At 43.1% G+C, this 122,830-nt stretch overlaps 5 protein-coding genes, 1 long non-coding RNA gene and 1 pseudogene across 7 annotated transcripts; 4 read left to right on the forward strand and 3 right to left on the reverse strand.

Annotated features, from left to right (window-relative positions):
* Positions 1–3,904: 3,904 nt before the first annotated feature.
* Positions 3,905–29,923, forward strand: LOC139386720 (brefeldin A-inhibited guanine nucleotide-exchange protein 1-like; annotated as a pseudogene).
* A 1,775-nt stretch (positions 29,924–31,698) lies between these two features.
* Positions 31,699–52,315, reverse strand: LOC139387411 (centrosome and spindle pole-associated protein 1-like). Its single transcript, XM_071133566.1, is given in 25 exon segments — positions 31,699–31,925; positions 32,114–32,255; positions 32,549–32,652; positions 39,699–39,839; positions 40,132–40,271; positions 40,402–40,528; positions 40,620–40,686; positions 40,814–40,930; positions 41,105–41,248; positions 41,461–41,610; positions 41,828–41,934; positions 42,174–42,308; positions 42,481–42,628; positions 43,507–43,618; positions 44,231–44,369; positions 44,646–44,764; positions 44,951–45,280; positions 45,579–45,675; positions 45,777–45,868; positions 46,351–46,509; positions 46,684–47,048; positions 49,949–50,052; positions 50,685–50,763; positions 52,234–52,255; positions 52,257–52,315. Coding segments are annotated over 25 exon segments (3,417 nt in total). The 3' UTR covers positions 31,699–31,707.
* Positions 52,316–53,514: 1,199 nt separating this feature from the next.
* Positions 53,515–54,475, forward strand: LOC139387412 (uncharacterized). The gene is made up of 2 exons (XR_011629158.1): positions 53,515–53,795; positions 53,962–54,475. It is a non-coding gene; the product is annotated as an uncharacterized lncRNA (long non-coding RNA).
* Positions 54,476–59,042: 4,567 nt separating this feature from the next.
* On the forward strand, positions 59,043–66,243 carry LOC139386676 (deubiquitinating protein VCPIP1-like). The gene is made up of 3 exons (XM_071132466.1): positions 59,043–61,855; positions 62,842–62,928; positions 63,075–66,243. The coding sequence occupies exons 1-3, from the start codon at positions 59,203–59,205 to the stop codon at positions 63,896–63,898; spliced, it is 3,564 nt and encodes a 1,187-aa protein (XP_070988567.1). The 5' UTR covers positions 59,043–59,202; the 3' UTR covers positions 63,899–66,243.
* On the forward strand, positions 63,913–96,140 carry LOC139386678 (myb-related protein A-like). Its single transcript, XM_071132467.1, has 15 exons — positions 63,913–63,956; positions 78,189–78,276; positions 78,364–78,445; positions 78,539–78,610; positions 78,721–78,813; positions 79,909–80,129; positions 80,467–80,650; positions 80,833–80,907; positions 86,945–87,166; positions 90,734–91,057; positions 92,685–92,824; positions 92,917–93,031; positions 93,293–93,412; positions 93,703–93,810; positions 93,967–96,140. The coding sequence occupies exons 2-15, from the start codon at positions 78,239–78,241 to the stop codon at positions 94,249–94,251; spliced, it is 2,079 nt and encodes a 692-aa protein (XP_070988568.1). The 5' UTR covers positions 63,913–63,956; positions 78,189–78,238; the 3' UTR covers positions 94,252–96,140.
* LOC139386679 (jouberin) lies at positions 94,602–100,960 on the reverse strand. 2 transcript variants are annotated; one of them, XM_071132468.1, is made up of 5 exons: positions 100,545–100,960; positions 100,161–100,204; positions 98,983–99,150; positions 97,056–97,147; positions 94,602–96,849 (listed from the first exon to the last, which is right to left on the reverse strand). In XM_071132468.1, exons 1-5 carry the CDS (start codon positions 100,609–100,611, stop codon positions 96,642–96,644), a joined length of 579 nt encoding a protein of 192 aa, XP_070988569.1. In that variant the 5' UTR covers positions 100,612–100,960; the 3' UTR covers positions 94,602–96,641. The 2 variants fall into 2 exon arrangements, with proteins under 2 accessions (XP_070988569.1, XP_070988570.1); XM_071132469.1 differs by lacking the exon at positions 100,161–100,204 and having other exon boundaries at positions 100,545–100,710.
* A 64-nt stretch (positions 100,961–101,024) lies between these two features.
* LOC139387617 (alcohol dehydrogenase iron containing 1) lies at positions 101,025–112,857 on the reverse strand. The gene is made up of 14 exons (XM_071133991.1): positions 112,708–112,857; positions 112,435–112,472; positions 110,185–110,228; positions 109,785–109,838; positions 109,382–109,536; positions 108,784–108,980; positions 108,380–108,457; positions 108,117–108,222; positions 105,629–105,781; positions 105,377–105,475; positions 105,167–105,245; positions 102,847–102,943; positions 102,459–102,616; positions 101,025–102,251 (listed from the first exon to the last, which is right to left on the reverse strand). The coding sequence occupies exons 1-14, from the start codon at positions 112,758–112,760 to the stop codon at positions 102,168–102,170; spliced, it is 1,395 nt and encodes a 464-aa protein (XP_070990092.1). The 5' UTR covers positions 112,761–112,857; the 3' UTR covers positions 101,025–102,167.
* Between the last annotated feature and the right edge of the window lie 9,973 nt (positions 112,858–122,830).

Here is a 122,830-nt window from a genome sequence, read left to right on the forward strand (position 1 = left end):
ATCATCAAGCCCTCAATGTGTTGAATCAGTTTGTCACGGGCTACAACAAAAAAATTGTACTGTTGTGGGTAGTGGGGGACTGGAGTTGGGGACCACTGATATAAGGTGCCATTTGGTATGCAAACACTGTGGCACTGTGGACTGTCTTCTTCCATTGACCCTGACAGGTAAGGCGGCTGTACTCAAGGTGGCAGAGTAGGGATGTAATACTGTATGAAGGATGCATTTGTCCTACACTGAACCAAAATATACATTTAACATGCAACAATTTCACTGAGTTACAGTTCATATAAGGAAATCAGTCAATTGAAATAAATCCATTAGGCCCTAATCCCACTGTTTCCAAATGCAAACATTAGGGAAGATACTGGTAACTGCTCCTTCTATCTGTGGTTATAGCATTTGTGGCACAAATCCATTTCAAGTCTTGGTATCAATATTAGAAACTTTCACCCATGTCCAAATCATCTACAATGGACTTTGAGCTACACAATCCATTTGAAATACTTTAGGATGATTTGGACGTGATGTCCTAGCCAGCTCTGCAAGGGTGAGTAAAATGGTCAGAGTGAGGTGTTCTCTCACTTGTGTGTGGCAGCAGGACTGTGTGTGCCATGAGAGTGAAAAGCTCTGAATTTACGAACGCCCAGAGTGCACTGGCTCTCCAGATTGAATTTACGAACACACTCGAAGTCTAGCTAGTCATTTGTTATGCTAACAAGCTAGCAAAAGGTTGCATAGCAATAGCATCAACTTCCGGTAGACAGGCGAATCTCTAGTACACTCAACTGAAAGCATACCGTTCGTTTACAGTATACTAAAATGAACTAATAGTATATTATGGAGTATATACTATGTTAGTATGGGTATTTGAACACAGCTCTGTTGTATTCGGCACACGTGACAAATAAAATTTGATTTGATGTTGCATTTATATATTTTTTCAGTATAGGTACCGTTGTCTTGCATTGGATTTGTGCCACACATGCTAAAAATATAGCGTTTGAAACAGTGGCAAGATAAACAAAACCAAAGCATTGATTGTTGTCATCTAGTCTATAGACTTCTTACAGGGTAAGGAAACCAATGTGTCATTTTGCTATTTGGGTGAACTATATCATATTCAATGGGAGTTATCTTTTATTTGATAGATGGTTAATGATGGTTTTTCAAGGCTACTTTGGACAGTGTCCAAATATGATATAATATAGGATTTTTGGGGTGGGCATAATACAGTGAAACAATGCTGAAACATTGATCAAACTGGACAGTAGTGCAAAAGTTGATGCTCTGTCCCCCCACCCTGCAGTAACAATATTCACATCTTAAAATATAGTTCAATTTCTTTTTGCCAGGTAATAAAATGTGGTGTTTTGTATTTACGTTTTGTGAAATAGTACATTTGGCTAAAAGAATAATGACATGAATTACATAATGTTTCAGCTTATTTCTGTCGTAGGTAAAGAATCCAAGCAGTACATCTTCATAAATGTGTTCAGTTATAAATCTACTGATGTCTTGCCACAGTTTTCTTACATGAATACAATGCCAAAAAAGATGCAACACTGTTTCTGGGTGGTCATTACAAAAGGTACAATTTGAATTAATGTTTATTTTTTTACTTCTTCATATAGTGGTTGGCACGATAATATTTATGAATAATTTTAAAATAAACTTCCTTAATTTTGTTAATAAGTATGTGTGTAGCAACGTCCAAACTTTTTTCCAACAGACTTTATCAATAAAACCATTCCAATAAGGCATGACATAAGGTATAGATAAAACATCCTGTTAAAACAAGGCTCGTATAGCTCTATTATTGTTGCATGGACTAAAATGTAAATCTTTCCTACTGACGAGTCAACAGTGTTACGTGTAGGTATGTTCTCATGGTCAGGTCGTGATACGTTCCTGAATAATAAAGCAACACCTGAGGGAATGGCATCTAAAACAATTGCAAAATCTTTAGGCGCTACAAGGATGTAAAGTGATAAGAATTCCTTATAATTAAGTAAAAGACCCTCTGCTCACCAATAAATTGGCTCAACAATGGCATATTATTTCGGGAACCAATATTCTAAAAACAAAGAGTTATTTCTATTCAATATGTCCTGATTATTCCATATATAATATTTGTGTGGAGAAAATGTATTTTTCTAAATTAAGGACCATGACAAGAAAACCTGCTAATGAAAAGCAGAGTTTCACTGGAGCTTTGTCAATATTATAATTGCAAACCAACATGATGTTAAGGCCACCAAAAGTAGAGAAGACATGATGAGGAATAATGTTTCAGATAGAAGTGGGTCTTCTTAGGAATTATTTTATCCAATTGATCTTAAAAGGATTAGTTAAAGTAATAAAGTCCATAAAACTCAGCCTACCATATTCAGTCCACCATGTTAGCCTATAGATACCTTCAGCCTTGGTTATTAGGACTCTTACTTTTAAAGATGAGTCCCTCTGTAGTTTGAGAAACAGATGCCTCACAAGTCCTCAAATGGCAACTTCATTAAACACCAGTCTCTACGTCACCAGTGAAGAGGCGACTCTGGGATGCTGGCCTTCTAGAGGCGACTCTGGGATGCTGGCCTTCTAGGCAGAGTTGCAAAGAAAAAGCCATATCTCAGACTGGCCAATAAAAAGAAAAGATGAAGATGGGCAAAAGAACACTGGACAGAGGAACTCTTCTGCCTAGAAGGCCAGCATCCGTGAGTCGCCTCTTCAATGTTGACGTTGAGACGGGTGTTTTGCAGGTACTATTTCATGAAGCTGCCAGTTGAGGACTTGTGAGGAGTCTGTTTCTCAAACTAGACACTCTAATGTACTTGTTCTCTTGCTCAGTTGTGCACCGGGGCCTCCCACTCCTCTTTCTGATGAGTTTCAAAAGAAAGTATTTGTTTCTGGCCATTTTGAGCCTGTAATCAAACCCACAAATGCTGATGCTCCAGATACTCAACTAGTCTAAAGGACAGTTTTATTGCTTCTTTAATCAGGACAACAGTTTTCAGCTGTGCTAACATAATTGCAAAATGGTTTTCTAATGATCAATTAGCCTTTTAAAATTATAAACTTGGATTAGCTAACACAATGTGCCATTGGAACACAGAGTGATGGTTGCTGATAATGGGCCTCTGTACGCCTATGTAGATATTCCATAAAAAATCAGCCTTTTCCAGCTACAATAGTCATTTACAACATTAACAATGTCTACACTGTATTTCTGGTCATTTTGATATTATTTAATAATTTAGCTTCCAGTAGGATGCTTTACCAAGGTTAGTATCAGGGGTAAATATTTTGACATGGAAATAAATGGCCCTATGGTCTCTGAGGGGAGTAATACAAATATTTGTAGTAACACACTAACTATCAGTACATTTCGATAGAAGCCAAAAATCCATTCTGGACTGTCTGGAACCTCTTTTGTTACTCCAGCTTTTCCATAAAAAGTATTAAACCCAAATTCTGCCTGTTTGGCTGACCTGGGGGCCATCTATCAGTTGAATTATCTATAGTAATATAAATGTCCCCTCTTATCAATAATAACGAATTGGGAAATTCAGATAACCAATGTAGTATATTTTTCTCTACAGATTCAAGCAACTCATCATTCTCATGTTCGGTGAGAATAATGAGTTGTAACTGATCACAAGACAAGTAAAGTGACCTAAGGGGTCACAGTCAGTGTAACAGTATTATTGTGGAGTCACGGAATGACGTTTCCTTTCAACATGGCGCTGACAGGTTGTTAATAGAAATTGGTGGGATTTCCTTTCTGGAATAAAATATATTTAGCTTTCTACTTAGTACTCCTATATTAGACTCGGCTAAAAAAAAAGAAGACTACAAGAACAGCTTTATGTCCATGGGACAGCTGCTTTGACTACGGTTCCATCACATCATGTATGACAGTAAAACGAAAAACATGTTTTTAACCCGAGCACTGGAGAAGATTTTAGCCGATAAGGAGGTGAGAAAAGCTCACCATTCCCAGTTGCGCAAAGCCTGTGAAGTGTCCCTAGGTGAGTTTAAGTGTGACAACAATGTGTTAGTTTGGGTTGTCATCATTTGTCACCCACATCTTCTCGTGCATGCCACCAACTCCCCGGTTCGATACATGAAGTGCTTGCATACATTGTAGCATCAATATGGACTGCGCTCTAAACAAGCATTGCTTCGCTGCAGAATCGAGATTGGATTCAAATTCTGGGCCGAAAACTAGTTTAACAGAAATCAAGCTTGGTCACTACCAGATATGTAGTTTCTTATGATGTTTGTGCTTGTTGTCATCTGCGTTATAGCCTAGTAGTGCAGGTGTGAGAGGGGTGGTGCTCTCATACCACATTGTGACCGCAACCGTATCCCGTGATTGTCCTGTGCCTTCCAAAGCCGGGGTTAATAATGTTGTCAGTGTTTACATTGGCAAATTCATTGTTTACATGGGCAGATCACACAAATGCATATATGGTATTGATTGAATTGTCTAAGGAGAGGAAACATGGTACTACAAAAAATATAGCCTGTTCAGGATTACCATTTGCAATTATTCAACATTGCAGTGGGTAATGTGAGCTGGACTGCTCAGTGGCAATGGGACAATAGTTTGCTGATCGAAACTAAACAGGGGATGTATAGGAAATGGCACCCTATTTCTTATAAAATACACAACTTGTAACCTATGGGCCCTGGTACCGTGAACTAAGGAAAATAATCCTCTTATCACATTCATTTTAGGAGGGAAGGTGAATTCAACTTTATTTTCAAGTTGAGAAACAGTCATTTACCAAATAGCAGTTTTACATTTTTACATGAATAGGGTAAAGTTAGTCATCATTTTAGGAGCAGAACAGCATGGTCAGGAGGATAAGCTTTACAGTGTATTCAGACCCCTTCCCTTTTTCCACATTTTGTTATGTTACAGCCTTATTCTAAAATTGATAAAAAATATATTTTTTCCCCTCATCAATCTACACACAATACCCCATAATGACAAAGTGAAAACTGTTTTTTAAGAAATATATGTACATTTCATGAAAAACAGAAATACCTTATTAACATAAGTATTCAGACGCATTGCTGTGAGACTCGAAATTGAGCTCAGGTGCATCCTGTTTCCATTGATAATCCTTGAGATGTTTCTACATCTTGATTGGAGTCCACCTGTGGTAAATTAAATTGATTGGACATGATTTGGAAAGGCACACACCTGGCTATATAAGGTCCCACAGTTGCACGGTAAAGCAAAAACCAAGCCAAGAGGTCAAAGGAATTGTCTGCAGAGCGCTGAGACAGGATTGTGTTGAGTCATAGATCTAGGGAAGGGTACTAAAAAATGTCTGCAGCATTGAAGGTCCCCAATAATATAGTGGCCTCCATCATTCTTAAATGGAAGAAGTTTAGAATTCCCAAGACTCTTCCTAGAGCTGGCCGCCTGGCCAAACTGAGCAATCAGGGAAGTAGGGCCTTGTTCAGGGAGGTGACCAAGAACCCGATGGTCACTGACAGAGCTCCAGATGCGAGAACCTTCCAGAAGGACAGCTATATCTGCAGCCAGACGGAAGCTACTCCTCAGTAAAAGGCACATGGCAGCCCGTTTAAATGAATCCCAGACCATGAGAAACAAGATTCTCTGGTCTGATGAAACCAGGATTGAACTATTTGGCCTGAATGCTAAGCGTTACATCTGGAGGAAACCTGGCACCATCCCTACGGTGAAGCGTGGTGGCAACATCACGCTGTGTGAATTTTTTGTTGTTGTTTTGCAGCAGGGAATGGGAGACTAGTCAGGATTGAGGGAAAGATAAACGGAGCAAAGTACAGTGAGATCCTTGATGAAAACCTGCTCCAGAATGCTCAGGGCCTCACAGTGGGGCGAAGGTTCACCTTCCAACAGGACAACGACCCTAAACACACAACTAAGACAACGTAGGAGTGGCTTCGGGACATGTCTCTGAATGTCCTTGAGTTTCCCAGCCAGAGCCCAGACTTGAACCCGATCGAACATCTCTGGAGAGAACTGAAATAGCTGTGCAGCAATGCTCCCCATACAACCTAAAAAGCCAAAGGTGCTTTAACAAAGTACTAAGTAAAGGGTCTGAATACTTATGTCAATGTTTATGTTTTTTGTTTGTAATACATTTGAAATTTTTTTTTTAAATGTTGCTTTGTCGATATGTGGTATTGTGTGTAGATTGAGGCGGAAAAAAAGATTTAATCAATTTTAGAATAAGGCTGTAAAGTAAAATGTGGAAAAAGTCAAGGGGTCTGATTACTTTTCGAATGCACTGTATTTCCAATTTGAGACAGGGGTGTCACCGCAAGCTGTATTGTGTTCATTAGGCGTGTCATATATCATTTTCAAAGATGCATTGTGATACATTATGAGCTCAAAACATTTTGCTGCAAAAATAATTTGGACTATTCGTGGATTAATCGTTAGTCAAAATTCCACAGTCGTCACAGCCCTGGTCAAAAATAGTGCACTATAAAGGAAATGGATGCCATTTGGGACGTAACCATAAGTTACTGACATAATGGAAGGGTGTTTGGTAGCCCAATATTAGACCTCTCATGAATTATTTCATTATGACAATGTTTTGTTCTAGCTTTCCTTGTGCACGCTTCCTTTTCATCCTGTCTGGGGCAGCACAGCTAACAGACAGGTGTGAACCACAGACAAGTGTGTGCGCAAAGCGAAAACAAAACCTTGACATCCATTGTCCATAGACTGCTTACAGGGTATGGAAACCAATATATAATTTCGGTGAACTATCCCTTTAACACTGTCAATTGTTTTTCACTTAATAGCAGCAACAGCACCGTCTAGTGGTGAGACCTGGTAATATATAAGGATGTTTTATGGCACATAAACCAAACAACAACAATGACTCCTTTCTCTGAACAGGGGGAAAAAGCTAATGGGTGGCTTTCGACAAACCAAATGTTGAGTACTATTTTAATTAATATAATATAAATTAAAATGGCCAATTTGTGTGCAATCAATTAGTTAATTATCCAGAGATCCAATTATATATATATTTTTGCAGCCGGAATACTTCAAGTTGAAGTCGGAAGTTTACATACACTTAGGTTGGAGTCATTAAAACGTATTTTTCAACCACTCCACAAATTTCTTGTTGCCAAAACTATAGTTTAAGTCGGTTAGAAAATCTACTTTGTGCATGACACAAGTAATTTTTTCAACAATTGTTTACAGACAGATTATTTCAGTTATTATTCACTGTATCACAATTCCAGTGGGTCAGAAGTTTACATACAGTCGTGGCCAAAAGTTTTGAGAATGACACAAATATGAATTTTGACAAAGTTTGCTGCCTCAGTTTGTATGATGGCAATTTGCATATACTCCAGAATGTTATGAAGAGTGATCAGATGAATTGCAATGAATTGCAAAGTCCCTCTTTGCCATGCAAATTAACTGAATCCCCCAAAAACATTTCCACTGCATTTCAGCCCTGCCACAATCATGTCAGTGATTCTCTCGTTAACACAGGTGTGAGTGTTGACGTGGACAAGGAGATCACTCTGTCATGCTGATTGAGTTCGAATAACAGACTGGAAGCTTCAAAAGGAGGGTGGTGCTTGGAAGCATTGTTCTTCCTCTGTCAGCCACGGTTACCTGCACATAAACACGTGCCATCATCATTGCTTTGCACAAAAGTGTTTCACAGGCAAGGATATTGCTGCCAGTAAGATTGCACCTAAATCAACTATTTATCAGATCATCAAGAACTTCAAGGAGAGTGGTTCAATTGTTGTGAAGAAGGCTTCAGGGCTCCCAAGAAAGTCCAGCAAGCACCAGGACCGTCTCCTAAAGTTGATTCAGCTGTGGGATCGGGGCACCACCAGTACCGAGCTTGCTCAGGTATGGCAGCAGGCAGGTGTGAGTGCATCTGCACGCACAGTGAGGCGAAGACTTTTGGAGGATGGCCTGGTGTCAAGAAGGGCAGCAAAGAAGTCACTTCTCTCCAGGAAAAACATCAGACTGATATTCTGCGTAAGGTAGGTACAGGGATTGGACTGCTGAGGACTGGGGTAAAGTCATTTTCTCTGATGAATTCCCTTTCCGATTGTTTGGGGCATCCAGAAAAAAGCTTGTCCGGAGAAGACAAGGTGAGCGCTACCATCAGTCCTGTGTCCTGCCAACAGTAAAGCGTCCTGAGACCATTCATGTGTGGGGTTGCTTCTCAGCCAAGGGAGTGGGCTCACTCACAATTTTGCCTAAGAACACAGCCATGAATAAAGAATGGTACCAACACATCCTCCGAGAGCAACTTCTCCCAACCATCACGGAACAGTTTGGTGACGAACAATGCCTTTTCCAGCAATGATGGAGCACCTTGCTATAAGGCAAAAGTGATAACTAAGTGGCTCGGGGAACAAAACATCGATATTTTGGGTCCATGGCCAGGAAACTCCCCAGACCTTAATCCCATTGAGAACCTGTGGTCAATCCTCAAGAGGTGGTTGGACAAACAAAACCCCACCTATTCTGACAAACTCCAAGCATTGATTCATGCAAGAATGGGCTGCCATCAGTCAGGATGTGGCCCAGAAGTTAATTGACAGCATGCCAGGGCGGATTGCAAAAGTCTTGAAAAATTGACTCTTTGCATCAACTTCATGTAATTGTCCATAAAAGCCTTTGACACTTATGAAATGCTTGTAATTATACTTCAGTATTCCATAGTAACATCTGACAAAAATATCTAAAGACACTGAAGCAGCAAACTTTGTGAAAATTAATATTTGTGTCATTCTCAAAACTTTTGGCCATGACTGTACACTAAGTTGACTGTGCCTTTAAACAGCTTGGGAAATTCCATAAAATTATGTCATGGCTTTAGAAGCTTCTGATGGGCTAATTGACATCATTTGAGTCAATTGGAGGTGTATCTGTGGATGTATTTCAAGGCCTACCTTCAAACTCACTGCCTCTTTGCTTGACATCATGGGATAATTAAAAGAAATCAGTGACGACCTCAGAAATAAAATTGTGGACCTCCACAAGTCTGGTTCATCCTTGGGAGCAATTTCCAAATGCCTGAAGGTACCACATTAATCTGTACAAACAATAGTACACAAGTATAAACACCATGGGACCACGCAGCTTTCATACCGCTCAGGAAGGAGACGCGTTCTGTCTCCTAGAGATTAACCTACTTTGGTGTGAAAAGTGCAAATCAATCCCAGAACAACAGCAAATGACCTTGTGAAGATGCTGGAGGAAACGGGTACAAAAAGTATCTATATCCAGAGTAAAACGAGTCCTATATTGACATAACCTGAAAGGCCGCTCAGCAAGGAAGAAGCCACTGCTCCAAAACCGCCATTAAAAAAGCCAGACTACGGTTTGCAACTGCACATGGGGACAAAGATTGTACTTTTTCGAGAAATGTGTCTGATGAAACAAAAATACAACTGTTTGGCCATAATGACCATCGTCATGTTTGGAGGAAAAGGGTGAGACTTGCAAGCCGAAGAACACCATCCTAACCTCAATCCTATAGAAAATTTGTGGGCAGAACTGAAAAAGCGTGTGCGAGCAAGGAGGCCTACAAACCTGCCTCAGTTACACCAGGTCTGTCAGGGGGAATGGACCAAAATTCACCCAACTTATTGTGGGAAGCTTGTGGAAGGCTACCCGAAATGTTTGACCCAAGTTAAACAATTTAAAGGCAATGCTACCAAATAGTAATTGAGAGTATGTAAACTTCTGACCCACTGGGAATGTGATGAAAGAAATAAAAGCTGAAATAAATAATTCTCTACTATTTTTCTGACTTTTCACATTCTTAAAATAAAGTGGTGATCTTAACTGAATTTTTAGGAGGATTAAATGTCAGGAATGGTGAAAAACTGAGTTTAATTTGGCTAAGGTGTATGTAAACTTCTGACTTCAACTGTATGTTTCTAACTGCAGAAAACATTTTAGAACAAGCTGAGATGGTGGCTTGCTGAAATGATATTGAATGACCTGTATGACACGCATAGACTTACATACAGCCTATCATGCATTGCTTATACCCTCCTAAGTATACTGTAGTTCAAAAGTGAAATATTAATCTTTGCCCTGCTGAAGGCCAGACATACAAAGCACAGTCTTGATTAAAAAAAAAAGAAAATGTATCACATTTTTATTTCCTTCTCAAGACTTGACTATAATAATGTATTATTTGCTGTTGTACCACTGATGAATGAATTACTGTTCACCTGCAGTGTTAATGAGAGGGGTAACACGTCTGATCTGTTCTTTGTTTGTACCCTATTCCCTATGGCACCCAATTTCCTATGTTGGGAACTAGTTTTGACTAGGGCCCATAGGGCTCTGGTCAAAAGTAGTGCACTATGGAATAAGGTGCCATTTGGGACGCAGTCTGGATTGTGTTCTCACTGGTTCGAGCCTGGTACGGGGACAGTGGAGGAAGCTATACTGCTTTTCGCAGCACACTGAAGTCTGTTCCTCTCCAGGTGATATAGTACAAACGGCAGAGCTATGATGAGCTTTGTTTTCAGTAAGGCTGTCATCTCATCTCTAGACATCTAAAGCATGCTGACACAACATTGATGAACTGAGAGTGGATGCAGTCAGCTTATTAGCGTTTGAACTGTCTCTCTCTTTCCTAGTTGGCAGGCAGAGACTAAATCATAAGGGAGCACTGTGTCTATGTTATAATGAAATATATTTGACCTTAGCTTTGTTGAGATCAGCCTGTAGATTCAAGTGAACATTTAGGTAGATGGTCAAGGAGAATGTGTGGTCCATAGTGATATTTTAAACAGTTCACTCTTAAGTTTTAGTATGCATCCCAAATAGCACCCCGTAGGGTTCTCGTCAAAAGGAGGTCACTATATAGGGAATAGAGTGCCATTTGGGATGCAGTTAAGTCTTTTCCAACCGATTTGAGAAGTGGTTTATTGAACTAAAACAGAGGGTCTCTGTACACCACCACCCTCCATATGAGCACCGATAACCCCCAGCATCTACAGTGTCAGATCCTGATAATAACATTACAACATGACTGCCATCCAATATGAAACCTAGTAGATGATGCTGACCATGACCCCAACCTCACCTTCACTGGCTGTAGATGGGATGCTCGACCGTGGAGTCGCAGACAGATACTAGATGTTTCATTATCTGCGTTAAACACCTGGATGACCTGCTGCCTCTCTACTTGGTTTTGGGGGTAAAATATGGTGCAGATGTTGGTGGTAACAAAACGCATGGACTTTTTCTCCGATTGTTTACTGATTGCCTTTTGGGGTTGACAAGTCATGTGGTGCATTTGTATCTTCTGCATTCCACTCTACACTAGCCAAGTTATTTAGTTCATTTTCATTCTGTATTGATTGAGTCTGGTACACTTTTGAGCTGTCGGTGCCTTTACTATGCCATGAAAATGATGGAGGAGTGGAGGTTATCTCTATCTGCCATGCTCCAAAGTATTGAACTATGTAGGCAGTTGGTTTGTGGTTATAGATTGACTGGTTGGTGGAGGCCAGGACTGAAGATGTCACTGACATGACATCCTACTCATGAAGTACTCATGAAATGGACAGTAACTCCTATGAAGAGATATGTGATATTATATTACAGTATTGGATATTTTTTTTGTAGCTATTTTATCGCTAGTTTCCTGCAATTATACTTTTTTTTTCATGGGGCGGAGGGAACATTTTACAATTTTAATATTCTACACGTTTTTTTCATTTTGTCACGGCTTATGCCTTTTTCTTATGCCATCTGAATGACTCAAACATTATAACAAAATCAGTAGGTAGTCCCATGCCATGAAAAAATACTCCTGAATTTTAGATTCTCCCTGACTGTCTAGTTTTTATTTTGGTGATTGTAATTTCCCCAAGATCTTATTTTTAAAAAAACAAAAAAACAAGGTCTCTGATCTTTTCTATATACTTTATATCTGGTTTTAGTCATCCTAGTTTACACTGAAAACATTTTACCATCTTGAAAATTATTTTTAAAACCACCGTTTTTTTCTCTCCCTTTTCTACTGTTTGGAAAAACACTTAGGCGACCCACCCAATACTTCTCTATGCAGACAAAACCCTGATTACCAGGCGACTTCATTATCTGCATGGAGTGTTCAGTTCGGCAGGATCTTCTATGAAGGTCAAGGGCAGGAATTTATAGTCGTGGAGGACATGGGCTAATTTGACAAAGTGCTCATGCCTTCATGTAATGAAGCTCTCTACTGCTGGGGTATTACATTGGCTGTTGATGTATTGACCTTGATTATTACTCATGTGGCAAGAGCAGCATCATACCGGTCATGAGGGGCCAATAACATGGCTCTTTAGTTCATTGTTTCTCTCTTTCTGTTTTCAGAGGAAATTAAAGAAGAAACAGAGAAACTGAGGTAGGTTTATTTTGAGATATAGTGTGTGTGTGAAATGTAATCTCTAGTCAATATTGTCAAGGTTTGTTTTGATGTGTCTTGTTTTCTTGTTATTGTCTTCTCCTCCAATCCCTTGGTTGTGATTGGTTAATAGACAGATGGGCCAGTGAACTGAGTGACCTACACATCTCCCACTGCCTTCTGTCTGGAGGTTTCATTTCTTTCACACCTGAGCTCTCACAGGTCCTAGTCACCACCCCAGACCCCAGGCTGAAACACTGACCAGGCACACTCCCAAGTGATTCAAAATTGCATTTTGTCCCTTATGTGCACTATATAGGGAAAAGGGTGCCATTTAAGACACACACACTATAGCACAGCAGTCTATTAAGCTTTAGTCACTCCTCACTCAATGTTAAAAACAAAACTCTTTCTTTTTTTTCTGTCAAATGTGCATTGGGGAAATTAACACCTCTCGAGTTTGAGATAAGATGCAAATAAAGTTTATTAAAAAAAAGACTAGGCTTATCTGCTTCATAGCTGGCCTTATTAAAGTTTGAGGAAATGAGAGGGAGGAAGGAGCTGAGACGAGAAGTGGGATAAAGAAGAGTAACTCAGTATTGATGGTCAGTATCCCCCAGCTAACTGACAATGGCTACATCCTGATTCTCTACCGTTCTCCCGAGGGGTGCACTTGTTCACTCCCCCTCATGGATTTGAAAGCATTGGGTTGCTGTAAGCTTTGGCTGTTGGGAGTTTCCACCATTTTTCCATTGGAGGCAGTGTTCAAGTGCACACTTCGGGAGAAGTGTAGAGAATCGGAATGCACCAAGTGTGTTTGTGACAGTGTCCACAATGCCGACACTGGTACTCCTCTCCTGACCTCCTCCCGACCTCTCTAACCTTCTCTGCAGACTGCACGCAACTCCACGTCCAGCTGCCTACCTGAATGAACCACAGCAATGCTGATGTTTACAGAGGACCTCAGGAGCATCAATATGACTGCTGCATTGAGGACTATTGGGGGCAGTTGGCCATTGCCAAGCCACAAACGTTTCATATGAGATGGTTGAATTGCTCAGACACGTTTGTTTAGCCTAATGTTTTAACCATTTAGCTGTCACTCTGTATTCCCCCTCAGTCCCCCTCCTGGAGACAACAATGCTGATTCCAGTGCTCTACCACCAGTCAAGTCCAAGGATACCGTCATAGAAGCAGACAAGTACTTCCTGCCATTTGAGTTAGCCTGCCAGTCCAAATGTCCTCGCATCGTCATCACATCTCTAGATTGTTTACAGGTCAGTAGCAGGTAACACTACACACACACACACACACAAGTTCAGTAAACATACAGTTGAAGTCAGAAGTTTACATACACCTTAGCCAAACACATTTAAACTCAGTTTTTCACAATTCCTGACATTTAAAAATCCCCTGTCTTAGGTCAGTTAGGATCACCACTTTATTTTAAGAATATGAAAAGTCAGAATAATAGGAGAGAGAGTGATTTATTTCAGCTTTTACTTCTTTCATCACATTCCCAGTGGGTCAGAAGTTTATATACACTCAATTAGTATTTGGTAGCATTGCCTTTACATTTTTTAACTTGGGTCAAACGTTTCGGGAACACTTCCACAAGCTTCCCACAATAAGTTGGGTGAATTTTGGCCCATTCCTCCTGACAGAACTGGTGTAACTGAATCAGGTTACTAGGCCTCCTTGCTCGCACACACTTTTTCAGTTCTGCCGTCAAATTTTCTATAGGATTGAGGTCAAGGCTTTGTGAAGGCCACTCCAATACCTTTACTTTGTTGTCCATTTTGCCACTACTTCGGAAGTATGCTTGGGGTCCTTGCCCATTTGGAAGAGACATTTGTGACCAAGCTTTAACTTCCTGACTGATGTCTTGAGATGTTGCTTCAATATATCCACATAATTTTCCTGCCTCATGATGCCATCTATTTTGTGAAGTGCACCAGTCCCTCCTGCAGCAAAGCACCCCCACAACATGATGCTAACACCCCCATGCTTCACGGTTGGGATGGTGTTCTTCGGCTTGCAAGCCTCACCCTTTTCCTCCAAACATAACGATGGTCATTATGACCAAACAGTTATATTTTTGTTTCATCAGACCAGAGGACATTTCTCCAAAAAGTACGATCTTTATGTTTATGGTGTTTATACTTGCATACTATTGTTTGTACAGATGAACGTGGTACCTTCAGGTGTTTTAAAATTACTCCCAAGGATGAACCAGACTTGTGGAGGTGTACAATTTTTTTCTGAGGCCGTGGCTGATTCCATTTGATTATCCCATGATGTCAAGCAAAGAGGCACAGTTTGAAGGCAGGCCTTGAAATACATCCACAGGTACACCTCCAATTGACTCAAATGATGTCAATTAGCCTATCAGAAGCTTCTAAAGCCATGACATCCTTTTCTGGAATTTTCCAAGTTGTTTAAAGGCACAGTCAACTTAGTGTTTGTAAACTTCTGACCCACTGGAATTGTGATACAGTGAAATAAACTGTCTGTAAACACTTTTTGGACAAATTCCTTGAGTCATGGACAAAATAGATGTCCTAACCAACTTGCCAAAACTATAGTTTGTTAACAAGACATTTGTGGAGTGGTGGAAATAACAAGTTTTAATGACTCCAACCTAAGTATATGTAAACTTCACACTTCAACTGTATGTCTAATCTTGGCAAATGGCAGTTATTAAAGTTCTACAGTGTTTTTCTGGATTATTGTATCATACTCAGTTAAGGTAAGGTTTATCCTCATTTTTGTTTCTCCAGAAACTCATTGCTTATGGCCACCTCACTGGAAACGCTCCAGACAACACTACACCTGGAAAGAGGTTAATCGATAGAATCATCGAGACCATATGTGGCTGCTTTCAAGGGCCTCAGACAGACGAAGGTGTTCAGCTGCAGATTATAAAGGTGTGTGGTCTATGAGCTCTCCTCCTGTCTGTGTGACAGACAGACCATCCACAGCCTGCCTCTCCTCTCCTCCTGTCTGTGTGACAGACAGACCATCCCCAGCCTGCCTCTCCTCTCCTCCTGTCTGTGTGACAGACAGACCATCCACAGCCTGCCTCTCCTCTCCTCCTGTCTGTGTGACAGACAGACCATCCCCAGCCTGCCTCTCCTCTCCTCCTGTCTGTGTGACAGACAGACCATCCCCAGCCTGCCTCTCCTCTCCTCCTGTCTGTGTGACAGACAGACCATCCACAGCCTGCCTCTCCTCTCCTCCTGTCTGTGTGACAGACAGACCATCCCCAGCCTGCCTCTCCTCTCCTCCTGTCTGTGTGACAGACAGACCATCCACAGCCTGCCTCTCCTCTCCTCCTGTCTGTGTGACAGACAGACCATCCCCAGCCTGCCTCTCCTCTCCTCCTGTCTGTGTGACAGACAGACCATCCCCAGCCTGCCTCTCCTCTCCTCCTGTCTGTGTGACAGACAGACCATCCCCAGCCTGCCTCTCCTCTCCTCCTGTCTGTGTGACAGACAGACCATCCCCAGCCTGCCTCTCCTCTCCTCCTGTCTGTGTGACAGACAGACCATCCCCAGCCTGCCTCTCCTCTCCTCCTGTCTGTGTGACAGACAGACCATCCCCAGCCTGCCTCTCCTCTCCTCCTGTCTGTGTGACAGACAGACCATCCCCAGCCTGCCTCTCCTCTCCTCCTGTCTGTGTGACAGACAGACCATCCCCAGCCTGCCTCTCCTCTCCTCCTGTCTGTGTGACAGACAGACCATCCCCAGCCTGCCTCTCCTCTCCTCCTGTCTGTGTGACAGACAGACCATCCCCAGCCTGCCTCTCCTCTCCTCCTGTCTGTGTGACAGACAGACCATCCCCAGCCTGCCTCTCCTCTCCTCCTGTCTGTGTGACAGACAGACCATCCCCAGCCTGCCTCTCCTCTCCTCCTGTCTGTGTGACAGACAGACCATCCCCAGCCTGCCTCTCCTCTCCTCCTGTCTGTGTGACAGACAGACCATCCCCAGCCTGCCTCTCCTCTCCTCCTGTCTGTGTGACAGACAGACCATCCCCAGCCTGCCTCTCCTCTCCTCCTGTCTGTGTGACAGACAGACCAGCCCCAGCCTGCCTCTCCTCTCCTCCTGTCTGTGTGACAGACAGACCATCCACAGCCTGCCTCTCCTCTCCTCCTGTCTGTGTGACAGACAGACCATCCCCAGCCTGCCTCTCCTCTCCTCCTGTCTGTGTGACAGACAGACCAGCCCCAGCCTGCCTCTCCTCTCCTCCTGTCTGTGTGACAGACAGACCATCCCCGGCCCATTCTCTCAGGGTTGTGCCAAACTAGTAGATCTAACAGCTGGCACATACATAGTGGATATAGTCCTCTGTTGTTGTGTTTGAGTGTTCAATATTACTTCCCACTAAGCAATGGCATCAAAATCAGGGACAGGAGGCATTTTCAGGGACAGGAGGCACCCATAATTGATTTTGTTAATGATATCCATTATTTAAAATGAGATGAAATTGTACAAAGGGTTTTATTTTAATAATGACAATCTCATGATTTTACAATGCTTTGGGTTCAGTCACAAAACCTACAGTATCTTGTTTTCTGTGAGTAGTAGTGACTGTTAGTTTGGTGCCATATAAATATAATAAGTTGAATGGGTGTCTCCATTCAAGTCAATGATGCCAGAATGGGTCTGCTGGCAGCCATTTTAAGTGTACCCATAGGAGTAAAGCATTCTAGTTCTGTGGATGCTGTCCCTCTGCAGGCTCTGCTGACAGTGGTGACTTCTCAGCACATCGAGATCCACGAGGGAACGGTGCTGCAGGCAGTCAGGACCTGCTTCAACATCTACCTGGCCAGCAAGAACCTCATCAACCAGACCACGGCCAAGGCCATGCTTACACAGATGCTAATTGTTATCTTTGCTCGCATGGAGAACCAAGCAGTAAGCGCTCTCTCTCTCTCTCTCTCTCTCTCTCTCTCTCTGTTTCTACCCCCCCCCCCCCCCCTCTGACTCTATGTGTCACAAAAAAATTGCTAGAACAAGAATCCCCATTCAAGTCAATTTGCCATGATGGGTGGACTGGTGGCCATGTTAACTGTATCCATTATTGTTCCAGTAAAATGTCAGTAGTCTGAGGGCCTTTTCCCCCCCATTCTGGTAATTCTATTTCCTCTCTCTTTAACGTGAGTGAAGTGAGTTCGGAACATCTGAATGGATACGTCTTAAAAGTAGTTTGCATGTACAAAATAATATGTCCGAACCCCCGAATCAAGTATGCATCCCAAAAATAACATGATCGCTGTGGTAGAACGTTTAGTTTGATTGGGAATTTTCTGCATTTAACAGAGTGCCATCAGCAGCCTGATTTCAGATGTGTAAATGTAATAATTAAATTATTATGTTAATCTGACTATCCACAATAATCACATTATTGTGTGCATGTTACCATACTAAATCTTTGCTACCAACATGGTGTTGGTTTCCTTATATTGACCTGTATGCCGAAGACAAAATACCTGATACCATGACAAAATTCTAATGATGCCAGTGCTGTAGATTGTTTTTGTGCTTGGCTTGACAGTGCATGGTCCAAAATTGTTTGGCCTATGGTTATGTTTCGTACAATCTAGGGCTAGGATTTTCAAGTAGGCATTACGATGATGTCTGTGTCTGTGTGTGTTTCCGTCTGTGTCCTTGTCTCTGCGTACAGTTCCAGGAGGCCAGACAGATCGAGAAGGAGCGTCTGAGACAGGAACCTCATGCCTCCCCCCAACAGAACCAGGAGCCCCACACAGCCTCACCTCAGCCCTCTGCCTCCCCTAAACAGGAGCAGCATACCTCCTCACCCACACCTCAGGTGGTGACCTCCCGGGTGCCTGATCAAAATGCCCAAGATGACCCGGAGCCAGAAAATGTCTCTGTGTTCTGCAGTGCTGAAAACGAGCTGACTGAGGCAGACCTGGCTACTGCAGCTGCTGCACAGGGTAAGTATCTCTCTCTTTTTGTCACTCACTCTCACTCAAAGTGAGAATAAGTCCTTTTCTGTATGTCTCTCTGGAAGTCATTGTTGCATATTTCACTGAGTCATTGCATTTGATTAAGCAAGCTTCATACATATCACTGTCTGTAAAATCCATGTGTGTGAATCAGTATTCCTATTCTCTGCTGAGAGAGAGGTCTGCCATGTTAATAGAGCTCTTAAATGGATGGAAGGAGGTAATAAAACGTCCAGCCGAAGTCAAGGGCTGAGTCCCAAATGGCACCCTATTCCCTTGATAATGCACTACTTTTGAACAGAGCCAAATGGGCCCTAGTCAGAAGTAGTGCACTTAATTAAGAATAGGCAATGTATAAATATACACTGAGTCTACAAAATATTAACACCTGCTCTTTCCATGACAAAGACTGACCAGGTGAATCCATGTGAAAGCTATGATCCCTTATTGATGTCACTTGTTAAATCCACTTCAATCAGTGTAGATGAAGGGGAGCAGACCGGTTAAAGAAGGACTGAGACATGGATTGTGTTTGTGTGCCATTTAGAGGGTGAATGGGCAAGAATAAAGATCTAAGTGCCTTTGAACGGGGTATGGTAGTAGGTGCCAGGCACCACGGTTTGTGGTAAGAACTGCAAAGCTACTGGGTTTTTCACGCTCAACAGTTTCTCATGTGTATCAAGAATGGTCCACCACCCAAAGGACATCCAGCCAACTTGACACAACTGTGGGAAGCATTGGAGTCAACATGGGCTAGCTTCCCTGTGGAACGCCTTTGACACCTTGTATAGTCCATGACCCGACAAATTGCTCTTCTGAGGGCGGGGGTGCAACACGATATTAGGAAGGTGTTTTATTATATACAGTACCAGTCAAAAGTTTGGACACACCAACTCATTCAAGGGTTTTTCTTTATTTTTTACCATTTTCTACATTGTAGAATAATAGTGAAGACATCAAAACTATGAAGTAACACATGGAATCATGTAGTAACAAAAAATTGTTAAACAAATCAAAGTATATTTTGTGTGTGTGTGTGTGTGTGTGTGTGTGTGTGTGTGTGTGTGTGTGTGTGTGTGTGTGTGTGTGTGTGTGTGTGTGTGAGAGTGAGTGAGTGAGTGAGTGAGTGAGTGAGTGAGTGAGTGAGTGAGTGAGTGAGTGAGTGAGTGAGTGAGTGAGTGAGTGAGTGAGTGAGTGAGTGAGTGAGTGAGTGAGTGAGTGAGTGAGTGAGTGAGTGAGTGAGTGTGTGTGTGTGTGTGAGAGAGAGAGAGAGAGAGAGAGACCAACTCAGTGGCCTTGTGATTAGTGTCCACCCTGAGATTACAGGGTTGGGAGTTTGATCTCCGGCTGAGTCATAACAAAGACTGTAACAAATGGGACCCCGTTGTGTGTCTGCTTGGCACTCGGCATTAAGGAGATGGATTGGGGGGTAAGGCCGTGCGGTAGACGAGCGTTCTGTCCGTTGATGTACTTGTACATCAAGCCTCCTCACGCTACAGAAACAGGAGACAAGCCAAGGATACTACTAATGTCTGAATGTGGCATCCATTCTAGACTTCTTGGCCTGACCAGAGGCAGTTAAACTCTACAAGGCAGAGGTCCTTTATTGGGATTCATAATGAAATGAAAATGAAAACCTCTGCCGTTGAATATGTTTTGTACTCATAGTGGAGGGATACATTAAATGGAAGATCTCACAAAGGAGTTTTGTGCAATGGTTTATTACATAGCAACTCCGTCTGTGTCAATTTGACTTCAAAGTCACCATAGGAAAGCATGGTAAAGTGCATTTAAATCTCTCTAGGTTTGTTCCAGCAAGATGCTGAAGGGCTTGTAGAGGAAGAACCAGTCAACTATGAGGAGCAAGCTCAAGAGGTGGTCCAGACCATGCTGCAGGAAGTTGTCAATAAAGTTGTTGTCGGTAACACATTAGTTTATTTTATACTCCAATATAGTATGTCCTGTCTTGTCTGTAGAACATTGGACTCACTGTAGTGCCTTGAAAGTTGTTCTTGTTGCGCTAGGAAGAAATATAAATTCTTACGTTCTAATTCATTTTTAGCCCCACTGTTGTTTTCTGAGACAATCTTTAGCTCTTTTGCGGATGTCCCTGTGTGTGTGTTCCCGCATGCCTGCGTGTGTGTGTAGAATGCAGGGAGAGTGTGTGCAGCGCTACAGAGTGTGTAGACGATGTGCCAGTCCCGGTGGTGGGGGAGGAGGAGGACGAGCTGGGCAGCGACACAGAGAACGTCCATGCCGACGGTATCCCTGGCACGCCCATATATACTGCCTTCACTCCCTCACTGGCGGACGACAGGCTCTCTGTCTCCTCCAACGACACTCAGGTGCCCACCCACACTGCTCCCCTACATAGAATGCCATTGATAGCTTCCCAAATAGCACCCTATTCCCTATATAGTGCACTACCTATGGCCCTGGTCAAAAGTAGTGCACTAAATAGGGAATAGGGTGCCATTTGGGATTCAAATACTGTCTATGGAGTATTAACAGATTAGTTGATAAATCCAAGTATTAGAGTGGCATCTGATTTGGCGTACTAATGTACATTTTGTGTATATGAACATGATTTTGTGTGTTTAATATCAGAGGCATCTGTGCATTTCCTTTTCTAGGAATCTGGAGTTACGAGTGGTTCCTCCCCTGTTGCTAAGTTCTCCCATATCCTCCAGAAGGATGCCTTCTTAGTGTTTCGCTCCCTCTGCAAACTCTCCATGAAGCCTCTGTCTGATGGACCCTCTGATCCTAAGTAAACTCTCCTTGATACCCTGTCACTATGAATCACTGTATGAATAGACCGGTAGGCTATGGCCATAGGAGTTGACTGTGATTGAATCTCTTGGTAGCCCTTAAAGGGCGTGGGTACATATTGTAACTTGTTTTGAGGCTTTATTATGTCTAAGGCGTATAGTATGGGATGTCTATGCATAACATTGTCAACTGTCTATTAGTCCAGATCATTAGAAGAGGATTTTATGACATTGTAAAGATGTCACATATGCTCGTGATGAGTATTAAAATGCATAATAAGGCATTTGGGATGCGTCAAGGAAACGTTGTCTCTGTCAATCTCACGAGCTGCGCTCCAAGGTGCTGTCCATCCAGCTGCTGCTGTCTATCCTGCAGAACGCTGGGCCCGTCTTCAAGACCAACGAGATGTCGACGCCATCAAGCAGTACCTGTGTGTGGCGCTGTCTAAGAACAGCGCCTCCTCAGTCCCCGAGGTCTTCTCGCTCTCCATCTTCCTCACCCTCCTCTCCCACTTCAAGATATCTATGTCAGCTACGACTGTGACCTGAACGCTGCTAATATATTTGAGAGGCTGGTCAATTACCTGTCTAAGATGGCACAGGGCAGAGTGGGGCATGAGCTTGGCACCACACCTGCTCAGGTAAAAGATGCTTCCAATGGACACTCACCTTCCATACATCTCCTTTCCTGTTGTGTGACCATTTTAAATGTGTTTATTTGTTGTAGGAGCTGAGCTTGAGGAAAAGGGGTCTGGGGTGTCTAGTGTCTATCCTCAAGTGGATGGTGGAGTGGAGCAATGATCAGTCTGTGAACCCCAACTCTCAGACCAGTCTAGGTAAGATACCACTTACCTACAATACTACCTACTGTTGAATAAATAATGTGTTTCCTCTGAGACCAAGTCATGCTCATTCATAACTACTGCAGTAGCCTAGGGGCTTCTTAATGACCCACAAACCCACTGAGACGCGACGGCCCTGCTTCCACCCATATCTCTTAACTACACATCTGACATCTCTCTGCAGCTCAGACTCAATTATATTTGTGTTTATCACGACATGTTCCATTGCTGATCTGGATCTGCTTTGCTCTCTGTCTTTGTTGTTCCAAGAAAGAGCAGGTAAAGCATCAAATCTATTCATAGACTCATGGTTCCAGTTAGTTAGAGACTGAGGTTGATCTTGAATGTCAGTTTTAGCAAAACTGATAGTCAAGTAGCGACTCTTCAGTTTGTTGTGTGGCCCTGTGTTTGCCAACCTGAAGTGCGCACTAGTGGTGTTCAGCAGCAGACCTCGTAGTGAGGCCCTGAGACCTCTGACGGGGTTTTATAAAGGGAAGGGAATTCTTGACATTATGGGATGTCCCTACGTGTCACCCTCACCTCTGTAGGTCAGGAGAAGCCCGCGGAGCAGGAGCCCAGTGAGAGCACCAAGCCCCCAGAGTGTATCAACCACTCAACTCCCTGGACTCCAATGCCTCCTCGGGCATCGGCTCCTACAGCACCCTCATGTCAGGAACGGACAACGCAGAGCCATCGAGGTCCTCAAGTGGCAGAAGGAGATCATCAAGCAAGGCATTCACTTGTAAGTGTGTGGGAGACTGGAAGTAATGTCAGAACAGCTTTCACTTGCATCCTAAATAACTAATCATTAGGATTTGTAGATCAGTCATTCTGCTCAGTCGGTGAAAAGTGACCGAGCAGAATTTGTGCTCTCAAATGTGCCTGTGTCATACAGATGTGACATTTCCCCCGCTCTCTCTTCCTGTGCAGGTTCAACAAGAAGCCAAAGAGGGGCATCCAGTATCTACAGGAGCAAGGCATGCTGGGTACCACGCTGGAGGACCTAGCTCAGTTTCTGCATCAGGAGGAGAGGCTAGATTCTGTCAGGACCCGCTGGAACTACATAACATACAATGGGATTCACTGCCTGTTAGCCTTCAGGGGGCAGCTTACCAGACACGTATGAAGCCACATCCTGGACAAAACATCAAGCTCAATATGTCTGGGGAAACTGCCCCTAAAAGACCTGTCTTAATCTGAGATATTTTTTCATTTTGTTAAATGTCAAACTTTTGTTGTTCTCACTTTTTCTTGTCCACAAATATATTGAATATACAGTGTACACTATATTTTCATTGTTTATGTGCATGTTGCAGTTCCTCTGTATGGACTTTGCTTTCCAGACTCAGGTGGGGGAGTTCATTAATAAAGAGGGGATGTACGCCTACGTTGACCAGATGGATTTCCAAGGCAAGGACTTTGTCTCGGCTCTGCGTCTGTTCCTGGAGGGCTTCCGTCTGCCCGGAGAGGCCCAGGAGATCGATCGACTAATGGAGAAATTTGTGGCCAGATATTTAGAATGTAACCAAGGGTGAGTGTCTCTCTGGCATCTCACTAGACAGACCAGATGGTGTGGGTTAATGGATGATGTTGGTAGTTATGTTATTGCACAGTAGATGTTATGACATTGGACTTGTTTCTCTAATCCTTCAGGCAAACTGAGTTCACCAGTGCAGATACGTCCTGGCTTATTCAATCATTATGTTGACAACAGACCTTCACAGTCCACAAGTAAGTCACTCAGACACGGCTTTTTTCTGTGACCTAAACATTAGTTTGACTTTCCCCCCCTCTTCCAGGTGAAGAATAAAATGACGAAAGAGCAATACATCAAGATGAATCGAGGAATCAACGACAGCAAAGATTTCCCTGAGGAGTACCTGTCAGGCATTTACAACGAAATCGCAGGAAGAAAATAGCCATGAACGACGCAAAGAAAATCACCCACAAATCCAGCAAACAATGCAAGTCTCTTTTCTGTTGCTGGTGGACAAAATGACAAGGGTCAAGAAGGAAACAAGCATATTACATGGACTCAAAGCTAGTCTGTCCTCAGAGGCACAGTGATGGCATCAACATTATTGTCTTGTGTGGTTAGGTGTTGACACTGTGTACAGTGGGTGTGTGTTTGCGTGTGAGAGCATGCTCACTGAGTGTCTGTCTGTTTCGAGCCCTCCCCCGTAGAGATGGAGCAGATCGTAAGACAGCCAAGGCCCTGATGGAGGCAGTCAGCCACGTCCAGGCTCCCTTCACCAGCGCCACGCGCCTAAACCACGTCAGACCTATGTTCAAGGTAACCCGCCTAGACCACGTCAGACCCATGTTCAAGGTAACCCGCCTAGACCACGTCAGACCCATGTTCAAGGTAACCCGCCGAGACCACGTCAGACCTATGTTCAAGGTATCCCGCCTAGACCACGTCAGACCCATGTTCAAGGTAACCCGCCGAGACCACGTCAGACCCATGTTCAAGGTAACCCGCCTAGACCACGTCAGATCCATGTTCAAGGTAACCCGCCTAGACCACGTCAGACCTATGTTCAAGGTATCCCGCCTAGACCACGTCAGACCTATGTTCAAGGTAACCCGCCTAGACCACGTCAGACCTATGTTCAAGGTAACCCGCCGAGACCACGTCAGACCTATGATCAAGGTAACCCGCCGAGACCACGTCAGACCTATGTTCAAGGTAACCCGCCGAGACCACGTCAGACCTATGTTCAAGGTAACCCGCCGAGACCACGTCAGACCTATGTTCAAGGTAACCCGCCGAGACCACGTCAGACCTATGTTCAAGGTAACCCGCCGAGACCACGTCAGACCTATGTTCAAGGTAACCCGCCGAGACCACGTCAGACCTATGTTCAAGGTATCCCGCCTAGACCACGTCAGACCCATGTTCAAGGTAACCCGCCGAGACCACGTCAGACCCATGTTCAAGGTAACCCGCCTAGACCACGTCAGATCCATGTTCAAGGTAACCCGCCTAGACCACGTCAGACCTATGTTCAAGGTATCCCGCCTAGACCACGTCAGACCTATGTTCAAGGTATCCCGCCTAGACCACGTCAGACCTATGTTCAAGGTAACCCGCCGAGACCACGTCAGACCTATGTTCAAGGTAACCCGCCGAGACCACGTCAGACCTATGTTCAAGGTAACCCGCCGAGACCACGTCAGACCTATGTTCAAGGTAACCCGCCGAGACCACGTCAGACCTATGTTCAAGGTAACCCGCCTAGACCACGTCAGACCTATGTTCAAGGTTTTCCCCAGTTGGCATAGACCCTGTTCTTAGCAGCGTTCAGCGTGGGTCTTCAGGACTGTGGTGACACTGAGGTAGCCTCTCTGTGTCTGGAGGGGATCCGCTGTGCCGTCAGGATAGCCTGCATCTTCACCATCCAACTGGAGCGTGATGCGTACGTCCAGGCCCTGGCGCGGTTCACCCTGCTCACAGCCAGCTGTGGTATCTCTGAGATGAAGCAGAAGAACATCGACACCATCAAGACCCTCATCACTGTCGCCCACACTGACGGAAACTACCTGGGCAACTCCTGGCATGAGGTTAGAATCTCTTCCATATTATCGTCTTACATAGTACAGTCACCGTGTTTCAATATTTCGGACCAACCAGGAAGTTATTATAGAAGAGAATATCCTCAATGACTTAGGTCGGCGTTGCTCCCTGTACATTGTTTTTACCAACCAGGATCGTAAAAGAGAACTTGACTCAATAACTAAATAAAGGATGATTAGTATAGTAACCCTCCATTAAAATCCCATCTGAAAGGTTCTCCTCTGTTCTCTGTTCTCCACAGATCTTGAAGTGTATCGGTCAGTTGGAGCTGGCCCAGCTGATCGGGACGGGGGTGTAGGCCCGTTACATCTCAGGACGGTCCCGGCCAAAGGGGGCCTCCTGGCCAGCCTGAGAGAGCAGGCCTCAGACAGCTCAGAGTACATGGGACTGGGTGAGTCCTCTCTCCTTTTCATTAATAGTCTACTTTCCAAATGGCACACTTTTCCCTATTCCACCCTAACCCCATAGAGCTTTGGTCAATATTGGGAATACTTGGGGGCTATTTTGGGATGCACCCAGGCTGTTGGATTAGATACCTTTTAGGCTACTGTCACAATGGCTAGTTTTGCTGTACGTGTATGTCAGTGTTTATCTTAGTGATAATGTCATATCATGGTTAATTGTTTGATATTTTCTTAACATATAATGTAGTGTTATGTGTCATTGTTTGACTAAGGGGTTTGCTTGAAACGTGAACCATCAGCTTTTTCTCATTACACGTTGTTTGTCTTGCAGTTGGAGGTAATGTGGACCGTAAACAGATAGCCAGTATTCAGGAGTCCATTGGAGAGACAAGCTCCCAGAGTGTCGTCGTTGCTCTTGACAGGTAGGCTGATAGAGTGGAATTTATTCAATATGTTGTTTCCCCTCTCCAGTTTTATTACGCAATAAACCTTTATCCTGTATAATGCCTCCTCTCCCCATAAGACCATAAAAACGCTCACTTTTACAGATGGAGAAAATGTCATATTTTTATGTTTTTTCAGGATATTTACTGGGTCTACCAGACTGGATGGCAACGCAATAGGTCGGTATCAGTTACATTTTATCCTAACTGTACATTTTTATCCAATGATGTGTAGGGGTGGCAAGTAGCCTCAGTTAGAGCGTTGGGACAGTAACCGAAAGGTTGCTGGTTTGATTCCTGGAGCCGAAAAGGTGAAACATTTTTATTCTGTTGCTGTACTCTTGAGCAAGGCACTTAACCCCAATTGCTCCAGGGGCGCTGGACAATGGTGACCCTGGCCATTGTGTCGGATGAATCAGAATTAGTTGGGTAACATAGATAATTAAGATGTTTTATTTGCATAATATGCTTATGTGAGATACTTGTCATTAGAATGTATCCTTTTGGACTATAGTGTTGGCAGTTTCACTATTCCCTCAGCTGGGGCTCAGTCACTTGGGGCCCAGAGAGGGGAGAGGTCAGGCTTGTCTTTCACATGTCCCTGGTGCTATGCAGAATATCAGAAAGGGAAGAGAACAGAATGGAACATTGTCTTCATATGTGAATGTGTCTTTACATATTCTTAAACCATGTGAAGGGATGGCGTGATTAATGGGGAACCAATTACTTGTCTCCAAAATGTCTGTGTGCCAGTCACTTCCACATTTTCCCATTGGGGGGAGGTGTATGGCAGTGTCTGGAAACATTATATGTCCTCTCTGATCTTACACTTATCCTGGGATAGTGTATGACCTAGAGGCTCACTCCCCTCAGTGAGCTTGTCCAGGAGTGGGGTCAAGAGGGAGTTTACTTGAGATGGGAGTATCTAGAGTTGACAATTGAGTTATGCCTTGGATGAGGTATAATTTTTGTACTATGAAGTACCAGGAACGAGATTAGAACCTCGTTTTAGAGACCAAACTGAGCGATAATTTATAGCAAATGCTATCTGGCTAAGGGATACTCCTTTCTCAAGTAAAAGTCCCTTTGTGAAGAGTTCCTAAGATCTGTGGTTCGTCATGTAAGTTGAGAGGGGTGTATCTTGGCTATAAAAGACCATTGTATTTTTCTGTAGTCACTCTCAATGGTTCATTATAGATAGTGAATTGTTGAAAGTCAAATGCTACTGCAAAGCTTATTAAAGATGTAGTTTAAGTATAACTCTGGTGCAGCTGGAGCTGATCCAGACCATAGACAATGTGGTCTTCTACCCCGCCAGCAGCAGGAAGGAGGATGCAGAGAACCTGGCTGCTGCACAGGTAACCATGGAGTTTGTACTCAATTCACACAGTTTCAATAACTGAAAAGAACAACAGTAAGGGCAAAATGTATCTTATGATAAATCATATTTGGCGATGGGCTGTCAATCTTATTACAAACAACGACAAAAAAAGTTGTGAATCCTTGGTCCTGGTCGGTCCCTGGATGGGAGACCAGATGCTGCTGGAAGTGGTGTTGGAGGGCCAGTAGGAGATACTCTTTCCTCTGGTCTAAAATAAGTAAATATCCCAATGCCCCAGGGTAGTGATTGGGGACATTGACCTGTATAGGGTGCCGTCTTTCGGATGGGACGTTAAACGGGTGTCCTGACTCTCTGGTCACTAAAGATCCAATGGCACTTATCGTAAGAGTAGGGGTGTTAACCCTGGTGCCCTGGCTAAATTCCCAATCTGGCCCTAATACCATCATGGCCACCTAATCATCCCCAGCTTACAATTGGCTCATTCATCCCCCCACCCTCCTCTTCCCTGTAACTATTCCCCGGGTCGTTGCTGTAAATGAGAATGTGTTCTCAGTTAACTTGCCTGATAAAATAAGGGTAAAATAAATAAAACAATCAGGATGTCTGACTAACATTTGGTTATCACTGAGCATTGTGGTGTTGTCAACCTCCACAGAGAGACCCAGTAGATGCAGACGTCTTGTTGAAGGCCCAGGACAAGGGAATGTACCGCTATCTGACCTCAGATCAGCTCTTCAAACTGCTGGACTGTCTGCTAGAGTCCCACCGCTTCGCCAAGGCCTTCAACTCCAACAACGAGCAGAGGACTGTCCTGTGGAAGGCAGGTGGGTGACTAAGAACCCCCTATACCTTCAACTGATCATCCCATTTCATTTGTCATTTAGCAGCTCTCTTATCCAGAGCGACTTACAGGAGCAATGTAGGTTTAAGTGCCTTGCTCAAGGGCACATCGACAGATTTTTCACTTCCAACACACTTAACCGCTAGGCTACCTACCGTCGCAAGCTATAATCATGACCTCTTATGACAGAGATACTATAAATTACTATTCTATATGGGATTCTACATGGAATTCTTGTCTTATGTCTGATGTTGTGGAATTAGTAAACAGTGACATTTGAATGGCTTACTGACGAACTAACATACAACAGCAGCTGTCTCACAGCATGTGTGTGTGTTACTCAGGTTTCAAGGGGAAGTCCAAACCAAACCTGTTGAAGCAGGAGACTAAGTCTGGCCTGTGGCCTCCTCATCCTGTTCCGCATGTACACAGATGACAGCCGCAAGGCAGCCTGGGAACAGGTGCAGAGGCGACTGCTCAAGTAAGAACTTAGCTAGAGGACATTGTGCTATTGACTTGTGTTAAAACAGTAAAACGCATCCTGTTCAGCACCATTTAGTCCATCATTGTGGACAGGAGTGGTTACCGGTAGTACAGACGGAGGCAAGAACCTGTGTTTTGCTTGCCTGGTCAATCAGATTGACTGCTGCGCTCACATTTCATTCGCTAAAGTGAGTTACACTGAGATCAGGCTGGGTTCCACCAGACTAATATTCTGCTGGTCGGGGTCTGGAAATAAGCGCCACACTCTTCTGTAATGTCTCTCTGCTTATTGCAGTGGGTATAGTGAGGCCCTGGGCTACTTCCTCACGCTGACATCAGAGAGCCACCGGGAAGCCTGGACCAATCTCTTCCTCACCAAGGTGGTGAAGATCAGCAATGACAGGTTGAGTCGATCACAAAGTAGAGTTCTCAATTCATCTTTCCTCGCCTCGTTCTCAAATTGCATTGGGGAAGAAAGTCCAAGGGGAGAGAGCTTGGACTTTCTCCTCCAATACGTTTGAGAAGGTGGAGATGGGATGCAAGGATGAATTGAGACCGAGACTTAGTTGTAATTTTCCCTTCACATGTCTGTGGAGAATGAACTAATTGGATCCCGTCCCTTTATCCCTCTATTATTCAGTTCAAGGCCCATGCATCCAGATACTACCCACTCCTCTGTGAGATCATGCAGTTTGACCTGATCCCAGAACTCCGGGCCGTGCTGCGTAAGTTCTTTCAACGCCTTCGACATCTCACTACTGCCCAGTCCCAGAGCGGAGCTAGGGCTTGCTGGAAGCTAGTGACATCATCACTAGTGGACCAGCACAGGATACAAGCTCCAAAGACAGTCCCTCTCTGGGGTGGGAGAGGGAAAGTTTTGCATCCCGAATGGCACCCTATTTCCTATATAGTGCACTATACAGGGGATATGGTGCCATTTGGAACACAGATGATGTATAACCCTCTGAACTCTGCCCCTCTGAGGGCCGCAAGGGATTCTTAAAGCGGACTGGTTAGCTGAAAGTGACAGGGCCCGCATAAAGGTACTGGAAGCTCCTCCATGCTGCACACAGTCATGTGCCTGCCAGAGATAGTGTAGTGAGTGGGGCCCACAAAAGCACTGAATGAATGGCTGCAGTATGGCATGGAAATATCATACTAATGATCAGAAGAACAATGCAATTGTTTTACTAATTTCTCTCTGTCTGACCAACATTATGGAGGGTGTGCTTTTTGCTATCTCTTGGAATTATTTTATGAAACTGAGGTGTGAAAAGGATGAGTAATGATGATTTTTTTTTACTGTAACATTGAAATTAAAACTATTTGAATTTGCTAAATAATTTCAGCTGCACTGTCACTACACGTATGGTCATTTTCAAAAAGCTTGGGTTATGAGAATCGAGCACATGAGGTTGGTGGCACTTTTAATTAAGGAGAACAGGCTCGTGGTAATGGGGCGGCAGGGTAGCCTAGTGGTTAGAGCGTTGGTCTAGCAGCCGAAAGGTTGCAAGTTCAAATCCCTGAGCTGTCGTTCTGCCACTGAACAGGCAGTTAACCCACTGTTCCTAGGCCGTCATTGAAAATAAGAATTTGTTCTTTACTGACTTGCCTAGTTAAATAAAGGTTAAAAAAAATGACTGGAGTGGAATAGTATCAAACACATGGTTTACAGGTGTTTTATGAGCCACTCTCCACTTAGCCACCTGTGAAATCAAGATGCACATTTTAGGATAATGTTTGGGTTAAAGTGTCTTGAGTGTCAGTTACATTGGGGAACGAGCATTTTTGTTAGATCAACTCTGACTAATGAGAATACTGCATTGATATGCAATAGAAGTAACAGACGATTTTCAGGTACATCACTATGCTGTTACAAGAGACCCTATTTTCCTGAATGCAAATTTAAACAGCTATCAGGTGAACAGAATGAACAAAACTTTATCTAAAAGAATTTAATTAGGTTTAAAATGAGCTCACATATTTTAAAACATGCCATTAACACAATTTACATTAAAGGTAGTGCCATTATTATACAATGAATAAATATTAGTCTTTGGAACAGTTCAGGACATCAGGCTAAGGCAACCCTAGATCACTTTCTAATACGCCTTTCAGAGGATGGCAACAGGCAGGCTTAACTGATTTAACTAATCAACTTCAATAGTGCTTGACTGGAGAAAATGCCTGCACACACTGTCCTTATAGGAATGGAGTTGCCTACCATTCTCAGACAATCTGCATATTTTTCATGAAGGTACAATCTATGCGTTTTTCACAAGAAGCTTAATTCTGCATTGCAAATTAACAAGAGGCATTTTCAGAGGTAGACCATGATACAAAAGCAAAGGGCTAAGTTAGTCAACATCAATCTAGAAGCTAAAGCAGATGAGCCTTATGTGTTGAGGAGATACTGTGTCTTCATGACCACTGACGTAGATGCATCAAGCCAAGTGATGGCAGTGTATAAACGTAGGCCCCCTAAAACACTCGGTTGTACAGCTGATGTACAAAGCGTTTGACAACAGTTGCAATACAACTGAGTTTGTCTGCACAAAAATGTTTGTTATTATTTTTTGCGCAGAAAAACTGTAATATCAATAGTACAACCCGAGGGGGGGGTGTAAGGTTAGCTATGATGGGTAGAGGGCCTTTCCCAGTCCTGGACGGCAGACTCTCTGCTGATCAGCCTCTCCCCTTGGGGGGTCTGACCGGTCATTAAGCGCTTCAGAGTCTCTGAGGTGCCTGGTCTGATCCAGGGCTCCATGGCAACCATATCCACTGAGCCCCGGGGTTCTGGGGCACGAGGGGAAACCTGCGGAGACGCATCTTCATCGCTAGACAGGTCTGCTGGACAAGAGAACAACCGTGAAGAGATGCCTACAACCCATCCATCATCTTCTTCTTCTTAATACTCATTCATAGAGATCTTCCAGGTAGATATAGATTGTTCAATTCTGGCACACTATGACAGCCTCTATGGTTAAATCTCTATGTAATCATTGCCATCTTCCAGGGCCAAGATCTTCACCCACCTGTTCCGCGGCTCATAGCCGGCAGCCTCTTGGTCCTATGGTGGTTATGCCCTCTGCCATGCTGCTCAGTGTTGAGACTGGTCTCTGACTGGTGGGAGTAGTTCTCTGGCTGGTCCACAGGCTCTCTGGAGCACACCCGTTCCTAAACAAGCCAGAGCACAAGATATGATGACGGTAGAGGAATATAGCATTTTCAATGGAGAGCTGCCACTGGCCTCTTCATTTAAGAATTGAGGCCATACTCACAATGTAGGGATCAGGGGCTGTTTGTGTCAAGCGTCTCAGTGCGGAATTAGGATCAGTTTAGCCTTTTCGATCATGAAAGGTTTGCATGGTCGGGGGAGGGGCCTGATCTGAGATCAGCCCGACTCCCCACAGACACTCGGAGAATATGGTCCCAGTCTCAAATAGTTCAGTCTCTGTCAGAGGACTTACATTGTGCAGGTCTGCCCTCTTGGCCAGCCGCCTTCTCTCCCTGGCTGAGAGCTGGGGCTTCTGCTCAGGTGTGGGGGGCACTGGAAAGGTTTCCCTCATGGGATCTGGAGACAAATCACTTATTAAATATACAGTACCAGTCAAAGGTTTGGACACACCTACTCATTCCAGGGTTTTTCTTACATTTTTACTATTTTCTACATTGTAGAATAATATTGAAGACCTCAAAACTATGAAATAACACCCATGGAATCATGTAGTAACCCAAAAAGTGTTAAAACATATTTGTTTATTTCAGATTCTTTAAAGTCTTTGCATTGATGCAATGTAGCCACACTTTGCACATTCAGATGTCATAAATCATCACTGCAAAGCTCTCCCTGTACTAAGCCGTGCCTTGATTGTATTACTGTTGATATCTGGAAATGTGCATGTACACCCTGTACACCCATCTACTGTTGCTAGCCCCAATTCTGATTTCTGCTCTCGTAAAAGCCTGGGTTTTCTGCACGTTAACACTAGAAGCTTATTACCTACAACAGATCAATTGTAAGTGTGGGTTCACAGCTCCAATCCAGATGTGTTGGTCATTACTGAGACGTGGTTAAGAAAAATAGTGTTTTGAATACTGATGTTAACCTTTCTTGTTATAACCTTTTTCGGCAAGACAGATCTTCCAAAGGTGGGGGAGTGGCAATCTTTATCAAGTGCTCAGTTGTCTCCACCAAGTCTGTCCGCAAACAATTTGATTGGCTGGTTTTAAGCATTAAACTTTCAGATAGCTCTTCGTTGATTGTTGCTGGGTGCTATCGTCCTCCATCAGCACCGGCCTGTAGCCTACCTGCCCAAATCTCTCTCCTGGCCCTTTATACTACGTCTGAATTTGTCCTGCTAGGTGACCTAAACTGGGACATGCTTAAACCACCTGACCAAGTCCTAAAGCTTCCTCAGATTATCACCAATCCCACAAAGTATGACTCCAAACACACAGAAAAGCTTACTCTTCTTGATGTTATCCTCGCAAACAATCCTAATAGCGATCAGTCTGGTGTTTTCTGTGATGACCTTAGTGGTCACTGTTTTAAAGGCTGCTCAGTGAAATGACCTGTCCTGATTTGTCATAGACACTTGCTAAAAAACTTTAATGAGCAAGCCTTCCTTCATGAACTGGCCTCTGTAAAATGGTATTGAATCAGCTTGATCCCCTCTGTCGAAGACACTTGGACCTTCTTTTTTGATACACTGCTCAAAAAAAATAAAGGGAACACTAAAAAAACACATCCTAGATCTGAATGAATGAAATATTTGTATTAAATACTTTTTTCTTTACATAGTTGTATGTGCTGACAACAAAATCACACAAAAATGATCAATGGAAATCAAATGTATCAACCCATGGAGGTCTGGATTTGGAGTCACACTCAAAATTAAAGTGGAAAACCACACTACAGGCTGATCCAACTGATGTAATGTCCTTAAAACAAGTCAAAATGAGGCTCAGTAGTGTGTGTGGCCTCCACGTGCCTGTATGACCTCCCTACAACGCCTGGGCATGCTCCTGATGAGGTGGCGGATGGTCTCCTGAGGGATCTCCTCCCAGAGCTGGACTAAAGCATCCGCCAACTCCTGGACAGTCTGTGGTGCAATGTGGCGTTGGTGGATGGAGCGAGACATGATGTCCCAGATGTGCTCAATTGAATTCAGGTCTGGGGAACGGGCGGGCCAGTCCATAGATTCAATGCCTTCCTCTTGCAGGAACTGCTGACACACTCCAGCCACATGAGGTCTAGCATTGTCTTGCATTAGGAGGAACCCAGGGCCAACCGCACCAGCATATGGTCTCACAAGGGGTCTGAGGATCTCATCTCGGTACCTAATGGCAGTCAGGCTACCTCTGTTGAGCACATGGAGAGCTGTGCGGCCCCCCAAAGAAATGCCACCCCACACCATGACTGACCCACCGCCAAACCGGTCATGCTGGAGGATGTTGCAGGCAGCAGAACGTTCTCCACGGCGTCTCCAGACTCTGCCACGTCTGTCACGTGCTCAGTGTGAACCTGCTTTCATCTGTGAAGAGCACAGGGCACCAGTGGCAAATTTGCCAATCTTGGCGTTCTCTGGCAAATGCCAAACGTCCTGCACGGTGTTGGGCTGTAAGCACAACCGCCACCTCTGGACGTTGGGCCCTCATACCACCCTCATGGAGTCTGTTTCTGACCGTTTGAGCAGACACATGCACATTTGTGGCCTGCTGGAGGTCATTTTGCAGGGCTCTGGCAGTGCTCCTCCTTGCACAAAGGCGGGGGTAGCGGTCCTGCTGCTGGGTTGTTGCCCTCCTACGGCCTCCTCCACATCTTCTGATGTACTGGCCTGTCTTCTGGTAGCGCCTCCATGCTCTGGACACTACGCTGACAGACACGGCAAACCTTCTTGCCACAGCTCGCATTGATGTGCCATCCTGGATGAGCTGCACTACCTGAGCCACTTGTGTGGGTTGTAGACTCCGTCTCATGCTACCACTAGAGTGAAAGCACCGCCAGCATTCAAAATTGACCAAAACATCAGCCAGGAAGCATAGGAACTGAGAAGTGGTCAGTGGTCACCCCCTGCAGAACCACTCCTTTATTGGGGGTGTCTTGCTAATTGCCTATAATTTCCACCTGTTGTCTATTCCATTCTCACAACAGCATGTGAGATTTATTGTCAATCAGTGTTGCTTCCGAAGTGGACAGTTTGATTTCACAGAAGTGTGATTGACTTGGAGTTACATTGTGTTGTTTAAGTGTTCCCTTTATTTTTTTGAGCAGTGTATTTTCAGTGGTATTGTTAACAAACACACCCCCATAAAGAAAATGAGAATTAAACAGGTTTTGCAGAGTTACTCCACCTCAAGAATTGCATTTAGCGAAAGGCTCGGCACACTCAAGCTGACTGGCTATCATTCAGGCAAAGAAATAAGTGTACTCAGGCTATCCGGAAGGCCAAAGTTAGTTAATTTAAGGAGCAGTTCTCTCTCTGTGGGTCTAACCCAAAGAAGTTCTGGAAAACGGTTAAAGATCTGGAGAATAAACCCTCCTCCTCACAGCTGCCCATGTCCCTTAATGTTGTTGTGGTTGTTACTGACAAGAAGCACATGGCTGTGCGCTTTAATCTCTCATTAGGTCAGGATTCCTATTTGACTCAGCCATGCCTCCTTGCCCATCCAACATTTCCTCATCTCCCACCCCTTCTAATGTGACTATCCCTGATGCTTCTCCCTCTTTTTTCCCCCTGCCCCCATTGCTTGGAAGGCGGTCACGGTTCGTCCTTTATTTAAAGGGGGAGATCAAGCTGATCCTAACTGTTATAGGCCTATTTCTATTGTGCCCTGTTTATCAAAAGTGTTGGGAAAACTTGTCAATAATCAACTGACTGGCTTTCTTGATGTCTATAGTATTCTCTCAGGTATGCAATCTGGTTTCCGCTCAGATTATGGATGTGTCACTGCAACCTAAAAGGTCCTCAATGATGTCACCATTGCCCTTGATTCTAAGCAATATTGTGCTGCTATTTTTATTGACTTAGCCAAAGCTTTTGATACAGACCATTCCATTCTTGTGGGCCGGCTAAGGAGTATTGGTGTCTGAGGGGTCTTTGGCCTGGTTTGCTAACTACATCTCGCAAAGTGTGCCGTGTATAAAGTCAGAAATCTTCTGTCTCAGCCACTGCCTGTCACCAAGGGAGTACCCAAAGGCTCAATCATAGGCAATCATCCATTTATATGCAGATGATACAGTCTTATACTCAGCTGGCCCCTCCCCAGATGTTGTGTTAAATACTCTACAACAAAGCTTTCTGTGTGTCCAACAAGCTTTCTCTACCCTTAACCTAGTTCTGAACACCTCCAAAACAAAGGTTATGTGGTTTGGTAAGAAGAATGTCCCTCTTCCCACAGGTGTAATTACTACCGCTGAGGGTTTAGAGCTTGAGGTAGTTCCCTCATATAAGTACTTGGGAGTATGGCTAGACGGTTCACTGTCCTTCTCTCAGCACATATCAAAGCTGCAGGCTAAAGTTAAATCTAGACTTGGTTTCCTCTATCGTAATCGCTCCTCTTTTACCCCAGCAGCCAAACTAACCCTGATTCCGATGATCATCCTACTCATGCTAGATTACGGAGACATAATATATAGATCGGAAGGTAAGGGTGCTCTCGAGCGGCTAGATGTTCTTTACCATTCGGCCATCTGATTTGCCACCAATGCTCCTTATAGGACACATCACTGCACTCTAACACTCTCATCTCTGTATACCAGGCGCAAGACCCAATGGTTGATGCTTATTTATAAAACGCTCTTAGGCCTCACTCCCCCCTATCTGAGATATCTACTGCAGCCCTCATCCTCCACATACAACACCCGTTCTGCCAGTCACATTCTGTTAAAAGGTCCCCAAAGCACACACATCCCTGGGTCACTCCTCTTTTAAGTTTGCTGCCGCTAGCGACTGGAACGAGCTGCAACAAACACTCAAACTGGACAGTTATCGCAATCTCTTCATTCAACGACTAACCCTAACCATGGAAACTCTTACTGACAGTTGTGGCTGCATTGTTGTCCCTACCTTCTTGACCTTTGTGCTGTTGACTGTGCCCAATGTTTGTACTGCTACCATGTTGTGTTGTTGTCTTAGGTCTCTCTATGTAGTGTTGTCTCTTGTTGTGATGTGTGTTTTGTCCTATATTGTATTTATATATTTTTTTAAATCCCAGGCCCCCATCCCCGCAGGAGGCCTTTTGCCTTTTGGTAGGCCGTCATTGTAAATAAGAATTTGTTCTTAACTAACTTGTCTGGTTAAATAAAAATGACAGCTCTGGCATTCTCTAAACCAGCTTCATGGCTTCAACGACCTGGAATGCATTTCAATTAACAGGTATGCCTTGTTCAAAGTTAACTTGTGGAATTTCTTCCCTTCTAAAATCAGTTGTGTTATGGCAACAACAGCTCAAATAAGCAAAGAGAAACGACAGTCCATCATTACTTTAAGACATGAAGGTCAGTCAATTTGGAAAAATGTGCAGTCACAAACCATCAAGTGCTAGGATGAAACTGGCTCTCATGAGGACCGCCACAGGAAAGGAAGACCCAGAGTTACCTCTGCTGCAGAGGATAAGTTCATTAGAGTTACCAGCCTCAGAAATTGCAGCCCAAATAAATGCTTCAGAGTTCAAGTAACAGACACATATCAACTGTTCAGAGGAGACTGCGTGAATCAGGCCTTCGTGGTCGAATTGCTGCAAAGAAACCACTATTAAAGGACAACAAAAAGAAGAAGAGACTTGCTTGGGCGAAGAAACACGAGCAATGGGCATTAGACCTGTGGAAATCTTTCCATTGTTCTGATGAGTCCAAATTGGAGAATTTTGGTTCCAACCAGTGTCTTTGTGAGACGCAGAGTAGGTGAACAGATCTCCGCATGTGTGGTTCCCACCCTGAAGCATGGTGGGTGACACTGATATATTTAGAATTCAAGGAACACTTAACCAGCATGGCTACCACAGCATTCTGTAGCGATACACCATCCCATCTGGTTTGCGCTTAGTGAGACTATCATTTGTTTTTCTTCAATAGGGCAATGACCCAAAACGCACCTCCAGGCTGTGCAAGGGCTATTTAACCAAGGAGAGTGATGGAGTGCTGTATCAGATGACACGACCTCAACCCAATTGAGAGGGTTCGGGATGAGTTGGACCACAGAGTGAAGGAAAAGCAGCCACCAAGTGCTCAGCATCTGTGGGCAAGCTGTCATCAAGGCAAAGGGTGGCTACTCAGAAGAACCTAAAATATATTTAGATTTTTTTGGATACTCCATGATTCCATGTGTTATTTCATAGTTTTGATGTCTTCGCCATTATTCTACAATGTAGAGAATAGTAAAACCCTTGAATGAACAGGTGTCCCAACTTTTGACTGGTAGTCAAGTCACTCTTTCCCTTACAAAAACTGGCGTGTGTCCCAAATGGCACCGTATTCCCTATATAGTGCACTACTTTTGACCAGAGCCCATAGGCTGCCTATAGGGCGGCTCAGAGCCCATAGGCCGCCGGTCAAAAGCAGTGCACTAGTAGAGTAGAGGTTGATATTGTGTCTGCGGACAGTGAGTAGAGGTTGATATTGTGTCTGCGGACAGTGAGTAGAGGTTGATATTGTGTCTAGGCAGTGAGTAGAGGTTGATATTGTGTCTGCGGACAGTGAGTAGAGGTTGATATTGTGTCTGCGGACAGTGAGTAGAGGTTGATATTGTGTCTGCGGACAGTGAGTAGAGGTTGATATTGAGTCTGCGGACAGTGAGTAGAGGTTGATATTGAGTCTGAGGACAGTGAGTAGAGGTTGATATTGAGTCTAGACAATGAGTAGAGGTTGATATTGTGTCTAGACAGTGAGTAGAGGTTGATATTGAGTGCGGACAGTGAGTAGAGGTTGATAGATAGTGAGTAGAGGTTGATATTGTGTCTAGATAGTGAGTAGAGGTTGATATTGTGTCTAGACAGTGAGTAGAGGTTGATATTGTGTCTGCGGACAGTGAGTAGAGGTTGATATTGTGTCTGCGGACAGTGAGTAGAGGTTGATATTGTGTCTAGACAGTGAGTAGGAGGTTGATATTGTGTCTAGACAGTGAGTAGGAGGTTGATATTGTGTCTAGACAGTGAGTAGAGGTTGATATTGAGTCTAGACAGTGAGTAGAGGTTGATATTGTGTCTGCGGACAGTGAGTAGAGGTTGATATTGTGTCTGCGGACAGTGAGTAGAGGTTGATATTGTGTCTGCGGACAGTGAGTAGAGGTTGATATTGTGTCTGCGGACAGTGAGTAGAGGTTGATATTGAGTCTAGATAGTGAGTAGAGGTTGATATTGTGTCTGCGGACAGTGAGTAGGGTTGATATTGAGTCTGAGGACAGTGAGTAGAGGTTGATATTGTGTCTAGACAGTGAGTAGAGGTTGATATTGTGTCTGCGGACAGTGAGTAGAGGTTGATATTGAGTCTAGACAGTGAGTAGAGGTTGATATTGTGTCTGCGGACAGTGAGTAGAGATTGATATTGTGTCTGCGGACAGTGAGTAGGGTTGATATTGAGTCTGTAGACAGTGTGTGTTTGGTGATAATGCTGCTGACCGTCAACAGGTTCTCTCAGGCTGTTGATCCTGCGCTGCTGCACCCTGTAACCAGCCCGTCTCTGGATGTCCACCCTCTGTCCAGCTCTGTCCCTAGGGGGCTCACAGTAACCATGACCTTCCTCCTCTCTGGAATCAACATCTGCAGCACAAACAATGACTTCTCCATTCAATACTGAATGACATCACTGATCACCCTGGTAAAGAGTAGTGCACTAAAAAAAGGAGTGTGACAGGGAATCTACAAAACCCAGTTGCTGCATTTGTTTGATGAACACTGTGCTGTTAGATTTCATGTATAACAATCAGTGCCCTGAGTTATGTGCCAATGGCACCCTATTCCCTATTGCACTTCTGATGAGACCCTACATAGGGAATAGGGTGCCATTTGGGACCGGACCAGTATTCATCAAACAATCGCTGTACTCATTCACCTCTGTATCGGAGCTGTAGCGAGTCATGGATCCTATGCAGGGAGTTGGGCTCTGTGTTCCTGGAGGAGGGTCTCCTGACAGGGGCCTGCAGCCGCAGTCTGGCCATGTCAAACACATCCACCTGGGGCCTGTCCCTGAGCCTGGACACAGTATCGGTCAGCCTGGAGACATAGCCTATAGATAGGACACTACAACTAAAACACAGCCTGGACCCTTGGCTTGCTGAAGCCATAAGACCAACAGTGGAGGGCATCACCTCACCAGCCTTACCTATCACTCATAGGTGAGCCCAGCTCCTCCCACTCTGACTGCAGTAGCTGGACCTCCAGGCGTTTCTGCTCGCTACGCAGCTGTCTGCGCAGCACCGACAGTTCACTGATCACACCCCGCTGGTCTTCTGGCACGCACAGACAGACATCAGTATCTCAGAAGTTGAGAGAAAACAGTTTAACTACTATGTGTTGTATTATTGTGGGAGTCAGTGTTACCGGCAGCTCTCAGCTGGTTCCAGCGGGCTGGGACTGGAGGGGACTGGAGCCCTGATAGAGAATGCTCCTACAGGGGGAAGAGAGGAAGGAAGACCAGACCCAGTCATTCTCCACTAATCTATCCTCACAGTCAAACTATTTCCCTCAATGGTAGTGTGGAAGAGGACATGCTGTGGGCTCTGGAAGTCACTCACAGACAGGGAGACGGCAGTAGAGCGACGGCTGTCCATGGACGGAGGTCTGGGGGTGTACTGGGGAGCCTGATACCTCTTCCGGAGGGTGGGGATGGGGGGAGACGGCTCCCTTGGTACCTATTAGACAGGCAACCACAATGTCATCACTCCAGTTTCCCAGATTAAGTGGAGAGCTTTAAATGGAGATTCTCCATTGAGCATGATTTCTAGTTGAGGAATAGGCTTAATGTGTACAGTAAACCGCCCCTCGATGTTCAGAGGGTCAAACGGAGCGTTTTCCAGTCAGCTCACCTCCTCTAGACGTGCTTGTCTCTCCTTCTCATACTGCTTCCTCAGGGCAGAGTTCTCCTTCTCCTCTGCCTCTTTCTTCTTCCTCTCCACCTCTTTCTTTCGCTCCTCAGCCAGACGGATCAGCTGCTCATTCTTGTCTTTTTGCTGGAGGGAGAAAAACCTTGCTCAGTCCTCTGAAATGTGTGTCAGTGCCCCTCAGTGTGTTACAATAAAGATTTCCTGAACTGAATGACTCAGTGATATGATAGCATTCAGCTGATTGACATGTTACTCATACTAGTAGCTAGAGTATTGCAGTGTAACCTAACGCTACAGCTCCCTTAGTGAACCCTAGCCCTGGTCCAGTTAATACTGACCTCCATCTCCTTGCGCTTCTTCCTGTCCTGTTCTTCTTCATACTCTCTCTGGATGCGTTCCCTCTGCTCAAACAGCCTCTTCTCCTCCTTCTCCTCCTCCAGCCTCTGGCTCTCTCGCTCCTCCGCCTCCTTCTTCCGCTTCTCTTCAATCTAGGCAGCAGGACAGACAACCAGGGTAATCACTGTGTGTACGTGTATCCAATCACATACCTTAGCTGACTAAGGTAAACCAAACCATCAATGCGCATCCGTACAACATTGTTATTTAAGCTCCGCAATAAGCTTTTTTACGTGACTTAGTGAATTTCAGCTGATGATGTGAAAATACTATTTTAGCCACACAGTGCCGAGGCGGGACATCCAGTACCTGTTGTTTGAGGTAAGCCTTGTGCTTGTCCTGTTCGTGGACTTGCTGTGGTGTGGGCCGGTTACCAAAAACACTGGCTCTGGCAAACAAAGGAGCCTGAACAAAACCTGTTGACAGAAACCCACCAGAGAAAATAACATGTTAGCTGAGCCTGACACAGCGAGCTGGACAGGTTGTCAGGGTGCCACTACCACTTTGGGTTGTGTCCTAAATGGCTAATAGGGCTCTGGTCGGAAGTAGTGAACTATGTACGGAATAGAATGACATTTGGGACACACCCTTCCTCTCTGTCCTGTTGCATATGCCTTATAGAGAATCACATCAATGTGAAAGCCCCTGTATCTACCTGAGACTCTGTGGGTGGAGGGAGGTCTGGTGTCCTCCTCTCGGAGTACTGTCATGGTGGCTGTCGCCATCTTCTGCCATGTCTCAGGGTTGATGTAGGCCTCCTCATTATGCTTGTGCATCTGGTGCAGATCGGCTGGTGACAATTCACATGATTATGATTAGTAATAATCTTTACGAAGGTTTTAAATATGACACATTCTTCCCTCTGCGCTCAGTCTCCAAACGTATGTCTACTGAAAGGTGAGAAAACACAGAGAATATGTGGACCATAGTGTGGAGGGAGAGAAGTCGCAGAGGGAACGTACTGATGAGGTTGCCCCTGCTGTCTCTGAGGGGTGCTCCTCCTCCCCCTCTCCCCCAGGGGTCGTGGTTCTTCATGTCGGCCTCCAGCTTGGCCTCGTACCTATCCCTCTCCTCCCTGTCCAGCCTCCGCCGCTCCTGTCTATCCTGGATCTGCAGTCAGGTTTGGATGGAACACTTTCATTAGAATACCAATTATCCAAAAATGAAGTTCCCCTCACAGGACAAATAAAGTTATTCAATTCTGTACAACCCAGATGTGCTTTTGTCTTCACTGGTCATGTAAAGAGGACAATAGAGAAGAGTGCAATGGTATATTGATAGGCATAGCTATTGGTAAATTGCTGTGAGAATGTCTGAGGGAATGGGTTCAGAAAAACAAAAAATCTGATTCTACAACACATCTACATGTAACTGTCAAAATAAACATCTTAATAGGGGGTTGGGCCACCACAACCCAGAACAGCTTCAATGAACCTTGGCATAGATTCTACTAGTTTCTGGAACTCTATTGGAGGGATGCGACTCCATTCTTCCATGAGAAAATCCATCATTTGGTGTTTTGTTGATGGTGGTGGGAAACGCGTTGTCTCAGGCAGCGCTCCAAAATCTCCTATAAGCATTCAATTGGGTTGAGATCTGGTGACAGATGGCCATGGCATATGGTTTATATCATTCTAATGCTCATCAAACCATTCAGTGACCACTAGTGCCCTGTGGATGGTGGCGGGGTCATAGCCATGGTAGCCAAAATAATGGCCTGACCAACATTTTTATTCATGATGGAATGTGAATTGCTTAATTACCCCAGAACCACACCTATGTAGAAGCACCTGCTTTAAACATGCTTTGTATCCCTCATTTACTCATGTGCATGAATTATTATGGCAGGACTTACATGTTACCTGGCAAAAAAGCTGACTGCTCCCTTTCCTGGTGTCTCCCTGCCGAAATAACACACTGTGACGAAATGCATGCAAGCATTGAGGAGAAAGACACTGCTGCCTTGCACAATCACATTCAAAATGTACCTGTTGTCTCAGTGCCTCCTTGTAACTTAACACACACTGTTTAGATGGCTTGATCTGCTCGGCGGGAAATCCTCCAATCCCTGAACCCATGATAGCAGCGTCACTGGCAGGTCTGCTGAAAGATTAAATATTTACGCATGTGTTCACTACTATGAAATACGTCTATGTAACAATTTGAAATGATCAATATTATGCAAAAAGGTATGGCAAACGGGAGGTACACAATTGATGCGGTTTGTCACATTTCACGCATTGATGCAATTCAATCTATCACTGAGAAAGATGTTCCGATTGTCAGAGGAGAAGGGAGAGAGAGAGAGAGGACAGTTATTGGGAGAAAGATGGCAGATGTAAGGGAGGAGGGAGAGCTCAGAGCTGTCCAGAGCAGACCAGTGCAGGCTGCAGTCTTCACTCAGCAGGGAGGGAACAACAGTCCTGTCTGTCCAGACGGCCAGTGAGCATGACCTTCTCAGAAGTCCAACACAGGGCACAAATAAGGTATTTTAGAGGTGGTGCCCCCTATTGGTGAATAGAGAATACTACTCACCATCTGAAGAGACTAGCATCCTGTCCAGGGGGTAATTGTACATCAAGCTGCCTCATGCTACAGAAACAGGAGATAGGCTCCTGCCCTATGGGCCACTTTGGCTCAGCCAAGGCGTACTTACTGAAGAGTGGATTTTGAAGGGAAGAGACAGGATAAGATGACTAGTAAGGTACTTACTGTGGAGGGGGCTCTGGATGGCTGCTCCCACTGTGCTTACTGGGAGGGCTGTGCTGTGTCTGGCTGGGGTGAGGCCCTGGAGGAGGGAGGCTCAGGTAGGACACAGGCTGCCCCCCTCCTGTCAGCAGGATCTGACCATCTAACATAGAACCACCAAACACTAATGAACATACTTTCAGTCAAACCAATGTACACCTCTTTCTAAGTGTATAGCAACATGACACGGGCTCATTTCCTAGCTAACACACATGAAATATGTAACCCAATAAATATTATATAATACCACAAAACACAAATTAGGCTAGATCATAGAACATACGCTTTCACTCCAATCAATCTATTTTTTTTACTAGTATTTAACCATTTGAATCTACTGATGTAGCTTGAATATTTAACTTAGACTGGTGGTGCTTACAGTTGGCCGGGTTAGGGTCCAGTGGATTCCTTGCTCCATGGTAGAGGTAGACCTTGTCATAGGGACTTCTATGTGCATCTGCCAATGTGGATGGTGGATGAGGAAGGAAACCTGGAATCCTGAAACAGAAATTCTAAATCATACAGCAATGTTTAATTTTGTCAAACAATCTAGTGAATGTATCAGATTGAATAGATGAGGGGTGTATCCCAAATGGCACCCTATTTCCTATATAGTGCACCACTTTTGACCAGAGCCCTGGGTGCCATTTAGGATGCAGATGAGGATTACTGCTTCTTCGCTACCTGGGGGTGTCCATGTTCCTGTGAATGGCCTGGCTGTAAGGGGAGATGCCTCTACTGCTGAGGCCCAAGGCATGGCTGTACTCCAGCAGGGGGGACTGGAAGGCCACGCGGGGCTGCTCAGGGGGAAGCCTCTCTCGGCTCTCCTCACTGGGTCTCCCATTTAACTCATCACCTGGTACGTCCACACCTTGGCCTGGTGGGTAAAAGCTGTCATTTCTCTTTCTGGCATGGTCGCCACCATTCACTGCCCCAAGCGGTTTGATCCAATCTGCCTGTTTCTCCGGGTCAGTCGACCCTGTCACACCAACTCTGAGCTCCAAATCCTTCTCTCTAATAAGACAAAGAGCAGACTGTTCATGAGGTTCTCCCCACTAGTAAGCAGCAGTAATTCGGATCTTGTCCAATTGTTAGGCAAAAGATCTGATCAAAATTGGTCAAAAGACCAATTAGTGGCAAAAGATCAGAATTTGGCTGCCTGTGTAAACGCAGCCTTATAAACAAATCGACCTCATGACTACAATGCTGCTAAAATTAGTCTATGTAGGCCCTGTAGCTCATCTCACTAAGATGGATAATGTAAGGCTTTATTCATCACATACAGCAGGATCAGACAAACATGAACAACCACCTTTTCTTATTCCTCTGCTGTTCAGCTATCTGCTCCTGCAGCTCCTGCCTGTACCTCTCCTTCCTTCTCTGCAAGGCAGCATCTGCATCTGTAGCCCCTGTCAGACATGCCATATCACCACATTTTAGGAGAAATATCAACAAATTATCTAATGTAGTTAACCTTAGTTAAGAAAAATCTGAACAGAATTGGTCTTACCAATCATTAGTCCGGTAGCAAACTCGGGCTCGTCCTTCTTGGTAGAGGATCTGGATCTTCCATTGGGTTTCATCCCTGCTGGTACCTGCAGCCTGGTAGATAGGACGTCAATAAGCACTCACAGTACACTTACACTTTACAGATAGAAAAATACTGAGCGATAAGTGTCTGTGTTTTAGTGAAAGTGTGTTTTTTTGGTCTGATTCTAGGCTGGTTTGGGGATTTCATATGATTTTATTGTATGAGAGGATTCTAAATCTCTACGAATAGCTGGCACAAGAAGCTTGAACAAGCCATGATCCAGGCACAACAGATGACAGTATGACATCAGCCCCATTTCATTTGTACTTTTCCTCCCAATGTCCCTGACAATGGAAAATTAAAACTTTAATCCAGATTAAATATTTCTGCAGTTGTTCACAGAAATGTACATTACTGTACAGAAAATGCACTGCGTTAAAAATCCACAACAAAAAGAGAGCCATGACAATACAATCGTGTTCACTTGTACCAAATTGGCATTACCACAATCATTTAGAAATGTATGTTATTCAATACGAATAGTTTGACGTACTTGGCTTTGGGGGTTAGAGATGATGTCCCCCAGCGTGCCTCTAAGTAATCCTCATCGGGAACAACAGACCCGTTAGTCTCCTTCCTGTCTGCATAATGACGCGTCTCTGTGTAGTCGTCAGGCAGCTCAACTCTCCTGTCCCTGAGCCTTGATATGTCCCTGCGCAAAAGAGGAAGGTTAACAATACTTTTTCAAACATAGACCTAGAGTCAAGCATTTAGCGAAGACCATTTCAGCAGAGACAATTAACCCATCACATAGCTAACATCTGAATCCATTACAGGTAAGTACAACATCATGCTTTGTATCACAAAGGGAGTGTTTTAAGAACACCTGAAGTCCGTTTTGTAGTGTCTTCTTAGCCGCCTCCTCTCTTCTCCTCTCTCAGACCCCGTCTGTCTGAGCCTCCTCCTCTCCATAAGATCCAGATCTTCCTCTGTGAGGTCCTCCTCAGAGTCATAGTCCACTCTCACCAGCCTGGCCTTCTCTCTAGGAAGGAGCAGCTCATTCTCAGGCCTCAGGCCCTCCTTCCCACTGCCCTCAACCAGGAAGTGTCCTCCCCTGTGCAGCCCCCTCTTGCCTTCAGTCAGCGTGGCTGTCTCTCTCCTAGAGGGGACCCTCTTAGGGTGCATCGGGGGTCTGGGGCTGCAGTGAACATCAGGGAGGTTTGGAGGAGCTCTGAGAAAGGCAATCTGCTCCTGTATGTATGAGGGGGAAAGGACAAGTTTAAGATCAACTTCTGGTTCCAAGCACCCTTTTTACGTTTTTTTACAGAAGAAGATTTGAGCAAATTCTCTTAATTTACTGAGACCTGTTTTACCAGCCCCTTTGTAATAATATACACTCAGTATACCAAACATGATATTGAGTTGCGCAGCTCCCCTCTTGCCTTGGACTCTACAAGGTGTTGAAAGCGTTCTACAGGGATGCTAGCCCATGTTGACTCCAATGCTTCCCACAGTTGTGTCAAGTTGGCTGGATGTCCATTGGGTAGTGGACCATTCTTGAAACACATGGGAAACTGTTGAGCTTGAAAAACCCAGCAGCGTTGCAGTTCTTGACACAAACCGGTGCACCTGGCCTAGCACCTGTTCAAAGGCACTTAATTTTTTTGGCTTGCCCATTCACCCTCTGAATGGCACACATACACAATCCATGTCTCAATGGTCTCGAGGCTTAAAAATCCTTATTTAACCTATCTTCACCCCTTCATGAACTCCCTGTTCACTCATGACTGCACGGCCAAGCACAACTCCAACACTATCATTAAGTTTGCTGATGACAACAGTGATAGGCCTGATCACCGACAACGATGAGACAGCCTATAGGGAGGGGGTCAGAGACCTGGCAGTGTGGTGCCAGGACGACAACCTCTCCCTCAACGTGATCACGACAAAGGGGATGATTGTGGATTACTGGAAAAGGAGGGCCGAGCACGTCCCCATTCTAATCGCCGGGGCTGTAGCGGAGCAGGTTGAGAGCTTCAAGTTCCTTGGTGTCCACATCACCAATCAACTAACATGGTCCAAGCACATCAAGACAGTTGTGAAGAGGGCACGACAAAACCTATTCCCCTCAGGAGACTGAAAAGATTTGGCATGGGTCCTCAGATCCTCAAAAGGTTTTACAGCTGCACCATCGAGAGCATCCTGATGGGTTGCATCACTGCCTGGTATGGCAACTGCTCAGCGCCAACCGAAAGGCACAATAGAGGGGTAGTGAGTACGGCCCAGTACATCACCGGGGCCAAGCTTCCTGCCATCCAGGACCTCTATACCAGGCGGTGGCCCTAAAAAAATTGTCAAAGACTCCAGCCACCCTAGTCATAGACTGTTCTCTCTGCTACCGCATGGCAAGAGTTACCGGAGCGCCAAGTATAGGTCCCAGGGGCTTCTAAACAGCTTCTACTCCCAAGTCATAAGACTCCTGAACAGCTAATCAAATGGCTAAGCAGACTATTTGCACCCTCCCCCCCCACACACACTGTTGCTACACTGTTATTATCTATGTATAGTCACTTTAATAACCCTACCTGCATGTACATAATTACCTCAATTACTTCAACACCGGTGCCGCCCCCGCACATTGACTCTGAACCGGTACCCCCTGTATATAGCCCCGCTATTGTTATTTACTGCTGCTCTGCTCCTTAATTATTAGTTTTTCTTATCTCTTACTTTTTAGGTGTTTTCTTAAAACTGCATTGTTGGTTAAGGGCTTGTAAGTAAGCATTTCACTGTAACACCTGTTGTATTTGGCGCATGTGACATAAAATTTGATTCGATTCATCTACACTGATTGAAATGGATTTAACAAGTGACATCAATAAGGGATCATAGCTTTCACATGGATTCACCTGGCCAGTCTGTCATGGAAATCAAATCAAATGTTATTTGTCACATGCACTGAATACAACAGGTATTCGACCTTACCGTGAAATAGTAACAAGCCCTTAACCAACAATGCAGTTAAGAAAATATTTACAAAATAAAGTTAAAAATAAATAAAAGTTATATACAGGGGGTACAGGTTAGTCAAGGTAATTTGTTCATGTAGGTAAGGGGAAAGTGACTGCATAGATAATTAACAGCAAGTACCAGCAATGTAAAAAATAAAGGGGGGGGGGGGGGGGGGGGGGGTGCCAATGCAAATAGTCTGGGTGGCCATTTGATTAATTGTTCAGCAGTCTTATGGCCTGGGAGTAGATGCTGTTAAGGAGCCTTTTGGACCTAGACTTGGCGCTCTTCTACCGCTTGCCGTGCTGTAGCAGAAAGAACAGTCTATGACTTGGGTGACTGGACCTTCCTCTGACCGCCGAGTATACAGGTCCTGGATGGCAGGAAGCTTGGCGCCAGTGATGTATTGGGCCGTATGTACTACCCTCTGTACGCCTTGCGATCGGATGCTGAGCAGTTGCCATCCCAGGTGGTAATGCAACCAATCAGGATGCTCTCGATGGTGCAGGTGTAGAACTTTTTGAGGATCTGTGGACCCATGCCAAAGCTTTTTAGTCTCCTGAGGGGGAAAAGCCGTTGTCGTGCCGCCTTCACGACTGTCTTGTTTGGATCGTGATAGTTTGTTGGTGATGTGGACACCAAGGAACTTAAAACTCTCGATGTGAATGGGTGTGTTCGGCCTTCCTTTTCCTGTAGTCCACAATCATCTCCTTTGTCTTGCTCACGTTGAGAGAGTGGTTGTTGTTTTGTATACTAAGTGTATATATAGATTTGGCTATTTGGAATGAACTAAGAGGCCTCAGTTGACAGAGCTTGATATAAAAATAGGCTACACATAGCACTTCTTAGGTTACCTTAGCAGCTCTCCTCTCACCAAGGGGAAGGGGTGGGCCTGGTTCAGCAGCATTCACATTTTTCTTCTATAATTAAGGGCCAAATTGGCCAAATCAGCCCAAAGCAGAGATCATTGTTTAAAAATATATACATTTGGTAGAAGACTGCACTGACTCCTTGCACTCGTTCCATTCCAGTGCTCTTGTTTATCACACACAAGTAAATATTATGGCCCATGTATGTATGTTGACAGGTTACACATTTGTAAGTAACAACTATATAACTTTTGGCATTGGTAATATTATTACCTGAGCCATGAAGTGTCTGTAGTCCAGACGGAGCTCTTGATGTAACTTCTGTTTCTTCCTCTCATAGTCTCTACCCAAAGGTAAACTTAGACAACAACTCTCCTCTGAAAAACAGAATGGTATACATGAAATAAAAGACTTCCCATTGGTCAGGATCTAGATCTACCACAAAGTATCTTACAAATTGGGTTCATAACTTTATGAAAACCTGCTTTTCCCATGACAGACTGACCGAGTGAATCCAGGTGAAAACTATGATCCCTTATTGTCACTTGTTAAATCCACTTCAATTAGTGTGGCTGAAGGTGAGGAGGCAGGTCAAAGAAGGATTTTTAAGCCTTGAGACATTTGAGACATGGATTTGTATGTGTGCCATTCAGAGGGTGAATGGCCAAGACAAAAATAGTTAAGTGGCTTTGAATGGGGTATGGTAGTAGGTGCCAGGTGCACCGGTTTGTGTCAATAACTGCAACCCTGCCTGTTTTTTTTATTCTCAACAGTTTCCTGTGTCTATCAAGAATGGTCTACTACCCAAAGGACATCCAGCCAACTTGACACAACTGTGGGAAGCATTGGAGTCAACATGGGCCAGCTTCCCTGTGGAATGCTTGACACCTTGTAGAGTCCATGGCCCGACAAATCAAGGCTGGTCTGAGCACAAAAGGAGGGGGTGGGGGAATGCAACTCAATATTAGGAGGTGTTCTTAATGTTTTGTACACTCAGTGTATACTGTACCTTTCCCTTGTGCCGTGAACAACTTAAATTGAGGGATATTTTCCTTGAGTGTGTGGTCATAGGTCTTGTGATCTTTTGTCTGTTGATCCAGCCACAGGTCAGAAAATTGCAATAATTTGCTCAGCTGTCACCAAACATAAAGTAGCATGCATTTCACCCATGTCCAAGTGAATCATTCCACCTCAAAAAGCACAAGAAAGAGGTTTGACACCACCATCTCAGATTGTTCTGAAAAAATGTCTGTCAACAGAAAAATATAAGTTTAGCATTCCTACAACATTAATTTATTGAAATATAAATGAATATCTGCTAAATTAAGCTAATTGATTGCACCCAAATTGTCAATTTATAGGTGCTATATTTAACGTTATTTGAATCCTAACATCTGATGAGTTAGACATGAGAAATTCACACAAAAAAAAAGAAATCCAAAAAAAATGGTCCCCCCAAAAAATGTCTCGCCTATTCAAAGAAATTGGTTATTGAAGTTGTTGGGTTTATGTCCCATCCTAAATCCTGATCTGACCAATAGGTGGTGCTGTTCCTGCTATTAGGTGATTAGATTTTTTTTTTAAGAATCCCCCATCATTATAAAGGGATAGTTCACCCAATTAAAAAAGTACACATTGGTTTTCTTACCTTGTAAGCAGTCTATGGACCAGAGGGCTATCCTCCGAAGCAAGTTTGAGCAGTTCGAGAGGTAACTTTGATCAACTGAGTTCAACTCTGTATAACCGGTAAAAAGAAAGGGGCACACCTTTTAGCAAGGTACATTTCTATGGCAACAAATACTTCAGAACTAACCTGCTCCGGGGTTGGCTAACTCCACTTACCCTGAATGAAATGACTGAGCCACGAGTTGAGGACCAATTAAATCAGATTCCCTTCCTGCTGCAAAGATTATGTCATCATTCCCTTCATTTGCAGAAGATGATTGATTAAATATTTTATTAATCAAATTTGTTGCGTGTAAAAAAAAATAGTAATGTTAAAATATATCACATTACACATTTAGTAATGAGAGAATGCATTTTACACTTCACACAGTCATAATTTTGTAGAACTTATTGATAGAAAGGTGATTTTGGTTGAGCATTGTTAAGCACACCAAAGTCTGCATTAACATGAATAAAGACAACACTTCTAAGCCCATTTCACACCATAGCCTACTGAATTCGCAAGCTTTCTTTTCTTTCATTTTGACTTCGACACAAATTCAAATGTGGCACCGACTCACCTGTGGATTGATGTTTCAGCATTGTCTCAATGAAGAGTTCTGCGTTCGACTAGCCATGTGCGGCATGCATGCACATTTACAAGCCTGCTAAAGTTAGCGGCAGACAGACAAGCAATCTATTATTTAATTTCTCAGCGATCAAATTATTTTCAACAAAATAATGCATATCTTATTTGTTTCTAACTACAGAAACGATTTCAGAACAATCTGAGATGATGGGTGTCATGGCTTGCTGAAATGACATGGAACGACCCAAGTTCAACATTTTCAGCATTCTATCACCACAGTAAAAAAATAAACACGGAAACACACCCTTATTTCCAGGTAAGGTGGATTTTGTATCCTCTACTCTGGCCTTCTGTTGCTGGATGAATTTCTTAAGTTCATTATCCATCTCCATGTATAATGCAGGCTCACTGTGAAAGTGACAGTGACAAAATTAAACAATGTCTAATAATACAGCTCAAATGTACTTGCAAACAGTATAACATTTACATTCTAGCCATTTAAGAACTTCTGGGTGAGAATATAATGTTACCTAGCTAGTAAATAGTAACGTCAATGAAATAGTTAAATAGTGATGATGTTTACGTTAGTAAGCAATGTCATGAATTGTAAACATTTAGGTAGGTAGCTAACGTTAGCTAGTAGCAGCATTTTGGACTCGACAAAACAGCCTCAACAAGTCTGGGATTAACTACAGACAGTTTAACTTTGGTCATATTTCCCTAAATGTATCTAGTTATGCTGTTGTAATATCATCTGATCATATTGCTGGCAAAGTATGATAGCTATTTTACTACCCAGCTCGCCAGAAATGGCCCGCTGTCTCTTTAATTTCGGTTGTCAAGCAACCACTGAAACAAAAATAATCTTAGCTATGTAACGTAACCTAGCTAGCATTTAGGCCATATCTTACCTAGCAAACAAGCAAGCTACGTAAATGATGTTACACGAATTGGTTAGAATTTTTATAAACTAAATTAGCGAACTATAGTTAACGTTAACCTGATGTGTAAGCCAGCTAAAGTTAGCTAGCTAAAACAAACGACAAATGCATGCGAGACAGGCATAGATGGAAGCCTGTTGCGGAGTTGGTTTTCTATATTAAAATGGCATAAACAGTACTCACCATTTGTACAACCAAGATAGCTACTGGATTTGCGAACTTTTGCTACTCAGTTAGCTACCTTAAACTACAAGGCCACAGCTGCCAACTAAGTAGCAACAGCCAGGTAGCTACAGTAGCACGTTAGCACCGTATATTTAGCTCGCCAGCACCACCCTTCTAAAATATGAATTGTTTAGATCTGCCAGATTCCTTCCAAGTGCAAGTGCGCACTTTGCGTCTTTAGTTTTCACCAGTACTGGTTCTTCCATAGAGAACTGATGGTCCTAAATATTCTTAGAGTATCTTGTCAGCAGCACTGCAAGTACTAACCAGCAGCACTGCAAGTGACAAGGAAAAAAGTATTCACTTGACCACTGTGGTCTTCTGCGCGATCTAGCGCCCCCGCTATCAATCAATTTGACAAATGCACCCCTCATGATACACTAGCATAGGTTGCTGTGCGGTGATACACCGCTTACCATTCATTTCAATGAAAGCAAAGCGGTGAGCAGTGGAGAGGGCGGGGGACCTTTGGGAGGCGCGAAAGTTGCGTGGGAGTCGGTGAAAAAGATAACGTTTTCCCAACTTTATGCAAATCACCAGCGGTGACCGCTGGGCGATGACCAATCAGAGTGGTTCCCAGAAGAATTTGACGCTGTGCGACCCAATTATGGAGACTTTCTTCAGGGAAGATGGCTGACAGAAATACTGGGACGGAAGCAAACGTCAGTGATTATAAGGTCATAATAAATCATGCAAAAATGTAAGGTTGACTGGAATATATTAGTTAATGTATAGACAAATGAGTATGCATATTTATAATCATTAAGTTAATTTACGAAAATCGCGATTTAGCAAGCTAGCTGACTAGCTTTATGGGTGTATTGACATGAGTCTGAAATTGTAATTCTGTTTCTTTAATGTTTTAGGGACTCCTGAAACAACCAGCAAACCAGGGTGTCATCTTGTGAAACAATGGATGTAATAATCTAGCTAGCTAAAGCATTTACTGCAAATTGAATGTACAATTTTGTAAGCTTGCCTTGCTGATATTTTCCATGCATTGCAGATAGATGAAATAATGCAGATAGCTGTGTTCTTGCTTATTGTGCAGTGGAGTATAAAAATACCTGTATGCCTATGGATGTGTAGCTAGCTATCTAGCCGATCTGTGTATGGACACAAACGTTTGGTATACATATTAGTTATTAGTTAGCCATGAACCTCAGCTATCATAGCCAGTTGTGTCAACTTCAAAACAGTCTGAATTACATTAATGAAGCCTATGGATTGAGTAGAATATAATATAACTTTGTGCCAAGGATGCAAGTCGTATACATGTAGTTATTACCATGCATGAGATCCCACATCGTAGCCTGTACATTTAATATATATTCACTGAAAATGTACTCTACCTTGGCAAATAAAGGTGCAGTTCAGGTATGAATGTCTGATTATTTTTGTCATATCCAATACCAGGAGCATCAAATTCCAGTCTTTGAATGATTACAATTATACACTTCAACAGTGTTGAAATCTTGGTCCTTGGTTCATCTCAATATCTAATGCCCTTCATCTGTATTGATCTGATAAACACAGGATAGGTGTAGTATTTCATCAAATGAGAGACTACATTTCAACCAGTAGAGAATGTGAAACGCTTTATTGAAAGTTCATTATCCAAGTGTTATAAATACATGCATTATAAATATTATAATTTTAATATTATAAATACAAGTTCAATCTGTACTTCACTGCACATCTGTTGTGCATTATAAAAACAGAGGAAGAAAGAGGTGGTGGCGAGAGAGGTGTAAAAGACAGAAAGGGAAAGAGGTAAGAACAGAGGAGCAGGGAAGGCAGCATATGATTACTGAATCACAGTGCTACCCAAATATTCTCTCAGTTTATCACAATTACATAATAGTGTTTCATCGGCCCGAAGGTTATGTTAAAAGCGGGTGAGGGCGATGATGGGACTGGGGGGTTGGCATCCTCGTTCACATCAAAACATATCTGCAGACAAGAGACAGATGTAGAGAGATAGCATGTTTAAGCCTGGTTTTATTTTTTATTATTACATTGTTAGTCATCATAATAATCATGAGGTGAAATGCAAAACTGACCTTGGATTATTAACTCTGGGACTACTGCATCTCAGTGTAAAGCATATTTTAATAATACTTCCTGTTGACCTGACCAAGTGACCTCTCACCACTGATCATGCTGTGCCCTATATGTAGCCAGTTCAGATGCAGGAGGGGTTCACTGACACAGCTGATATAACCTAGAGGATTTAGGCAGAAGAGGAGAGAGGGATGAAGTGAAGAAGAGAGACTTATTGAGAAAATACGGTAGTTAAACAGACAGTGTACAACAGGAATCTGTGTGTGCACAAAAATGTACACCCCTTTGAGTCCCCAGGACCAGGACTGAGAACCACTGCTCTACATTGGGACCTCTTCATATGCAGACAGGTTTTCATACTCTAACTCTCTTTATCTGAGGACAGAAAAACTCACAAGAAACAGACTTTATTATAGTCAAATTACACCGCACTGAATATTTTTACTATTATCTCCATCCTCACTTCTAGGGAAAGGAACTACACAAAAGTACCTGCCCTCTCCAGAATAGCCTATTCTCTCACCTTGACAGTTGGGGCTGCTATCCTTTTACCCTTCTCCATGGCGTTAGCTGCCTACCTACGAATGCATTTTGAGTTTTTTTTTTTTTTTTTTTACAGTGTACACTGTAGCTAGTTAGCTAATAATACATATATATTTTTAAACATTTTCGAAATATATATATTTTTTAAATGAATAGGTTATCCCAGCCATGTGGACAATTGGAAACAGGGCAGCAAAGTTTGTTTGTCACCAGAGCGTTTTAGAGGATATTACTATTGAACTATGTACCCATTTAATAACAAGACCTTCAAACAAACTTGCTATGCTGAATTCTTGACTCACAATCGAGAAGGCTGCCATATGCTGCCAGCACGCCCGCAAGCGAGTTACAATGTGCGGCCTAAGCATCACTCGCCAATTTACCACTATCTAGTGTACATGCACCTCGATGTCAACGTCCCTGTGAAAATCGAATTAGCATAATGCAAAATCCACATCAATATCCGTCCATTTAAAGTAGAGATCTGTTATCCTCCACCTGTGTCGCATCTGCGGTGAAAGTTGACAGCGGTAAAGCGGTTTTTGTCCGGTCATGAGACATCCCGAAAATCGGTCTTCTCACAAAATCGTATGTAGCGTCCAAACGGTTTGGCCTACAAACTATTATGGAAAGAATAACTTACGTTAGATATTTCTGGGGGGGACTAGCTGTTGTTCCATGTGGTGAACCTATTATTCAATGCGTTTGTATGGGCTAATAGCAGTAAAGCAAAATAAAATATATATTGACATTGATTACAACAAAATGTTTCTCGAATTTGGGAAGACTTACAATGTAGCTAGCTAGTGGCTAATACTAGCTAATGTTGCCAACATATAATGAATGACTCCTCCTTATATGTTGCTGTCTCCTCATGCATGTACCGTTAATTTTTTGACACAGCAAAGTTAGAGATTCGTTAGCACACACTTGTATTGCACATACTCTGTTCTAGAAGTGTATAAATGTAAAACATATTCAGGTAAATTAATGAATAAATAAATTAGGTTGATTTGTGCAAAACCAAAACGCATCATGGTACTTGTAGTAAATTTAAAGCCAAATAAACAACTAATTTATCCAAATCTGACTGTAATAGGCATAGTTACTTGACACAATAAGATAATACATCTTACTTAGTATTCGTTAAATTATTATATGTGTCCTGGTTTGGACTCATATCAAAAGATAAACGCAACTAGCACAGTTTAGAAAACTATATGTACCACAACCCATGGAAAACTACGTTTCGCCACAGACGCTCAACAGAGTCAGGGCAGCAGCATTGAGACTTCCGATTTTCAGATTTTACCTTCAAATTAAAAGTCTGTCTTAAAACGCTATGTGTATGATACAAAATCAATCGTTTTTGCAGCTTTTCAAGGTGAATAATGTTAAAATGATGCGATTTTTTTTTTTACTACATGGTGGGAAAAGCTCAAGAGTATTACTACTTTGTATAAGATAAATAATTTTATAAGGTGGGGCACATTGAGAAATGGTTGGAGATTAAGTAAATTCATGTAAAGAACACATTAGCCTACTGGTAAAACATATATATATATATATATATATATATATATATATATACAATGACAAGCTAAGAAAATAACTCGTTATTTTGATTGTATGAATCTTGTTAATTTACTGGTGTTATTGTTCAATGATGCAATTTTGAAATGTAATGTTTAAGAAAGGTCTTACTGTATTTTTTGTTGTATTGCAAAAATAAATTGCACTGTACAGGAAAAACAATAGATTGTATGTCCATAAAACCATCGTCCAGCATACTCACCAGAGTCCCTATTATACAAAAAAAGGTCAGTTTGATTTTTAAAAATCTAGGTCATATCCAGTGTTGCTGGACTTTTACTGCAGTCAAACAGCTTAAAATGGAACCACTGGACACTACGGTACAAATATAACACTGTACAGGCAAAACTATCAATTGTGTGTCTATAAAACCAGGATCCAGTCTACTCACTACAGTCCTTAGAATACAAATCAGGTGACTTTGAACAAGGTCAGGAAGTGTTGCTGGACCTTTACTGTGGTCAAACAGCTTAAAATGGAGCCACTGGACACTACGGTACGAATATAACACTGTACAGGCAAAACGATTGATTGTGTGTCCAGAAAACCAGGGTCCAGTCTATTCACTAGAATCTACCTTTTCCTAGTGAGCACAGAGCTATTTTATGAGGCAATTATATGTCACACAACCACAGAAACCTGAACTCACAAGTCCAAGATGAAAACATTTTGATGAATTGCGACCAGGGTAGGTTGAAGAAAAGCGCGGTTAAACTCTGTGATAACCGTTGATAGGCTATAGGCATAATATGGGTGATACCTATAGCAGCATGATCTTACTAGGATACAGCCTCAAAAAATAAATGGTATTTGTCTAGCCAAAATGCTTGAAATGCTCCTCAAAGACAGATATAATAATTATCGTATAAAAGGTGAGAGAAAGCGATGTGAGTTGTGAGTTTGCTAGATGAATGAAAAGTGACGATCCATTCAGAACAGCCTTACTGATGGAAGTTTTGTAATTCAATTATAATGTTGGTAATTTACAGGTGTGCCAGTCAATTAACACCCCATCTACTGGCCACATTGTTAACGTTGTTTCTTGTAAGTAATTCTTTTCTTTCCTAATCACCTGGTAATAGTTGGAATTTGGCACACACATTATAGGGAAAGCCAAGAGTGCAAGTCTGGTATGGAATGGCGTTTATTTCACATTGGAAGCAAACAAAGAGAAAGCTATAAATTAGTTCATGTATAGTTTCATCATTTAGATATAGTCCTGAATTCGTCAGTCAGCAGAGAGTTAAAGTGACAGTACAACAGTGTAGAAGTATGATTTAGACTCAACATGAGTTCATCGACCTCATAGCCTCAGAGAAGGTGCTGATAAAATCAAATCAAAGTCTTGCTGTCCTGGGTCTCATCCGTTTACTTGAAGGAAGAGGCTTGAGGAGGCGAATGGCTGTTTTGTGTTCCACGCACTCTCGTGAGTATACTGGAGTGGGTGGAGTAGAAGGTTTTGCTGGGCATAGACCTCAGTCCCCATGAAATAGCACTATCAACAGACCCTACTGGGTAATCCCAATCCCACTTTTACTTCGGCACCTATAATAGTTTTCTAATGCAAATGTAATTTAATTATGAACATTGACTCATTGTTAATGTTTCGACAATTATTTTTCATTATAATGAATAAATAAAAAATGTATACTATTATGTGGGGAACTTTTATTTTTAAAATTGCTGAAATTACATGACCCGGAAGTACCTTTTTTAGTGTTGCTGGCGAAACGCTAGTCGTTCGTTCATGGAGAGAAAAAACAATCGCTTCCGTGTTGTTATCGGTTGTTATTCTGGCAAATACTAGCTTAGTACTTGAGTCAAAGCGGGATTGCTAGGCAGTTATTTGGTGGTTAAACCATTATGGTCTTGTAGGTTCAATACATAGTATAGTTTTATTCGCCAGAATGTCGTTGCTACATGGCTCCAAGAAAAAGGACAAGCGTATTTTGTCCGGTACCTGCCCAGACCCGAAATGCCAGGCGAGGCTATTCTTCCCTGCTTACGGTTCGATTAGCATTGAATGCACAGAGTGTGGCCAACGCCACGAACAGAATCATCTTTTAAATGTGGAAGAAGTAACTGATCCAGACGTTGTGCTTCACAATTTGTTAAGAAATGCCTTACTCGGTGTCACTGGTGCACCGAAAAAGGGAACAGAGCTGGTGAAAGTGATGGGGCTTTCCAACTACCATTGCAAGCTCCTTTCTCCTATTCTCACAAGGTATGGGATGGATAAGCAGACGGGAAAAGCGAAACTGCTGCGGGAAATGAATCAAGGAGAAATGTTCGACTGTTCACTTCTAGGAGACAGGGCGTTTCTAATTGAACAGGAGCATGTATCTACGGTTGGCTATGGCAAGGACAGATCCGGGAGCCTGATATACCTTCACGACACTTTGGAGGAGATGAAGAAAGCAAACAGCAACAAAGAATGCCTCATTCCTGTTCATGTGGATGGAGATGGACATTGTCTTGTTCATGCTGTGTCCAGGGCCCTGGTAGGCAGAGAACTGTTCTGGCATGCCTTGAGAGAGAATTTGAAACAACATTTCAAACAAAACTTGGATCGCTACAAGGCACTCTTTCAGGATTTTATTGATGCAGCCGAATGGGAGGACATCATCAACGAATGTGACCCCCTGTTTATCCCACCGGAGGGTGTGCCACTGGGACTTCGGAACATTCACATATTCGGCTTGGCCAATGTGTTGCACCGCCCCATAATCTTGTTAGATTCACTGAGTGGAATGAGGAGCTCTGGGGATTACTCTGCAAGTTTTCTCCCTGGGCTTGTGCCGGAAGAGCAGTGCAAAGGAAAAGACGGGAAGTTTAACAAGCCTATATGCATCGCCTGGAGTAGCTCAGGGCGTAACCACTACATCCCCCTCGTCGGGATAAAGAACACCCTTCTACCCAAGCTGCCACCGAGGCTTCTCCCCAAGGCATGGGGAGTGCCACAGGAGCTCATCAAGAAGTATATAAAACTGGAACAAGATGGGAGCTGTGTCATCGGGGGAGACAGGAGCTTACAAGACAAGTATGTGATGAGACTGGTCAATGCCATGGAGGAGATCTTCATGGAGAAGCATGGAATCCACCCCTCCCTGGTGGCAGACGTGCATCAGTACGTTTACAGACGGACCGGTGTGATCGGCGTCCAACCCGAAGAGGTGACTGAGGCTGCCAGGAAATCAGTCATGGAAAACCGGCTACATCGCTGTCTGATCTGCAATGCACTCTCTGAGCTTCATGTTCTACCTGAGTGGCTGGCTCCAGGTGGTAAGCTTTACAACCTGGCTAAATCCACCCACGGGAAGCTCAGACCTGACAAGAACTACAGCTTCCCGCTGAACAAGGTTGTCTGCTGTTACGACCCTGAGAGGGACATCCTCATTCCTGACTACAAGCTGAGCTCTTTGAACACATGCAACTGGTGCCACGGCACCTCCGTGCGCCACATCCATGGCAACGGCTCTGTGGTGTATCTGGATGGAGACAGAACAAACACCCGCTCCCAGGGGGGCAAATGTGGCTGTGGCTTTAAGCACTACTGGGAGGGAAAGGAATACGACAATCTGCCAGAGGCTTTCCCCATCACTCTGGAGTGGGGTGGGCGGGTCGTGCGGGAGACTGTGTACTGGTTCCAGTATGAGGTTAATGTGGACCTGAACAGCAACGTGTATGATGTCGCCATGAAACTGGTCACCAAGCATTTCCCTGGGGAGTTTGGCAGTGAGCTCCTAGTGCAGAAAGTGGTGAACACCATTTTACATCACACTGCCAAGAAGAACCCAGACGAGTATAACCCAGTCTCCATTGACGGGGCGCATGCTCAGAGGCTCACAGATGTGGTGGAAACTCAGCAGGCTGTTGACACACAGCCACCGACTAAGATCATACTAACTGGGCAGAAATCAAAGACCATTCACAAAGAGGAGCTTACAGTGAGTAAGGCAGAGCGGAGCCTTCAGCAGAGCATCAGCGAGCAGGCCCTAGTGACCCAGAAGAGGAGGACGGATCGACTGAAGCAGGAGCAGAAGGGACAGGGCAGGCCACCCTCCCCAAGTGCTGCTCAGGAACATTCCTCCTCCTCCCCAGCCACACCCACCAAATCCTCCTTCTCCCCCACTTCCAGCAAGGAGAAGAAGATCCGTGTCACCACTAGCGATGGGCGGCAGGCCATGCTCACTCTACAGGCTCAGACCACCTTCTCTGAGCTCCAGAGGAGCATTGCTAATGAGTTCGCCATGCCTCCAGCTCAGCAATGTATCCGACATGGATTCCCACCCAAAGAACTTTTCCCTCCCAAGGATGGAGCAGAGAATGAACCGGTGGCTCTCCAACACGGGGACAGGGTGACTGTGGAGATCCTGAGAGGTCCAGAGGACCGCAAGGCATCCGCCCCAAGTGCTTCCAGTTCCTATTCAACCCTGCATTCCCTCCTCTCTGTGAAGAGTGATGATCCAGTGACTTCCAGCAGAATGAATACTAGCAGAGAGCTGCAGGACAACATTGACCTTGAGATGTCCTCCCTCTGTCTCCTAGCAACCTTAATGGGTAAGAAAAGGGAAGGGTGCGGAAAGGTTTTAGTATTCAAGTCAATAGTTAGGCTGTCATTATTTACTGCTACAAAAGAAAGACACGATCTCGCAACACGTAAGTGACAGAGGAGTTAAGCAGAACACTGCTGTGATGTCATTACAAAAAGTCAAAAATGACTTCCGGTAGATGGAGAACTTGTTTGTTGATTCACCTATTTAGACTAGGCCAATAGTTCCAGGCAATTAGTTATCTAGTCTTAGAAGCGTCATGCCTTAGATCATCCCTTCAGTAAATATAAGGCCAGCAACTGAATGTGATAGGAGTGAGAGGGTAGTATATAGGTGTCGCAGACAGTAGCTTTACACAGCATAAGGGCATGCTGTTCTTGGATTGGTTACAAGAAGCAGGATGAATGACAAAGTGGCCTAATACAGGTATTGAGTGACTGGGTGGGCTTGTCATGGATGGATCAAGGCTCAATCTTTGTGGATAATGACTTTTTTTCCAGTTGAAATTATAATTATAATCTACTCCAAGTGCTTTCTGTGTAGCCTACATCACCAACATGGCATTCGGTATTCATTGATTCATGCAGCCTCAGGCAGAGAGAAGTTGCTAGATTTGATATCCACCCTGCCCTACCCATTTTTTTGTGATCAAGGGGAAAAATCGCTGGCTTATTTGCGCTAGTTGGCTGTACCTTCACCTAAACTCCAGTATTTCCTTCAAAGCTTGTTCTCCATCTTCTTTTTAAATAGGGAGACAATTTGTTTTCAGCCTTTTATTTCCATTACCAAAACTCGTTTTCTCATGTCTATCTCTTGTCGAATCTCAATACATAAAAATCGTAATACATATTGTATCGGCAATTCACAGCCCTACTATTTTTACTACAGAATTAGAATTTTGATCAAAAGCACACATTTCTCTGAGGAATTTAATTGTATTCATTTATTTTCATGTTTCACATGCTAATTGCAGTATGTTTTATTCATATTCAGGAGAAGATGTCTGGTCATATGCCAAAAAACTGCCTCACTTATTCCACCAAGGTGGAGTTTTCTACAACATTGTGAAGAAAGATATGGGTATGTAGTCATGTTTTCTGTTATAGGCTTTATCCTCTTAGCAATTTGTGTAACTTAAATGACAGCTACGATATATTCAACTTTGCATCTAATATGTACTGATCTGTGTTTATGACCATCTATTATGGCTCTTGTCTCATCTGCAGGCCTGATGGATGGCAAGCACTGCACCCTCCCACACCTGACTGGAAAGACGTTTGTTTACAACGCAGCAGAGGAGCGTCTGGAGCTGTGTGTGGATGCAGCGGGACACTTTCCCGTGGGCCCTGACGTGGAGGACCTCGTCAAGGAGGCCCTGGTGCAGCTCCACTCTGAGGCTGCCTCCAGGAGTCGCGAGGGAAGCCCCTCTCACAGCCTGCTGAGGCTCGGGAGTGGAGGTGTGGTGCGCAAGAAGGAGCAGCTCCAAAGTGTCAACGCCTTCCAGGGTAAGGGCCACTCCCTGGGCAGCGCCCCAGGCGGCTCTCCCCCTGAACACAAGCCCATCACCAGGCAGCACAGCAGCGGGGTGGACCTGAGCGCCAGCGCCTCCAAGGGACCTGACCTGTCTGACATCTCAGAGGACGCGACCAAGGAGTTGGTGCGCATGGCTCCCGGTTTTGTCACCATGAAAGACAGCCGACACCTGGACCCTAGTATGATCGAAGAACAGAGGAAAAAACTACAGGAGATGGTCTCATCCATCCAGGCCTCCATGGACAGGCACCTGAGGGAGCAGAGCAATGCAGGGGCAGGCATTGGGGGCCCTGCAGAGAGGACAAGTGGGGCTAAGATGAGTGCTTCCCAATCTGCCCCAGGGGCAGGCGTAAAGGAGGCCTCTTCTATGGACGTATCTACTGCTGGTGCTCATGGCACATCAGTGGAGACAGGGAACAAGCCTGATGGAAAGGATGCAGGGTCAGAGGAGCTGGAGGAAATGGATAGCCAGGATGCAGAGCATACCAACGCCCTGGAGCCAATGGATCATTCCTGATGGGAAAAGGGCCTGGTCCTATACTTTTCTCAGTCATGATCATTCACCCCTCTATCTGGTAGGCATTAGTGTGGGAATGCTTCAGGTTGTATCCAAGCTTTGGTATTCATTGTGTTTTGTTGTCTTTTACTGCATGATTGACAAGAGGTTGACTGTTTCTGCCTCTGGTGACAGTCTAATGCTATTATACAGAAACATGCACCGAGACCCAAGGAGCAACGCTGCTTCCTGTGTGTGAAATACATCCATGTACATGTCCTCCAAGTCTTAAAGGTCCAATGCAGCTGTTTTTATCTGAATATCAAATCATTTCTAGTTAACATTTTCTAGTTAGCAATACCTTACTAACCATGTTTCCATTCACAGTTTTTATGTGAGTAAAGTCATACTGTTTAAAAAAAACAATAATAATCACAATCGTTGTGGTGGAAATAGGAGATTCCGGTACAATTTTGTAAATGCCACAGATAGTTTGTTCTTTCGACATGGTGGGATCTTTTTGTGTCGGTAAAATTAATTATGCCAGAAATGGCGGTGGAAACGCCTTTATTCGTAAATATTGATATAATAACCGTCATATCAAAGTCAATTTGGAGTCATGCGATGACATGGTGTGTGGTCCTCGACTCCTCCCGCTACAACTCGGGAAACAATGCAGTTTATCAGGCTATGGATGAAATAAGTTACGATGAACTTCACAGGGTGGTGAAAGTGCACAGTGATGAGCTTGATCTTCCTTTCCAATAAATGTAGAGGGTCTTATTCTGGTGACATGATGATCGATGCTTGACTGCCGTTTGACAAATAAAAAGATTCTCTCTCTTATTCATAACAAGCACATCATGTAGACTAACCGACATGCAGAGCCTACCTGCACTGCATCTGCGAGCTGTTGGCTAGCACGTACATACCAAGACCAGAGTAGGCACGCTTGCTATTTAAAGCAATAGTTAGTTTTGTCACAATCTGTAGAGTTGAAAATGCGATGGAAGCACATTGAACGTTTTGATTTTTATTCGGTACATGAAAGCATAAGCAACAAAGTACATGTTGTGTGCACTACATCACTCACTGACCTTTATCTGCAACAAGTCAGTTTGGTGGAAACACCACTGGTGGGGAAAATACGCATATTTTCTTTATGCAGATTTTTAGAATATTTTCACAAATCTGTCGCCAATTGGATGGAAACCTAGCGACTGTGATTGTTTTCAATTAAAATGGTCAACAAAAAACAAAAATCGCTTCTTAGGAATTTCTCAAGCAATATTTTTGCGAGGACTGTTGGAGTGGGGAAGGGGAAAACGGAAAACTATCTGTTATTGGCAGAGAGATATGAAACTCTTTCTTATTGGTCTATTAACTAATTTACCACCTGGTGATTTCACCAGGCAGGCTAAAACACCATTCCACCAAATCACTCTGAAATTTTAGGTGGTCTTTTCAAACAGCTCATACACTAAAGGGGCATTATCATTTTCACAATTTCACAAGATTATTCCAACCTCATAGTGTGGGATTGTATATAAAGTAGAGGAAAATGTTGGACTGCACTGGGCCATTAAGACAAGAGGGAGTTGAAGAGCTTGAGTTAAGATCCCATCCCACACCAGCATTGTAATGACCACAAACATCCGCTTCAGCAAAGTGCACACTGTAAAGGCACTAGCCCTCAAACATGATAACCTACCATCACATTTATTGCTTTACCAACACATTGCTTTAAAACAACAGTGAAATATTCCAAATTAAGTTTATTTTCTTGAACGTTGCTCCCTATATGAAGGTTTGCTGTCTTAATTCTTGAAGGAAGGAGTTGCGTGCCCTTATGATAAGTAACAAAAATCAAAATGTGTTGTTGAAAAACCTTGTGAAAAAGCTTTTTTAGTTTGGATTTGTTTTTGGAAAATTGTATAAGAATTTAAAGATTGTTTAAAATGTAATTTAGATGAATGCCATTTCAAGTGAAGCACTGTTCTGAAAATAACTCAGTTTATTGGTGGAAATTGGTGAATTTATTTTTGCTGGTTTGTAGTGATTGCGGATAATGCCTGTTGATTCTTTTGGGTTCAAGCTTCATGCTACTTACTGGTTTGAAGTTATTTATGCTACTTTTCATATTTCTCATGAAACCCAAATGAGTGGCCCAAGTTAAGTGTGCTGTACAAGTGCTGAACTACTTGATGTGGAACTGTATTCTATTGGAAGGCCTAGCATAACGTAGTACACACACCTGGGAGTACTGTATATTCCACTATTCATATGCAATTTCCTCAATCACTTTTTGGACTTTAGTGAATGATTGAATGCAGTGCAGGATATTTTTTCTTAATACATCTCTAAAGTAAGACTTGATTTGTGAATTTCTTTACCATATACAGTGCCTTCGGAAAGTATTCAGACCCCTTGACCTTTTCCACATTTTGTTAGGTTACAACCTTATTCTAAAATTGATTCGTTTTTTTCTCTCCTCAATCTACACACAATACCTATAATGACAAAAAAATGGAAATATCACATTTACATAAGTATTCAGACCTTTTACTCAGTACTTTGTTGAATCACCTTTGGCAGCGAATAACAGCCTCGAGTCTTCTTGAGTATGACGCTACAAGCTTGCCACATCTGAATTTGGGGAGTTTCTCCCATTCTTCTCTGCAGATCCTCTCAAGATCTATCAGGTTTGATGGGGAGCGTTGCTGCACAGCTATTTTCAGGTCTCTCCAGAGATGTTCGATCGGTTTCAAGTCCGGGCTCTGGCTGAGCCACTCAAGGACTTTCAGAGACTTGTCCTGAAGCCTCTCCTGTATTGTCTTCACTGTGTGTTTAGGGTTGTTGTCTTGTTGGAAGGTGAACCTTCGCCCCAGTCTGAGGTCCTGAGCGCTCTGGAGCAGGTTTTCATCAAGGATCTCTCTGTACTTTGCTCCGTTCATCTTTGCCTCGATCCTGACTAGTCTCCCAGTCCCTGCCACTGAAAAACATCCACACAGCAAGATGCTGCCACCACCATGCTTCACCGTAGGGATGGTGCCAGGTTTCCTCCAGCCGTGACGCTTTGCGTTCAGGTCAAAGAGTTCAATCTTGGTTTCACCAGACCAGAGAATCTTGTTTCTCATGGTCTGAGAGTCTTGAGGTGCCTTTTGGCAAACTCCAAGCGGGCTGTCGTGCCTTTTACTGAAGAGTGGCTTCTGTTTGGCCACTACCATAAAGGCCTAGTTGGTGCAGTGCTGCAGAGATGGTTGTCCTTCTGGAAGGTTCTCCCATCTCCACAGAGGAACTCTAGAGCTCTCGGTGACCATTGGGTTCTTGGTCACCTGTCTGACGAAGGCCGTTCTTCCATGGTTGTTCAGTTTGGCTGGGCGGCGAGGTCTAGAAAGAGTCTTGGTGGTTCCAAACCTCTTCCATTTAAGAATGATGGAGGCCACTGTGTTCTTGGGGACTGTAAATGCTGCAGACATATTTTGGTACCCTTCCCCAGATCTGTTCCTCAACAATTCTGCCTCGGAGCTCTATGGACAATTCCTTCAACCTCGTGGCTTGGTTTTTGCTCTGATATGCACAGTCAACTGTGGGACCTTATATAGACAGGGGTGTGCCTTTTCAAATCATGTCCAATCAATTGAATTTACCACAGGTGGACTCCAATCAAGTTGTAGAAATAAGGGGCCTCCCGGGTGGCGCAGTGGTCTAAGGCAGTCATAGCTGTGCCACCAGAGACCCTGGGTTCGAGCCCAGGCTCTGTCACCCATGGGGCGGCGCACAATTGGCCCGGGTTAGGGATGGTTTGGCACAAACCTTGTCTTATCGCGCACTAGGAACTCCTGTGGCGGGCCGGGCACAGTTCACGCTGACCAGGTCGCCAGGTGTACGGTGTTTCCTCCGACACATTGGTGCGGCTGGCTTCCGGGTTGGATAGGCATTGTGTCAAGAAGCAGTGCGGCTTGGTTGGGTTGTGTTTCGGAGGACGCATGGCTCTCGACCTTCGCCTCCCGTACGGGAGTTGCAGCGATGAGACAAGACTGTACCAATTGTGTGTACCACAAAATTGGGGGATAAAAAATTAGAGAATGATCAATGGAAACACCTGAGTTCTATTTTCGAGTCTCATAGGGGTCTGAATACTTATCCCGATCGAACATACTTCATTTTTTTTATTTTTTTATAAATGTGCAAAGAAATGACAAAGTTTTCGCTTTGGGGTATTGTGAAGAAATTGATTTAAACTCAGCAAAAAATAAGTGTTCCTTTTTCAGGACCCTTTCTTTCAAAGATAATTTGTAAAAATCCAAATAACTTCACAGATCTTCATTGTAAATGGTTTAAACACGGTTTCCCATGCTTGTTCATAAACAATTAATGAACATGCACCTGTGTAACGGTCGTTAAGACACTAACAGCTTAGGCAGTTAAGGTCACAGTTATGAAAACTTAGGACACTAAAGAGGCCTTTCTACTGACTCTGAAAAACCTGCGTGAACGTTCATCTGCGTGAACGTGCCTTAGGCATGCTGCAAGGAGGCATGAGGACTGCAGATGTGGCCAGGACAATGAATTGCAATGTCTGTACTGTAAGACGCCTAAGACAGTGTTAGAGACAGGACAGACAGCTGATCGTCCCTCCATCAGTGCTCAGACTGTCTGCAATAGGCTGAGAGAGGCTGGACTGAGGGCTTGTAGGCCTGTTGTAAGGCAGGTCCTCACCAGACATCACCGGCAACAACGTCGCCTATGGGCACAAACCCACCGTCGCTGGACCAGACAGGACTGGCAAAAAGTGATCTTCACTGACATGTCACAGTTTTGTCTCACATGGGGTGATGGTCGGATTCACGTTTATTGTCGAAGGAATGAGTGTTACACCGAGGCCTGTACTCTGGAGCGGGATCGATTTGGAGGTGGAGGGTCCGTCATGGTCTGGGGCGGTGTGTCACAGCATCATCGGACTGAGCTTGTTGTCATTGCAGGCAATCTCAACGCTGTGCGTTGCAGGGAAGACATCTTCCTCCCTGATGTGGTACCCTTCCTGCAGGCTCATCCTGACATGACCCTCCAGCATGACAATGCCACCAGCCACACTGCTCGTTCTGTGCGTGATTGTCAGTGTTATGTCATGGCCAGCGAAGAGCCCGGATCTCAATCCCATTGAGCACGTCTGGGACCTGTTGAATCGGAGGGTGAGGGCTAGGGCCATTCCCCCCAGAAATGTCCGGGAACTTGCAGGTGCCTTGGTGGAAGAGTGGGGTAACATCTCACAGCAAGATCTGGCAAATCTGGTGCAGTCCTTGAGGAGGAGATGCACTGCAGTACTTATTGCAGCTGGTGACCACACCAGATACTGACTGTTACCTTTGATTTTGACACCCCCCCCCCCCCCCCCCCCCCCTTTGTTCAGGGACACATTATTCAATTTCTGTTAGTCACATGTCTGTGGAACTCATTCAGTTTATGTCTCAGATGTTGAATCTTATGTTCATACAAATATTTACACATGTTAAGTTTGCTGAAAATAAACGCAGTTGACAGTGAGAGGATGTTTCTTTTTTTGCTGAGTTTATTTAATACATTTTAGAATAAGGCTGTAATGTAACAACATGTGAAAAAAAGTCAAGGGGTCTGAATACTTTCAGAAGGCACTGTACAGTCGTGGCCAAAAGTTTTGAGAATGACACAAATATTAATTTTCACCAAGTCTTCTGCCTCAGTGTCTAGATATTTTTGTCAGATGTTACTATGGAATACTGAAGTATAATTGCAAGCATTTCATAAGTGTCAAAGGCTTTTATTGACAATTACATGAAGTTGATGCAGTGTAGACCCTTCTTTTTCAAGACCAGTGGAAATGTTTTTTGAGGATTCAGTTCATTTGCATGGCAAAGAGGGACTTTGCAATTAATTGCAATTCTTCTGATCACTCTTCATAACATTCTGGAGTATATGCAAATTGCCATCATACACCTGAGGCAGCAGACTTTGAAAATTAATATTTGTGTCATTCTCAAAACTTTTGGCCACGACTGTATATATATATATATATATATATATGTGTGTGTGTGTGTGTGTGTGTGTGTGTGTACATAGTTCATGTTGATAGATGATAAGGAAAGATGCATCAATTCAAGAATAGCTGATCATTATTTTTCCATGAACCGCCTGCAGTTTTAGTTGTTTTGAGAACATGCAATGCTAGCATTTTATTATTCAATTGAAATAATACATTTACGTTTGCACTTGGAATTCAAGAGATGGAATTAAGGCATGTTGTTGTGCAGGGGTGTGTTGAGCCCTATATACTACCTTTATTGCTCTTGGGAACAACTAATGGGAACATTAGAATAAACTTGAGATGACCCAAGCATAGAAATAGAATGATTCATTTTAATTATTTGGAACCAACAATCAGCTTGTATTACTAAGAATGTTATGCCTAGTTGCTTTACTGCTATTCAGCTCTAGAATTTCAACACAACATCCACAATTTGGATCACTCAAAAAAGAACTGGGCCAATGGGATATATTAAAGTGCTGTTAACATGTATGCCTAGTTGGTGAGTGTGACATGAGATGTCTTGATCTTTTGGTGCAGAACGTGATGTATCCCTTTAGAAATCATTGAAAGAGGTGTCATGGAGAAGGTACATTTGGTATCTCATAAACACAAAACTACATCTCACTGTGGTGTTTGAAGTATATTTCCAATTGGTTGTTCATCTAATGCAGTTGAATGTAAACTTATAGGCAGACTGTGTAGTTGTTACACAGATCAGTTTTTGTGGCATTAAATTCCTCTCCAGACATTATAAACATAACTCCTGGTTTGTTTGTCGGAATTTCAACCTAAAAGTGGGTTGCGGTGTTGATAGGCCCCGGCCTCAAAAGGCAGAGGTCTCACGAATTGAGTTTACACTTTTGTTGCCAACCAAGATTTTGGAGTATTCCAGATCACCTTGTTGTTCTAGAATGACATGGTAACTTTGGATGCTGCCATTATCAGCTTTTGGCCTTAAAACATTCAGTCTTACTGAGTCTTGGCCTGACTTCTGGACAAGGTTTCTTATTATGGCAAAAAGCAGTTATATTTGTACCGGCCAAAAAAAACAATTGCAGGTAACATTTTTTTTTAAAGCTCCATGGCTTTTCTTTTGAGTGAACAAAATGTCAAACTCAGCACTTTCAGAAAAAGAGGGACTGTGAGAATAGAGCATGTACTAGCTAAACTCAAACAAATAGTGATATTTTCAGTCCAAGGAAGAATAAAAAGGAAATGTTAAACTTGCCTAACTCAGACAACACTGATTTGACAAACTTGAAGTTTGTTTTTTTGAGACTGCTGTACTAATTACATATATTGTAAGCCAGTTGTATTATAATAGTATATATTGTAGTATACTTAGATCTGTACATAAACTCAAGTTATTCAGTAAAATGTTTAGTTAACTTTTTTTCTTGTTTGCTAATAAAATACCACAGCTACAACATTGCTGTTTGCATGTGTGATGACTTTTTAACCCAACAATAAAGTAATTGCTTCACAATTTTGTATTGTGGTCACTAATACTGCCTTAACTATTTGCCTTTGAATTCACTTAATATTTTTACTTTAAAAAAATCTACGTAGACCCACTTGGTCAATAGCCTATGCTTGATCTCATAATCTTAAAGTTTGTTTCTTTGTGACTGCTGTACTTGTATTATATATACTACGTTATATGGTACTATACTTTGATCAGTACAGAAACTCAAGTTGTTCAGCAGCCTATGCTTGATCCCATCATCCCTTGAGCTTTGTGCACCCATTGAATGTGTATGTGCCACGCTACACGTCAATGTTTGTCTGTAGCTTAGCAGGTTTAGCTTAATTTCCCCAGGGAGGGGTCACTGCATTGTGGCTCACAGCCAAGAATGTGACAGTCTATCAATTTGATTTATGATACGCAATAATACGTGCAATGTTCTCTGTTATCTGTCGTTGTACTACAAAAGTCCACCAGGTGGTAGAATTGCATCAACTTTCAAATATAAAAAACATTGCATCTGCATACAGCTTTCGGCTGTTCATATGTAATTGTATGATTTTCATGAATGACTTGTAGACCCAAAGCTATTGTTAGTGATACAGGTGTTGTCGTCGGCTATTGAAATACCCGGCTGCCTGAAAAGTAATTTGATACATTTCACATGGCTGATTTGACAGATACTTTGCGATTCTGACCAATGAGGAGAGGGTCCGCGTGCGCTGCACCGGGGTGGGCGCGAGATTCGGCGGGATAGACATTTCTGTCCCCCAAGAGACGGTACCACCACGGAGAATTTAAGTAAGTCTCAAGGAGATGGGATGTGAGAAGCAAGATGAAGACATGAGGTGGAAACAGAATATAGAATAGTGTTTGATCATCAGTCATAAAGTCAACCACATGAATAACAAACATAGGCTGTTTTGTAAATTGTTATTTGAGCTAGCTGGCTCAGCTAAGTAACGTTAACCGTAACAAAGAATAGCTAGATTTAGCTAGCCAGACTGATTAGTTGACTAATTTGCAGACGTTAGCTTCTTACTAGCTATCCACCTAGTTTCAAGTGTAAACGTTTTATTGTCACATGCACAGGATACGGCAGGTGTAAAACAGTACAGTGAAATGTTTAACTTGTGAGCTCTTTTCCAACAATGCAGAAATAAAGGTAGCTAATAATATACCGTTAGATAAGAAGAACACACGTAAAATGCAAAGAGAAGCACGATCATGCAGTTATATCCAGGTCATTATTACAATGTGCAGGGGTAAAAGTGACTAGCAGCAGGATAAATACCAATAATAATCATAATAATAGGACGGGTAGAAAGTGGCTGGTAGCAGGATAAAGACTAGTGGTAATAATAATAAACAATATAGCATCAGCGAACCTTAATAGTAATCACTTAAAAATATATACTGTATGTTGTCGCATACACAGTGAAATGTGTTGTTTTACAGGATCAGCTAAAGTAGTACTGCACCCCTGGAGCAAATCCGGTTAAGTGCCTTGCTCAAGGGCACATCGAGAGATGTTTCACCTTGTCGGCTTGGGTATTGGAGCCAGAGTGGTGTGAGTCTGGTGAACGTGGGTGCATGAGTGTGTATGCGTGAATGAGAAGAGTGTCAGTGTGTGTCTGAATGGTAGAGACCTGTCGTTGAGCATAGAGACAGAGCAGGTAGTCAGTGTGGATAGTCTGAGAGTGCAGGTGTAGTAACTATTCAACAGTCTTATGGCCTGTGGAAAGAAGCTGTCTCGGAGCGTATTGGTCCGAGACCCGATGCTTTAGCACCGCCTACTGGGCGGGAGCAGGGAAAACAGCCCATGGCTCAGGTGGGTGGAGACTTTGGAAATGTTTTGGGTCACTAACAGACACCGTTTGGCATGAATGTCTTGGATGGCTGGGAGCTTGCCCCCAGGGACGCACTGGGCTGTCCGCACCACCCTTTTTAGGGCCTTGCTGTCGATTGTAGAGCGGTTGCCATACCAGGCAGTGATATAACCAGTCGGGATGCTTTCGATGGTGTACATGCAAAATTTCCCTGTGGATCTGATGGGCTATGCCAAATCTTTTCAGCCTCGTGAAGGTGATGAGGCGCTGTCGTGCCTTCTTCACGACTGTGCTAGTGTGAGAGGACCATGTTAGCTCTCGACCCGGTCCACTACAGCCCCATCGATTTGGATGGGGGCGTGCTCGCCCCCGTGTTTTCTCTAGTCCACAATTAGCTTCTTGGTCTAGCTGATGTTGTGTGAGAGGTTGTTGTCCTGGCACCACATTGACAGGTCTCTGTCCTCCCTATAAGCTGTCTCGTCGCTGTCGGTGATCAGGCCTACCACCGTTGTGTCGTCAGCAAACTTGATAAAGCAATTACAATAACAATTCTCTATAAATCCTGGTTACACTTCTTTGCATAGTGAACACTGCATTTCAATGACACATTTATACTTCCTCAGTCAGCCTCTGAGGTGCTTTTACTTCTTTACCTGACTGCCTCATTACAACAGGCAGCCCTGGTGGGTCTGACACAGGAGTGTCTGGGCTTGACGTTGTCTGACCTGTAATGTCACTCTCTTGCCTGTCTGTTTACTCACACTCAGGTACACGGAACACGTGTCTCCTATTTCTCCGGTATGTAACTACCTGTAACTACCTCAGGTGTCATTACATCATATGACCTGGTTGCCACTGTTTTCACCACATTGGGCCTCAACGATCCTTCATGCATTTTCACCCTATCATTTGGACTGAGCGCACTGAGCACCTTGGACCCTGTGTCATAGTACCTTTTCTATTCACTCTTTTCCCTCTGTTTGTTAAGAATGACCTTGTCATCCTGTCTGTTTCTAGGAGTACTGGCAACCTAGTTTTGAGTTTCCTGTTGAACAACAGCTCTTCCGGGGAGACGGACCATGTTTTAGTGGAGTAGCCCTGTAGTTTAGCAAAGCTAGATACATTACTTTCTTAAGCAGTAGTTTCATTGTTTTGACACCGTACTCGACTAACCCATTAGACTGTGGGCACAGTGGGTTGGATGTGACATGCTTGAACCTGTACAGTTTAGAAAAATCACTGAAAGTTGAACTGATTCGTTGTCCATATGGACTACTTCTGCGACCCCATGACGAGCAAAGAATGACTTAATGTGAGTTAACACCTGACTATGAGGAATGTCCTTCAGCAAAGCTCGCTGGGTAATGAGAGTAATAGTCCATCAGTAGAACATAGTTCTTGCCTTCAAGAGAAAAGAGATCTATTCCTACTTTGCCCCATGGTCTCATTACCTCTTTTTCCTCAACCCACATTGTCTCTGCTCTGTTTTGACTGCTATTTATGGCATGTTTCACAAGCTTTGACTGGCTGCTCTGTATCAGCATTCATCTTGGGCCAGAATAACACTGCTTTTGCATGTCATTTTGACTTTTACATTCCTAGATGGCCTTTGTGTATTTTGATCAACATATTTTTCTGTATCACACTTGGTATCACAATACCTCAACCCTTAAACAGAATTCCATCAAGTACAGATAGCTCATCCCTGTATTGACCATAAGGTTATGGTATATCTTGTACAGACCACCCACATGTTATGACTTGAATACCCTTTTACAAACATTCATCTTCTGCAGTAGCACGTGAAATAACTGTCCACATTTCATCTATGAGACTGGGCAACTCATTCTGAAGGTTATCATGTATGGTCTCGTCCTGCTCATATATCTGGTTTGGTTCTGAGCTGTCAAAAGCTATGGACAATGTGCCACTAACAATTCTTTTCCCAGTCTGTACTCAAGTTGCAAGTCATCTTTCTGAAGTTTTAGAAACAGTCTCTGTACCCTTGGTGGTGTGTATTTTAGACTTTTCTTTGCAATATATCTGTTTTTGCCCACACTGTTTTACCATAGTTAAACACATGGAATGTCTCACACGCTTATGACAGTGCCAATGCCTCTTTCTCAATCTGAATATAGTTACACTCAGAAGTTGTCAAAGCCCTGGAGGCATATGCGACTGGGCACCATCTAGTGCCATACTGCTGTAACAACACTGCACCTAAACCTGCTTTAGAGGCATCTGCTGAGATTTTGGTTTTGCGCTTTTCATCATACTGTAGAACCCTCAGTACTGGAGCCATTATGATTAATACCTTGAGCTCCTCAAACTCTTTCTGGTGATTACTGTTCCAACACCATTCTGTAGTTTTACACAGTAGACCTCTCACCTGAAGTAGGCGGTGGCATGTTCTTGATGGCTGTCAATTTGCTCTGGTCTATCTGAATACCTTCACATGTTAGTTTTTCACCCAAGAAGGTTATTTCTGTCTTTCTGAATTCACATTTGTCTGCGTTTAGCTTTAGCCCATTAGCTGTGGCTGGATCAAGTGCTGCTTTCAACCTTGTGTTGTGCTCTTCAAGAATCTGACCCCATATTAGGACATCAATGTACACTTTTGTGCATGGCACACTCGAATATCTGTTGAACTGTCCTATGAAAGACTTTTGGTGCTGAAGTGAGACCAAACGGGAGCCTTTAAAATTAATACCTACCAAAATGAGTATTGAAAGTACAAAGTCTTGTATTCGCCTTGTCTAGACTGATCTTCCATAACCCCAAGGAGGTGTCTAGCTTTGAGAATGATTTAGCACCTACTATGTCCCCAAATATCTCCCCTCTGGTAGGCAGCTGAAAGTGTTCCCTTTTTACATACCTGTTTAGCTCTTTTGAATCCATGCACAGTCTGAGAGAGTCGTCTTTCCTCTCCACTATTAGTAGTGAGTGGACCCATTCAGTAAGCTCTTCTACTTTGTCTAGGATATCTAAGGACTCTAGCCTCAGTAGCTCTGCTTTTAGCTGGTCTCTTAGTGGTACCTTCCTAAGTGCATGGATCACTGATCTATTTGACTGCACTAACTCGATTTTGTGTTGCACCATGAGTTTTCCCTGAAAAACATCAGCTTCTGGACTAATATGCTCAACATTAGTAATTTAACCATTCACTGTATGAAACCATTTCACCAGACCAAGTAAGTTACATGACTTTAACCCAATGATGGCTGTTTTTTCTCCCTTTACTATGACAAACGGAACCTTGTGAGATTTAGAATCTAACTATAGCACCAATGTGCATGACCCTAATAAATTCCTCAACAGTCTGTTTCAAAAGTCTGAAAGTTGGCTAATACCAATTCATAATCTGCTTGCTCTTCATCCGTTAGCTGAAAGCTGTTGTAGACATCAGTGGCGTCCGAGCAACCTACTGTGAGAAACCGGGCGACCTTCTGTGCGACGTCTTTATCAACCGCTCCTATCGCCGACAGAGGGTGAAACAGTGCTTGAACTGATTCCATTGATCTTCAACTTTGCTGTGAAGTTTCAGTTCTGTTGGAGGCTTTAGTGGCTCAATGTCGTTAGCCAGCTAGCACTGCAAAATGACTAGCTACGTGCACTGCATGCTCCGTTAGCTCCGGCGTTGTTATTTTTACATCACTCTTGTTAGCCCAGTGGCTATATAGCTAAAGTTAGCTAGTTGACGTGAAGCCTCTTGGCACCGTTCAGCTTTTTCAACTTGATGATGGAGGAGTCAAAGGTGAGTTGTGTCACTCCTGGTACGATGTTGTATCCTCTTGTCTAAGAAATACTAAAGAAAACAACTGTTCCTTAAAACACAAGTCCTTTATTCAAGTTAACCGAAGCCGTACAAGTATTGTGCATTGAGCTGAGATCTCCCGCTCTCCTACACTTCTGCGCGGGCTGTGCGTCCCCTAAGTGGTCACGTGGCCTCCGATACAATATGCCACAGAGTTGTGCGTGGGTGAACAGATAGTACAGGAGGGACTAAGCACACAACCCAGGGGGGCCCCCGTGTTGAGGATCAGTGTGGCGGAGGTGTTGTTGCCTACCCTCAACACCTGGGGGCGGCCCATCAGAAAGTCCAGGATCCAGTTGCAGAGGGAGGTATTCAGTCCCAGGGTCTTAAGCTTGGTGATGAGTTTGGAAGGATTATGGTGTTGACACTTAGCTGTATTCAATGAACAGCAATGACAGTGTTTTTGGCATATTTGAAACAAGCACATACTCACCACTAGTAAAGGATCCTACAAGTTAACGTACAACTTTAATCCAACAGAAAAATCTAATGGTGGACTCATCCTTTAGAAGCTGATGGTGAGACTTTTAATGTCAAATTGATGAGGTATTCCTCTTGTCCAGGTGGGATAGCAGTGTGAAGGGCAATTGAGATTGCATCATCTGTTGATCTGTTGGGGCGGTATGCGAATTGGAGTGGGTCCATGGTATCTGGGATGATGATTTACAGATAATAGTCATTTAGGCAGGTTACCTTAGAGTTATTTGGAACAGGAACAATGGTGGTCAGCTTGAAACACGTTGGGATTACAGACTGGGACAAGGAGAGGTTGAAAATGTCTGAAGTTGGTATGTGCATGCTCTGAGAACGCGTCCTGGTATTCCGTCTGGCCCAGCAGCCTTGCGAGTGTTGACCTGTTTAAAAGTCTTTCTCTCCATGGCTGACGTGAGTGAGATCACACATTCGTCCAGAACAGCAGGGGCTTTCATGTATGACTCAGTGTTGTTTACCTCGAAGCAAGCATAGAAGGCATTTAGCTAGTCTGGGAGGTCTGCGTCACTGGGCAACTCACGGCTGGGTCCACCTTTGTAATCCGTAATAGTCTGCAAGCCCTTCATACCTATTTTATCTGATCTATTATTTCAGCAAACTACATTTAATCAAAATCTGTTGCTCTTTGTATGCTTTCTCCATAGTTTGTCAATAAGGTTGCTGCATAACAAAAACAATTTGAACAGGATACAGTATGACTAGCAGCGGCAGCAGAAGACGTCGATACCTTTGGTAAGTTTGAGGGGATGTCTGTTCACTGTAAACATTATTCTCCGCTCCTCTCTTGTATATTAACCTTATTAGTCCTTCCTTTCTCAGTGATGTTGGGGATGACCATGACTGCATTGAGGTGAAATGTCCCAAGAAGTCTTTGCAGAAAGTCAAGTGGTCGAGGGAAGAGGTAAGTCATTTCCTGACTGAGTTGTCTTCTGTGGTAGCTGAGTCAACTCCCAAGAAAATAATGTTGAATATTTTTCTCCCTTGTGATCACAAGGATGAGAGGCTGAAGAGGCTTGTGGATGAACATGGAGCAGATGATTGGAATGTGATAGCAGATAATTTCAAGGTAAGTGTCACCCACACAAAATATGCCCAACTCTGACATATTTGTCCCTTGTGTATCCGTATATAGGACTGATGTTTTCTTCCTTTTTTTGCATTTATTAATTCTTACAGAAAAGATCTGAGTCACAGTGTCAGCACCGATGGCAAAAGGTGCTCAACCCAGAGCTGGTGAAAGGGCCATGGACCAAGGAGGAGGATGAGAGGGTGAAGACAGTTTCTATTCAGTTTTCTGTCTACCAAGTACACTGCTCCTCAAACATCTCATTCCAACATTGCTGCGAGCATTAGTGAGGTCGGGAACTGATTTTGGGCAATTAGGCCTGGCTCGCAGTCTGCGTTCCAATTCATCCCAAAGGTGTTTGATGGGGTTGAGGTCAGGGCTCTGTGCAGGCCAGTCAAGTTCTTCCACACCAATCTCAACAAACTATTTCTAGATTAACCTTGCTTTGTGCACGGGGGAATTGTCATGCTGAAACAGGAAAAGGCCTTCCCCAAACTGTTGCCACAAAGTTGGAAGCACAGAATCGTCTAGAATGTCATTGTACGCTATAGAATTAAAGTTCCCCTTCACTGGAACTGAGGGGCCTAGCCCAAACAATGAAAAACAGCCCCAGACTATTATTCCTCCTCCACTAAACAGATGGTGAAGTGTGATTCATCACTACAGAGAACGTGTTTCCAATGCTCCAGAGTACAATGGTGGCAAGCGTTACACCACTCCATCCGACGCTTGGCATTGCGCATGGTGATCTTAGGCTTGTTTGTGGCTGCTCGGCCATGGAAACCCATTTCATGAAGCTCCCGATGAACAGTTATTGTACTGAAGTTGCTTCCAGAAGTTGTTTGAAACTTGGTGGTGAGTTTTGCAGCTGAGGACAATTTTTACACGCTTCAGCAGTGGCGGTCCCTTTCTGTGAGCTTGTGTGGCCTATCACTTCGCGGCTCAGCCGTTGTTGCTCCTGTACGTTTCCACTTCATAATAACAGCACTTACAATTGACCGGGGCAGCTCTAGCAGGGCAGAAATTTGACAAACTGACTTGGAAAGGTGGCATCCTATGATGGTGCCATGTTGAAAGTCACTGAGCACTTCAGTAAGGCCATTCTACTGCCAATGTTTGTCTATGGAGATTGCATGGCTGTGTGCTCAATTTTATACACCTTTAAGCAACAGGTGTGGCTGAAAGAGCTGAATCCACAAATTTGAAGGCATGTCCACATACTTTTGTCCATGTAGTGTGTATGTATCAAACATTCACAAATTATTAATCTTGCTGTGTGTCAATGTATCTGTGCACAGGTCATCGAGTTGGTGCACAGGTATGGCCCCAAGCGCTGGTCCATCATTGCCAAGCATCTGCACGGGCGTATCGGCAAGCAGTGCCGGGAGCGCTGGCACAACCACCTTAACCCTGAGGTGAAGAAGTCGTGCTGGACTCAGGAGGAGGATCGAATCATATACGCTGCTCACAAACGTATCGGGAACCGCTGGGCTGAGATAGCCAAGCTGCTGCCTGGCAGGTAATAACACTTTTATAACAACTGTTATAACAGGCTTTAACACTCAGTTTGCATCCCAAATGGCACCCTATTCTCTATATAGTTCACTACTTTTGACAAGGGCCCATAGGTATCTGATCAAAAGTGGTTCACAATGTAGGGAATAGCATGATATTTTGGGCGCAGTATCTGTGTCTAATGGCATCAGACTTTATATGTAGAAATCTCATGAGATTAATAAAATATTTTGTTTGTCTGAATCGCAGGGATATATAACAAGCAACAACAAATATAGTGTTGACAATATAGAACATAATATTGTTCTAATTCCATTTCTTTGGTCTGAATCCCCCCATAGGACAGACAACTCTATAAAGAATCACTGGAACTCCACCATGCTTAGGAAGGTGGAGCATGAGGGCTATCTGCAGGACGTCCCGACTCGGGTCTACAAGACCAAGGCTTCCATCAAGAAAAGAACCAAGTCTTCCGGCTCCTCCTGGCGGAGACAGAATCACTATTTCATGACTATCCCTACAAAGGTGAGCACAGATTTACCAATCAGCACAAGCAACTAGGTTGAAGAATAGCCTAATATCATTCTGAATTGAAAATCAAATTTCACTAAAATCGACTGAAAATCACTGAAATCAGGATGAAATCAGTCCCAAACGGTTTGTTCATTTTATTACAATGTTGGCGTTGTGAATGTGTGTTTTGGCAGATTTCAGGATATTCCCTTGGCTTGTTGAATAGCCAATACATGGACAGTGTTCCTGAAACCTCGTTCCTTGTCCCGGTGAGTATCCGCTCTCTGCACTCAATCAGCTCTCTGCACTCAATCACCCTTTAGCTCAACCATGTTGCAAGTGAACTCCTTCCCTCCCAACAATGTATAGTAGTTCATCCTCTGTAATTCAGCATCCAATGTAAAATAAGAGATGAATAAGACTTATAAATCAGGTGTTTTTCCAATCTCTCCTGGACTGCGTGTACCCCAGCAGTCGTTCACTGATGGCTCCTCCAACAAAGAGCAGATAATTAAGGAACTCAAGCTGCTCCTCATGGCAGCCGAGAGCGAAGTCAGGAGACGACAAGCCTCATGTGTAAGAAGGATGTGTGAGAAGGAACACGTATGTGTAGTATGTTCTAGAACTCCACCCTACCACCCTCCCCACCGGCTGCCCATCCCCCATCTCACCCCCGGATAGCTAGCCGTTCACTCCCGGTTAGCCAGCCGTTCACTCCCGGTTAGCCAGCCGTTCACTCCCGGTTAGCTAGCCGTTCACCCCCGGTTAGTTAGCCACTCATCCCCGGTTAGCTAGCCGCTTACCCCCGGGTTAGCCGTTCGCTCACCCCCAGGTTAGCCATTCGCTCACTACCGGGTTAGCCATCCACTCACCCCATGTTAGCCAGCCATTCACCCATGATTAATTAGCTACACACCCCCAGTTAGCTAGCTGCCCCTACTGGCACCCAGGCTAGCTGTTCACAACACATGTGAGGCTTCTTTGGATAGATGAATGAAAAAATGCACAGTGCATGTTTAAGTTTCGGCATGAAGGTGAGGCTCCTGCCAATGTCCACCCTAATGTCCACTCATTACATTTACATTGGTAAATGTACACCTCATGGTTAGGGCCCAAAGTTTTTCCTGGACAGATCTCATGGTCAGGAAAACTCATCGTCCTAATTATCATTGGTTCTGACCTTTCCGTAGCCCTGGTCCAGGGTGTTTTGTACGGCTTGCTTACGCGGCGCTTTCAGCATTAAGGAGTCCGCTTGCTTCCCAGCCGAAACAGTTTGGAAGAGTTTGTGCATATATTTTGGACTTTGGTTTTTTCGGCTGTACAGGCACACAGCATTTTTTCTGGAGGTAAGCCGAAGTTCTTACTTCCGGCGCCGACAGAGATGGCCGCCTCGCTTCGCGTTCCTAGGAAACTATGCAGTATTTTGTTTTTTTACTTGTTATTTCTTACATTGGTACCCCAGGTAATCTTAGGTTTCATTACATACAGTTGGGAGGAACTACTGAATATAAGAGCAACGTCAACTCACCATCATTACGACCAGGAATATGACTTTCCCGAAGCGGATCCTGTGTTTTGCCTTCCACCCAGGACAATGGATCGGATCCCAGCCGGTGAACCTGAACAACGTCGCCGTAAAAGGGGCAAACGTAGCGGTCTTCTGGTCAGGCTCCGGAGACGGGCACATCGCACACCACTCCCTAGCATACTACTCGCCAATGCCCAGTCTATTGACAACAAGGTTGATGAAATCCGAGCAAGGGTTGCCTTCAAGAGAGACATCAGAGACTGTAACGTTCTTTGCTTATCGGAAACATGGCTCACTCGAGAGACGCTATCGGAGTCGGTGCAGCCAGCTGGTTTCTTCACGCATCGCGCAGACAGAAACAAGCATCTTTCTGGTAAGAAAAGGGGCGGGGGGGTATGCCTTATGATTAACCATACGTGGTGTGATCATAACAACATATAGGAACTCAAGTCCTTCTGTTCACCTGACTTAGAATTCCTCACAATCAAATGTCGACTGCATTATCTACCAAGGGAATTCTCTTCGATTATAATCACAGCCCTATATATTCCCATATATATAATATTCCCGTATATATAATCACAGCCGTATATATTTTAACAAGGCTAATCTGAAAACAAGACTCCCTAAATTATATCAGCATATCGATTGCGCAACCAGGGCTGGTAAAACCCTGGATCATTGTTATTCTAACTTCCGCGACGCATATAAGGCCCTCCCCCGCCCTCCTTTCGGAAAAGCTGACCACGACTCCATTTTGTTGCTTCCAGCCTACAGACAGAAACTAAAACAAGAAGCTCCCGCTCTCAGGTCTGTTGAACGCTGGTCCGACCAATCTGATTCCACGCTTCAAGACTGCTTTGATCACGTGGATTGGGATATGTTCCGCATTGCATCCAACAACAACATTGATGAATACGCTGATTCGGTGAGCGAGTTCATTAGAAAGTGCATCGGCGATGTCGTACCCACAGCAACTATTAAAACATTCCCAAACCAGAAACCGTGGATTGATGGCAGCATTCACGCGAAACTGAAAGCGCAAACCACTGCTTTTAACCAGGGCAAGGTGACCGGAAACATGACCGAATACAAACAGTGTAGCTATTCCCTCCGCAAGGCAATCAAACAAGCTAAGCGTCAGTATAGAGACAAAGTAGAGTTGCAATTCAACGGCTCAGACACAAGAGGTATGTGGCAGTGTCTACAGTCAATCACGGATTACAAAAAGAAAACCAGCCCCGTCGCGGACCAGGATGTCTTGCTCCCAGACAGACTAAATAACTTCTTTGCTCGCTTTGAGGACAATACAGTGCCACTGACAAGGCCCGCTACCAAAACCTGCGGACTCTCCTTCACTGCAGCCGACGTGAGTAAAACATTTAAACGTGTTAACCCTCGCAAGGCTGCAGGCCCAGGCGGTATCCCCAGCCGTGTCCTCAGAGCAGACCAGCTGGCTGGTGTGTTTATGGACATATTCAATCAATCCTTATCCCAGTATGCTGTTCCCACATGCTTCAAGAGGGCCACCATTGTTCCTGAAAGCTAAGGTAACTGAGCTAAACAACTACCGCCCTGTAGCACTCACTTCCGTCATCATGAAGTGCTTTGAGAGACTAGTCAAGGACCATATCACCTCCACCCTACCTGACACCCTAGACTCACTCCAATTTGCTTACCGCCCCAATAGGTCCACAGACGACGCAATCGCAACCACACTGCACACTGCCCTAACCCATCTGGACAAGAGGAATACCTATGTGAGAATGCTGTTCATCGACTACAGCTCAGCATTTAACACCATAGTACCCTCCAAACTCGTCATCAAGCTCGAGACCCTGGGTCTTGACCCCACCCTGTGCAACTAGGTACTGGACTTCCTGATGGGCCGCCCCCAGGTGGTGAGGGTAGGTAACAACATCTCCACCCCGCTGATCCTCAACACTGGGGCCCCACAAGGGTGCGTTCTGAGCCCTCTCCAGTACTCCCTGTTCACCCACGACTGCATGGCCATGCACGCCTCCAACTCAATCATCAAGTTGGCGGACGACACTACAGTGGTAGGCTTGATTACCAACAACGACGAGACGGCCTACAGGGAGGAGGTGAGGGCCCTCGGAGTGTGGTGTCAGGAAAATAACCTCACACTCAACGTCAACAATAGAAAGGGATTATTGTGGACTTCAGGAAACAGCAGAGGGAGCAGCCCCCTATCCACACCGACGGGACAGTAGTGGAGAAGGTGGGAAGTTTTAAGTTTCTCGGCGTACACATCACGGACAAACTGAATTGGTCCACCCACACAGACAGCGTTGTGAAGAAGGCGCAGCAGCGCAGTTGCGAGGTCAGTACAGGTGCATCAAAGCAGGGACCGAGAGACTGAAAAACAGCTTCTATCTCAAGGACATCAGACTGTTAAACAGCCACCACTAACATTTAGTGGCTGCTGCCAACATACTGACTCAACTCCAGCTCACTTTAATAATGGAAATTGATGTAAAAAATATATCACTAGCCACTTTAAACAATGCCACTTAATATAATGTTTACATACCCTACATTACTAATCTCATATGTATATGTATATACTGTACTCTACAGTGCCTTGCGAAAGTATTCGGCCCCCTTGAACTTTGCGACCTTTTGCCACATTTCAGGCTTCAAACATAAAGATATAAAACTGTATTTTTTTGTGAAGAATCAACAACAAGTGGGACACAATCATGAAGTGGAACGACATTTATTGGATATTTCAAACTTTTTTAACAAATCGAAAACTTAAAAATTGGGCGTGCAAAATTATTCAGCCCCTTTACTTTCAGTGCAGCAAACTCTCTCCAGAAGTTCATTGAGGATCTCTGAATGATCCAATGTTGACCTAAATGACTAATGATGATAAATACAATCCACCTGTGTGTAATCAAGTCTCCGTATAAATGCACCTGCACTGTGATAGTCTCAGAGGTCCGTTAAAAGCGCAGAGAGCATCATGAAGAACAAGGAACTAGGACAACAATCAGTCATATATTGCACAAATCTGGCCTTTATGGAAGAGTGGCAAGAAGAAAGCCATTTCTTAAAGATATCCATAAAAAGTGTTGTTTAAAGTTTGCCACAAGCCACCTGGGAGACACACCAAACATGTGGAAGAAGGTGCTCTGGTCAGATGAAACCAAAATTGAACTTTTTGGCAACAATGCAAAACGTTATGTTTGGCGTAAAAGCAACACAGCTGAACACACCATTCCCACTGTCAAACATGGTGGTGGCAGCATCATGGTTTGGGCCTGCTTTTCTTCAGCAGGGACAGGGAAGATGGTTAAAATTGATGGGAAGATGGATGGAGCCAAATACAGGACCATTATGGAAGAAAACCTGATGGAGTCTGCAAAAGACCTGAGACTGGGACGGAGATTTGTCTTCCAACAAGACAATGATCCAAAACATAAAGCAAAATCTACAATGGAATGGTTCAAAAATAAACATATCCAGGTGTTAGAATGGCCAAGTCAAAGTCCAGACCTAAATCCAATCGAGAATCTGTGGAAAGAACTGAAAACTGCTATTCACAAATGCTCTCCATCCAACCTCACTGAGCTCGAGCTGTTTTGCAAGGAGGAATGGGAAAAAATTTCAGTCTCTCGATGTGCAAAACTGATAGAGACATAACATACCCCAAGCGACTTACAGCTGTAATCGCAGCAAAAGGTGGCGCTACAAAGTATTAACCTAAGGGGGCTGAATAATTTTGCACGCCCAATTTTTCAGTTTTTGATTTGTTAAAAAAGTTTGAAATATCCAATAAATGTCGTTCCACTTCATGATTGTGTCCCACTTGTTGTTGATTCTTCACAAAAAAATACAGTTTTATATCTTTATGTTTGAAGCCTGAAATGTGGCAAAAGGTCGCCAAGTTCAAGGGGGCCGAATACTTTCGCAAGGCACTGTATATCATCTACTGCATCTTGCCATCTTTATGTAATACATTTATCACTAGCCACTTTAAACAATGCCACTTTTATGTTTACATACCCTACATTACTCATCTCAAATGTATATACTGTACTCGATACCATCTACTGCATCTTGCCTATGCCGTTCTGTACCATCACTCATTCATATATCTTAATGTACATATTCTTTATCCCTTTACACTTGTGTGTATAAGGAAGTAGTTGTGGAATTGTTAGGTTAGATTACTTGTTGGTTATTACTGCATTATCGGAACTAGAAGCAAAAACATTTCGCTACACTCGCATTAACATCTGCTAACCATGTGTATGTGACAAATAAAATGTATTTGATTTGAGTTCGAAGCCAAAGCTTACTTCCCTTCGTCTGTGATTGGTCAAAAGTAGGGATTCATCAATAAAGTATTTGTTGTCGTTCAACGAGAGACGACTCGTTTTCATGCACATTTTTTCGTTGAGAAATACTGCACCATACATCTTAGTTAGATGTAAAATTGCTCGACTAAGATCTCGGCAAAAACGTCAAAATGAATGAGTTATCTTAGATTAATTTGGACTATTTTGAGGAAGTGTATACTGGCTACGGTGTCTCAAAATGGACAAACCGTACTATTGCCACTATTTTTCCATTTTTTTTCAAGCTAAGGTTTTTGAAGAGAGTATGCGAGTATACTCGTTCAGTTCGACTAGACAAGTTTTGCTAGGCGCCAGCTGAGCTTAAGCATGCTGATGCCTTTAGCAATCTGCATGTGACGAACTGGACCAAAGCTAACCTTTCTCTGCCCCCCCTCTTTCTCATCTCCACAGAACACAGAAGCTCACTACTCCAGCTGGTCCAGCAGCCTGACAGACTACGGTCTGACCAACACGACCCTGAGCAGCTTGGGGAACCAGAGTATGGAAGGCCGTGGTTCGGCTGTCTACACTCCTGTGTCTCCCAGCAGGTTCCTGGCCGTGGAGGCAAGCGCTGTCCTCTCCTCCCTACAAACCATCCCCGAGTTCGCAGAGACTCTTGAGCTCATAGACTCGGTCAGTTGGGTGATTCTCATGAAAGCACTTTTAACCATGGAAGTAGCAAAATTTGTTAGAAAAACCATGATCCATCTGCATCAATCAACTATAATTCTGAAGACTATGTTGCCTAGTTTATGGCACTGTGTCTCATTTTAAATACATTTTACATTTTCGTCTGAATTTTGTACATTTTCAGCCCAAATTCTTATTGCCAAAAAGCATCGATATTACATCATCCTCTGGGCATTTTATACAATTTTACTTTAGATAAACCCAACTTATTTGAATACAAAACTAAATATGTTGCAGATTTTTTTTATGCTAGGTGAAGTTTACATTTGACTAAAATATTAATTATGTAAAAACAGTGTCTGTGGACATGTTTGTCATTACCATAAACTTTTTTAAAATTGCTGTAAAAACTCCAATAATTTTTTTATTAGAGTTTTATACACACATGATGCATTATCTAGAGGAGTAGTCCTTTAGATGAGCACAAGTTCATTTAATGTCTTTTATTTTTTTACTTTCACCTTTATTTAACCAGGTAGGCTAGTTGAGAACAAGTTCTCATTTACAACTGCGACCTGGCCAAGAATAAAGCAAAGCAGTTTGACACATACAACAACACAGAGTTACACATGGAATAAACAAACATACAGTAGAAAAAAATATAGCTATATACATTGTGTGCAATTGAGGTAAGATAAGGGAGGTAAGGCAATAAATATGCCATGGTGGCGAAGTAATTACAATATACCGATTAAACACTGGAGTGATTGATGTGCAGAAGATGAATGTGCAAGTAGAGACACTGGGGTGCAAAGGAGCAAGATAAATAAATAAATACAGTATGGGGATGAGGTAGTTGGATGGGCTTTATTACAGATGGGCTCTGTGAGCTGCTCTGACAGCTGGTGCTTAAAGCTAGTTAGGGAGATATGAGTTTCCAGCTTCAGTGATTTTTGAAGTTCGTTCCAGCCATTGGCAGCAGAGAACTGGAAGGAAAGGCGGCCAAAGGAGGAATTGGCTTTGGGAGTGACCAGTGAGATATACCTGCTGGAGCGCGTGCTACGGGTGGGTGCTACTAGGGTGACCAGTGAGCTGAGATAAGGCGGGGCTTTACCTAGCAGAGACTTGTAGATAACCTGGAGCCAGTGGGTTTGGCGACGAGTATGAAGCGAGGGCCAGCCAACGAAAGTGTACAGGTCGCAGTAGTGGGTAGTATATGGGGCTTTGGTGACAAAACGGATGGCACTATGATAGACTGCATCCAATTTGTTGAGTAGAGTGTTGGAGGCTATTTTGTAAATGACATCGTCAAAGATCGGTAGGATGGTCAGTTTTACGAGGGTATGTTTGGCAGCATGAGTGAAGGATGCTTTGTTGCGAAATAGGAAGCCGATTCTAGATTTAATTTTGGATTGGAGATGCTTAATGTGAGTCTGGAAGGAGAGTTTACAGTCTAACCAGACACCTAGGTATTTGTAGTTGTCCACATATTCTAAGTCAGAACCGTCCAGAGTAGTGATGCTGGATGGCGGGCAGGTGTGGGCATCGACCGGTCGAAGAGCATGCATTTAGTTTTACTTGCATTTAAGAGCAGTTGTAGGCAATGGAAGGAGAGTTGTATGGCATTGAAGCTCATCTGGAGGTTAGTTAACACAGTGCCCAAAGAAGGGTCAGAAGTATACAGAATGGTGTCGTCTGCGTAGAGGTGGGTCAGAGAATCACCAGCAGCAAGAGCGACATCATTGATGTATACAGAGAAGAGAGTCGGCCCAAGAATTGAACCCTGTGGCACCCCCATAGAGACTGCCAGAGGCCCAGACAACAGGCCCTCCGATTTGACACACTGAACTCTATCAGAGAAGTAGTTGGTGAACCAGGTGTGGCAGTCATTTGAGAAACCAAGGCTGTTGAGTCTGCCGATAAGAATGTGGTGATTGACAGAGTCGAAAGCCTTGGCCAAGTTGATGAATACGGCTGCACAGTATTCTCTCTTATCGATGGCGGTTATGATATCGTTTAGGACCTTGAGCGTGGCTGAGGTGCATCCATAACCAGCTCTGAAACCAGATTGCCATCACTAGCACATTAGAGTCTGCTGAAATCACTGGCCACTTTAAACATGGAACACCTAGTCACTTTAATAATGTTTACATATTTTGCATTACTCAATTCATATGTATATACTGTATTCTATCCTATCCTACTTTATCTTCTTCCATGTCGCTCTGACATTGCTTATCCAAATATTTATATATTCTTAATTACATTCCTTTATTTTAGATTTGTGTGTATTATTGTGAAATTGTTAGATATTAACTGTTAGATATTACTGCACTGTTGGAGCTAGAAACACAAGTATTTCACTACACCCGCAATAACATCTGCTAAACATGTGTATGTGACAAATATAAAATTTGATTCCATTTTTTTTATTGGATTTTTGCACAACATTTGAGAGATATGCTTTTTGTGCATGTGGAACATTTCAAGGATCTTTTAGTTCAGCTCATGAAACATGGGACTAACACTGTTGAGTTTTATATTTTTGTTCAGTGTACTTATGCTAAAATAATGGGTATTTAGTCAATTGCGTTTTCAGTGATTTGAGTTTTATGCAAGTCATTTGGGATTGACAAATGACACAGTGTGATGATTTATTGGGTTGATTTATCTCTAATAGAGCTCGGTACAGTTTTTCAATGGCGAACTATGAAACACTCATTACCAAAACATGCATTCTCATCTCTGAAACCTGTTTATTATTCACGTAATGGACCAATATTTAGAAAATATTAGGATAAAGAAAATGTATACTTTAGACATTTTGGCTTAATCTGTGACTTTTGTACTTTATCCAAATATGTGTACCTTAAAAAAAACAGTTATGACAACAACAAAAATAGATTCAGAAAAGGTTATGTGTTGTGGAAAAATTCCAAAATTCATTTTAATAATTACATTCTAAATATTTGTTTTCAGTGTCAGGCCTTTTTATTATAAAAAATATTAGAAATTGATTTGTTTAACTTTTTTTGGACTTCAAAGACTCTTGCTTTAATAAGAATTTTTGCATTAGTATTTGTTGATATTGTGGTAAAATACATCATATCTGATCAATAAACATAACAATCATTATGAAATCGATAAAAACAGATCCTGATCTCTGTGATCCAAGAGGAATTATGGTGAGAAAAGTGTTTTATTAATTAATACATTTTTTGTCAAATAAAAATTATAGTCATTCTATTTATATGGTGAGCTCCTCCTGTCTCCCTGTTGTGGCTGACTCAGTATGACACATAGATACAATATAATACTACAAAATGTTGTCTATTTAAGTCTGTGATGTTATTTCTGCTCTTTTTCCTCCTGTCTCTCATGTTTATTTTCAAACGAAGCACTGGCTCAGTTTTTTTCATGCTGTCAAGTGTGTCATATTCATAGATTAAGGTTATTGAACATGCAGATAACTGTTAAATTGTGTAATTTTGGTTAACAATCCAAATAAAATTAAGCATAGTCATTGTGTTATAATCTTGTCAAAACATGAATTCTTATTTGACCCTGTAGGACCCAGTGGCTTGGAGTGAGGTGACCAGTTTCAGCTTGAAGGAAATGACCTCGCCCCTGAAACAGGAAGTGATGTTGTCTGTCTCTCAAGTGGGGATGCCAGAAGGAGCTAGCTACCATTTTGAGGACTCAGTCATAATGGACCTGAGTGAGAAATACACTGAACTGAATCCTGCCTCTTCACCCACCGTGACTAAGCTGAGCACACCTCCCTCCATCCTGAAGAGGAGGGAGAGGGGGGAGCAGTACCCTGCCAGTCAGTGTCACAGCACCTCCTTTTTGGACAACACTCATGTCAAAACACTGCCATTCTCTCCCTCCCAGGTAGGATGTCCTGACTAGGTAACGTATAATCTAATACCATCAAGTAATTATGCAAACCACTGATCTATGATTTATGCTATACATTGTTTTGTAAGACCTTTAAACAGGTCAACATTCACAAGGACGCAGGCCAAGACGGATTACAAGGACGTGTACTCAGAGCATGCGCTGACCAACTTGCAAGTGTTTTCACTGACATTTTCAACCTGTACCTGACAGAGTCTGTAATACTTACATGTTTCATGCAGACCACCATAGTCCCTGTGCCCAAGAACACCAAGGTAACCTGGCTAAATGATTATCGAACCGTAGCACATGAATTGCTTTGAAAGGCTGGTCATGGCTCATATCAACACCATCATCCCAGAAACACTAGACCCACTCTAATTTGCATACGGCACCGACAGAGCCACAGATGACACAATCTCTATTGCACTCCACACTGCCCTTTCACACCTGGACAAAAGTAACACCTACGTGCGAATGCTGTTCATTGACAACAGCTCAGCGTTCAACACGATAGTGTGCTCAGAGCTCTTCACTAAACTAAGGACCCTGGGAATAAACACTTCCCTCTGCAACTGGATCCTGGACTTTGTGACAGGCCACCCCCAGGTGGTAAGGGTAGGCAACAACACATCAAGAGCATCTTGACTGGTTGCATCACCGCCTGGCATGTCAACTGCTCGGCCTCCAACCGCAAGGTGCTACAGAGGGTAGCGCGTACGGCCCAGTACATCACTGGGACCAAGCTTCATGCCATCCAGGACATCTATACCAGGCGGTGTCAGAGGAAGGCCTTAAAAATGGCCAAAGACTCCAGCCACCCGGAGCGCCAAATCTATGTCCAAAAGGCTTCTTAACAGCTTTTACCCCCAAGCCATAAGACTGCAGAACAGCTAATCAAATGTCTACCCGGACTATTAGCATTTTTCTTCAGCTGTTTATTATCTATGCATTGTCACTTTACCCCTAGCTACATGTACATATTACCTCGACTAACCTGTACCCCCCGCACATTGACTCGGTACCAGTACCCCCTGTATTTAGCCTTGTTATTGTTACTTTTTTATTTTGTACATATTTTCTTAACTATTATTTATCTTAGCTGCATTGTTGGTTAAGGGCTTGTAAGTAAGCATTTCATGGTAAGGTGAATACACCTGTTGTATTTGGCGCATGTGACAAATACAATTTGATTGTCATATAGCCTGCATACAGTAGAGCAGGGGTAAGCAACTAGATTCAGCAACACCCCGATTTTTGGTCGGAGCGGATGGTTGGGGGTCCGGAACATAATTCTAATAATTTGTACACTGCAAATTGACCACAACTATGCCCAAAAATAGATTTGAAAATGACCATTTTCATACCTTGATTATATTTATTGGTAAATTGGTATAATTGGTAAACAGATTCCCTAAATTAAGCTCATTTTTAGCAGAATTATTTTACAAAAATTTCAAAACCCTAAAAACGTTGGACTAAAAACGTTGGGGGTCGAAGAAAATCACTTGCGTGCTGGTTTGGGCCCACGGGCCTCCTGTTGCCGACCCCTGCCATAGAGTATATTTGTGATATATGATATACGTATATGGTACAAACACTACCCTGTATTTCTCTGTAGTTTTTCAACGTGTCTGGAGTTGAGGATTTAACTTTAGAAAACCCAGCTCTGACGTCCACCCCAGTGTGCGGTCACAAACGTGCCAACACCACCCCCCTCCAGAAGGAGTTAACAACCAAGTATCAGAAGGAGAATGCTGGGTGAGTTTTCTAGAACAGTTCTGTGTCAATATTTCACTCCTACACCAATAGAGGCTTTCTCATATGCATGTACTGTCTGACTGTTTTACAAGGTTCAGGACCCCCAAGGTTCGTAAAGCCATCATGTTTCCCATGCCACTAACTCCAACACCATTCAAGACTGTCACGTCCACCCAAGAGAAGATGCAGGCCCAGCTGAAAATGATGGTATATTTATAACACAGGAATAACATTTATAAGTCATGTCTGTATTATCTGTTTTGTATTTGGTGTGTGAGGGGATGTTGTATTATGTAACTCTTCCTGAGGTGTGTGTGTGTGTGTGTGTGTGTGTGTGTGTGTGTGTGTGTGTGTGTGTGTGTGTGTGTGTGTGTGTGTGTGTGTGTGTGTGTGTGTGTGTGTGTGTGTGTGTGTGTGTGTGTGTGTGTGTGTGTGTGTGTGTGTGTGTGTGTGTGTGTGTTCTGTTAGATGCAGCAGCCCAGGTCCCTAGCCTACCTGGAGGAAGAGGTGCTTAGAGTGGAAAACAAGGTTGATATGTTAATTCATGCAGAAACACAGGCTGACTTCTGCTCCGCCTGGAAACATGAGGTATCTGAAGCTCATATTCATCCATAGAGATTTGTACACAGTAATTATGAAGTAATTCAATTCCATTCAAACAACTTTATTTGTCACCTCCTGGCAATTATGTCAGGGCTATAGCGGTGCTTAAGACACATTTAACTAGCAACCAACGATAATGACTAAACAAAGAATAAATAGACCAGAACCTGCGTGATAAAGACTTCAAAGTGCCTTTCAATAAATATATTAGTATTAAATTTAGATGGAATTCAACTTTTTTTACAGTCTTATCCATTCCATGTTTTGTAACCCAGGTTGATCCATCGTCCAGGAGTGTTAGGAATTCCCTGGCTGTGGAACCCTGGAATAAGGACTGCCACAGTGCTCAACTCTATTTCCAAGAAGACTTCAACAATGCACAGGTGAGATATCACTTTTCAAGTTGCCATCAGAAGCACTGAAAATTAGATGCATACAGACTATTGTAGATGAGGATGGCAAACCACGGTGAGAGCGAAGGACGATTAAGTGAGCATTGAAGACTGAGAATACTTTAAAGGTCTCTCACATTGTTTCAGATCCATGGGGAGAGCCTGCTGACCAGCTCCCCCCTGAGGTCGTCCATGCTGGGCTGTGAGGAGCTGGTGTACTCGCCAGCCCCTGGAGTAGGACCAGGGAGAGAGGAGCCATGCTGTTACCTGCCCCACCACACCCTCACCATCGCACCAAGGAGAGACGACAACTGTGAGTGGGATGCTGTGGTATTTGGGAAGACTGATGATCAGATGATCGTAGCTGAGCAGGCCAGACAGTTCCTCAGCTCCCAGACACCTGGCTGTGCCTCCAGAACCTTGGTACTCTGACAGGACCTCAACACTACTGTGTTTAGACATTCAGCCCAATTCTGATTTTATTTGCCACTAATTGGTCTTTTGACCAATCAGATTTTTGCCAGTAATTGGGCAAAAGATCAGAATTGTGCTGCCTGTGTAAATACAACTTTAGTAGCTAACCGTTAGCCTGGTCCTACTGTATGTGCTTTCTGGCTTGACACTGACGATAGGAGTTGGCAAGAGAGCACAAACAGATCTGGACCAGGATCGCTAACAGTCACTAAGATAGTTTGAGGTATGCTAATACTAGACAATTTTACTATAGGTAGGAAAAATCATATTACCTACTTTTATTTTTTGTCCATGGATTCACACAAAACAACCACCTGTGATGTTTTTATTTGTCTGTTTTCAATTACAGGGTGATAGGAAAAGGATTTAACAATATGTAGGCTATTAACCATACTGGTAGCAATTCATTGAAGTTATTTTGTATTGAATAACCTTAAAGACCATAACTCTGTTGATTTTGCACTATAAAAAGTGGTGTATGTGTTGTATACTGTAGCAAGAGAAAGGTGGAAGCATTTAATGAATGTTTTCTGCGTTGAAGGTACAGAGAAATTGGAATCTGTAACTTTTTGTAATTTATTGTGCAGAAGCCTTTGAAGCTTTTCTCATCAAAAATAATATTGATATTGTACATCTGATGGTGTTAATGCTGTTTTACCGCTAAACCAAACCCCCACCTCAATGGAATTTTTTAACACTTCATCAGTGAATCATGTTAGATACTGAAAATACTTTTCAAAACTTATAAAGAAATGTACTGTTACTTCTTTGCACAGACTGTAAACATGTTCTAATTATTTTGAATTGGCCAATAGCAGTATCTATTCTCTCTCCCAGGAGATGAAAGCATTAAAAAATTCACAGAACACATCCTGCCCCATATTCACATTTTGTCCTATATTATTACAAACACAGTTTACAGTCTTCCACCTCAGATGTCTATGCAGAAGCAAATTGCACTTATTGTTTTCAACATTTGTGTATTCCTTTGGATGTAGCATACACATTTTGTTATAATTGAATGTACTGTTATTGTTAACCAGAAGTAAGGGTGATGGAGTTGGGCTTTGTGGCATGGTACTGTGTGCATGTTCTGCTGCTACTGAGACAAAGCAGGTCATGCATGTCTGAGGGTCAGAAGCCATTGGAGAAACACTGCCTGGGACAAACATACTTTAATAAACATTTTGGCAGTTGGTTGATGTACATAAGTTAAAGTACTTGCTCCTTGGGTTTCCAAAGAGTTTGTTTTATGTATTGGGATTTCACTTACCGGTAACTCAAATTGTAAAAGTATAGGTATGTAAACTGATTCCTTTCTTAGCAAGGTTTTAAACATGGATTTTAATTTGAAATCATAAAACAGTATGTAGAAAGTTCTGTAAGGCATTTTAAGAAAGTCAAGTGTTGATCTACAGTATTTTATTCTGAAGTGAGGTGTGTTAGTTTTACCCCACATTAAGAAGTATTTTATCAACCTGTGCTAGCAATAGGTAATAGATCCAGCTAAATATCAAATAGGTTTCAGTTGATAGGAGTACTAGGGCAACTGAAGGATATTCCAATAAAAGTTAATTTCAAGTGTACTGCATCTTTGTGTAAAGATTTATTGTAATATGATTTAACATTTTGTTTACCTGTAATATTATTTTTAAACCTGTTCCTAATTCTAGGTTGGGAGGGAAAAAGGTACATGTAGCACTTTGGTCTTTCTATAAAATAGAAATTATACACATTTGTTTTTCACAGTTTCTATATGGCACATTGTTTATGTCACCTGTGTATAGAGTCACTGCCAACTTGTGCACATGTACCTCAGTTTGGTAATAATAAAACGCTAAAACTATTAGCTTGTGTTGCAGTAAGTTCCCACTGTAGAGGAGTGTGTTTTGCTTGTGAGTGCCTGAAGACTGGGTGGGCAGGAAGCTCAATCATACTATGAAGAAGGCAAACAATGATGTAACATTACAATGTATTTTGTTCAAATATAATATATGCAATATGTACAAATTAAAGTGAAGCAGCAGTGAAAATAACAATGGGGTAAAAACAGCTAACAAATAAGGGATCACAGTTGGCTATTAACAGTAGAGAAGAAAACTGACAGAACATGTACTTTGCTGTACTCCATTAATCTCAATGGTAAATAGAGGATAAACATACTCCAGAACAAGTAGTGTAACATGTCACACACCCTTATGATTGATATTTCACTATTACCCCCAAAATATGACAGCTATAATAGCTCCAGTTTTGTGAAGTTTGTGTTTTGATGAACCTAACAGCCATGGAAACTAACACAGAAGAAAGGGCTGCACATACATGATACAATTCTTAGAGATAAACAATCAGTCAGGTTCAAATGCTACATTGATGGAGCAATTTACATCTCCCAGTCCCTGGGTGTCAATCTTCCTCCGGTGGCCCTTGGACAGCACACGGTGCAACAGGCTGGGGGAGCTGTGGGCCGAGCCTGACTTTGAGGAGGCCTCGTGTCCCAGGGCCTGGAAGAGGCTCTCTTTCTCATGCCTGGGGACCTTTGGAGTACTACGACTGCTGCATACATAAAGAGGGAAACAAACACAGAGGGTTTCTTGTTGATTCTCATTGACCCGATATATAGAAGTCCTATTGGATGGGAAAACTGCATACGGTGGTAGTTTTTTGACTATACTGAGGACAACTACAATCAACTGAAGTCAATCCTTTCTGTGGTTTGTTGGGTGGGGGAGGAGGTGAGATAGGATCACAGATGTTCTCACCTTGTGCAGCCACAGGGGGCATCAGGAGCTGCATCCTTGGATGAACTCTGTAACGAGCTTGGATTGGCATTCACTGGCTCATGATCATCACTCTGTAAACCCATACCAAACTCACTTAGACATGCCAAAATTAGACCTTCTGGTCAACGTCCATGATTACATCATCAAGCTTTTGTCCAACAACTAGTTGGGACGGTTTATTTCTGTAGAGTTAATTGCCAGGAAGCTAGGTTATATACTGTTGAAGTCGGAAGTTTACATGCACTTAGGTTGGAGTCATTAAAACTCGTTTTTCAACCACTTCACAAGTTTCTTGTTAACAAACTATAGCTTTGGCAAGTCGGTTAGGACATCTACTTTCTGTGTGCGTGACAAGCTATTTTTCTAACAATTGTTTACAGACAGATTGTTTCACTTATAATTCACTGTATCAATTCCAGTGGGTCAGAAGTTTACATACACCAAGTTGACTGTGCATTTAAACAGCTTGGAAAATTCCAGAAAATGATGTCATGGCTTTAGAAGCTTCTGATAGGCTAATTAACATCATTTGAGTCAATTGTAGGTGTACCTGTGGATGTATTTCAAGGCCTACCATCAAACTCAGTGCCTCTTTGCTTGACATCATCAGAAAAAAAATTGTTGACCTCCACAAGTCTGGTTCATCCTTTGGAGCAATTTCCAAACGCCTGAAGGTACCACATTCAACTGTACAAACAATAGTACGCAAGTATAAACACCATGGGACCAAGCAGCTGTCATACCGCTCAGGAAGGAGACGCGTTCTGTCTCCTAGAGATTAACCTACTTTGGTGTGAAAAGTGCAAATCAATCGCAGAACAACAGCAAAGGACCTTGTGAAGATGCTGGAGAAAACAGGTACAAAAGTATCTATATCCACAGTACAACAAGTCCTATATTGACATAACCTGACAGGCCGCTCAGCAAGGAAGAAGCCACTGCTCCAAAACCGCCATAAAAAAAGCCAGACTACGGTTTGCAACTGCACATGGGGACAAAGATCGTACTTTTTAGAGAAATGTCCTCTGGCCTGCAAGCTGAAGAACACCATCCCAACCGTGAAGCACGGGGGGGCAGCATCATGTTGTGGGGGTGCTTTGCTGCAGGAGGGACTGGTGCACTACACAAAATAGATGGCTTCATGAGAGAGGAAAATTATGTGGATATATTGAAGCAACATCTCAAGACATCAGTCAGGAAGTTAATGCTTGGGCGCAAATGGGTCTTCCAAATGGACAATGACCCCAAGCATACTTCCAAGGTTGTGGCAAAATGGCTTAAGGACAACAAAGTCAAGGTATTGGAGTGGCCATCACAAAGCCCTGACCTCAATCCTATAGAAATGTTGTGGGCAGAACTGAAAAAGCGTGTGTGAGCAAGGTGGCCTACAAACCTGACTCAGTTACACTAGCTCTGTCAGGAGGAATGGGCCAAAATTCACCCAACTTATTGTGGGAAGCTTGTGGAAGTCTACCCTACACGTTTGACCCAAGTTAAACCATTTAAAGGCAATGCTACCCAAATACTAATTGAGTGTATGTAAAGTTCTGACCCACTGGGAATGTGATGAAAGAGATAAAAGCTGAAATAAATCACTCTACTATTATTCTGACATTTCAAATTCTTAAAATAAAGTAGTGATCCTAACCGACCTAAGACAGGGAATTTTTAATGTCAGGAATTGTGAAAAACTGAATTTAAGGCTAAGGTGTATGTAAACTTCCGACTTCAACTGTATCTACACAGTAAGTTCTACACTGTCAAAACATTACTCATCTCTTTTTAGTCCAATATCTGGATGAGCAACAAACCTTAATGAAAGGTTGTTCACAAAACAAAAATATAAAAAACATTCTACATTCCTTTTTTTAATCTTGCTTTTCAGCAGTCAGGGGAAAAACCTTACCTGGTTCAGTCTGGTCACACATGCGGTTGGAAAGTACCCCTCTGCCCCGTTCTGTAGACGCCCGAACCACCACGAGGGCTCATCTCTGAAGAGAACTTGGATGATGTCACCCTGACAGAGTTTAAGTTCATCTGGCCATTGAGGCCTGTAGTTGACTGCTGCTACTACCTGAAGGAGAAGAAGTAAGATGCCACTGTAACTCAGTAAGAGACAAAGTACTACTCAAGGAATAGTTGACCTATTTTTGGTTCCAACTTCAAAAAACACTTTCATTTGTTAATGCAAGATAATAAGAGTTGAGGATGCTCTCTCCCTTTACCTGAGACAACTGAAGTTACAGCTCATTGCACTCAGAATATTACATCATGCTACAAATCCTATTCTTGAGATTTAATTAATATACTTAATTCATTAATTGTCTATCTTGATGAACCAACAGGTTACAGAGGCCAAACCCAACCACTGCGCTTTCATTCAAAATGTCCCCACAGAAGACCAGATAAGAGGATTATCTTGTCTTAAATTACAAGTACTGTATATCCTTACACTGACATCAGTGACATGTAACTTTTGCCAGGAGAGAGACAATACCGTGGACAGTGTATTTGTTGCTCTAAATAAAAACAGGAGTTACTGTACAGTTTATGAGCACAGAAGTTTGATAATAATTTGTTACTGAAAGAGAGGGATAAGAGTCTATCTATGTCTCCTGTTCCTCATGTCTGTCAACAGTCCAAGGCTCTCTGGAGTTGATCTCCTTTAAATAACCAATAGAGAGAGCTATATATATAGAAGGTCCTTAGCTGTGATGTGGAAAAAGGAGAGGGGGTCAAGGCCTGCCTAGAGGAGTAGACTACACTGCTTCCCTCAAGTCATTCCCTTATGTCACTTTCTGCTGAGAAAGTCCACCAATCACATCGGACTAATCTTGCTAAATCAATTCTAAGTAGATCTTCTAGCTCTACTGTATACCGTATATTGTTTTCACTGTGTTCATCTTATCATCCATTCATGTTGTTGCTCCATTCCTCTAGTCTAAATGACAACACATCTTGATCCTCTGCAGAACGTCACCCTGACACTGGATCGTTCACATCTGTGCTTGCTATATATTTGATGTTCTGGTTGCGACTTACTATACATGTAGCTCTATCAATAATGAGAAATCATTAACATACCTTCACTGCTTCCCTAGGCCTGTATCTTGTTCTTGCTCTACAAGCTGATAAAAAAGGGTAGATATGAAGTCATAAAGAGCTGTTAGGCAAGATGACAGCAAAACTATGATAGGCTACTGAAAACCAGTCAATGAAAATACCCTGAAAAAGCAAATAAATGAATCCTCTATGCACAATAACAACCTCAATAAAGACCAGGACAGTATGACAACATGAGACTAGTCCAAAATAGAACTGGGGCCATAATGGATCAAGAGTATCAGAGTACTCTAGGATAAGTTACTTCCTCTTCATGCATTCTTATTCATTGTGATTCAAGGCAAAACTGATCCTAAATCAGCACTCATACACTGAGAAGCAGAGAGGATTGCAGGTGGTACTCACCTTGTGGGGAGAAGACAGTGGTGAATACCTCAAAGTGCCCATCACTCTGCACGTAGATCTTCTGCATCCTCTCCTGCTGTGTCTGAGACACTGTCTGGCAGCTCCACACTATTGCACGCCGCTTTAAATAACACCAGTGTCACTAATCCCACCGCACAGAAACACAGTAACACATACCCTTTCTCTCCATCACACATACACACCTCACACGCATGTCACACACACACCCTTTCTATCCATCACATACACGCAAGTCACATAAAGTGTTTCTTCGAACTCGCTGACACCTTTGAATCTATTTTCATCTGCAATCTGTCATTTTGAGTCAAACGAATACGATGACGCGAAACAAAAAGTAAGACTGATCCACCATTAACATTTGAAATCATTGCCATGTAAAAAACAAGTATAATGTACTGCAGATTTTTTTTCTGTCTACTCATTCATTTGTAGCCCACACACAAAAAAAGTGTTCACACATTTAAATTACCATTAATTAAATCGCAATACTTCATTTATTGAAATTCTTATTTTCTTATTCAGAAAAAATAAAATGTGACATGTGAAAAAAGTAGAAACATTGCCAAGACAAGCAAAGAAAACAGAATCTAAAATGATTTAATGATTTTAAGGGATCAGAGTCATGTACGTTTTGAATATAAATGATTATGGATCCTAAAATGCATTTATTTTGACATCCAGTTATCAAATCCAAATCAAATGTATTTATATAGCCCTTCGTACATCAGCTGATATCTCAAAGTGCTGTACAGAAACCCAGCCTAAAACCCCAAACAGCAAGCAATGCAGGTGTAGAAGCACGGTGGCTAGGAAAAACTCCCTAGAAAGGAGTTATGTCCTGCTTTACATCAAGACCTAACGGTAACGAGGATTTAGCGTAACTCTATTTCCATGTCAATATACAGAATATATCATTAATAAGGATAGATATCATTGCACCCTATACCCTATATAGTGCACCAGTTTTGACCAAAAGTGAATAGGATGCCATTTGGGATGCACTGATATTCTGTATCATATTGATACCTTAACTTGGCTCTCTTTCTCTCAATGGACCTTAAAAGCTCTCCTAGTGTGCTCTCCTGGGTTAACCTACTTGAAAGCAGCCAGATCAGACTTTCTTAGCATTAGGGCACACTTTACATAACAGTTAACCTGAGTAATCTGGAAACTAGATTTTTAAAAATAGTACACTTCTAAGAATGACGCAACACTGTCATAACAATGTAGTCCACTCCAGACCAGTAGTCTATTCTCAAATTAATGGGGAGGGGAACATGACAGAAACGGTGTACTATATTGTAGTAAATACAAATCAAAACCAACATTTGAAATCGGGGTAATATACTGTATAATCAAATAAGGAACCTTATAATTTAATTGTATCTATCAATAAAAGGAGGATGGGATGGCAAACCGGTGGGAGGCTACGTCTCAAATGGCACCCTATTCCCTATATAGTGCTCAATGTTTAACCAGAGCCCTATGGGTCCTGGTTAAAAGTAGTGTGCTGTATAGGGAATAGCACAGAGTCCTTTGGGCTCTCATCATCTCACACAGGTACAGTATGAGAGTGGGTGATGACGCATAAGAGAGCCAGTCTTAGTACAGCTTCAGGGAGGCCTCAAACAAATTAGTCAAATCTTCCTCTGTGTGTTCCTTAGGAGACAGCTTGGTCACCCTTTCCTGCAAGAGACCATAGTGACACAATCAGGGGCAGACACAGGAAATACCAGTCAGAAAAGAGACATAGTACATGTAATGAAAAAGGAAAGTAGCACTAGCACACTAAACTCTCCTTGCTTGTGGGTTTATTACCAACATCTGGGCTCAATAGTCTTAAACAGGGCGTGAAAGAACATGTCTTGCACATTTAATGTGAAACATTTCTACCTGAGGTATTGTTCCTCTCACTAGGTCAGGTATGTCATCCTTGGTGTAGCCGACAGCACTCAGACCGTCCTCTACCTTCAGGTCATAGAGGAACTGTCTCAGGGTGTCGGCCAGGAGCAGCCCAGCGTCCTCCCTCTTGGTGTTGCTCACGTCAGCCCCTGAGGAGAGACATGGAGGGGTGTGAGCTTGACGTCACAAAATCAGCGAGGAAACAATAGTGCCACGCATGCATGACACCTCTTAATGCACCTGTCCAGAGCACTGTTTATGGTATAGATTACCATTTGAGACTAAGCAATGGTAAAAGGAAATTACAATTGAGAATATATTTGTGTTAGTATTTAATGACAACACTGTTGGGGGTGTTGTAGTGAAGAGTTGCTGTTACCAAGTATCTCTGCTGCCTCCAGGTGGCGCTCTGGACACATACTGGCAGTGAAGGCAAAGACAGCAGGAGAGGTCAGAACCACGGACAGACCATGAGGCTATGGGACAGAAGAGCAACACATGGGAACTATTAATGCTTGATAGTTAAACTGTGAATGGAGATATATTGTTTCAGAAATATGTATTTGTTATATACAAATAACTGCCAAAATAAAGGAAACACTTCAGTAAATGAGGGATACTAAGTATAATGAACAAAAATATAAACAACAATTTCAAAGATTTTACTGAGTTACAGATCATATAAGGAAATCAGTCAAATTAAATCAATTAAATTCAAATCTATGGATTTCACATGACTGGGTAGGGGCGCAGCTGGGTGGCTGGTATCAGACAATCCCGCAGGTAAAGAAGCCAGATGTGGAGGTCCTGGACTGGCTACACGTGGTCTGCGATTGTGAGGCCGGTTGGACGTAGTTCCAAATTCTCTAAAATGCTGTTGGAGGTGGCTTATGGTAGAGAAATTAACATTTAATTCTCTGGCAACAGCTCTAGTGGACATTCCTGCATGGCAATTGCGCTCTCCCTCAAAACTTGAGACATCTGTTGCATTGTGTTGCGTGACAAAACGGCACATTTTAGAGTGACCTTTTATTGCCCCCAGCACAAGGTGCACCTGTGTAATGATACTGCTGTTTAATAAGTTTCTTGATAAGCCACACCTGTCAGGTGGATGGATTATCTTGGCGAAGGAGAAAAGCTCACTATTAGGAATGTAAACAAATTTGCTCACAACATTTGAGAGAAATAAGCTTTTTGTGCATATGGAAGATTTCTGGGATCTTTAATTTCAGCTCATGTTTCATGGGACCAACACTAAACATTTCTGTTCAGAATATATATTGAAAGCAGGTGCTTCCACACAGGTGTGGTTCCTGAGTTAATTAAACAATGAACATGCCATCATGCTTTGAGTCAGGCATATAAATGCCCAGTTGCCAAGTATGTTGGCTACTATGGCTAGAAGAAGACATCTCCGTGACTTTGAAAGAGGAGACTCAAAGGAGTATAGGGGGTTTAAAGATTGTGTGTCTCAGTCACCAGATCGCAACCCAATTGAACACTTATGGGAGATTCTGGAGAGGCACCTGAGACAGCGTTTTTTCACCACCATCAACAAGATACCAAGTTATGGGCCTCCCGAGTGGCGCAGTGCTAGCTGTGCCACTAGAGATTCTGGGTTCGAGTCCAGGCTCTGTCGCAGCCGGCCGTGACCGGGAGACCAATGGGGCGGCACACAATTGGCCCAGCATCGTCTGGATTAGGGGAGGGTTTGGCCCGGCAGGGATATCCTTGTCCCATCTCGCGACTCCTGTGGCGGGCCAGGCGCAGTGCACGCTGACACGGTCACCAGGTGTATGGTGTTTCCTCCGTCACATTGGTGCGGCTGGCTTCTGGGTTAAGTGGGCATTGTGTCAAGAAGCAGTGTGGCTTGGTTGAGTTGTGTTTTGGAGGACGCACGGCTCTTGACCTTCGCCTCTCCCGAGTCCGTACGGTAGTTGCAGCGATGAGACAAGACTGCAACTACCAATTGGATATACTTTGGGGTGAAAAAAAAAAAAAAATAGGTAAATCTTTTTTTCTTAAAGATAAAGAATTATGGAATTTCTCATGGAAGAATGGTCTCGCATCCCTCCAATAGAGTTCCAGACACTTGTAGAATCTATGCAAAGGCGGCCTAACGCCCTATTGAAACACTTACTGTTGGTGTTTCCGTTATGTTGGTGTTTCCTTTATTTTGGCAGTTACCTGAAAATATACACTGAGTATACAAAACATTAAGAACACCTTCCTAATATTGAGTTGCAACCTTGATACAAACCGGTGCGCCTGGCACCTACTACCATACCCTATTCAAAAGGCACTTAAATATTTTGTCTGGCTCATTCACAATCTATTGTCTCAAGGCTCAAAAATCCTTCTTTAACCTGTCTCCTCCCCTCCATCTACACTGATTGAAGTGGATTTAACAAGTGACATCAGTAAGGGATCATAGCTTTCACCTGGTCAGTCTATGCAATGGAAAGAGCAGGTGTTCTCAATAGTTTATATACTCAGTGTATATATCAAACATGGAACAGAATACCAATGAAAATACATTATATCAGTGTCAAAACTGTGGTTATAGAGATCATAGATATTTGGAACTAAATATATGGAATTTTCAATTATATAAAAGGTCAAATTTAACAGACATTTTTCAATAATAAGATTGCTTTGTATTGGTTCTAAAATGAAGAAAAGGACCAGAATCGCTTTACCACTACAGGGTGATCCACATTGTAGCCCTTAGCCATGTAAGTCTTCACATTTCCAGCAATAGGATAAGACATACCGTGGCTAGAAAATGAACGAAAAGCATCTCATCAGTCACATTAATCATCAATCACAGGACACACTGTAACTATTCATATAGTTACAGTGCAGTTTCAATCATTATTAAGGTGTAATGAGCCATATGTTTACATTACCATAAGTGGACCCCAGCATTTCCAAACCCGATCCCGGCAAACACACTGGCAAGATGCATGCTGGACCTGGCCTTTACATCCTCAGCATCGTTCACCGCCCTTAGAGGGAGAAAGTGAACAGTTAATGACGTCGCCTACATCAGCACTAATAATAAGAAACCACTGATAATAATATTCACAATAGACAGTAGTGATTTTTAGAGGATAAAACTGTGGAATAACTAATGGAGGCCTCATCAGGAAGGCGTTTACCGTTTCATGTACTTGGCCACTACATTCAGAGCATGTCTGGACCAGACATCACTAATGGGGTTACTGCCCTGGTAGGCCGGCCGGTTGATGGGGTTGGGAGGGCAGGGGCTGCGCATGTTGTAGGGAAGAGCCGTGTAGGACTCCAGGGCATGGCTGCATAAGGACGCACAAAGAGAACAGATGAAGAAAATAACTTAATCCAACTCCTATTTTTCTAATCAGTCACTTCTATCTGGCACCACCTTGACGTTATAAGAGCACAGAGTGGGGGAAAGGTCAAAGGCCTCTGCAGCATGTCGGTAGAGAGAAGCATGTTGATGAATGAGTTATTTGGCTTATAAGGTTGATAAAAGATGTGAATGTAGCCTTAAAAACATAATAATATGTTACACAGACTGACTGATTGAATGTGATCAATATACACCGCAGTTCAAAAGTTTGGGGTCACTTAAAAATGTCCCTGTTTTGAAAGAAAATCTTTTTTTTTGTCCATTAAAATAACAGCAAATTGATCAGAAATACAGTATAGACATTGTTAATGTTGCAAATGACTATTGTAGCTGGAAACTACTGATTTTTAATGGAATATCTACATAGGCGTACAGAGGCCAATTATCAGCAGCCATCACTCCTGTGTTCCAATGGCAAGTTGTGTTAGCTAATCCAAGTCTATAATTTTAAAAGGCTAGTTGATCATTAGAACACCCTTTTGAAATTATGTTAGCACAGCTGGAAACTGTTGTCCTGATTAAAGAAGCAATAAAACTGGCCTTCTTTAGACTAGTTGAGTATCTGGAGCATCAACATTTGTGGGTTCGATTACAGGCTCAAAATGGGCAGAAACAAAGAACTTTCTTCTGAAACTCGTCAGTCTATTCTTGTTCTGAGAAATGAAGGCTATTCCATGCGAGAAATTGACAAGAAACTGAAGATCTGGTACAACGCTGTGTACTACTCCCTTCACAGAACAGCACAAACTGTCCCTAACCAGAATATAAAGGCCTTATTCTAAAATGGATTAAATTGTTATTTTTTTACTCATCAATCTACACACAATACCTCATAATGACAAAGCAAAAACTGTTTTTTAGATTAAAAATGGAAATATCACATTTACATAAGTATTCAGACCCTTTACTCAGTACTTTGTTGAAGCACCTTTGGCAACGATTACAGCCTTGAGTCTTCTTGGCTAGGACGCTAAAATGTGTATGTGACCAATAACATTTTATTTTTTTGGTAGGTTTGTCCCATTCTTCTCTGCAGATCCTCTCAAGCTCTGTCAGGTTGGATGGGGAGCGTCGCTGCACAGCTATTTTCAGGTCTCTCCACAGGTGTTAGATCGGGTTCAAGTCCGGGCTCTGGCTAGGCCACTCAAGGATATTCAGAGACTTGTCCTGAAGCCACTCCTGCGTTGTCTTGGCTGTGTGCTTAGGGTTGTTGTCCTGTTGGAAGGTCAACCTTCGCCCCAGTGAGGTCCTGAGTACTCTGGAGCAAGTATTCATCAACAATCTCTCTGTACTTTCCTCTGTTCATCTTTCCCTCGATCATGACTAGTCTCCCAGTAACTGCCACTGAAAAACATCCCCACAGCATGATGCTGCCACCACCATGCTTCCCCGTAGGGATGGTGCCAGGTTTCCTCCAGATGTGACCCTTGGCATTCAGGCCAAAGAGTTCAATCTTGGTTTCATAAGACCTGAGAATATTGTTTCTCATGGCCTTTTGGCAAACTCCAAGCGGGCTGTCATGTGCCTTTTATTGAGGAGTGGCTGCCGCCTGGCCACTCTACCATAAAGGCCTGATTGGTGGAGTGCTGCAGAGATGGTTGTCCTTCTGAAACGTTCTCCTATCTCCACAGAGGAACTCTGGCGCGGTCAGTGACCATCGGCCCTTCTCCCCGATTGCTCAGTTTGGCTAGGCGGCCAGCTCTAGGAAGAGTCTTGGTGGTTCCAAACTTCCATTTAAAAATGGAGGCCACTGTGTTCTTGGGGACCTTCAATGCTGCAGAAATCTTTTGGCACCCTTCCCCAGATCCTCTGTGCCTCAACACAATCCTGTGTTGGAGCCCAAGGACAATTCCTTTGACCTCATGGCTTGGTTTTTGCTCTGACATGCACTGTCAACTGTGGGACCTTATATAGACAGGTGTGTGCCTTTCATCTCCAAATCATGTCCAATCAAATTAATTTACCACAGGTGGATTCCAATCAAGTCGTAGAAACATCTCAAGGATGATCAATGGAAACAGAATGCACCTGAGCTCAATTTCGAGTCTCATAGCAAAGGGTCTGAATACTTATGTAAATAAGATATTTCAGTTTTTGCTAAAACTCTGTTTTCGCTTTATCATTAAGGCGAATTGTGTGTAGATTGATGAGACATTAAACATTTTTTTTTTTGAATAAGGCTGTAAAGTAACAAAATGTTGAAAAGGGGAAGGGGGCTGAATACTTTACGAATGCACTGAATACAGTATTTTACATACCATAGCACATCAAAACCACTGTTGGCAGCCACCCTCTCGGGCATATGCAGAGTGTGGAGAGGATCCACTATTCCAAGAGTCGGCTTAATGGCTCGGCTGGCTATGCCTGAATAGATGAACCAGAAGACAAGCAAGTCATACTGAGTCATTGAATGAAACATTGCAACATACAGTATGAATTTAATTATCATTTGAATGTGAGGCCAGCAATGCAACTAAGGAGAGAGATAGCTGTGCCCTGACAAAGTGTTTTTTTTTTTTACCCGTTTTTGCTTTCAGCTTTTCGAAGTCGAAGATCGCAACACCTGTTGTCTCACTGCCAGTTCCTGCTGTTGTGGGAACTTAAGAGAAAAATAGTTCCCATGTGACTAACATGTACAAGTTTAGCCTATATTAGGAAAACTGCATATCTGCACATCCATTCAATTGTTCTAAAAGTGTATGACATATTAATTTCCTCCCTGAGAGGATTTGAGGTGTAGTCTAACAAGATCAGGTGTGCACAACCATCCACAAAAAAATCTCTCTAATCTATAATAGTCAAAGTAAAGACACATTTATATACAGTGTACATACAACAGATTCTAAATGGTTCAGTGTACCAGGGTCAGTTAGTTCCTAAACCTATTAACCTCAGTGTGTATTCGTGACTGGGGGGTCATAGTACCTGCGATCAGGGGCTTGAGAACACCTGTAATAGGCTTTGCCTTCCCTATAGGCGCATTGACAAAGTCTAGAAAATCTGCATCGGGATGGCAGGCATACAGGTTGGCAGCTTTACAGGTGTCAATCACTGAGCCTCCACCCACAGCAACGTAAATGTCAAACGTTTCTTTCTTCGCAAAAGCTATGGCCTCCTTGAAGCTGTATAGTAAAGAGTGAAAGTGATTACTTTATTGAAAATTCATTCCTCGATTTACTTTTTGATTACGCTTCTCATCCATACATTTACTCCAAATGAGGAAAAACTAGAATCAATATCAAATGTAATGATGAAATTCCGGTCAAGATGTATGACATACCTTAGGTGTAGGTACTGTATGTAGGCTGTCATTGTAAATAAGAATTTGTTCTTAACTGACTTGCCTAGTTAAATAAAATAAAAAAATACAAAGTCATTGAAAAGAAGTTTCCCAAATGGCACTCTATTCCCTATATACGGTAGTGCATTACTTGAGACCAGAGCCCTATGGACCCTGCTCTGTTCAAAAGTAGTGCACTATATAGGGAATAGCTAGGGTGCCAATTGGAACGCACAGGGTTACCTGGAGTCTGTTGGCTCCACCCGAACATTGTCATAAACTTTGTAGTTAACCCCGTTCTGAACTAGAGACTCCAACACGGCCTCGACAGGAGAGAGCTGAGACAGATTATTGTCCGTCATAAGACACACATTACGGGCTCCCATGTTCTGAAGATCCTGCAATTTTAAAGATAATCACAAAATAGGAGAGTGTTATTCACACCTTAGACAAAATCTTATATGATTCATGTTCAAAGCATTATATGCAAATTCAATTTTAGGCCTGTTCATGTCTCTTCTATTATTGAAACTTTTTACTTGTGATCACAACCCCTTACCATTTAGGAAGAACAATTATATTATGTAAACATGAGTTGTTTAATATCTTGTCATGAATAGCATCAACAAATAGCAGACTTATTTACCATACCAATTTCCCGTGTGACACCCTCTCCATATCTAATGTTTGAGCTCGCCATCTGAAACCAAATAATAACATAAAAAATATGGTTAACGTTGGCCAACATCCCAAGAAAGAATACCGTTGACTACTTTTCATTAATAAAATAGAGAAATAGATATCTTAGAAAAAAGTGTCAGTCCAGTTTTTTTTGCAGTACTTTAGCCTAAAGACTACTTTAAAGCTTTTTAAAAAGTGGTTTTATGCTGAGCCTCATGACAGTAGTTGGAGTATACGGTTGGTTTAACTTTAATTAATAACTGTCATGTCTGCTTATTAGTAGGGCTTATTTCATTATTTTGAAAAGCTTCTGTGGCCATGTCAAAGTCAGATGAGTGAAAATATGGTTAAATAGTTCAAGTTACCTCAAATGCATAATCCGTTTTTCTTCCACAGTCATGTCCTGAAGCTAGAGCACAAACATTACAACTTTAAAACATGTTGTGACAGGGTAAAAACCACACTTTTGTTCCATGTTTCTATGGACCCTAATTAGTGGTACACATGTACACATTTATTTATTTTTTAAAGTGAGAGTGTACTGTCCTCCTTGAGGTGTTTCTAACCAAAAAAAGATAGCCAAAATCCATTCAAGAACTGAACCAGAGTCAGGGATAGGTTTTCCGTAAACCTCTGGTTTTAATAGATAAACCGGAGTAAAGAGCAATGCTTACGCAGGCATAACAAAAGGATGGAAGGCAGATCATCATGAGTGCATCAGACTATTGAGAAATGTTCTTAATTGAATAAAACACTTCCTGTTTCCTGTTTATCAATCCACATAAGAAAGTACCATAGAATTAGTGCAAGCTAGATGCAGCTAAATAAAATGGCCACTGGGTGCCACCTGGCATCTGTCACTACAAACTTTTAATGTAAGTTGGTTACCAAACCTTCAGTCATTTTTAGCTAAAAGGAGTAAGATCTCTGACACAGGTCTCAGGTGGAAGGAAGGCAGAAGTGCCCAGTACCACGGACCTCCCGAGTGGTGCAGCGGTCTAAGGCACTGCATCGCAGTGCTAGAGGCATCACTACAGACCTGGGTTTGATCCCAGGCTGTGTCACAACTCGCCGTGACCGGGAGTCCCATAGGGTGACGCACAACTGGCTCAGCGTCGTCCGGGTTGAGGTAGGTTTGGAAGGGGGGTTTACTTGGTTCATCGCGCTCTAGCGACTCCTTGTGGCGGTCGGTCGGGTGCCTCCCGGCTGACTTCGGTCATCAGTTGACACATTGGTGGGGCTGGCTGCCGGGGTAAGCTGGCGGATGTTAAGAAGCGCGGTTTGGCGGGTCATGTTTCAAGGATGCATGACTCGACCTTTGCCTCCCGAGCCCGTTGGGGAGTTGCAGCGATGAGACTAGCTCGATATTGGGGAGAAATTGTGGGTAAAATAAAAAAATAAGTGCCAAGGGCCACATATTGCGGATCAATGGGAGCGTGGTAGGGTTTGAGTCCATTGTCGGCGTAGGCTTGAGTCCGAGATGGGCCTCAGATTGGGAGAGGAGGCCCGGGTGCTCTTAATGGGAAAGGAGCAACCCAGCTGTTTGTGTTGTCTTTTTCAAAATCAAATCAAAACAAATTGATTTATATAGTCCTTCTTACATCAGCTGATATATCAAAGTGCTGTACAGAAACCCAGCCTAAAACCCCAAACAGCAAGCAATGCAGGTGTAGAAGCACGGTGGCTAGGAAAAACTCCCTAGAAAGGCCAAAACCTAGGAAGAAATCTAGAGAGGAACCAGGCTATGAGGGGTGGCCAGTCCTCTTCGGGCTTCCTTTGAATTCATGGGAGAAATCATGTTAAGCAGCGTTGTCCGGGTTTGGCCTAGGTTGGCCATAAACTGACTTCACTAGTTAAATACAACAAAATATTTTTTTCATGTGACAATGAACAACAACCCGAAAGCACTGAATGGTCTGTGTAACCACATTAATAGGTCTACCTCGTGCTGTAGGATGTGTTGATCAACTGATTGATAGGTGTAGGCCTACTGTAGATTGACAAACGTTCCTCTACTGTGGATGCTCGGCAACATGTTTTCGAGCCCGGACTCGCTATAAGTTTATTTTATAATAACTGACTGTTACTGCAATACTGCCACCTGTAGGATGATAATGAGTCCTTGACTTTGTTATAGTTGCAATTATGGAAAATTGCAACCATGTTCAAGTCCATCTTCGTCATAATTTATAATTGGCTATGTGGAATTTTGTTCCAGGAAATAATCACTGTCATCTGGTGAGGTTAGCATAGGGCTAACATGTGCCAGGTGATGGGACCAGCTACAATGTAGCGTTCTTTCAAGTATAAATAAATCAACGATTTTAATTGGCTGATGCGCATTTTTACGCGGAGAAACTGTTTTAAAATGTTCGCAATTATGGGCACTGTTTCCTGTTTATTACATCACGTAAGAAAGTAATGAGTGCAACCTAGATACAGATAAATAAAACAGCCCCGGGTGGCGCTAAATCACTAGGTGCATAGAAAACTTGAATGACAGAACAGAGCTTTTGCACAAGAAGCTGTGTTAGGTGTTACATACATGTTACAATTAACTTAATTAACAATAACGGTGTGTTATAATAAAACAGGTTATTTTAACCAACTACTACCTTGATGGAATGTATGAGAATGGGCAGGGCATCTGCACCTGTAAATGGGGGAAAAAAACGGCATTTTCATAAGCAGTGTAATCATTTGACGCAAACCCGCGAGTGAAACTAAGTTGGGTTGACGTCGATGCTTGCACTGCCATCTGGCTACTACATAACACGTTAGGTAGGGGCCTAGCTAAATAAGATAACTAACTACCTTAAGTAACCACTACCTCTAGTGCATTTGACAATGTTGTATTTGTGCATTTTCGCGATTAGGAATCAACTTACGCTGCTTTTTCAAGTTGCCTGAGCAAATGCACAATCCTGTCGCGTCCTGCCATGTTGTCGTTCTTCCTTCGGCTTTTGGGTTTACTTATGAGTTCAACTCGAGGGAGTCGAAGTCTGGATTTGAACTGATACACGAGCGCCCCTTACTGTACCGAATGTGAAAAGATATAGGACATGGGTCAGACCTAATGACGTTTACCCAAGGCTCTACCACTCACGTCATGATGAGGAAAGCACAATTTCCATTTATTGTAACAGGCAGTAGAGTTAACATACTGTAAGAGAAAGATGGCCTAGTCCTACTATTCAAAATATCATTTAGGGTAACCAAAATAGTAATGTTCAATATCAAGTTCAACTCATAGGAAAAGCAGGGCGACTATCAGCTGAAATCACAACCTATCTCCTGTGGGTTTAGATTTGTTCACTGCACATCATAGGCCTAAGCTATAACTGCATCCTAGTTTTCATACTTGGATGAATAACAATCAATAATAGCATCTCTGCCCTTTACTGCCAGTGAGTGACAGTCAGGCATGTGATTACGTAGCCTACATCAAGTCATGTGAGGAAGAGCACTTTAGACAGTTGGCGTCACGCAACACGCAGCCTAACGGACTGTCAACCCCAAAGTTCCCTTACCACATAGGCTGCCACTGTTGCGGTTGTCACTAGAGAGTGAAAATGCCCTGAAAAAAAAACGTATTTCCCACCATAGATGTGTGTCACCATGAAATCTCTCACTTTTCATTCATATCTACTTCCGGTGTCCCCAACAATAAAATAGAAATATGTTTTATTATGGCGGTAATTCTAATTCTGTGGTCCCCTTAACCCTGTGACCTCTAATCTTCCACATATACTGTGCAACCTGCAAGGTGCCAGCCCAGAGACATTCTTAATGGTTATATACAGCACTGATACCAGACAATCTAAAGGAAGAGACTGTTTATGTGTACTGTCTGTCTTGTAAAGGCACCTCTATTCTCCATACCTCCGACACTGATCGTTTCATTCAGCTGGATGGGTTTTTTCCACCAAGTGACTCACAGTGATTTAGTACCTGTGCTGTGTTCACTCGCACCGCTACACTACATGTGTCAGCTCTGGCCGGTGTTAACCAGGGCATGAGGAGATCCGTGTTGAGCCGTGATGATGGTATCAGAGGGGACAGACTAGCCAGGCAGCGAAAGAAACTCCATGTCCTTAGCCTGCTTTAAAAAGAGCAATTTCCCTGTGCCCTTTCAGTCTCAGTGTGGTGCAGCCAGCACCATTTCTCCGAGACTGTGATACAGGTGGCTGTTCCAAATGGCACCCAATCCCCTATTTAGTGCACTGCTTTTGACCAAAACTAGTGCACTATGTAGGGAATAGGATGCCATTTGGGATGCACAGACACAATGTTATTGTATAACAGTCCCAACATGCTGCAGCTGGAAAGGGCTCCTCCCATTAAACACCTAGCAGCAGCACTGTCATTCCCAATACGAGAGATCAGCCAATGAGTACCTTCCATTTTAAATTGTTCCAACTGAGTTGTATTCAGAAGTGTATTTTCATAGTTCTATTCTGTGATGTGGATTTTAGAGTTTGGTTCAGGTATTGGCATCACAATGCCATACCATTTATAGTTAATTTAGCTTATCATGAATTGTTTTGTTTTTGTAACTTTGTACAAGTAAAATAAATAATTGTATTCACCTAACAACATTTGCCTGTGGAATACCAGTAGATCTTTGAATATGTAATTTTCATAGAATAAATATCTTGTTGTTCACTTCAGAGCAATTGTTTCTCATCCATCTTGAAATACTCTGTTCTATTCTCAGATACAGGGTCATAGTGTGTGAGGCCCTTTAATTCATCATTACAGCATTTTATTTCATTTCATAACACAGCTAATGAAAAGGACATAACGTACTTTATACCTATACTGCATGAAGATCATCACTATCTGATACACACGTCTTGCTTTCTCCATCACACTCTCATGGATCTAATTCCAATGATTCATTATGGGTCAGTGGAGGGCTTGTGACATGAGAGTGATCACCAGAAACAATGTTAATTGGATAGACATGCCACATGATACATCTGCAGTATTCATAGCACAAATTACATGAGAATATGGCAGGGAGTTTACATGAAGTCCACAGCTTCATGCAATTTCTCTTATAGTCTTTTTACATCAACATAAATATTATGTTTATTTGAATTGATGCAAGTAAGTGTACATGATAGTAAGGAATAAGTAATAATAAGATGCATTTGAATGCATGGTCTGAGAGTTCCCCCTCTGGATGAGCAACGAGAGGAAGGAGAGAGTCGATAGCTTCGCAAAAGGTCAAACTGTCACAGAAAATGTCGTCTGCCACAAACAGTGGCATTGTAACACCTTGTGACTGGGACGCGTTTGCTGAAACATGGATGTCACATAAGTGGAGGCTTAGTTTTGAGAAATGGGCTGTCAGGTTTGGCACTCTTACTGACACATTGTTTCTGACCCGCTGTAACCTGGAGAAAGGAGCAAGAAGGAAGAGGGGATGGAGAGAGAGGGATGGAGAGAGTGGGATTGAGAGAGGGGGATGGAGAGAGAGGGATGGAGTGAGAGGGATTGAGGGAGGGAGAGGGGATGTAGAGTGGGGGATTGAGAGAGGGGATGGAGAGAGGAGGATGGAGAGAGGGGGATGGAGAGAGGGAGAGGGGATGCAGAGAGGGGGATGGAGAGAGAGGGGGATGAGAGAGGGGATGAGAGAGAGGATTGGAGAGAGGGAGAGGGGATTGAGAGAGGGGTTTGGTGAGAGAGGGATGGAGAGAGGGGGTTGGAGAGAGGGTGAGGGGATTGAGAGAGGGGGTTGGTGAGAGAGGGATAGAGAGAGGGGGATTGGAGAGATCGGGATGCAGAGAGGGGAATGGAGAGAGGGGGATGGAGAAAGGGATGGAGAGAGAGGGATGGAGAGAGGGGGGATGAGAGAGAGGGGGTGGAGAGAGAGGGATGGAGAGAGGGAGAGGGGATTGAGAAAGGGGGGTGGAGAGATGGAGAGGGGATGCAGAGAGGTGGATGGAGAGAGGTGATGGAGAGAGGGGGATGGAAAGAGGGAGAGGGGATTGAGAAAGGGGGGTGGAGAGATGGAGAGGGGATGCAGAGAGGTGATGGAGAGAGGGGGATGGAAAGAGGGATGAGAGAGGGCACGTTGCGGAAACACTCCTGTCAACACGGCTGTGGTAAAATCAAAGTGACTCGGTGTGGTCAAATTGATTTATTCTCGTTGGTCTTAGTGATATAAAGGACTTGTATGATATAAATAGTCAGATCTCCTACCTATTTTGAACAAATGTGTTGGTTGCTTCAGGGGTATGAACATCATACAGTTAGTGCATCTAAAATGGCACCCTATTCCCTACACTTCTTTTGACTAGAACACTAAGTATATAGGGAAGAGGGTGCCATTTGGGATGCACACAGTTTACAGTTTTTCTTATCGCTTTGGTACTATTTTCACAAGTGTGTGGTAAAATTTCCCAACTCTTAGTACAAAACTCAAAACAGATAATCAAAACTGCAGTTTTTTCAAAACTTTAAGCACATTTTCAATTGACTTAGTACAACACAAAAAATCACACACAAAAAATAACTTTTTAATCAAATCTAATCAATGTTTCATCTAGAAATACCTTTCATATGAAGTAATTGCTTTTCACAATGCAATGTTCACAATACTTACAATACAAGGGGGCCCGTCAGAGAGGTGGTCATGGGCCCCATCAAAGAGGTCAAAGAGCTGGGCATGAGCCCCGTCAAAGAGGTCAAAGAGCACTGTATCGAAGTGTTAGAGGCATCACTACAGATCCGGGTTCGATCCCAGGCTGTGTCGCAGCCGGCCACAACCAGGAGACCCAAATGGCCCAGCGCCGTCTGGATTAGGGGAGGGTTTGGCCGGACCGGGATGTCCTTGTCCCATCTCGCTCTACTGACTCCTTGTGGCGGACCGGGCGCATGCACGCTGACTTCGGTCACCGGTTGTACAGTGTTTCCTCTGACACATTGGTGCGGCTGGTTTCTGGATTAAGTGAGCACTGTGTCAAGAAGTAGTGTGGCTTGGCAGGGTCGTGTTTCGGAGGATGCATTGCTCTCGACCTCCGCCTCTCCGTACGGGAGTTGCAGCGATGGGACAAGACTGTAATTACCAATTGGATATTACGAAATTGGGGAGAAAAAGTAGAAAAACAATATTAATAACAATTTCAAGGAGGTGGACATCAGAGAGATGGAGGAAGACGGCAGGGAACTGTTGTGTCTAATGAAGTCCGGGACATTGTTGTTGACTATGTGGTAAACAGAGGCCTTACCATGTCAGAGGCTGACAGATTAGTTCACCCCAATCTGAAATTATCAACTTTCAATTCGATCATGAGAACTTTTCGCCAAGACAACCGGTAAGTCTGCAGGATATGCGATATGCTTTACCATTACATTTGCAGTAAAGGACATATTAAAATGTATGTAAATTCACAAAGCATGTTACAGTATTCTTACAGTATGAACATATTTCCCTGGTGCCTTTTGAGAGAAACAACGACCAGGTGAAACAACTGCAGGTCGAGTATGTTTGATGCACATGTTACTTGACAATATCATATTGGAACTGTACTGTAAAAATAACTAACCAAAATATATTTTTAGAGGGTGATGCTGCTTAATGCTTCTGTGAAACATCACAAGTAGAGTATATCTTTGTTGATGAAGCGGGCTTCAACCTGGCCAAAACTCGGCGCCGTGGGCGCAACCTCAACGGCCAACTGGCTGCCGTCCAAGTGCCTGGACAACGTGGGGGAAACATCTCCATGTGCGCAGCGATCTCTGAAGATGGTGTGGCAGGATGTAGGCTGTTACTTGGATCCTACAATGCTGCACACCTCGTTGTGTTTCTCAATTAAATTGAGCAGGCCTGTCAAGGTGAAGGGGTCATACTGTATATGTCATTGGGTGGGACAATGTCTAATAATATCATACAGTATACTTTACACTTGCCCCAACGTTTTATGAGTCCACGTTTGCTATGCCGTTAGGAAAGGTGTTTTAGATGACATCTTGGTCCTTTGTTGAATTTTCTTAGAAAAAGGCTTGTCACTTTCTGTGGCCAAGAGAAAGTTTGTGGATCTGGATTTTATTGCCCTTTCGTATAATGGAGCAAAAAGTATTTCAGCTTGGACTTTTCCGGTTTGTTATAGAATAGATGATGTAGATGATGCCCTGGATCAAGATAGAAAGCTGATTGGGGCCATATCCTGCCCCTACTGGTCAAGCCTGGCACTTCAAAAGGGACTTCTGACCAGTAGGGTCAGCCAGGGTTCCTGGTCTGAAGGGCCCCTGTCCAGTAAAAGGGGTTTGTGCTGATGTGACGTGAAATTGCTTTGTCCTCTGTATTAATCTACTGCTTCTCTCAGTGATCCTATCACTGTGTCTCCCTCCTCAGTTGACTCTGTGAGTAATCACTTAGTGTGAGGAGAACTCCAAAAGCATTACATTAGGATCACAGTCACTGCCTTAGGTGGTCTGTCAATGAGCAATAGAAAGAAGTGAGCATATTGATCTGCTCCTCTTTCAGAGGAGGAATTCTATCCAATCCTTTTTAGAAAATAGGGCGGAAAATGCTAGTGTTGACGAGATAAAAATGTTTTATTTTTTTTTCGAATTCATAGCTTTTTAGATGCACATTTTCATGGAATGTCAGAGATGTTTGAATGAAACTTCTGTCAACTTAAATGGTCAACATCACAAGACATAATTAGCTCTAAAAGGTTTTGAGTCATAAACTTTTTCTGTGAAAAATCATTGGAACAATTTAAGGTTATGCTGATTTAATAGAGGATTTCTATCAGATGATAAAGTATGGACAATGTTGAGAAATGGAGCATTACAAATAGTCTTTTCTGGAAGACAATAACAGCATTTTTCCTTGCATATCTTAACATTGTTTATAACTTTAGATTACTATCATATACATGTATCATGCATGCCACGTCTAACAGAATCTGGAAGTATTGGGGGTTAACAATTCTTCACAAACAGTCATGGGGGTTTGGCAACAATTCAGCAATTATTATGTCTCCGGTAGCCATACACCACACATTCTAGCCATTAGAATAAAGGTTATCAGCTAGTAGGACCCCATCAAGGCTGGCTGACCCTATATAGTGCCCTACTACTGCCCAGGGCCAATAGGGCTCTGGTCAAAAGTAATGCACCATGTAGGGAACATGGTGCCATTTTGGGACACTCATAGAGGGAACACCTCCCTCTTTTTGGCTTTGTGCTGTACTTGCTAATTGTCAAGACCACTCTCTGAAATGCCATTATGCACGAATGTAGCATTTTCTTGTCTGCCAGCCTAAAATTCTAAGACTGTTGCCCATAAATAATGCAAGAACCTACAGATCCTTAATTGTGAAAACCATGCAAGAATAAACATGTATTCTCATACAAATGACCACCTGTATCTCATCGCTTTTGCATATCAATGGAGGTGTGCATGTACTGTATGCATATATTTTCTTATCAGATGTACAAAGCACTGTTTCAGCTATAAGCGTTGCACATCTGATGGCAGTGATCGTGTACTGGGCCATGCGTGTGCGTGTGTGTGTGCGTGTGTCTGTGTGTGTGTCTGTGTGTCTGTGTGTCTGTGTGTCTGCTGCAAGCGCCAGCTCTCTCCTAACACCCTTATTTCAGACAGGCCAGTAATTGGTGTAACATTAAACAGACAATGGCAAATCTGCTGTCCTTCCCTCATTAAATAATTGTACTTCTAATTCAGTTGGATTTATTATTTTTGTAGTTTTGATTGATATACAGAAAGTGTCCAGGGCAGATGGACACAATGGAAAGTGGCCCAGAGGCTATGTTTTGTCCAGCCCCCCCAACACAAGAAGGCTCGGATTGAATTAAAAACCAAACTTTGTTATCGTCACTGTGTGAGTCACATTGACTAGGGACTTTATTTGGACCAAAATGTCCTGCAATGTCCTGGACATAGTGAATAGACTCAAGAAATTGATAAGTCTGACACTCTCACGTTTCCTTATGTAGTGAGTGGATGGTCACTCTTGGCGTTGACGGTGGTATTGACAGTGATCTTGATGGTGATTTTTGAGTGCTTCTTGAGTACCTTGTGTTTCAGTGTGGAGGGTTGTGTACCTGTCGTTGCAACACTTCCACTCTGTTACAGTGGAGCACATGAGAATCAGGAGGTCAAAGGGAGATGGATGTAGCGGATGAATCGCTACCTAGAAGTAGACCTACAAGACTTCCCTCTGGAAATGTTTTCCCATAGACTGTTTAGTCCAAAACAGTGTGATGACCCCTAGCAACGATGACGCATGCAGGGGCCTTACTGTGAACGCCGTGAGCAAGGCAGAGCTTTGCCTTTAATATTCCCTACGTCATGACAACCTCTAACGAGTGGAAATGTGACAAGATGTTCCTGTATGTGAGTTGCAATTACAATAAGGTGAGGTCAGCGGGAAGAATTCTGATTAATTTGAGATTTAATTATGTGGGGCGAATGATGATTGGAAAAGGAAAAGAGGTCCCTACTTGATTTGAGGGTCACTGAGGAGGAGATCAGACGCCTCCATTCCACCACCTGAGACTTAATAGTGTATTACTCAGAGTGTGCATCCCAAATGTCACCTTATTCCCTATTTAGTACACTACCTTTGACCAGGACCCCAAAATGGCACCCTATTGCCTAGTAGTACACTATATCAAATCAAATGTAATTTTTCACATGCTTTGTAAACAACAGGTGTGGACTAATAGTGACAGAACCTCCCCAACAATACACATAGAAAGATGGGCTATGAGGTAATTACAATATGCACATACAGTGCCTTGCGAAAGTATTCGACCCCCTTGAACTTTGCGACCTTTTGCCACATTTCAGGCTTCAAACATAAAGATATAAAACTGTATTTTTTTGTGAAGAATCAACAACAAGTGGGACACAATCATGAAGTGGAACGACATTTATTGGATATTTCAAACTTTTGTAACAAATCAAAAACTGAAAAATTGGGCGTGCAAAATTATTCAGCCCCCTTAAATTAATACTTTGTAGCGCCACCTTTTGCTGCGATTACAGCTGTAAGTCGCTTGGGGTATGTCTCTATCAGTTTTGCACATCGAGAGACTGAATTTTTTTCCCATTCCTCCTTGCAAAACAGCTCGAGCTCAGTGAGGTTGGATGGAGAGCATTTGTGAACAGCAGTTTTCAGTTCTTTCCACAGATTCTCGATTGGATTCAGGTCTGGACTTTGACTTGGCCATTCTAACAGCTGGATATGTTTATTTTTGAACCATTCCGTTGTAGATTTTGCTTTATGCTTTGGATCATTGTCTTGTTGGAAGACAAATCTCCGTCCCAGTCTCAGGTCTTTTGCAGACTACATCAGGTTTTCTTCCAGAATGGTCCTGTATTTGGCTCCATCCATCTTCCCATCAATTTTAACCATCTTCCCTGTCCCTGCTGAAGAAAAGCAGGCCCAAACCATGATGCTGCCACCACCACAGTGGGGATGGTGTGTTCAGGGTGATGAGCTGTGTTGCTTTTACGCCAAACATAACTTTTTGCATTGTTGCCAAAAAGTTCAATTTTGGTTTCATCTGACCAGAGCACCTTCTTCCACACATGTTTGGTGTGTCTCCCAGGTGGCTTGTGGCAAACTTTAAACAACACTTTTTATGGATATCTTTAAGAAATGGCTTTCTTCTTGCCACTCTTCCATAAAGGCCAGATTTGTGCAATATACGACTGATTGTTGTCCTATGGACAGAGTCTCCCACCTCAGCTGTAGATCTCTGCAGTTCATCCAGAGTGATCATGGGCCTCTTGGCTGCATCTCTGATCAGTCTTCTCCTTGTATGAGCTGAAAGTTTAGAGGGACGGCCAGGTCTTGGTAGATTTGCAGTGGTCTGATACTCCTTCCATTTCAACATTATCGCTTGCACAGTGCTCCTTGGGATGTTTAAAGCTTGGGAAATCTTTTTGTATCCAAATCCGGCTTTAAACTTCTTCACAACAGTATCTCGGACCTGCCTGGTGTGTTCCTTGTTCTTCATGATGCTCACTGCGCTTTTAACGGACCTCTGAGACTATCACAGTGCAGGTGCATTTATACAGAGACTTGGCTACACACAGGTGGATTGTATTTATCATCATTAGTCATTTAGGTCAACATTGGATCATTCAGAGATCCTCACTGAACTTCTGGAGAGAGTTTGCTGCACTGAAAGTAAAGGGGCTGAATAATTTTGCACACCCAATTTTTCAGTTTTTGATTTGTTAAAAAAGTTTGAAATATCCAATAAATGTCGTTCCACTTCATGATTGGGTCCCACTTGTTGTTGATTCTTCACAAAAAAATACAGTTTTATATCTTTATGTTTGAAGCCTGAAATGTGGCAAAAGGTCGCAAAGTTCAAGGGGGCCGAATACTTTCGCAAGGCACTGTATAACTAGGAATAAAGTGACAGATGGTAAACAGTAGCAGCAGCGTATGTGATGAGTCAAAAAAAGTTAGTGCAAAAAGGGTCAATGCAGATAATCTGGGTAGCAATTTGGTTAACTATTTATATAACTATTTAGCAGTCTTATGGCTTGAGTTTAAAAGCTGTTCAGGGTCCTGTTGGTTCCAGACTTGGTGCATCGATACTGCTTGCTGTACAGTAGCACAGGGAACAGTCTGTGACTTGGGTGGCTGGAGTCTTTTGTTAGGGCTTTCCTCTGACACCGCCTGGTATAGAGGTCCTGGACATACCCCACAGACAGAGTGATAATGTCAGCGAGATCAACATCAGCATTCACACTGATCAATAGAGTGACACACAACATGTGATCTTCCATGTCACCCTGTGTGTGTGTGTGTGTGTGTGTGTGTGTGTGTGTGTGTGTGTGTGTGTGTGTGTGTGTGTGTGTGTGTGTGTGTGTGTGTGTGTGTGTGTGTGTGTGTGTGTGTGTGTGTGTGTGTGTGTGTGTGTGTGTGTGTGTGTGCGTGTGTGCATACCAGAACATCGCCAGGAGGTCAGTGACAGAGTAATGAACAGTCTTCTCTCACCACTAAC

Source organism: Oncorhynchus clarkii, chromosome 28 (assembly GCF_045791955.1).
Source record: "Oncorhynchus clarkii lewisi isolate Uvic-CL-2024 chromosome 28, UVic_Ocla_1.0, whole genome shotgun sequence".
NCBI classification, from domain to species: Eukaryota; Metazoa; Chordata; class Actinopteri; order Salmoniformes; family Salmonidae; genus Oncorhynchus; species Oncorhynchus clarkii.

Excerpts from the sequence above, each read along its gene's own strand:
- LOC139386676 (XM_071132466.1), top strand. The coding sequence starts at position 59,203 with ATGTCGTTGCTACATGGCTCCAAGAAAAAGGACAAGCGTATTTTGTCC. Across the intron at positions 61,856-62,841 it reads TCTCCTAGCAACCTTAATGG|GAGAAGATGTCTGGTCATAT; the intron begins GTAAGAAAAGGG and ends ATTCATATTCAG. Across the intron at positions 62,929-63,074 it reads CATTGTGAAGAAAGATATGG|GCCTGATGGATGGCAAGCAC; the intron begins GTATGTAGTCAT and ends TCTCATCTGCAG.
- LOC139386678 (XM_071132467.1), top strand. The coding sequence starts at position 78,239 with ATGACTAGCAGCGGCAGCAGAAGACGTCGATACCTTTG. Across the intron at positions 80,130-80,466 it reads GCCAAGCTGCTGCCTGGCAG|GACAGACAACTCTATAAAGA; the intron begins GTAATAACACTT and ends ATCCCCCCATAG. Across the intron at positions 93,811-93,966 it reads AAGACTTCAACAATGCACAG|ATCCATGGGGAGAGCCTGCT; the intron begins GTGAGATATCAC and ends ACATTGTTTCAG.
- LOC139386679 (XM_071132468.1), bottom strand. The coding sequence starts at position 100,611 with ATGCAGAAGATCTACGTGCAGAGTGATGGGCACTTTGAGGTATTCACC. Across the intron at positions 100,205-100,544 it reads CACTGTCTTCTCCCCACAAG|CTTGTAGAGCAAGAACAAGA; the intron begins GTGAGTACCACC and ends CTTTTTTATCAG. Across the intron at positions 99,151-100,160 it reads GGCCTAGGGAAGCAGTGAAG|GTAGTAGCAGCAGTCAACTA; the intron begins GTATGTTAATGA and ends CTTCTCCTTCAG.
- LOC139387617 (XM_071133991.1), bottom strand. The coding sequence starts at position 112,760 with ATGGCAGGACGCGACAGGATTGTGCATTTGCTCAGGCAACTTGAAAAA. Across the intron at positions 108,981-109,381 it reads GTGGAGCCAACAGACTCCAG|CTTCAAGGAGGCCATAGCTT; the intron begins GTAACCCTGTGC and ends TTTACTATACAG. Across the intron at positions 102,944-105,166 it reads ATGTGGATCACCCTGTAGTG|CCTCATGGTCTGTCCGTGGT; the intron begins GTAAAGCGATTC and ends TCTGTCCCATAG.